Source organism: Oncorhynchus masou, chromosome 15, assembly GCF_036934945.1.
Source record: "Oncorhynchus masou masou isolate Uvic2021 chromosome 15, UVic_Omas_1.1, whole genome shotgun sequence".
Lineage (NCBI taxonomy): Eukaryota > Metazoa > Chordata > Actinopteri > Salmoniformes > Salmonidae > Oncorhynchus > Oncorhynchus masou.
Window position 1 is genome coordinate 38,096,393 of NC_088226.1, and position 104,165 is coordinate 38,200,557.

Genomic DNA, 104,165 nt, shown 5'->3' on the forward strand with positions numbered 1-104,165 from the left:
AGGGTTTCTAAACTGATCATGGTATACTACGCTAATGCTATATTTATGGGCCATTTTGTTACTTTGTAGCTACTAGCAACTGTTCATCTACAACTATTTTGGACTGTCCATACTGTAACTTGAAAAATTTGTCTCAAGCTAGCGTTACTGTTTTAGGTGGAGGTATTCTTAGCTATCTTTCAAATGAATACTGTTGTGATATTTCACATCATCTCGCTGGATATGCCTTTGAGGAGTAATAGCCGAGAGAAGACAGGAGACACTGTTTTGTTTAGCGTCGCTTAGGTTAGACTGCTCCCTTTAACGGATCAGTCGTCCACCAGGCTACACTCTACGGTTAGGGGGAGGTGGGAGAGGAAGCGTTGGGTGTCTCGCTTAGTGAGACAGGGGAATTGGGGTTCAGTGTTTTACTGTTAGGATAGATTTATGTTTGTTTGTTCCAACAATTCTTTACATATTTTCCTCAATACAAAATATGAATGCGGTCCTTGTGGATACTAAACATATTTTAGATATGCCTTTATGCTTTCTCTTTGGTTAAGTGACTCCCAAATGCAAAACAGGTTATTACTAGGCTTCAACAACTTCATGCACCTATTGTGTTCCTTCAAGAAACTCACTTGTTGAAGGATGAGCTGCTTAAAGTACGCAGGAGATGGCAAGGGCAAGTAATAACATCCAGTTTCTCCTCTCATTCTCATGGTGTTATGGTTGTAATTCACAAATCTGTTCCGTTTTCAAGTAGATAATATTGTAACTGATACAGCTGATAGATACATTTTGATAAAGGGAACTATTTTGAATGAGTGTATTAATCTGGTTAACCTCTTGAAACTCCCCATCCCGGATCCAGGATTGTGACTAAGCCTCAGGCTCATTAGCATAACGCAACGTTAACGATTTCTGAAAATCGCAAATAAAATTAAAACAATGCGTTTGCTCTCAAGCTTAGCCTTTTCTTAACAACACTGTCATCTCAGATTTTCAAAATATGCTTTTGAACCATAGAAATTGACTAATTTGTGTAAGAGTATGCAAAGCTAGCATAGCATTTTGTGTAGCATGTAGCACGCAACATTTTCACAAAAGCCAGATAACCAAATAAATAAAATCATTTACCTTTGAAGAGCTTCTGATGTTTTCAATGAGGAGACTCCCAGCCACATACCAAATGCGCAGTGTTTCCTGAAAGCGTCTGTGTGTAGGAGAAATCGTTCCGTTTTCTACATTGCGCCTGGCTACCGAAACGAACCGAAAATGCAGTCACCTACAACGTGAAACTTTTTCCGGATTAACTACATAATATCGACCGAAACATGGCAAACGTTGTTTGGAATCAATCCTCAAGGTGTTTTTTCACATATCTCTTCATTGACATGCAGTTCGTGGAAGCTTGCTTCTCTCTCTGTGCCCCATGGAAAAATACTGGCAGGTGACTTTTGCGCACCAATTTCGGCGCAGGACACCGGGCGGACACGTGGTAAATGTGGTCTCTTATGGTCAATCTTCCAACGATCTGCCTACAAATACGTCACAATGCTGCAGACACCTTGGGGAAACGACAGAAAGGGCAGACTCATTCCTCTTGCGTTCACAGCCATATAAGGAGATCATGAAAGACAGAGCCTCAAAAATCCTTGTCATTTCCTGGATGCCAAGTCATCTTGGTTTTGCCTGAAGCTCACGTTAAAGGGCACGCACAGAGAAGATATTTGTATTTCTGGACACGTCAGAGTGTTTTCTTTCGAACAGTAGCAATTATATGCATAGTCGAGCATCTTTTTGTGACAAAATATCTTGTTTAAAACGGGAACGTTTTTCTTCCAAAAATGAAATAGCGCCACCATAAGTGTAAGAGGTTAATGTTGATGGTCCTAATGATGATAATCCCAAATTCTTTGGGAATGTATTTCTATCGATAGCTTCCCTTCCTGGTAAAGTCATAATGGCAGGGGATTTTAATTGCATTCTTGATCCTGATCTAGATCGCTCCTCTGGTTTAGACACTTCCCACTCACAGAGTAGTGAAATTACAGCATTTCATTCAGGACTTGAATCTATGTGAACCTTGGAGGACTCAGAACCTGAGTTAAAGGGAGTATTCATGTTACTCGTCGACATTTGAATCATACTAATTCATATTCTCGTATAGGAAGTGGATATGATAGTGTTGTTCTGAGTGACACCTGTGTGATTATTCTATAAGGATGCAAAACTAGTAAAAGGATCCTCTAGATGGCGTTTGCATCCCAGATGGTTACAGGACCCAGACTTCTTACATTACATTGGAGTGCATATAGATGTTTATTTTACAGTGAACACTGACCAAACGTCAGCGAGTAATAGGTGGGAGTCTTTCAAAGCATATATTAGGGGGCAAATTATATGTTTTACCAGTTTCAAATCAATTAAATCTGAAAAGGAGAGAGATGGACAGAAAAATTAGAGAATTGGAGAGTGAAGCTTTTTTTGGATAACTCAGTAGAAGTAAACAAGGAAGTATTTGCTCTTAAAGCTCAGTGTGAAGAACTTTTCACCTCAAAGGCTGCAAACAGCTTAACGAGGCTGAAAAAGTCCTTCTATGATCAAGGTGAAAAACCTGGTAAATTGCTGGCCTGGCACATTAAAAAGTTAAATTCAGACAGAGACATTAATGGAATTCATAATTTTACAAGGACAATTATCAATGGATACTGTAGAAATAACCCAAACATTTGCTTCCTTATACAACACACTTTACAACTCTGAATCTTGATTTTCCCTTTATTTCAGAAGACAAAAGAAATCTGATGCTATTTTTAATATGAAGGGAGGTAAAGCGGCAGGTCCAGATGGGCTCCCAATAGATATTTAGAAGATATTTAAGGACTAACTTCTAGGTCCACTTTTTAATATGTATGCTGAATCCTCTCAGCAAGGTTGTCTCCCGCCTCTCTAAGGACTGCTTGAATCACTCTAATTCTGAAGCCTAATAAATCCCCAACAGAATGTGAAAGTTACAGACTGATTTCTCTTCTGAACTCTGACTCTAAAATATTTGCTAATGCCTTAGCCAGGAGATTGGATAGAGTGCTCCCATATCTAATACACAAAGACTAAAATGGCTTCGTGAAAAACCATTAAGGTTTTCACAATGTGAGGAGAGTACTAAACATGTGTGAAGGGTCCCCTGATACTGCCATACTCTCTCACAGGCATTCGATAGAGTTAAGTGGTTATTTATTTGAAGTGCTTAAGAGATTTTGGTTTGGGAACTACTTCTTTAAATGGATTAAGATATTATATACGGACCCCACTGCAGAAGTTGCCACTAACAACTTGATTTTATGTAACGTTCAAAGAGTGACTGGGTATGGAGTCAGGTGCAGAGAGCCAAGGATACGGGAAAAACACACTTTAATGTCCAACCAAAACATTTACAAATATGTGACGCCGAACACAGGCGTAAATACACTCCACCTAAAATACACACTGGTATCTAACCAGACAGCGGAAAACCCACAATCATAACGAACACCTCTACATAACAGAAACAAGCCCGCACAAACACAAGCGGGCTAATCGAACTTAAATAACACCAACCCCAAAACCCCAACAAGGAACAGGTGAAAACAATTAGACAAAACCAAACGAAAAGGGAAAAAGGGATCGGTGGCAGCTAGTAGACCGGCGACCACGACCACCGAGCACCACCCGAACGGGAAGGGGAGCCACCTTCGGTGATATTCGTGACATTTCACAACTTTTTAAGCTTGTTTGGGGCACAAGACAAGGATATCCGGCCAGTCCAAGACTTTGTCTTTTAGCTATAGAACCCTTTGCAAGTGCAGTAAGGGTCCACCCAATTTTGAACATTGAGTGGCCCTGTATGCCGATGATACCCTTTAATAGCTAATAGATCTAAAGAATTCTATCTCTTCCCTCTCCAATTGAATTAATAACTTTGGTCTGTTTTCTGGGTTTAAAGTTAATAAAACCGAATCTTCCATCCTTTTCCTCAACAAGCAAGAGAGACTGAATCCAGTTGTACAGCATCCATTTGTGAATACAGAACAAGGTTTCACGTATGTGGTATTAAAATCCCATCAGAAATGAGCTCCTTGAGTTCAACGATGAACCCTTGGTAATGTGTAACAGAATCCACCAATAGATGGACATCATTTCCTATATCTGTTATTGGTAGAATAAATATTATTAAGATTAATATTCTACTCAAATGTCTTTATCTATTTCAATCAATTCCTCTGGCTCCATCACTTTATTTTCCCAAAAGATCAGAAAGATACTCTGAAATGTTATCTTGAGCAACAGAAAACCAAGGCTTAGCCTTTTCTCTTCTTTATTTGACAGAGGGGGGTTGCAACTTTAAAACCTACAGTGGTATTACTGGCTGCACAACTTAGAGCTGCAATGTTTTGGTTCTCCAAGAAACCATACTCACCCTGGCTGTAGGCTGAAATGTTGTCCACAAAAGGTTTAACTTTGGATGGATATTTGTACTCTGCTCCCTTTAAGAAACTAAAGAAGAATACTACTAATCCCTTTGTTAAAAACACCTTAACTATATGGCACAAATTACAGCATAGCTGGGCGAATTCCCTGTATTTTCCAGTTTTACACCAATTTGGGGCAATGACAATTTCACACCTGTTAAAAAAAATGACTTGGGGTTTAAATAATGGGCAAGAAAGGGTAATGTTAAATGAATGGACTTATACAATGAAAAAGGGCCCATTTCATTTGAGGAATTAAAGGGAAGATTTAACTTACCACAAAAAGCATTTTTTCAAATACTTACAATTGAGAAGCTTTATTCTTTCCAGTCTAAAACAATCAGCCCTACAACCTCCTTTGACCACTAGAGAAACGCTCTCTGTTAATGTGTGTTATGGGAAAGGTCAAATGACGTCATTATATGGGAAATGGTAGCTACACATAAAGACAACTCTGATAGTAAGAGACTTCAGTGGATACAAGATATGCAGGAAGATATTTCGGCAGAGGACTGGGTTATGATATGCTCTAGAGCTCAGATACAGACAATAAACACCCGCCTGAGATTGTTGCAATACAATTGGATAATGCGAACATATATCACCCCTGTTAAGCTCCACAAATTTGACCCTAATATCCCAGACCTGTGTGTTTAAATGTAACACACATTTAGTCACCTTGTATCAATGCTTGTGGGAATGTGCTGAGATACAAAAGTTTTGGAGCTCAGTACTGTGCTATATCTCTGAGATTACCTCTACTCCAGTACCATTAATCCCTAAACTTTGCATCCTAAATCTTTACCCAGGGAATATCACTTTACATGGGAGAGAAAATAAAATGGTTGACCTCTGCCTATTACAAGCTAGATGTTTAATTGTTTCCACTGGAAGTATGTCAGTTCCCCCTCACTTGGTCATTGGTAAAAAAAATATGAACTTGGCTCTTGAAAAATGTACTTATATGGTGAAAAAGAAAGCCCCAGAGTTTAATGATATTTGGGATCTGTTTTGTGATATTTTTCAAACCGGTGATACTGTAGAAGCATGGAAGCTGTGAATCTGTATATTCTAAAAAAAAATCCTGTGAATATTGGCTATAGTTGAAGCGTAATCTGCATTATCTGCGACTGCATATTATACTTTTTATTTATTTGTTTTATTGGAAATGTGAGGACCTTTTAATTTTTGTATGTGTCTGTTCATGTTTGGTAGTTGTGCTTTTATCTATCTTTGGGTTAGGGGGGAGTATGTGTGGGAGAAATAAACTAGAAAATTGTATTTCTGTAATTGTTGATTGTCCTATTTGGAACTAATAAATATATTTTAATATCCTACATTGCTTTCACGCCCATCCATAAATATAGTCACTTCCGTTCGATCTCATTAATCTCACCCTTACTAAATACACCCTCACCATGGTGCGTTGTCTCGCAGATGAAAGTGTGGGATCTGCCTGAAATAGATCCACGAAAATCTATCCAAGGAAATAGATCCATGTTGGTAAACAGTGTTATTGTTATCACTTGGTTATTGATTATGCTTTAACATTCATGACAGGAGAATATCAATAAGACAGACCTCCTGCCTCCGTTCATAGTTATGATGTAAGTTGGTCAATAGAGGATAAATGCTCCTATAGGGCCGGAAATATGCCTACGCATAATGCAGACAGAGGACTCTATTTCTATGGGAATGACATGACTGATGAGCCAGGATGGTATTATATTGTGTTGTACTCTATTTCATTTGGGATATAAGGTTGAATAACCTACTTGAAGGTCAGGTCAATTTCCTTGTCCTATCTGTGTCACATTTGAAATAACAAGTTCGTAACCAGTCAGCAAATCGTTGGATCAAGTTAAATGTATAAGCAGACCTTATTATTGTTGAGCCATGCTGGATACTGTATATGTTTTACCAAATCTCTATTCTTCTCTACCACTCTGCCAGTAGGTGCCAGTACTACCACTGAGCTCTGAGCAGTCCATGCCCTGATGTTATCCTGAGCAATTGATAGTCGAGAAATGGCAGAGATGATGATGATGATGATGTCATATAGCCCTAACCAAGTGGTATTGAGTGCTGCAATGGTAAAGAGGCTACAACGATATTAAAGTACTGAGGATTATGTTCGCTGTTCATCACTGGCTGAGTTAAAGGCTCTATGACTCACAGTGCTTCAACAGCCAGTCAGCATCAGCCAGGAGGGGGGACTTTTTACCATGTTGTTATGTCATCACACACACACGGACATGCACGCACACACAGAGCACATACTTGCTCACACTGTGCTAAATGTCATACAAGCATGTGGGCACACACACACACAGACACACATAACACATATACTTGCAACATGCTTGCTGTCATGCAAGCTCACACGCACACACATGGTTCAAACAGGGTCCTCTGTTTAATTGCCCCATCTTGACTGTTTACATGAGCGATCACAGAGTGAGTCAGCTTTGATGACTTTTCTCTCCTCTCTGGCTTTGCACCCCTAACTGCTACACTCAAAACCATGACTAGGTTGGGGTTGGGGTGGAGAGCGAGGTAAGAGAGAGTGCTTTGGCAATGTAAACATATGTTTCCTATGCCAATAAAGCCCTTTGACTTGAATTGAGTGTGAGAGCGTGTGTATGTGCTTGTTCGGGTGTTCATGTGTGTTAGATAGGCAGCATTGTCTGTGTATTGTTACCTCTGAATGAATCTACTGCAGAACGAGCCACTACTGTGACTGTCCTCCATTTACTATCAACTATCGCCACCTGCTTTTTATAACAGGAAGCTACTGCTGCAATAAGTGATTGCTATAGCTGTCAGCAGGGGGCAGTAACGCTGCATGAATGAACTGGCAATGGTCCACCAAACACTATTATGATTTAAGCTCAACCAGGTCTACTGCATGACAACCTGCCATGGTGTGAGTCAGATAAGACCATATTTTCTCGTATAGTGATATGTATTAGATGTATACACTGCAATTATTACCTTTGTTCAGATGGCATTCGCTATAGAAATAGCTGATGAATCATCCACGTTGCACCCTCCTCTTCCTTCTCTCCATCTTCTGTTAACAAGGAATATAGAGAAGGATGAATCATGAATGATATTGCTGCAGAATCGCATTTTCTCCCTACACTCCTATCATCCTCTCTCTATCTTCCCCACTCCTAAATAAAATCAGAACAAAGTGTTCACGGTACTCCATTTTGTTTATTTTTGTTTATCTGTCTGCCCCAACTCAGGCCCTGTGTGTAGTTTACCGACCCTCTCTGCCCATTCATCGCCATTTTACCTGTTGTTGTTGGCTTCCCCGTTGTTGCCTTCGCTAGCTCTCCCAATCAACACCTGTGATTACTTTATGCCTTGCTTTATGTCTCTCTCAAATGTCAATATGCCTTGCACACTGTTGTTTAGGATAGTTATTATTGTCTTAGTTTACTGCGGAGCCACTAGTCCCACTCAACATGCCTCAGATACCTCCTTTGTCCCACCTCCCACACATGTGATGACCTCACCCAGCATATCCAGCCCTTCCAGAGATGGAACCTCTCTTATCATCACTCTGTGCCTGGGTTTACCTCCACTGTACCCGCACCCCACCACACCCCTGTCTGTACATTATGCCCGGAATATATTCTACCATGCCCAGAAATCTGCTCCTTTTATTCTCTGTCCCCAACCCACTAGATGACCAGTTCTTATAGCCTTTAGCTGTACCTTCATCCTACTCCTCCTCTGTTCCTCAGGTGATGTGGAGGTTAACCCAGGACCTGCGCGTCCCCAGGTGCTCTCATTTGTTGACTTCTGTAACCGAAAAAGCTTTGGTTTCATGCATGTTAATATCAGAAGCCTCATCCCTAAGTTTGTTTTATTCAATGCTTTAGCACACTCCGCCAACCCTGATGTCCTAGCTGTGTCTGAATCCTGGCTAAGGAAGGCCACCAATAATTTGTAGATTTCCATCCCCAACTACAACACTTAAACTGGGATATGCTTAACACCCCTGCAGTCTAAGCCCATATGCTTAATACCCCAGCAATCTAAGTTAGATGTCCTCAATCTCACACAAATGATCAAGGAACCCACCAGGTACAACCCTAAATCTGTAAACATGGGCACCCTCATAGATATCATCCTGACCAACTTACCCTCCAAATACACCTCTGCTGTCTTCAATCAGGATCTCAGCGATCACTGCCTCATTGCCTGCATCCGTTATGGGTCTGTATATAGACACTATTTTTTTCTATTGTGTTATTGACTGTACGCTTGTTTATTCCATGTGTAACTCTGTGTTGTTGTTTGTGTCACACTGCTTTGCTTTAACTTGGCCAGGTCGCAGTTGTAAATGAGAACTTGTTCTTAACTAGCTTACCTGGTTAAATAAAGGTGAAATATTTTGGTCACGTGCACAGGATACAGGTTGTAAACAGTACAGTGAATTGCATACTTGCAAGCACTCCTCAACAGTGCAGTACACATGATGAAAGATATACACAAATAAGCAATAAAAGGTCGTAAAAAAAGAGGAGGAATAGTCATGATTTGGATATGCACAATAATAATATACGGTATAAACTATGAAATTTGCCAATAGTGAATAATGACATGGTTGAACAGCTTAGATAAATAATAATAAGTAGTAGCAGCGATGATGACTGTGTGTGTCACACGCACACACATACGGTCATCATTGCTGCTACTATTTATTATTTTGTGTGTGTGTGTGTGTGTGTGTGTGTGTGTGTGTGTGTGTGTGTGTGTGTGTGTGTGTGTGTGTGTGTGTGTGTGTGTGTGTGTGTGTGTGTGTGTGTGTGTGTGTGTGTGTGTGTGTGTGTGTGTGTGTGTGTGTGAGTGTGAATAGTCTCTTAAGGTGCAGGATTGAAGAGAGCCAGTACAAATACTCTGACGGTGAATGCAGGTTTGTGCAGGTAGACAGCTTCGGGTTAGCTGTACAACAGTCTTATTGCCTGGAGGTAGAAGCTGAGTCCGAGATCTGATGCTCCGGTACAGCCTGCCAGAAGGTAACTGAGAGAGCAGTCCGTGGCTTGGGTAGCTGGAGTCCTTGGCAATCTTCCCGGGCCTTCCTCAGACACTGCCTGGTGTAGCTGCCCTGCAGGGTTGGGAGCTCAACCCCAGTGATGGACTGGGCAGTCTTAACCAACCTCTGTAGAGCCTTGCAGCTCAGGGCGGTGCAGTTGACATTGCGGTGACCACATTTTAAAATACTCAAATGTGGGACAACAGGATGATTTTGAGGGACATTTGCGAGACTGTGGAGCCTGCATGAATAAAATAAAAATCCCCCACCCACTGCACAGAATGAGCTAATTGAAGCGCACCAGTACATTATGATATACAGTGCCTTGCAAAAGTATTCACCCCCCTTGTCATTTTTCCTATTTTCTTGCATTACAACCTGTAATTTAAATGGATTTTTATTTGGATTTCATGTAATAGACATACACAAAATCGTCCAAATTGGTGAAGTGAAATGAAATAAATTACTTATTTCAATTTTTTTTTTTTTTTTAAACAGATAAGTGGTGCGTGCATTCACCCCCTTTGCTATGAAGCCCCGAAATAAGATCTGGTGCAACCAAGTACCTTCAGAAGTGACATAAATAGTTAAATAAAGTCCACCTGTGTGCAATCTAAGTGTCACGTGATCTGTCACATGATCTCAGTAGCTCTACACCTGTTCTGAATGGCCCCAAAGTCTGCAACACCACTAAGCAAGCGGCACCATGAATACCAACAAGCTTTCCAAACAGGTCAGGGACAGAGTTGTTGAGAAATACAGATCAGGGTTGGGTTATAAAAAAACATCCAAACCTTTGAACATCCCACGGAGCACCATTAAATCTATTATTAAAAAATGGAAAGAATATGTCAACACAGCAAACCTGCCAAGTCCACCAAAACTCACGGACCAGGCAAGGAGGGCATTAATCAGAGAGGCAATAAAGAGACCAAAGATAACCCTGAAGGAGCTGCAAAGCTCTGCAGTGGAGATTGGAGTATCTATCCATAGGGCCACTTTAAGCCGAACACTCCACAGTGTTGGGCTTTACGGAAAAGTGGCTAGAAAAAAGTCATTGCTTTACAGAAAAAAATAAGCAAACACGTTTGGTGTTCGCAAAAAGGCATGTGGAAGACTCCCCAAACATATGGAAGAAGGTACTCTGGTTAGATTAGACTAAAATGTAGCTTTTTGGCCATCAAGGAAAACGCTATGTTTGGCGTAAACCCAACACCTCTCACCGAGAGAGGAACACCATCCCCACAGTGAAGCATGGTGGTGGCAGCATCATGCTGTGGATGTTTTTCATCAGCAGGGACTGGGAAACTGGTCAGAATTGAAGGAATGATGGATGGCACTAAATACAGGGAAATTCTTGAGGGAATCCTGTTTCAGTCTTCAAGAGATTTGATACTGGCACGTGTGTTTGTCTTGTCCCATGTAAATAGTCTGTTTTCAGTTTTTTGTTTTTCATATATATTTTAATCTAACTTTCCATCTACGAACTAAGTATACTTTCCTGCAACCCGCCTCACCCAATGTGATACGGATCTACTATTTTTATACCTTATAACTGGAACCTCCATCAGAAGCTAGCCAGCTAGCTAGCTACTAGCTATTAGTCATTGTTAGCCACTGCTAGCGGTCTTCAACCTTTAGCCCGGACACCAGCCAGCTTTAGCTTGGACAATACCTGCCAGTCTGCACGGCGCGATATCAATCATGAGCTTATCAGACTGCTTTTCTCAACCACATCAATGGATTCCTGCCGCAGGCTCTGGACCATTACACCAAATCATCGCAGCTAGCTAGCTGCAAACACGTGGCTATTGTTGGCTAACGCCTCTGTCCCGAAGCAAGCACCAGTTGGCCTTGAGCTAGCCTCGAGCTAGGCCCATCTCCCGGCTAGCTGACAAAGTATACCAGCTAATTTTTGGGCTACAATATCTCTTTTGCCAATTGGCCTGGACCCTTTATTGTCGATGCGGTGCCCCGCCGATCCATCATGACTGGTCTGCCGACCGTAATCGTCCGGTGTGGTTTCAACAGGCTTTCCCATTGCGATGTTGCCGAAAACCCATCTGCTAGCCCCGGTCTCTTAACTTTCTGAACGCTGTGTCTCCCGCTCATCTAGCGTAGTAGCAACTACCGATCGCCTCCCTGAGTCACCTGTTGCTGCTCATTGGACCCTATGATCACTCGACTACACAGCTGATGCATGCTGGACTGTTCACAGCTGTGCCCTGGACACCATATGTGAATTGATTGCCCCCAATCTATCTTCAGAGTTCGTACTATTAGGTGACCTAAACGGGGATATGCTTAGCACTCCGGCCGTCCTACAATCTAAGCTAGATGCCCTCAATCTCACACAAATGATCAAGGAACCTACAAGGTACAACCCTAAATCTGTAAACATGGGCACTCTCATAGATATCATCCTGACCAACTTGCCCTCTAAATACACCTCTGATGTCTTCAACCAAGATCTCAGCAATCACTGCCTCATTGACTGCGTCCGTAATGGGTCCGCGTCCATCGACCACCCCTCAGCACTGTCAAATGTGCCCTAAAACACTTCAGCGAGCAGGCCTTTCTAATCGACCTGGCCCGAGTATCCTGGAAGGATATTGACTTCATCCTGTCAGTAAAGGATGCCTGGTTGTTCTTTGAAAGTGCTTTCCTTGCCATCTTAAATAAGCATGCCCTATTAAAAAATGTTTGAACTAAGAACAGATATATCCCTTGGTTCACTCCAGACTTGACTGCCTTTGACCAGCACAAAAACATCCTGTGGCGTACTGCATTAGCATTGAAAAGAAAGTTGAATCCTTTAGCACTGATTCCAAAAAGTGTTGGGACACCGTAAAGTCCATGGAGAATAAGAGCACCTCCTCCCAGCTGTCCACTGCACTGAGGCTGTCACCACCGATAAATCTATGATAATCGAGAATTCCAACAAGCATTTTTCTACGACTGGCCATGCTTTCCACCTGGCTACCCCTTCCCCGGCCAACAGCTCTGCATCCCCCGTAACGACTTGCACAAGCCCCCCTCCTCCTGCTTCTCCTTCATCCAAATCCAGATAGCTGGTGTTCTGAAAGAGTTGTAAAAACAAATTTGATTATAATCACAGCCGTGTATATTCCCCCTCAATGCAGACACATCGATGGCCCTAAACAAACTTTATTTGACTCTATGTAAACTGGAAACCACATATCCTGAGGCTGCATTCATTGTAGCTGGGGATTTTAACAAGGCTAATCTGAAAGAATTTAGGGAGTCTTGTTATCAGCATTTCAATTGTGCTACCAGGGCTGGTAAAACCCTGAATCATTGTTATTCTAACTTCTGCGACGCATATAAGGCCCTCCCCCACCCTCATTTCGGAAAAGCTGACCACGACTCCATTTTGTTGCTTCCGGCCTATAGACAGAGAATAAACAGGAAGCTCCCGCGCTCAGGTCTGTTCAACGCTGATCTGACCAATCTGATTCCACGCTTCAAGATTGCTTCTATCACGTGGATTGGGATATGTTCTGCATTGCATCAAATCACAACATTGATGAATACGCTGATTTGGTGAGCGAGTTTATTAGCAAGTACATCGGCGACATCGTACCCACAGCAACTATTAAAACCTTCCCAAACCAGAAACCGTGGATTGATGGCAGCATTCGCGAGAAACTGAAAGCGCAAACCACTGCTTTTAACCAGGGCAAGGTGACCGGAAACATGACCGAATACAAACAGTGTAGCTATTCCCTCCGGAGGGCAAACAAACAAGCTAAGCGTCAGTATAGAGACAAAGTAGAGTCCCAATTCAACGGCTCAGACACAAGAGGTATGTGGCAGGGTCTACAATCAATCACAGATTACAAAAAGAAAACCAGCCCCATCGCGGACCAGGATGTCTTACTCCCAGAGAGACTAAATAACTTCTTTGAGGACAATACAGTGCCACTGACACGGCCCGCTACCAAATTCTGCGGACTCTCCTTCACTGCAGCCGACGTGAGTCAAATGTTTAAATGTGTTAACCCTCGCAAGGCTGCAGGCCCAGACGGCATCACCAGCCGCGCCCTCAGAGCATGCGCAGACCAGGTGGCTGGTGTGTTTACAGACATATTCAATCAATCTTTATCCCAGTCTGCAGTTCCAACATGCTTCAAGAAGCCACCATTGTTCCTGTTCCCAAGAAAGCTAAGGTAACAGCTAAATGACTACCGCCCCGTAGCACTCACTTCCGTCATCATGAGGTGCTTTGAGAGACTAGTCAAGGACTATATCACCTCCAACCTACCTGACACCCTAGACCCACTCCAATTTGCTTACCGCTCCAATTGGTCCACAGACGACGCAATCGCAACCACACTGCACACTGCCCTAACCCATCTGGACAAGAGGAATACCTATGTGAGAATGCTGTTCATTGACTACAGCTCAGCATTTAACAACATAGTACCCTCCAAACTCGTCATCTAGCTCGAGACCCTGGGTCTCGACCCCGCCCTGTGCAACTAGGTACTGGACTTCCTGACGGGCCGCCCTCAGGTGGTGAGGGTAGGTAACAACATTTCCACCCAGCTGATCCTCAACACGGGGGCCCCACAAGGGTGCGTTCTGAGCCCTCTCCCGTACTCCCTGTTCACCCACGACTGCGTGGCCATGCACGCCTCCAACTCAGTCATAAATTTAGCAGACAACACCACAGTGGTAGGCTTGATTACCAACAACGATGAGACGGCCTACAAGGAGGAGGTGAGGGCCCTCGGAGTGTGGTGTCAGGAAAATAACCTCACACTCAACAAAACAAAGGAGATGATTGTGGACTTCAGGAAACAGCAGAGGGAGCACCCCCCTATCCACATTGACGGGACAGTAGTGAAGAGGGTGGTATGTTGTAAGTTCCTCGGCGCACACATCACGGACAAACTGAATTGGTCCACCCACACAGACAGCATGGTGAAGAAGGGGCACCAGTGCCTCTTCAACCTCAGGAGGCTGAAGAAATTTGGCTTGTCACCAAAAGCACTCACAAACATTTACAGATGCACAACCAAGAGCATCCTGTCGGGCTGTATCACCGCCTGGTATGGCAGCTGCTCCGCCCACAACCGTAAGGCTCTCCAGAGGGTAGTGAGGTCTGCACAACGCATCACTGGGGGCAAACTACCTGCCTTCCAGGACACCTACACTACCCGACGTCACAGGAAGGCCATAAAGATCATCAAGGACAACAACCACCCGAGCCACTGCCTGTTCACCCCACTATCATCCAGAAGGCGAGGTCAGTACAGGTGCATCAAAGCAGGGACCGAGAGACTGAAAAACAGCTTCTATCTCAAGGCCATCAGACTGTTAAACAGCCACCACTAACATTGAATGGCTGCTGCCAACATACTGACTCAACTCAACTCATACCCTACATTACTCATCTCATATGTATATACTGTACTCTATACCATCAACTGCATCTTGCCATCTTTATGTCATACATGTATCACTAGCCACTTTAAACAATGCCACTTTTATATGTTTACATACCCTACATTACTCATCTATGCATATACTGTACTCGATACCATCTACTGCATCTTGCCTATGCCATTCTGTACCATCACTCATTCATATATCATTATGTACATATTCTTCATCCCTTTACACTCGTGTGTATAAGGTAGTTGTTGTGAAATTGTTAGGTTAGATTACTCCTTGGTTATTACTGCATTGTTGGAACTAGAAGCACAAGCATTTCGCTACACTCGCATTAACATCTGCTAACCATGTGTATGTGACAAATAAAATTTGATTTGATTTGATACTAGCCTGTTCAACCTCTTTTGTATAATTTGAGATCCCTAAAGGTTGGAAAGCTGCCACGGTCATCCCCCTCTTCAAAGTGGGAGACACTCTAGACCCAAACTGTTACAGACCTATATCCATCCTGCCCTGCCTTTCTAAAGTCTTCGAAAGCCAAGTTAACAAACAGATCACCGAACATTTCGAATCCCACCGTACCTTCTCCGCTATGCTATCGGGTTTCCGAGCTGATCATGGGTGCACCTCAGCCATGCTCAAGGTCCTAAATGATATCATAACCTCCATCGATAAAAGACAGTAGTGTGCAGCCATCTTCATCAACCTGGCCAAGGCTTTCGACTCTGTCAATCACTGCATTCTTATTGGCAGACTCAATGGCCTTGGTTTCTCAAATGACTGCCTCGCCTGATTCACCATCTACTTCTCAGATAGAGTTCAGTGTGTCAAATCGGAGGGCCTGTTGTTTGGACCTGTGGCAGACTCTATGGGGTTGCCACAGGGTTCAATTCTCAGGTCTACTCTTTTCTCTGTATATATCAATGATGTCGCTCTTGCTGCTGGTGATTCTCTGATCCACCTCTATGCAGACGACACCATTCTGTATATATCTGGCCCTTCTTTAGACACTGTGTTAACAAACCTCCAAACGAGCTTCAATGCCATACAACACTTCTTCCGTGGCCTCCAATTGCTCTTAAATGCTAGTAAAACTAAATGCATGCTCTTCAACCGATCGCTGCCCGCACCCGCCCGCCCGACTAGCATCACTACCCTGGACGGTTCTGACTGAGAATATGTGGACAACTGCAAATACCTAGGTGTCTGGTTAGACTGTAAACTCTCCTTCCAGACTCACATTAAGCATCTCCAATCCAAAATTAAATATAGAATCGGCCATCTATTTCTCAACAAAGCCTCCTTCACTCATGCTGCCAAACATACCCTCATAAAACTGACTATCCTACTGATCTTTGACTTCAGTGATGTCATTTACAAAATAGCTTCCAACACTCTACTCAGCTCATTGGATGTAGTCTATCACAGTTCCTTTCCGTTTTGACACTAAATCCCCATATACTACCCACCACTGCGACCTGTATGCCCTTGTTGGCTGGCCTTCGCTACATATTTGTCGCCAAACCCACTGGCTCCACGTCATCTATAAGTCTTTGCTAGGTAAAGCCCCGCATTCTCAGCTCACTGGTCTCCATAGCAACACCCGCCCGTAGCACGCGCTCCAGCAGGTATATTTCACAGGTCATCCCCAAAGCCAACACCTCCTTTGGCTGCCTTTCCTTCCAGTTCTCTTGCAAAAATCACTGAAGCTGGAGACTTATATCTCCCTCACTAGCATCAGCTGTCAGAGCAGCTTACCGGTCACTGCACCTGCACCCAACAACCTCATCCCCATATTGGTATTTATGTTTTTGCTCTTTGTACCCCAGCTACTGTGATTGTTTGGTTGCGGGACAAAGGCCCAAAATGCGGTACTGTCCCACACAATCCGGGACATGTGTTCACCCGAGTTTCCATACCAGGCGGTGATGTCGCCAGACAGAATGCACCCCCACACACTGAGCAGTGATAATCCCCACTCCACTGTAAGTGTGGAGCTGTGATAGCAGTACTGCATGCTGGGAAGGCGACATGCCTGGAGGAGGGTTTTGAGATTTACATTAGCAAACGCACACACACACAATCTCATTAGCTTGGCAGTATAGTATTTCTAGCTCCCTACTGGGCTGTAAAGCTATTTAGTGTGTGTGTGTGTGTGTGTGTGTGTGTGTGTGTGTGTGTGTGTGTGTGTGTGTGTGTGTGTGTGTGTGTGTGTGTGTGTGTGTGTGTGTGTGTGTGTGTGTGTGTGTGTGTGTGTGTTTGTTTGTTTGTTTAGGAGTAGAGGAATCTGGATAAACACTGGAAATGGAAAATCTGCTTCTTTGGCAGTTCAGGCCCCTGCACTAGTGTAGTGAATAGGCCTACAGTATGTGTTTGTGCAGTGAAAGATTGGGTGTAGGCCTATAGAATATATAAATGTTATGTTGATGGCTTTATAGGTATACATCCACTGTTGTTCAGATTTAATTTAATATCAGGGCTTTTTGTGTTCATAGTGATGTTCATATTAAGTATTGTGTGTAGGCTGTAGCAACAGAATAAAGTCAGTTCTCCGTAGTGGGTGGAGATTAAATAGACCGTCCGCACGCCCATACAGTTGAGAGGCAGTTTCAAATGTCATGACGTCCAGGATTCATAAACAGGGATTGGACCATACAATTAGGAATAAGAATACGAAATAATTCATTTAAAACTATATAAGTAATTTAAGGCAAACCAACTAAATAATTTAATAGGATCTCTATGGATTGGACCCGTAAAAAAATGGGAAATAACATTGAATTACTGGATATGAACAGAACATAGCCATGTAGCTACCGATAATAAAGATGGACAAATCTCGCAGCCCTAACTCTGACGTCGTTGGCCCCCGTGCGCAAAAGGATTGGCCGAATTGGACAGCGACTATCTTAGGTCTGCTGCGCTAGAGCAGAAGGGAGAGACCGTTTCAAACTCCCCTGCCTCCATCTCTGAGAGCTAGGGGGAATCAGGATCAGCGGGTCCACCCCACAGCCGTTCATTGCCTAACCATGGCGGGTCCTGCAAACGCCGGTATGAGCCCCTGGTACTCCTCCGGATCTAGTAACGACGCTCCCTCCCCACTCCCAGCCCTTACCGAGGAGAAGCCGCGGAAGAGGAGAGCATTTTGCCTGCCTCGGGTGAAGTCCAAGAACCGCGACGACAGTGGCAAGCAACAGCAGCAGCTACCGCAGCAACCCGTGGCAAACAACAACAACAATATGCCTTTCATAATCCACTGCCAGATCGGGAAGGAGATCAAGCACATATGCAGCAACTGCCGTGGCGCTGACCCTCGGGACGGTGAGTGGAGGGAGAATAGTGTTGAGGTTTTCACAGCAGCAGCAAGAGGGAGATGTTTTGATCTCCATTTCATGTTGGCGCCGCTCCTCCAAATCGACCGCTCCCTTGCCTTGCACACTACCTGTAAAAATATGCCCCATCGCGGGCAGTTTTTCTTGATGGACGGGGCTGCTGAGACTTTTCCCAATCCTAATAGCACAACTCGGAGTCAGAATATTTATGTGGCTGTATGAGTGTATTGGTTGTTTTTGATACGTTATTGGATGTAGGCTATAGCATTTTAATAGTCCGTTTATACTTCTGCTGGGTTTTTACATGTATGCTGTTACTATTCTAACATGCAACAATGTATCCACTCCGCGTGACGCAATTCTACTGTATCATCAAAGCAGACAGACAGCACCACTTTGAATAGTTCACTGAGATTGTACTTTGTAGGCTATACAAACACAGAGCACATTGATTCACCAAGATAACAGACATGCTAGTTAACTGAAATAATGTTGATATGTGGTTTTATCAAGTAGCCCCAATCCGGAATATCCATAGTGATTGAGAAGGATCTAGAATCACCTATAACTGCAGATAAGATAAAGTAGTAGGTTGATACTGTACTGTGACCCACCCTCCTATATCCCTGCCAGAAGTTATTTCAGCAGATGGATTCGTTTTTCGTTCTCTCCTATTATACACAGTATGACCAAATTCCCTCAATGTGCACATATCACTAAGAACACTCACACCTTATCATGATGTGGTGCGAATGTGAGGTCAGGGGGCAGTGCCATAGAGGCATATAACACTCACTTACACACTCTTACTGCTTGTGCAGACTAAGAGGTGAGCTGTGTGTGTGTGTGTGTGTGTGTGTGTGTGTGTGTGTGTGTGTGTGTGTGTGTGTGTGTGTGTGTGTGGGTGTGTGGGTGTGGGTGTGTGTAAGAGTGAGACAGTCCGTATTTTTATTTGAATTTGAACAAGAACAAAAATTCCAGCCTGTTGGGAGTTTAGAGGTGAGTGGAGATGGAAAAATTGAGTAAGGACTCAACTGTATTTACTTTAGAACAGTCTGACGTCTCTCTTACACAGCAGAGATCATCATAACTCAGGGAGAGAGAGATGGAGAGATGAGTGAAGAGAGATGTAAAAAAAAAAGAGAGATTGAGAATTTTGAATGGCACCAAACTGGGCTGTGTATGTACATCATATTGAGAAAAAATGTAAACCCCATCTGTAAACATTCCCTCTTCATCATTTCTTGTGTAATGATGTCTAATTCCATGGTGTCTTTATGTATGAATTAGAATGATTCTTTCAATTGCTCCTCTGAGTTTCACATACTTTGAATCGTATTGTTTTATGGATGATGTGACTGGTTTCTCTCCTCTTCTCTCGTCTTCTCTTCTCCTCTCTTCCAGTTGAGGAGGTGGAGCGAATAGCGGCGATGCGATCTGATTCGCTGGTCCCTGGCACACACACCCCTCCCATTCGGAGGCGGAGCAAGTTTGCCACCCTGGGGCGTCTCTTCAAGCCGTGGAAATGGAGGAAGAAGAAGAGCGAGAAGTTCAAGCAGACATCTTCTGGTGAGAACCATATCTAACCTTTAACCCTAAGCCCTAAACCAGGGGGATCAAACTCATTCCATGGAGGGCCTAGTGTTTGCTGGTTTTTGTTTTTTCCTTTCAGTTAAGACCTAGACAACCAGGTGAGGGGAGTTCCTTCCTAATCAGTGACCTTAATTCGCCAATCAAGTCTAAGGGAGGAACGAAAACACACAGACACTCTGCCCCCCGTGGAATGAGTTTGGCACGTTCCCTAAACCCTAACCCCGAAGCCCTAGGCCTTGCTTTCTACCTCTCCCCTAACCCTAAAATCTACCGCCCTAAGATCTAACCACTTAGATTTATGCCTTGTATTCTACCTCTCTACTTGCCCCTTAAGCACTCCCCCTGCCCCACAGTAGCCGCACTCTTATGTCCTAAAGCTACAACCTTCAGTTGTGGAATAGATCACGGTCTCACCAGCTCACCCCCTAGCAGGAACAGTACGACTCCATTATGTTGACAAATGTAGGTACTATGAGGCACGAGGCAGAAGGCAGTGCTAGGTGGCTATATGCTACAGTATATGATGGGCAGCTAGGTGCTGTACTGGTTGATGGTTATATTATGTAACGGGATCAGCAGTTATAGCACATAGGTTCCATGAAGCATCAGAGCCAGGTGCATGGTGTATGATAGTTATATTATGGTTATGTAACAGGGGATCAGCATGAATGCTGTAGGTCAGCTGCAGCTGTATATTATCGCCAACCAGATCAGTGGGGCCAACGATAACACAGGAGACTGGAGCTATGTCCAGGCTCTTCTTTAAAGTTTAAACAGTGGTATTATTACATTGTGTGTGTGCGTGTGCATGTGCGTGTGCGTGCGTTAGACATCAGCAAGACCAGACAGACTCAAGCATAATTGTCCCCTTAAGCCTTTTTATAAATTATTTGAAATTAAAAAATACCAAATACTGCTACAGAACATTTACACAAGATCAGTCTTGTTCATCAAAAATGTTGAAAACAGCTGTGAAAGTGTTGACAGAAAATTCCTTGCAGATTCAGTTTGATGGCAGATACTGGAGTTCTAGCTAACAATGTCACTTGAATTGAATAATGATCCAAAATTAAATAAGATATCTAATATAATGTTATACCATTGTTATGGTATAATATCTACACTGTAAAACATTGAATGTAATTTTTACAGTAAATGACTGGCAACACAGTAGCCAGTAGGTTACTGTAAATGTACAGTACTGGCAGCACAGAAGTCAGTAAATTACTGTAGATTTACAGGACCTTTACTGAAACACACATTTCCAGCATATTACTGGAACACCTGACTACAGCAACATGCTCTATTTGTATAATTTACATTGCATTACTGGAAGCACAGTGGTTAGTAAACTGTTAGATTTACAGTGCAGGCAGCTAGTGCCAAACAAGGCCAAAATTGATCAAAATAAAAATAGTTTGAAGGTGGACCTCATTAGAATAATACCCAGCAGTGTGCTTTGCAAGTATTCATTTTTTTTTTACATTTACTTTTTGGTCATTTAGCAGACACTCTTGCGCAGAGTGACTTACAGTCAGTGTATTAAGCCAGGGGTTCCCAAACCTTTTCACTCAGCCCCCCCTTCCAGCATTGGGGAACACATCTATTTCTATGGGCACAAGCACTGTTGGTGACACAAACTGTCCACACCCCTCTTGTTGGCGGAGAGAAAATGTTACAGGTTTAAAGCTTATTTCCTGACATTCTACACTTTTTTGTAATGGGGTGCAGAGATTTTTTTATTTTGTTTTTTTAAGATAATTTTCTTAAAATTGTCTAATGTGTATTCATGTAATTTTTGAGTGACTCAAACATTACAACAAAATATATGGGCTTAAAAACATTGGGCTAGTTGATCTGGACATTTCTGACAAGTTATGAATGACATGACAAGTGGAAAGTGTATGATGCAATACCCAATTTTGAAATTGCACCTTGTGCATTCTACTATTACAACTTTCAAGAGTAAGTTGAAAGCCGGACTAAGTTCCCCACAGTTTGGGAAACACTGCATTAAACTAAAACAAACCTATCACAGTCATTGCAAGTAAAACATTTCTGTAACATTTACTGATAAAGTTGTTGTAGTTAAGGATACATTGGTCTTCAAAGTATTTTTGTAACAAGATACATCAAAAGGTATCTTTTCCCATCTCTGGCTAGTGCAAAGTACTTTACTGTAATATTCACAGTAACTTGCCATGAGCTTCCTATAAGTTACTGTAGTATCAGAGCAACGAAGCAGAACAATACTGTAAAATTAGCCACTTGTAAGAAAGTAAATGCTACTGTTATCATAATATTGGTATTTTACTGTAATTACATGGGATTGATGCAAGCAGGTTGGCTGCTAGGTATTTGTATTTTACAGCATATAATGGATATTTCGTGTTTTAAATCACTTGCATTTCTAGAGGCCTAACCAAAGGCTTCTGAACTGGCTGTGATTACAAGGCATAACACCAGTAAAGGTTTAAGACATGCTGCCGATCTGTCCCCTGTACACTTTAAATTGTTCAGGTACTACTAACACATATCAATTCATTTGGTACAGCATTCTCACTAACAGGGGCCTTAAATACAGCCTCTTACAAGGCACGTCTCAAAATATGTTCATGAGCCAGAAATTATTTCGCCATCCACAACATTTTCCCACAATGCACCATAATTCACAGTATGCTGCTGTAAACATACAGCAAAACAGGTGCACAGTACTATATTGTACAATTTTACAGCAGTGTAGCGGAATGCCGTTGAGCCCCCTTAATGCATTGCTCTTTACTATACCGTAATATAGAACTGTACATTTATTGCAGTAAATTTACCAAAATGAATTACGGCACTATGGTTTGTTATGCAAGGTAGTCCACACACACACACACACACACACACACACCAGTGGGGCGCTTTCTTTCTAATCTCATGCTGCTCCCCCAGCTGTCGTTGCAGTTTTGCTTTTTTTCTGAACAGAATTATTATGGCATGTTAAAATAATGGCATACATTTTGGCATAATTCAAACAGTCACACATATTCTCGCAGCCAATATACTGTATGTTGACTGTTACACTAACTGTGCAGTATTATTTCACAGGATTCAGACAGAGACCAATGTATCTGAAAAAGAATGTGCCGATTGTGCTGGCCAGTTATAAGCACAGTGAAGTTGGTGATGAAGTAGAATAGATTAGAATCCTGTACCATATGATGTCAGTTAATGTTGTTGTGATGTCATATCCTGTACCCTCAGTCCTAGAGAGGAAGATGTCGACCCGGCAGAGCAGAGAGGATCTGATCAAGAGAGGAGTGATGAAGGACATCTATGACAAAGGTGAGGGGTCAGAGGGAGAAGAGGGAAGTTAGAACGCAGAGACTTTTGGCAAAACTGTTGTAGTTGTTCTTTGTTGCGTAATCAAAAATACTTTTGGCGGAAACTAAGTCAAGTCATACAGTCGGCATCACAGCATCCACATGGATTGACTCCAAGCCAGATTTGTACTGTGAACATGTTATCTCTCTCTCTCTGCAGATGGGGCGGTAGTAATGAGAGGAGAGGAGGAGAAGATGGAGAACGGGAGGTCTCCAGCATTAGGAGGGTCTGATCCATCACCATGTGATGGAGCTGAGCTGATGGATGGAGCAGGGTCAGCCATAGGTACGTCTCAGGCCTTCTATCAACACACTCAAGCAATGGTTCATAGTCTCTCACTGTGCTGTTACATGACATCTGATTGGTCAATGTTGTTCTCAAATCTCAGGCCTTCTCCCAATACGCTCACCTATTGGTTCATTTCCAATCACCCTGTTCTAACATACCATCTGATTGATTTATTCCATGCCCAGGTACAGTTGAGTTCCAGATGTCTGGAGAGGGGGCGTGTCCACAAGACCACACCCAGAATCCCAGCCAGCCTCCACCCACTAAGAAGGTTATGGTGTATCCAGGCGAAGGGGCTGGGGCAGAGTCATCACATCACACCATAAAACATAAAAAACAACCCCCAGTGCTGCACCCTAAACCGTTCAACAGGCTGCCCAACCACATCACAGGTCTGTCATCCTCTGTGTCTATGCGCGTATCCCTGTGTCATTCTATGCGTTTACTTTGCTTTCTTTTTTTACTGTACCCCAGCCCACCAGCGTGCCGCTTGTGTGGGTGTATCAATCTGTGTATCTGACTGATTTTTCTCTTCTCTCTTTTCTCTTCTCTCTCCCTCTAGACGGTATGCCAGTGAAGCTGCCCTGTATGTCCATGAAGCTGTCGCCTCCTCTACCTCCTAAGAAGCTGATGATCTGTGTGCCTGTGGGTGCGGGGGGCAGCATGGAGCCCTCGGCCCTCACCTTTCAGAAGTGCCCCCCTCCCTCCCATCACATGGGGTCCCTGGGGGGCCACTCCCTACACTACGGGACCCTCCCTGTGCCCCTACATCCCCCCAGCCGCATCATCGAGGAACTCAACAAGACCCTGGCCCTCACTATGCAGCGATACAAGAGGTGAGGGTTAAGGAGAAGTGTGTGTTTGTGTGTATGTATCCATGCCTCCATGTGGATGGATTCAATGGTTCACATATCTGCCTTGTACTCTATTCCCATTGGTCCTGCCCTGTGTCTACACTTCAGCAGTGAGTTGGATGGGGTCGTTAAGGAGCTTGTTTATCATGTGACTAAGGGTTTATAATCAGTAGGGTTAAATTGGGAGTTGCCACAATACAGATGTAGGATCTTAATTTGATCACACTTTTGCAGGAGAACTTTCCCGCAACAGGAAATTAAAAACTTGGTGTATTTGAGTTTTTAAACTGACATGATTTTCCTGGCATGATTTTCCCTTACCGAAAATGAATCAACCCCTGCAAAAATGTCCATAAATTACAATCCACATAATAATTCACATGTACTATTGCTGCAAGATTATTTTCCTGCTGTAGAAAACTGGCTCACCTACATCTGCACTAGGCAGCATTTTGAAACGTCTGGTCAACCACATCTCAGTACAGAGACCATTTAATCTAAACCTTCCCTGGAGAGCAGCATGGCTGGCGTTGACTTCAGAGCTGCACAAATTCCCAGAGCCTTGGCTTTACCTCTGGGTGTATGTGTATCATTGGCTGGTGTCTAACCAGTTCCGACCATTTTAGGGCGCCACACACACATCTCCATCTGTCCACAGACACATGACACACGTGGAGAACACTCTGCAATCGACCCACACACTCTGTGACTGATGTGCCGGCGCCAGATTGGCCTCCCATGATCCATCACTCTAATTGGTGGCCCGGCAGGTGGTTATGGACCCGAGCACCTAATAGATGTAGACATCCTATTCCTTTTGTAGCCCTTTTTGATTTACTCATTTGCTGTCTGAATGTTATGTAGGGCACACCTGAACTGAGTTTGTAAAAGCAACAGTGATCATTATTCTCCGTTATGGGAGCTCCGCAGTTGCTCGATTGCTGCTTGCTTGCTGATCTGTGACGCTGCCTCAAGGCTCAGTTGTGATTGGTGTGCAGTTAGTTTCCGCTGTGCCTCTCGTCTCCCCTATAGTTGAGACAGGCTGTGTGATTTAGGTGTGGTAATGTGAGCCTCTAAAGCCGACCATGTCTGCTGCATCCCTCCCTTACATCTCCGTTACGTCCAGGCAGTATAAGTCATGCAATGCTTCCCGGGCAGAGTGAGGTACCAACGTTATTTTAGGAGCCACTTACTGTGGCAATTAAGGGAGCGCTGGCTTGTTTTTCTACAGTGTTTCAGTCTTGTTTTCTCAGCTGAGGTGCCGTTTACATGAGTTCCAGAGGTTATAGGTCATAGCTCCTTTCATAGGAACTGATGGTGGAAACAACCTGACATTACCTAACTACTCCCCTGTCTAACACCACACACACACGGATGGACAGACACACAAACGCCCGCCATCTCTTGCTAACCGTTTACCTTTCTCACTGACCTTAGCTCGCTGCACCACGCGGTTCCCGCGGTGATGATAGCATGTGACTACAACAAAGAGAACCTCCCCAACGAGGAAGACTATCAAGAACTACCTGGTTCGTACAGGGATGAGGATGATGAAGAAGAAGATGACGATGATGATGATGAAGAGGAGGAGGATGATGAAGATGAAACACTCTTTACAAGTACGTGTTTGTTTATACATAATTGGTTTGGGACAGTGGTGGCCGTTTGGTCTCTGCTTGGTGCCCCTGCTTCCTGGTAACAGCCTCAATGGCTGCTGGGATATGTGGTTTAAGAGCTCTCCTTTCATTGGACCCCTCCAGTCAGAGCTGTGGTTCACGTCCCTGATTTGAGCGTTGAATGTGACCAATCAAAGCACCGAGGTGACAGTGGCGTGTGAATGAGAGGTGTTCCTTAACATGTCTGTTACGTCAACAACACACACTTACGCCATGGCTGTTCCTCAGATCCCTTGTTCCAGTAGTTCCCTTCACTTTTTGTTCACGAGCAGTTGTCTGAATAATTGATTTGAACCCCGTTATGTCTATGAGGTATTTATACACACCTCTCCTCTCTGTAAGAGGGTGATGTAAACAGAAGAGTGGGTTGGAAACAGTGAACACACTCCCATCCTGTAGCTCTCACTGGATAGGATAACTGCTGTGACAGTTGAATTGCTACTGCATGAGTTAGCTGTGGTGCTAGTAATTCCAATTTTATCAAAATGTTATGGAAAGTTTGCTCATCTTATTCTGGCCTCTCTATAAAAACAAAATGTGTCCGTGTGTGTGTACATGTGTATAGGTACCCTGGCTCTGAAGGTGTTGAGGAAGGACTCCCTGGCCATTAAGATCAGTAACCGTCCATCACAGAGAGAGCTGGAGGATAAGAACATACTGCCCACACAGTCAGACCAGGAGAAACTGGAGTTCAGGCAGCAGATAGGCACCAAGCTCACACGGTGAGAGACACGCGCACACACATACAGATGCACACCCTCCCTATAGCAACGGAGAGACTTGAGTCACGTTATCATATAGGCGCCAAGCTCGCATGGAGCGAGTCATATTCACGCATACTAACACACGCAGGCTCATCTGCTCTTACACGTTGCATACAGTCAAACTGATTGCCAAGCAACAAGCTATTATGGTGAGAGATGAACTCACGTGTGCTTGAAATCACAAACACACACACACACACACACCTCATCTCCCAGTCAGCACCTGTACACCCTGCAGTGGTCTGGTTGAGATGTGACCGGGCTACTTAAGACAGCATGATAGATGACACCTCATAATGGAGAGAGGAAGCTAAGCTGGGAGTGAGGAAGTGAGAAAAGGGAGAGGGACAGAGGATGGAGGGAAATTGATGAGAGGTAGAGGATGGAGGGAGAGTAGCAGAGTGCCTGTCACATTTTTTATTTATTTTTATCTTGAATATGCCAGTGAGAGGGCAGACATCTTCATGTGGGATTTTACGCTCACAGTGGACAGAACATGAATACAGGAGGGTTGTGGCAATATCAGTCATGTATATTAACCCTGGATTGCTGATTCATTGAGTGGTTTTGAAGCCACCGGTTGGCCATATTGGCACTGCCCAGTAGGAGCGGTCCTCCATATGAAAACATTTAATTCTACAGTATTTCAACAAAAATGAAATACATATATTTTTTTACACTTTTTTCTCCCCAATTGTCCCTTCACTGCAACTCCCGTACGGACTCTGGCTTTAACCCCAGCTTCCCCTATCAGTCAACTCATGTATATGTATATCATTGGGCAATACAGGAAGGAAACAGAATTCACAAATAATTTCAATTCCTTATATTGCCTCCCACTCTCATTTGTCACACTCACTACAACTTGCCTTCTTCCTCTCTTCCTTCCCTCCCTTTCTCCATTTATCTCCCTCTCCATCTACTCTGCTTCCCCCTACTCCTTCCTCCCTCCCCTTTCTCCATTTATCTCCCTCTCCATCCACTCTGCTTCCCCCTACTCCTTCCTCCCTCCCCTTTCTCCATTTATCTCCCTCTCCATCCACTCTGCTTCCCCCTACTCCTTCCTCCCTCCCCTCTCTCCATTTTTCTCCATCTCTTTCCCTCCCTCTGGTTGCTGTATGAATCATTGTGTCAGACTGTTGAGGTGGTAAATAAATACATGTAAATCTGAGGCAGTCACGGCTCATAGAAAACCTGCTCTGACATCAGCAAATAAAACACAATAAAACATAACACAATAAAACACGTTTGGAAATGGTCCAGACTGACTTTAGTTCTATTTCCTCAGGAGGTTGAGTCAACGGCCAACTACAGAAGAGCTGGAACAGAGAAACATACTCAAACGTAAGTAGCACAGACTAGATTTCTTTCTTAATTTCTTACAAAATTGACAAAGTGTCTATTCTATTCTGTTCTATTCTAACCTGTCTCTCCCTCTCTCCCCTATCTTAGGCCACAATGAGCTGGAGGAGCAGGAGGAGATGAGGGAGCTCAAGAAACGCCTGTCGAGAAAGGTGAGAGAGGGGAGGAAGAGGCTTAAAGGGGGGAATTGGGTATCAATTTCCATTACATGACAGACCATTGGAAATATGAATGGGTGTGTGGTGACCCTCAATCACCACACAAACACAGCTGGCAGGTCCAAGGCATAAACGACATAAGCAACTGCTTAGGTCCTTGCGGCCGCTAGGGGGCCCCAGACCCAAAATACAGTTATTTTTGTACAAAATAAATAGGAATGCAGTCATGTTCTCTTCGACAGACTATGCATTATATTGACCAGATACTCTAGTGGCCACTCTAAAGATGAAAATAAATGTCTTAAAAAAATAGAAAGTAGTGGGGATGAGGCAAGTTCAGGTGGGACCATTCTAGCCAATGAGAGGGCTATACGCTTTTGAACAACTGGCAAACGCCGATATATCGTATTTTTTTCTCAAAGTTGCCAGGATGTCACGCGTCCTACTTGTATCAGTACACTCGTAACAACATAAGAATTCCAAAATGTCTATTCGATCAAATAAGCCAATCCATTTTTTTTTAAACAAAAACGCCACCTGCTGGAGAAGAGGTTGTTCCTCTCACTTTGCCACTTCCTCTCTGTCGCAACTTACTGTTGAGAGTTACAATAGGTGAATACACAAGGTGCAAATTTGACATTTGGTGGTGCATCAGCTGTGTTCCTCTTGTTATGTCAGTCATTGCCAGACACCAACAACATTTTGCGTTGAGCCCCCAAAAGACTTGGGCCGGCCCTGCACACGCACACTCTGATAACCCTTTTCCCCCCTGTACCCAGTTGAGTCAGAGGCCCACGGTGGAGGAGTTGAGGGAAGCTAAGATCCTGACCCGCTTCAGTGACTACGTAGAGGTTGCTGACGCTCAGGACTACGACAGGAGGGCAGACAAACCCTGGACACGACTCACAGCTGCTGATAAGGTAATAACACTCACATGCATTTGTGTACACACACATACACAAATGCACAGTTATGGAAATACTGTTTTCTCCGACTGATCTCTGGCTCTGTTTGTCCCTCGTAGGCTGCCATACGTAAAGAACTCAATGAATTTAAAAACACAGAGATGGAAGTGCATGAGGGTAGTCGCCATCTCACCAGGTATGTACTGTATGTCACAGCCATACTACAAGCTGCAATACAACACAAAGACACTAGCCCATACCTCAAGCTGTATACAGTAACTATTTGAAGAGTTTAATTCCAAAACGCTATATATATACATTTTCAGAAATGTTGGCAAATGAGCTTTTATTGTTTAAAGAAATTCTGAAAGAGATTGGTGTGCTTTTTCACTACCTAATCATGGCATAGGGTTGTGCAATGACAGATATGTATTTGTTTAAAATGTATCACTTGGTGGTTTCATTTCAGCGCCATTTTAGTTTTTTTGCTAAATGCTATATAACCACAATAAATAGTCCTGCTAGGTTATACACAGTCAAATTTGGTAAATAACGGGAACAAAATGTATGAATAAATGTACAAATGTTACATTTGTGACAGCAATATTTAAATGTTTTTTAAATAATTCTATACAGTAATATGAGATCTGTATGTAAAACATTTGTCATTTAGCAGATGCTCTTATCCAGAGTGGCTTACAGTAAGTGCATTCATCTTAAGATAGCTAGGTGAGACAACCACATATCACAGTCAAATATACAGGATACGAACATTCCATTCCATCTAAACAATGAAAATAGCATTTAGCAAAAAAAGCCCATTTTCATACAACATCTAAAAATCTATTAATAAGAAATCTGAGAACAGTAATATTTTACACACACATGACGGTACCCAGAAGCAATCATTTCTGATGAGAAAACACAACACAAATGTTTAAAATTGGTGGATTTAGCGTTTTGGAAAGAAACTTCAATTAGCTCGCTCTCTGTCTCTCTTTCTCTGTCCTGTAGGTTTCATCGACCGTAGTTCTTCTTCTGCCATCTTTTACAATAACCTCAAGTGCTGGATCGCAAACTACTGCCTCTGTGTACCACACCCCTTCGCTTCCAGACCAGAACACAACAAGACCAGAACTGGACCAGAACCACACTAGAACCAGAGTAGAACATGTATTGAAACTGACCGGAAACGTAATCTGAACCTGGAGGGGTGTGTGTACAGAACTGGGCAGCTGACACTACTCCAGGCTCCAGCGTTGACCCAAAATATGTGCCAATATCTAGAGAGGGCAGACTGGACCAATCACAACAGTATCTTGGTTCTGTGTTTATAGAGAGGTCACAGTGTGGCCATGTTGGGGTTGTGGAGAGGGAGCATAGTACACATGGAGATAGATTGATGGACTGACTGACTGGGTTCTCCTCTAAACGGAGATTATATGGACTAAAACGTATTGTTTTTAACAGCCTTTTATTATCCTTTTTAATTATGAAGATAGTTAATGTGTTTACTTTACTGCACTTTAGTTTTTGACGGTACTCTTACGGAGGAGTTATGGAACTCTATTCCTATATCTGTGCCAACAAGACTTTGGGAGTGTGGGAGATTGAGTTCGGGAGGGCATCCATAAGGACTCTATTCCTATATCTGTGCCAACAAGACTTTGGGATTGTGCGAGATTGAGTTTGGGAGGGTATCCGTAAGGAATACAGAGAGACATCCTACAACTGATTGGTTAAAAAATGATTATCCTCCATTGGTTAATGTTCCTGCCTTTTTAATACTTTTTGGTACATTATTAATTTGACAATTTTCCATTGTGGGCTGCTGTTTCCAAAACAGAGGGACCAAACCCTTTTAATCTGATAGTACTGCAGAATAGGATTCTGTAATAAATGTGTTGTGGTTAAAGTAGTATTTTACAATACCGTACACGGTATGTGCTATTCTGAAGGAAACTGTAGTAGGAGAATATGATCGGAATATTTACCTCTAAAAACGTTGAAATACAACACAAAACTCTCCTGTCCATGTTGTGTTCATGTTGGGATATTGAAATGTGAACCAAGCAATAATTGAACTTTTCTTTCCTCCGTCTGTCTTTCTGGGCTGCATTCAATTGAACAAGTACTGGGAACATTTCAGAGAGCTACCCGCTCAATACCAAATACACTTTGAAATGCTGTTGTGATCTTGAATGCAACCCAGATCATCATTATGACTGTTGAGAGTTTTGCAACCCTCTGTATAGTGTCACTGTGCCTGTTGTATTGTTTACAGGGATGAAAACATTGCCAAATGTACTTTGTTTGAATGACATTTGATCAAGTACGTTGTCAATATAATGTTTCAGTAGCGTGCTCCATAGACTGGTAAGTATCCGTTCTGAATGGAATGGTTCAATTTCTCAATGTTCTCAAAACAGGAATTGTATGGTTCCACCTGGTTTGGCCTCATAGTGGAGAACCTATATTAGACCACCCTTTGGCTGTGAATGAAAGTACAGTACCACATTTTGCTCACAAAAAGCCAGACACCTCAAAATACAAGGAAAAACATTATTCTTTTATTTTTACAATGAACACATGCAGTTGATGAGTTGGTCTTGATCGTTTAGTCTGAACCCTTTGACTTGTGGTGTGTGTGTGTGCGTACATGTTCATTAGGCACAAAACAGGAAAATGTTTTACAACGGAGTGCTAACATAACACGACCCAAGACTCAGTGTTGTTTCCCTGTGCCTCTCTCCTGTATCCAAACTAACAAAAGAGGACACTCTTTGTATAATATATGTACATAATAGAAAAGAAACTTAAATATTTAAATATGAATTTAAATATGTTTTTCTTTTTTGTACAGAAGGAAACTGCATGTGATGATTGTTAACTATTTGTTCATCTTCTATAGCCCTGTTTATACCTGGTTCTAACTTGGGTCCTTTGTCCGGATCTTGTCCAAATTCTGGTTATGCCTACATTATTAGGCAGGTGTAGAAAATCAAAAGACACATTGTGATCTGATTATGATCAGATCATTCTTCCCACATCCGGAGGTAGTCAGGCATGCATTGTGTAGAAAGATCTGGACAGAGAAACCATTTAAATCATTGTTTTTCTGCCGTCTAAAATCATTGCGAGGTGGCACCATTGACTGATTACATCAACATATCTTACAATAAATAAATATTATTTTGAAAGAATAACTGTGAAATAATTTGAATAAAGGAAGGAAATCTGGTCACAACAAAGACATAGTGGACAGATAAGACATTTTAATAGCCTGTGTAGACACATTTCTGGAAATGTGGGCACAATCAGAATGTAGAAAAGATCAGGACAACCAACCTATGAAAGCACCAGGTATAAACAGGGCTTGTGATGTATGCAGTTTCTTATATAAAGGAAATATATATAAAAAATAAATTTAAAAACAGTAACAACTGCTTTTTTCTTCAACCTTCTCTATTCCATACATACAGTGGTGTACGAAATGATTGTCACCCTGGCTAAAGATGAGCAAAATTACTGTATAAAATAAATAATTAAAATATTAAGATATATTGTAATGCTCCAAAAATTGGGAAATTATATTATTTTATCCTAAGTAATAATCTTTTTTCAAAAATAGGTAGGGGTCAAAATCATTGACACCCATGTTTTAAATACCTTTAAATACCTCACATTGCAAAGATAACAACACTGAGCCTTTTTCTAAAATATTTTATACACATACACCATGTGTATAAAATATTTAAGAAAAAGGCTCAGCGTTCGTAAATTCACTCAGGCTATCTACTCTGATTTCTAAACATTCCTCTGAGTGTGCCAGAGTGCAGAATAACTGAGGAGTTTACGAACGTGCATCACCTGTTGAATATGACTGGTGTCAGTAAACGTCAGCAAAAGAACGTAATTAAATTGTTGCCAGCAGCAGTTACAGTCGAAAGGAGTCTGTATTGAATACATGCCCACATCAGGGGAGATATCTATTTCGACAATCCCTTGCTGCTGGGCTGCTCAGTCCTGGCCCAGGGGGTCTGTCGTACTGTTGGTTGTCACTCTGTCCTTGGTTTAAAACACCTGAAACCAATAATGAATGTTTCACTAAGATCCTAAAGATGAGTGGGGTGTGTTGGGTTGGGGCGCTGCAGGGCCATGGACCCCTAGGGGCAGGACGGGGTGACCCCGATTTATTGTGTACAAAAAGAGCTCTACAGAATTATTAGGCCTATGATATCATATGGAGGATGTACTGTTTGTGTGTGTTAATGTGTAGGTATATGGGTGCTTTTATTAAACTTTGTTTTTTTCAAACCTTTCCTCTTGAGACAAAAAAAAAGATGGGAAGGAAGTTGTTGGGGAGAGAGAAGAGTTATTGACTAGACTGGTGGGGTCAGGCATGCAGGCGGCTCGGGCTGGCTGGCTGGTCTGGCTACAATTTGATATAGAGGATGTCTTAATATGGACAATCAAAAGATACATCTTTGTACTTTATTTGTGAGAGTTGTTAGGCTATTGGTTAAAGGTGCAACACAATATTGATGATTGAATTATCATTGATCTAGTTCAGTCTTATCAATCAATAAACATAAGGATCTCTTACCCAGTGGTGGAAAAAGTACTCACTTGTCATACTTGAGTAAAAGTAAAGATACCTTTAAAGAAAATGACTTGAGAAAAAGTGAGTCACCCAGTAAAATACTACTTGAGTAAAAGTATTTGGTCTTAAATATACTTAAGTATCAAAAGTAAATGGAATTGCTAAAATGTACTTAAGTATATTAAGTAGTTCATTTCAGATTCCTTATATTAATCAAACTATTTTCTTTTTTTATATTGATGGATAGCCAGGGGCACATGCCAGGGGCACATACCAACACTCAATGCATTTGTGTTTAGTGAGTCCGCCAGATCAGAGGCAGTAGGGATGAGCAGGGACGTTCTCTTGATAAGTGTGCGAATTGGACAATTTTCCTGTCAAAATATGACGATGTACTTTTGGGTAGTCAGGGAAAATGTAGTAAAAGTTAAAAAGTACATTATTTTCTTTAGGAATGCAGTGAAGTAAACATCCAAAAATATAATTAGTCAAGTAAATTACAAAAGTAGTACTTTAAAGTATTTTTTACTTAAGTACTTTACACCACTGCTCTTACCTAACCTGATGATTGTGGGCATTTTTACTTACTTTTTGTTCTAAATAGAGACAGCTATAGGGCCATGGGTCATATTAGATAGTGTAGAAATGTAGGAAATTAGCTGCCCAATTTTGTTTTTTTAATCACATTTAAACAGACCACAGCCAAGTTACACCCCCTCCCCCTCCACTTCTAAAACCAGACCTGCGCTCCTTACTGATAGTGATGCTAATGTTAACTAAACAAACACTGTTAGCTACCTACATTAATAGTTAAGAGCTGTTTTTATGAAAACATTGAGAAAACGGGATTGTAATGTATTTGAGAAAGTGTTTGCTATTGCCATAATGTATTTAGTATGAAGTTTTATTTTTCAGCTTTCTTTAGAGCTGTCTCTGCATTGTCAAATACTCTATTCTGATTTCTGTTCTTTACTTTTCAGAGAAAGTACTATATCTGCTGCATCATGGGTTGTAGGTGAAGACCTTAAGGGAGGCTGCAGAAACTAACTAAAGGAAACTTCTTGGCAGGGAAAAAACCACATTGGAATAAATAATACGATTTAGAGTTAAATCCTTTGTTTTTGTTGGAAAGATTGTTTTACAATCATGTTTTTATCCATTGTATTTTGAATAACTTGTAGAAAATACACTTTATGACACCATCAAGAAGCATTATGACTTATGTTTGATTTTATTTTAATTTCATATAAGCCAGATAGGCCTATCACATACATGCCCTTATGTCAGTCATCAGCCACAAAGAGGGTGTCTTGTCCTGCTCCTGCATTTTTCCCAGTCATCAGCAACAGAGTATTGGGGTAGGTGCATGTTTGACATCAATGTATGTGCAATTACAATGATATTTAAATATGTAACATTTTTGAAAATGTTATTTAAAACAAACATACGGTTTACAAGCAGGCTATGGTTTAATGGATTGGTTCGCCTTGTGTGGGAGTTTGTGGGTTTTGATACTTTTGTAGGTGTCATAACCAGCCAAAAAAAGAACGCAATATATTGCCGCATTCACATGCTAGTCAGAACTAGGAAACCAGATAGCAAATCAGACGTTTCCTCATTCTGACTAGCACTTGAACGCGGCGTATGTCACAACAGATCTATCTAGATATGTCTTGACAGTGTTATGACCATATTATGACAAGTTATGTCAGCTGTTACAGCAGTGGTGGGTTTGGCGTCGAAATGACCCGGAAACCAGCTACACCAAAGTGTCAGAGGAAACACTATTCAACTAATGACTGAAGTCAGCCTGCAGGTGCCTGGCACGGCACACGGAGTCACTAGAGTGCGATGAACCAAATAAAGATAATCTCAGTCTCTGGACTTAAAAATCATTTATAACATATGGTTTGAATCGAAGAGGGCAGCCCATAAGCACATAGACAGAATCCTTCCAGATCCTTGATATCCTAAGATCCCTCCCAATATGTTCTCCAACACATAAAACACTTTAGAAAAGGTTCAGTGTCATTATCCTATTGAAAACAGGAGTGTCAATGATTCTCTCTCTTTGAGAAAAAAAGTATTACTTGTTAAACAAAATCTCTACCTCTGAGCAAATTTATGAGTACACTTTGTTGCATACAATATAGCTCAGTATTTGAATTATTTTATGAAGTTATTTTTATCAAGTGTCAATTTCAGATCCCACCGTATATAACTTTATAACTTCCCTTCACTAACTGAAACCAAACTGTTTTCATAATAGAAATAGAAGAGTATTATATCTCTGGTTTCAATTCACTCAACTTTCTCTGTCATTAAATGCATGTTTATTGATATATAAATACATGATTCAGCTGTGATCTTCTGCTAGATGTTCACATGTCAAGCAAAGCCACCTCCAAATTCCTTCCTTTGGGACACATGTTCAAGGAAATGGGCTTCATTTCAAGGAGTCTGAACTGAGTAGGTTGGAGGAGTTGACAAACATGGTTGGAATTGACAAGACAAACAGATCTGAGACCAGGCCATAAATATAGTGGATTGCTGCTACGATCCAAACCTGTCTGCTTAGTAATCCTCCCTAAGCACAGGTTTAGGACCAGTTTCCCCATAGAAACAACCATAGTAACCTCAACCATGACATGCCCTGGACCAGCCCTTTGTACTCTACAGTCATTCATTTTATCCATTGGGTCCAAGTTCAATGTATGTTGTGTTAGTGGCAGAGGACTGGATGTTCTCCTGTTAACCCTTTACACTCGTGGGAATTGGCCTATATGGATTAATTGAATTCTTTCTTACAGAAGAATATGAAAATGGTAGCAATTGAACACGAACAGTTTGGAGATTATGGAAAAAGTATTAGACCAAAGTGAGGACAACAGTTCACCTGACACAATACTGAATCCAAATATAACACTTGATTTTATGTGCATTTTTACATATAGTACCAGTCAAAAGTTTGGACACACCTACTCATTCCAGGATTTTTCTGTATTTTTACAATTTTCTACATTGTAGAATAATAGTGAAGACATCAAAACTATGAAATAACACATACGGAATCATGTAGTAACCAAAAAAAGTGTTAAACAAATCAAAGTATATATTTTAGATTCTTCAAAGTAGCCATCCTTGGCCTTGATGAAAGCTTTGCACACTCTTGGTATTCTCTCAACCAGCTTCATGAAGTAGTCACCTAGAATGCATTTCAATTAACAGGTGAGCCTTGCTTAAAGTTAATTTGTGGAATTGATTTCCTTCTTAATGCATTTGAGCCAATCAGTTGTGTTGTGACAAGGGTGGTATACAGCAGATGGTATTTTACCAAATAGGGCTAAGTCCATATTATAGCAAGAACAGTTCAAATAAGCAAAGAGAAACGACAGTACTTCATTACTTTAAGACATGAAGGTCAGTCAATGCAGAACATTTAAAGAACTTTGAAAGTTTCAAGTGCAGTCGCAAAAACCATCAAGCGCTATGATGAAACTGGCTCTCATTATGACCGCCACAGGAAGGGAAGACCCATAGTTACCTCTGCTGCAGAGGACAAGTTAAAGAGCTAACTGCACCTCAGATTGCAGCCTAAATAAATGCTTCCCAGAGTTCAAGTAACAGACACATCTAAACATCAACTGTGCAGAGGAGACTGTGTGAAATCAGGCCTTCATGGTCAAATTGCTGCAAAGAAACCACTACTAAAAGGACACCAATAAGAAGAAGAGAAGAAACATGAGCATTGGACATTAGACCAGTGGAAATCTGTCCTTTGGTCTGATAAGTCCAAGAGATTTTTGGTGTGTCTTTGTGAACGGTTGATCTCTTCATGTGTGGTTTCCGCAGTGAAGCATGGAGTAGGAGCATTGAGGAAGTGTGATGGTGTGGTGTGGAGGGGGGTGCTTCGCTGGTGATGTATTTAGAATTCAAAGCACACTTAACCAGCATGGCTACTACAGCATTCTGCAGGGATACGCCACCCCATCTGGTTTGCGGTTAGTGTGATTATCATTTGTTTTTCAACAGGACCATGACCCAACACACCTCCAGGCTGTGTAAGGACTATTTGACCAAGGAGGAGAGTGATGGAGTGCTGCATCAGATGACCTGGCCTCCACAATCACACAACCTCAACCCAATTGAGATGGTTTGGGATGAGTTGGACCACAGAGTGAAGGAAAAGCAGCCTACAAGTGTTCAGCATATGTGAGAACTCCTTCAAGACTGTTGGAAAAGCATTCCCCATGAAGATGGTTGAGAGAATGCTAAGAGTGTGCAAAGCTGTCAAAGGCAAAGGGTGGCTACTTTGAATCTAAAATATATTTTGATTTGTTTAACACTTTTTTGGTTCCTTATGCATTATTTCATAGTTTGTCTTCACTATTATTCTACAATGAAAAAAATAGTAATAATAAAGAAAAACCCTTGAATGAGTAGGTGTGTCCAAACCTTTTACTAGTACTGTATGCTGTCCTTTGCATCACATTTGTTGAAAACTAAATCTGAAAATGCTCTTGATACATTCAGTAACACGATAAGAATATTCCTGGAAAATGTGGGGTAGGTACAACATAAGACAAATAAATTACAAGGGTTTGAGTGAGAGGATTAACTGGTATCTCCAAGTGGCCACACCTTTCTAAAGGGTTCACAGTTTAAGTAATTTCAATGCACTTTTATGATTTAAAGAAGAGTCTTCAACTATAAGGGGAGCTCTCTTAGCTGTGCCATTCGGGAACTAGAGCAGCAAGCACACTTGTAGTTATTTTGTTTGGAACAACACTGCATCCCCGCAATCACACAATTAGTTACTTACGCAATCCAAAATGGTCAATTATAAATCGCAATCTGAGTCAGGTGGGCATCATTTCAAAGCCTGTTCCATTGTCAACATGACTAGAAAAAGGTATAAAATACGATATTACAGTGTTAGACAAAGACATTATAAAAGGCTTTCACAATGCAATTCAGGGAAACAGATCAGAATTTTGGTGCGCATAGAAAGGAGTCATGAGCGCATTCAGGTGCATGCGCTGTGGCAAATTTTCTTCACAATAGAGAAACCGAGGATCATTCTGTTAAAAATAACCCAGGGTATGACGGCGTGTCATCTTGTAACTGTACATGAAACATAGTGATCATAAACTTTGACACGGTATAAGACTAGTTTTATGACATGGAAATGTGAAGTGCACATTTTGGACTCAAGGGTGTTTGGCTTGCTTGTATGACATCAATTTGGTATTTATTATAAATCCTCAAAGTTTCATCTTTCAAAATATACTGAATAAAAATATAAAACACAACATGTAAAGTGTTGGTCCCATGTTTGATAAGCGGAATTAAAAGATCCCCAAAATTGTCCATATGCACATAAAGCTTATTTCTCCTCAATTTTGGGCACAAATTTGTTTACATCCCTGCAAGTGAGCATTTCTCTTTGCCGAGATAATCCAGCCACTTGACAGGTGTGGCATATCAATAAGCTGATTAAGCAGCATGATCATTACACAGGTGCAACTTGTGCTGGGGACAATAAAAGGTGCAGTTTTGTCACACAAGACAATGCCACAGAGCGTGAAATTGGCATGCTGACAGCAAGAATGTCCACCAGAGCTGTTACCAGAGAATTGAATGTTAATTTCTCAACTATAAGCTGCCACTTACGTTGTTTTAGAGAATTTGGCAGTACGTCCAACAGGCCTCACAACCGCAGACCATGTGTATGGTAGTGTATGGGCGAGCAGATTGCTGATTTGAGCGTTGTGTACAGACTGCCCCATGGTGGCGGTGGGGTTATGGTGTGGGCAGGCATAAGCTATGGACAATGAACACAATTCCGCAGACCACGCCAGCCCATTAACTACGCCAGCCCAGGACCTCCACAATCGGCTTCTTCACCTGCGGGATCATCTGAGACCAGCCACCTGGACAGCTGATGAAACTGAGGAGTATTTCTGTCTGTAATAAAGCTCTTTTGTGGGGAAAACTAATTTGATTGACTGGGCCTGGCCGCCCAGTGGGTGGGCCTATGCCCTCCCAGACCCACCCATGGCTGCACCCCTGCCCAGTCATGTGAAATCCATAGATTAGGGCCTAATATATTTATTTTAATTGACTGATTTCCTTATATGAACTGTAACTCTGTAAAATATTTTAAATTGTTTCATGTTGCGTTAATATTTTTTTCAGTATACATAGAATCCTCTTAATTTACAGAATTTCCCTCAAAAGTTGCCCAATTAGCGGGAGGGATGGGGGCAACTTCTTGTCGTGCGAGGTGCTCAAGTTCAGAACGGCTGTCAGTCAAAACCCAACAGTGCTGTGAAGAGCAGAGCCAGAGCTCTGACGTCATGTTACTGTACAGCCATTGCGTTTCCAATTTAGGCATTTAACATTGCCCAAATCTGCCATTTTCTGCAACGTGGGTACTGCCCTTCCCCACCTGGACAAAGGGAACAGCTTTGTGAGAATGTTGTTCATTGACTACAGCTCAGCGTTCAACATCATAGTGCTCTCAAAGCTCAACACTAAGCTAAGGACCCTGGGACTGAACACCTCCCTTTGCAACCGGATCCTGGATTTCCTGACAGGCTGCTCCCATGTGCTGATGGTAGGCATCAACACATTCGCCACACTTACCCTCAACACAGTGGTTCCTCAGGGGCACTTCCAGTCAGAGGTTGAACATTTTTTGGCATGGGCCCTCAGATCCTCAAAACGTTCTACACCTACACCACTGAGAGCATCTTGACAGGCTGCATCACCGCCTGGTATGTCAATTTCTTGGCATTCAAGCGCAAGGCTCTGCAGAGGGTAGTGCGTACAGCTCAGTACATCACTGGGGCTGAGCTCACTGCCATCCAGGACCTCTGTACCAGGCACTCATCACATACACTGCTGCTACTGTTTATTATCTATACTGTTGTCTAGTCACTTTATTCCTAGTTATATGAACATATCTACCTCAATTACCTTGTACCCCTGCAGATCTACTTGGTACTGGCACCGTGTGTGTGTGTATATAGACATGTTATTATTACTTTTATATTATTTCTCTATGCTCTTTCTCTCTGCATTGTTTGGAAGGGCCCGTAAGAAACCATTGCACTGCTAGTCCACATCTGTTGTTTTACGAAGTATGTGACAAATAAATGTGATCGATTTGAGTCCAAGCGTATCCCAATGTTAATGACCCCATCAAGAGGGTCCGGCAGGAGACCTGTGATCCTATACAGAGTGCATGGGGGTACCACAGTACTTGTGCCACAGGTCAATGGCCTTAGTCACTATTGCGTCAGTGTTCTCCTGGGGCATCTGGTAGTAGAGGAGAAAAACAAATCAATGTGATTGGTAGACAAAAAGGGGAGAAAAGCCTCAAACCTCCAGTGGATCCTATGATGATGACGTCACTCACGTTGCACAGGATGCTGACCACTCCCTCCGGTCTGCTGGTCCCCATCACCACGATCTTGTAGCTGAGAAGGATCTCCATGGCGACGAAGACCAGGATCTTACAGGACCCGCTGATCACCTTGTCCCACACCCTGAAAGAGCAGAATACATGACATGAGTCAGAACGCCAGCATAGAGCGATGATTTTCCTGAAAGCTTCATAGCTAAAATGGTACATGATTCTCGAACCAAGTCCCAGACCCACGCCACTCACAGAACAGCAAAGTGCTTCATGCAACAAATGTGGTTTGTTGATGCAAAGATTACACCTCTCACGCCTGTGTGGCTGGGTTATTGAGAGAAACCAGCCTCAGTGTGCCTAACCTCTGCAGGCTGGACTCAGGCAGGCAGCCAGCAAAGCAGCGTCTGAACCACAGGCTGTATGGCAGCATGGCAAGGGCCCCAGTATTCTTCAGATGGTTCAGTAGCCGGGGCTCCTCCACACTCAGGTAGTGCTCCAGACTCTTGGGCTAAACCAACCGGACACAGATGGGGGGGGGGTGTTAGATGTGTTGAGTGGTAGATGCAGTGTACACATCAGCTACATGTACAATTTTTATGTTGGATATTTGACTAGAACAGTAACAACAACAACAACGAGCAAGGCAACACCATACAACAAGTGTAGTCCAGACCACCCCTTTCATCCCCTTACCCACCCTCCAATCCACTGCTCACCAGGTGGGGAATGGAGTCTCCAAACTTATTGTTGAACTGGTTGACAAAGCTCTTGATCAGCCAATAACAATCCATAGGGTCTTCTACGATCTCCTCCATGGCTCGAGCTATGGACAGGAAGTCCTCATCCTCCTCGTCCTGAAACAGAGACACACCCGTCAGTCTCACACATAAATAGCCTATCCTACTGAGAACATAGAATAAAGTGAAATCAAGTTCCTGAGTAGGACCAGGCAAGTTTCAAGTATTAATGTCACGGGCACAAGTACAGTGAAATTACTTTCTTGCAAGCTTTAAACCCAACAATGGAGTAATCAATGTCAATGTAGTGCTAAAAAAATAACCTGAGGTTGAACAAAACACACAAGTAATAAAAATAAGAAGAACATGAGAAGTAAGTAAGCTGGATACAGGGTCAGTTCCAATACAATTTTTACAATGTGTCGGATACTGGCAGAGGTAAGTTGTACGTTCAGAACAAGAACCTGATTTAATTTAATCTCCCACTCCAACTGTTTACGTTCTGTTTACTTTAAAAAATGCAAAGAAAGGCACAGTGCAGTCAAAAACGTGATTTTCCTGTGGTTTATATACAGCGCCCTCCATAAGTATTGGGACAGTGAAGCATTTTTTGTTATTTTGGCTCTATACTCTAAGAGTTTGGATTTTAAATCAAACAATGACTAGGAGGTTAACCGTCAGCTTTCATTTGAGGGTGTGTCTATCCATTTTGGGTGAACCGTTTAGAGATTACAACACTTTTTGTACATTGTCCCCCCATTTAAGGGGAGCAAAAGTATTGGGACAAATTAACTTACATGTGTATTAAAGTAGTAAACAGGTAAGTATTTGGCACGCAATGCATTTACTCTTTGTTTTGGTTGTGTTGCAGATGATATTGTGCCCAATATTAATTAAAGGTAAATAATGCAGTGTGTCATTTTGGAGTCACTTTAAAAGTAAATAGTAATGGAATATGTTTCTAAACACTTCTACATTAATGTGGATGCTACCATGATTACAGATAATCCTGAATGAATCGTTAATAATGATGAGTGAGAAAGTTAGACGCACAAATATCATACCCCCAAGACATTCTAACCGCTCACCATTACAATAACAGAGCAGGGGGAGATTACCATTTCCTTTTTTTGGGGGGGGGGGGGTATGATAGTTAGATGCACAACTTTCTCATTCACAATTTGATATTGCGATAAAAACAGCTGTATTGGACCTTTAAATTATTATTATTATATATATATATTTTTAAAGGCCCCTCTTATTCTCTCTCTCTCTCTCCTCTTACCGGGGCTGAGGTATCAGAGCGTCTGGGCAGCACTTGGCTCTCCAGCTGGAACATGCGTAGGTACACCTGCGTCTGGGGAGTGGCCATGTGGACAAACCTCATCACCTTCAGGGCCTCCAACACATCCTGGTACTGTTCCCTCCTGTACCCTCCCACCAGGGAGTGGGAGTCACTGTGGGGAGGAAGGATACCTAGAGACAGACACAAGGTGGGTCACATCAGCAAGTCACGGCAGCGGGTTGGTCTGTCAGACGGACCTGTCGAGTGTATGTGTGTCTGGTGAGAAATAGGGTTTTCTATGGGCTGAGAGGCGTGCTGGTATGTGAAATATGCTCTGAATCCTGTGGGTAGTCTGTGTTAAAAGACTTACCCAACAGCACTTTCCATACATGGATCCTGTACATTGAGGGCAGAGGGAATCTCTGACTGAAAGTGCTCAGCTTCTCCACGTCTGACGAAGGAACACAAAAAACCCATACGAACAGACTTGGAGGTAGAAGCAGAGCAGCAGTGATAATAACAATGATGTACCCGTTGTAACAGTAGTAGTACTGTAATGTACATACCCAGTGGGTTGTCCTTCAGTAATATCTCCAGTGATTTCTTCTCCTCCACCCCTCTGAAACCCACCTTCTCATAATAGGCAGAACGGAAGTTCCTCTGAGGGTCCTCAGCCATACTGTTACCTGGAAAATCACAGTGTTAAAGAAAGGTAATTTAATGATAGCGTCTCCTGAAAATGACATCAAAACCACAGCACACTTACTTTGTCGGGCACTGGCAGGCTTAGATCGCTAAAGATACTTAGCCTAACGACATCATCTCTACGGACACTGGAGTTAACATTAAGCGCAAATCCACAATAATGGAGTTACGCTAAGACTTTAAAATGTATACCAAACAAAAACCATTGATTTCAAGGTTTAACAATCCACACAACTCTATGCACAACGGATACTTTGGACAATTTACACAGTAAATCAAGACTATAAAAACATTTATTGCAGATGCAAAGTTCAGTAACAGAATTCCGGTAAAGTCTCTGTTACCAAACTTTGTATCCGCACAGTTCTTCCTGTAAATGTGTTTTTGGAAAATGTTCAAAGTAGCCCTTGTGCAAATAGTTCTACGGTTTGTTAAACTTTGAAAATCATTTTAAAATACATTTTAAAGTGATTCACCGTAACATTACTATGGAATTCCATGGCAGGTTAGCTAGATTATAATAGAACACTGATAAAACACTACATGATCTACATTGATTTTTAGCTTGCAACAAGGTTGAGAACATTTTACTCTGGTTCCCTGAAAGTTCTCCTGGGAGGTTTTAGTAACGCTCCGAGAAGAGAAATTATAGGCTATTGAAGGTAATTAAGGGAACTAAAATGTTGTCAGAACCTCCCTGCAACCTAAATATTTACGTTTCCAGAAAAGACAACATTTCTGTTTCACAGAATGTTTAAAAGGTCCCGAACAGTGAAAATCATGCTTGTCATCAAATTGATTGATATATGGATGAAACCAGTTCAAAGTTGGGTGACCCAAGTATGAGAAATGACTAGCTGGTATATTGATCAAATTTGATCAAAAAGTTATTGGTCCCCAGAGCCTCCCGAGTGGCGTAGCTGTCTAAGGCACTGCATCGCAGTGCTTGACGTGTCACAACAGACCTGGGTTTGATATCAGGCTGTGTTACAGCCGGCCGTGACCGGGACACCCATGAGGGGATGCACAATTGGCCCAGCGTCGTCCGGGTTAGGGGAGGGCGGCTGGGATGTCCTTGGCCCATCGCGCTCTAGCGACTCCTTGTGGCGGGCCGGGAGCCTGCACGCTGACTTTGGTCGCCAGATGTACTGTGTTTCCTCCGACACATTGTTGCGACTGGCTTCCGGGTTAAGCGAGCAATGTCAAGAAGCAGAGCGGCTTGGCAGGGTTGTGTTTCGGAGGACGCATGGCTCTCGATCTTTGCCTCTCCCGAGTCCGTACGGGTCTTGCAGTGAGTGGACAAGACAAACTACCAATTGGGGAGAAATAACATACACACAACCACACACACTCACAACCGTTCAAAAGTTTGGGGTCACTTAGAAATGTCCTTGTTTTTGAAAGAAAAGCTGGTTTTTGACCATTAAAATATCAAATTGATCTGAAATACAGTGTAGACATTGGTAATGTTGTAAATAACTATTGTAGCTGGAAACGGCTGATTTTTTATGGAATATCTACATAGGCGTACAGAGGCCCATTATCAGCAACCCTCACTCCTGTGTTCCAATGGCACGTTGTGTTAGCTAATTAAAGTTAATCATTTTAAAGGGCTAATTGATCATTAGAAAACCCTTTTGCAATTATGCTAGCACAGCTGAAAACTGTTGTTCTAATTAAATAAGCAATAAAACTGGCCTTCTATTAACTAGTTGAATATCTGGAGCATCAGCATTGGTGGGTTCGATTACAGACTCAAAATGGCCAGGAACTTTCTTCTGAAACTCGTGAATCTATTCTGTTCTGAGAAATAAATACACACACACACACACACACACACACACAGAGAATTACTGGTCCCCTCCCCTCGTGTCAAACACTTGGCTTAAGGAGGCAGGCATTACCAAGGATTTACCGCTGTCCTCCCAATCCACACAGAAATGAATACAAAGCTCTCCATCACCCTCCATTTGGCAAATCTGACCAGTGCATCAACGGATTTGTCCCCACAGTGACCGTACACATATCCCAACCATAAGCCATCGATTACTGGTAACATCATCACTGAGCTAAAGGCAGATTACAAAGGGAAACCCAGCCGCAAGCTGCCCAGTCACATCAGCCTAACTCCTTCTACGCTCGCTTTGAAGCAAGCAACACTGAACCATGCATGAGAGCAGCAGCTGTTCCAGACGACTGTGTGATCAGGCTCTCCATAGCCGATGTGACTAAGACCTTTAAACAGGTTAACATTCACAAGGCCGCAGGGCCAGAGGACTACCAGAATGGCAGGGTTTCTGTTAACCGGTAAATGCTGGTTTAAAAAAGAGAAGCCAATAAATTAAATTGACGGCCAAATTGCCCCCCCCCCAAAGAATCAATTTAAAAATAATGCTTTTTATTCATTGATGGAAATAAAAGTGCTCCAACATCAAAGGCAAATATACTTCATAGGCTAATAAATCCACAAGCTGCTTGGAAATTAGTGTCAGGTATTTTTACTCACGCAAAAGATGCAAGGCCATCATAAGGGACTTCAGCTAAAATGTACCTCCCGACAGGGCAAAATATTGTGTTGATTATCCCGGTGTTCAGTGTGCCCGCAGAGGGGAATCTTTCTACAAAACAGGGTAAAGACGGCCTCGAGGACAAAGTAACGAAGCTGATGCGCACGCAAGCTGTACCCATGTGTTGGACAGTTTTGATTTCCCAACAGCAGGGGCTCACTTTGAGCAGGCCAAGGTCTGCCGCAAACGCAAGTAAAAGAGGCAAATTATTGTGTTCGTCAGGCCCGGTCCTAGCAGTTCTGCTGCCGCCCTAGGCAGCATCAACATATCCCACTATTAGTATAAAGATTTGGAATGGATTGATAGACTAGAATAGAGTAATAATTTGTATAATGCGTAAATTGGTGCATTTCAGTTGAGCTTATTTCAGTGGAACTTGGAAAAGAAACGAGTGAGATAATTTCAGCTTTGTAAACAAGTACTTTCATAAAAACATGACGCGGGCCTCGTTTCACAGGAGCATAAGATTAATCTCAATGAATTTTGTTTATTTACACTACCGTTCATAAGTTTGGGGTCACTTAGAAATGTCCTTGTTTTCCATGAAAACATACATGGAATTAGTTGCAAAATGAATAGGAAATATAGTCAAGACGTTGACAAGGTTACACATAATTATTATTTCAATAAAAAAATAATTGTGTCCTTCAAAGAATCGTCCATTTGCGGCAATTACAGCAATGCAGATCTTTGGCATTCTAGTTGTCAGTTTATAGAGGTAGTCTGATGAGATTTCAACCACATGCTTCCTGAAGCACCTCCCACAAATTAGATTGGCTTGATGGGCACTTCTTACGTACCCTACGGTCAAGCTGCTCCCACAGCAGCTCAATAGGGTTGAGATCTGGTGACTGTGCTGGCCACTCCATTATAGACAGAATACCAACTGACTGCTTCTTCCCTAAATAGTTCTTGCATAGTTTGGAGCTGTGATTTGGGTCATTGTTCTGTTGTAGGAGGAAACTGGCTCCAATTAAGCGCCGTCCACAGGGTATGACATGGCGTGACAGCCTTCCTTCTTCGAGATCCCTTTAACCCTGTACAAATCTCCCACTTTACCACCACCAAAGCACACTCAGACCATCACATTGCCCCCACCATGCTTGACAGATGGCGTCAAGCATCTTTTCGTTTTTTCTGAGTCTCACAAATGTTCTTTGTGATCTGAACACCTCAAACTTTAGATTTGTCTATCCATAACACTTTTTTCCAATCTTCCTCTGTCCAGTGTCTGTGTTCTTTTGCCCATCTTAATATTTTATTTTTATTGGCCAGTCTGAGATATGGCTTTTTCTTTGCAACTCTGCCTAGAAGGCCAGCATCCCGAAGTCGCCTCTTCACTGTTGACGTTGAGACTGGTGTTTTGGGGTACTATTTAATGAAGCTGCCAGTTGAGGACTTGTGAGGCGTCTGTTTCTCAAACTAGACACTCTAATGTACTTGTCCTCTTGCTCAGTTGTGCACCTGAACCTCCCACTCCTCTTTTTATTTTGGCTAGAGCCAGTTTGCGCTGTTCTGTGAAGGGAGTAGTAACCAGCTTAGTACGAGATCTTCAGTTTCTTGGTCATTTTTCGCATGGAAGAGCGTTCATTTCTCAGATCAAGTATAGACTAACGAGTTTCAGAAGAAAGTACTTCGTTTCTGGCCATTTTGAGTCTGTAATCAAACCCACAAATGCTGATGCTCCAGATACTCAACTAGTCTAAAGAAGGCCAGTTGTATTGCTTCTTCAACCAGCACAACAGTTTTCAGCTGTGCTAACATTATTGCAAAAGGGGTTTCTAATGATCAATTAGCCTTTTAAAATGATAAACTTGGATTAGCTAACACAACGTGCCATAGGAACACAGGAGTGATGGTTGCTGACAATGGGCCTCTGTAGATATTTCATTTAAAACATTAACAATGTATTTCTGATCAATTTGATGTTATTTTAAAAATGGACAAAAACAATGTTTTTCTTTCAAAACAAGGACATGTCTAAGTGACCCCAAACTTTTGAATGGTAGTGTACATATCAAATTTGATTGTCCAATATCAGTTTTATAATTTTTTAGAAAAAATGCCATTTTGTTATTTATTAATGAAAATGTTCATACAAATAGCCTAAAGGACAGGTTGTTCGCAAATTATATTATATTTGGAAGTTATATTTTATTATTGGCTGTGGGCTTAGTCATTGTCCTGTTAGAAGGTGAACCTTCGCCCCAGTCTGAGGTCCTGAGCAGGTTTTCATCAAGGATCAATCTCTACTTTGCTCATCTTTCCCTCAATCCTGACTAGTCTACCAGTCCCTGCCACTGAGAAACATCCCACAGAATGATGCTGGCACCACCATGCTTCACCATAGGGATGGTGACAGGTTTCCTCTAGAAATTACGCTTGGCATTCAGGCCAAAGAGTTCAATCTTGGTTTCATTAGACCAGCGAATCTTGTTTCTCATGGTCTGAGAGTCTTTTGGTAGCTTTTGGCAAACCCCAAGTGGGCTGTCGTATGCCTTTTACTGAGGAGCGGCTTCCATCTGGCCACTCTACCATAAAGGCCTGATTGGTGGAGTGCTATAAAAATGGTTTCCTTCTGGAAGGTTCTCCCATCTCCAAAGAGGGACTCTAAAGCTCTGTCAGATTGACCATCGGGTTCTCCGTCACCTCCCTAACCAAGGCCCTTCCCTCCGATTGCTTAGTTTGGCCGGGCCAGCCAGCTTTAGCAAGAGTCTTGGTGGTTCCAAACGTCTTCCATTTAAGAATGATGGAGGCCACTGTGTTCTTGGGGACCTTCAATGCTGCAGACATGGGTTGGTACCCTTCCCCAGATCTGTACAGTGCCTTGCAAAAGTATTTACCCCCTTGGCATTATTCCTATTTTGTTGCAACCTGTAATTTAAATTCATTTTTATTTGGATATCATGAAATGGACATACACAAAATAGTCCAAATTGGTGAAGTGAAATTAAACTAATGGCTTGTTTCAAACATATGAGTGGTATAGGAGGAAATATGTAAATGTCTTTGAATGGCCTAGTCAAAGCCCAGACCTCAATCCAATTGAGAATCTGTAATATGACTTAAAGATTGCTGTACATCAGCGAAACCCATCCAACTTGAAGGAGCTGGAGCACGTTTGCCTTGAAGAATGAGTCCAATCAAGTTATAGAAACATCTCAAGGATGATCAATGGAAACAGGATGCAACTGAGCTCAATTTCGAGTCTCATAGCCAAGGGTCTGAATAATTTTGTAAATAAGGTATGTTTTTTTATATACATTTGCAAGAAATTCTAAAAACCTGTTTTCGCTTTGACATTATGGGGTACTGTGTGTAGATTGCTGAATATTTTTTATTTTATTTAATCTATTTTAGAAAAAGGCTGTAATGTAACAAAATGTGAAAAAGGTCAAGGGGTCTGAATACTTTCCAAAGGCACTGTATGTCTAAGCTTCTAAGATGCAGAAGTTGCTTTACAAAATATTGCGAAGAAGTCTATCAGTCAACTGTATTCTAGAATTACACTGAACTAAAATGTAAACGCAAATGTAAAGTGTTGGTCTCATGTATCTGTGCTGGAATAAAAAAAGTCCCAGAAATGTTTCATATGCACAAAAAGCTTATTTCTCTCAAATTTTGCACACATTTGTTTACATCCCTGTTAGTAAGCATTTCGCCTTTGCCAAGATAATCTATCCACCTGACAAGTGTGGCATATCAATTTTGTCACACAACACAATGCCACATATGTCTCAAGTTGAGGGAGTGTGCAATTGGCATGCTGACTGCAGGAATGTCCACCAGAGCTGTTGCCAGACAATTGAATGTTAATGTCTCTACCATATGCCACTTCTAACCTTGTTTTAGAGAATTTGGCAGTAATCGGCCTCACAACCGCAGACCACGTGTAACCACACCACCCCAGGACCTCCTCACCTGCGGGATCGTCTGACGTCTGAGACCAGCCACCCAGACAGCTGATTTGCAAAACCAAAGAATTTCTGCACAAACTGTCATGGTATGGGCAGGGATAAGCTACGGACAATGAACACAATTACATTTTATCAATGGCAATTTTAATGCACAGAAATACCGTGACGATATCCTGTTGTGCCATTCATCCGCCGCCATCACCTCATGTTTCAGCATGATAATGCACGGCCCCATGTCGCAAGGATCTGTACACAATTCCTGGAAGCTGAAAATATCCCAGTTCTTCCATGGCCTGCATGCTCACCAGACATGTCAATCATTGAGCATGTTTGGGCAGCTCTGGATTGTAAAACAGCCTGTTCCAGTTCCTGACAAAATCCAGCAAGTTTGCACAGCCATGGAAGAGGAGAGGGACAACATTTCACAGGCCACAATCAACAGCCTGATCAACTCCATGCAACAATAGATTTGCAGCACCACATGAGGCAAATGGTGGTCACACCAGAAACAGACTGGTTTTCTGATCAACACACCTACCTTTCATTTAAGGTACTGTATCTGTGACCAGGAGATAGAATACAATACAACTTTATTGGCTATCCAGGATGGCCATTTTTCTTCGGCATCACCTTCCATTAAAATAATGACACACCTACATTCTCACATCAGATACAGTCAGTCCATCATGTGGCATACACTAACGACATAGATGCATATCTGTATTCCAAGTCATGTGAAATCCATAGATTAGGGCCTAATGAATTCATTTCATTTGACTAACTTCCTTATATGAACTGTCACCCAGTAAAATCTTTGAAATTGTTGCATTTATATTTCAAATCAAATGTTATTTGTCACATGCGCCGAATGCAACAGGTGTAGTAGACCTTACCGTGAAACACTTACTTACAACCCTTTAACCAACAATGCAGTTAAGAAAAATATTTACTGAATAAAGTTTTTTTTAAATAGCAACAATAAAATTACAGTAGCGAGGCTATAGGTACCGAGTCAATGTGCGGTGGTACAGGTTAGTTGAGGTAATTGCGGTAATATCTACAGTACCAGTCAAAAATTGATGTCTTCACTATTATTCTACAATGTAGAAAATAGTCAAAATAAAGAAAAACCTTGGAATGTGTAGGTATCCAAACTTTTGACTAGTACTATAGATGTAGGTTGGGGTAGAGTGACTATGTATAGATAATAGATAATAAACAGCGAGTAGCAGCAGTGATTATCTGGTTTTTTGTTCAGTGTAATTACAAAACAATAGAAATGCAATTGTGTATTGCTGCTGTTTGTCTGCTATCCAACAGCCCATGAATAGCTCAGTTGACCATGAGAGATAATGGGAATTGATGGGAAATTATGTAAAATATATCACTAGCCACTTTAAACAATGCTACCTAATATAATGTTTACATACACTACATTATTCATCTCATATGTATACGTATATACTGTACTCTATCTCATCTACTGCATCCTTATGTAATACATGTATCACTAGCCACTTTAACTATGCCACTTTGTTTACATACTCATCTCATATGTATATACTGTACTCGATACCATCTACTGTATCTTGCCTATGCTGCTCTGCACCATCACTCATATCTTTATGTACATATTCTTTATCCCCTTACATTGTGTATAAGAAATTAGTTTTGGAATTGTTAGTTAGATTACTTGTTGGTTATTACTGCATTGTTGGAACTAGAAGCGCAAGCATTTCGCTACACTCGCATTAACATCTGCTAACCATGTGTATGTGACAAATAAAATTTGATTTGAGCATTTTTCAGAGAAAATGGGTTGAGTCATACCAATTAGGATCTGGATGCAATGTGGCCCATTGTTTCACTTGTCATCAATGACATGTGGCCCATTGTTTATCTTGGTACCTGGAAACGACCACATGGGCAATTCCAATAACTGTCAGTCAATGCGATCTCATGAATATAAACTGCCACCCCACTCAGCATTTCCTTAAGGTTTCCTGATAGTTAAAGATCCAAGAAAGTATACAATTTCTTCAATTCTGACCATTTTAATAGCTTAAAAATATTATGGGTGATGTGTTGGTCATTCAAATGCTATTTTTACTTGAGAAATAGGATGACTGTGCGGGACCTTTATGGGTTAAGGTTCGTTTTAGGTAAGGTTTATAGTTAAGGTTAGAGGTTAAAAGTTAGGTTTAGGGTATGGACGTCCCAAGGATCCATGATAGCGCTAAACTTGAGTTTCTAGTATTTTCTGTGACAGTGTAAAAATGACACTTTACTGAAAACCATTAAACTGTTGGATGAATAACGTAACAGAAGTACAGTTTACTGTTAGAATGTGCTTTATGTCAAGCTTATTTAGCCTCCTACCTTGTTGTTTCCGTGGGCCTCACCGCATCCACGTCCTTTCCAGCTTGCAGTCACCGGGGAAGGAACTCTGAAGCCGGGCGCGACCTACACGACTGTCTGCAACCTGCTAGCTATCGCTCTAGCTAGAGACTGTAACCACTATTGGTACATCTCCTTCTCATATAAGTATATCAACGTCACTATGCAAGCAATGGAACCCAAGCTAGCAATACCAAAGATGTTTGAATAACAGAAATCACATGCCCAGCAATGAGAAAGTGAAACGCAGGCTATTGATCCATTCATAACATGTTGACCATTTCCTCATCGACAGCACGTGCAACCAGCAGATGGCAATGAACATTATATTATTTGCTGTAGTTACAGATATCTGCCAATAGAGGGTGTTCTGTAGCTGGGTAACAAACATTCAATGTTACTTTTATTTATTTTATTTAACCTTTATTTAACTAGGCAAATCAGTTAAGAACACGTTATTTGCAATGACGGCCTACACTACGGTCTACTGCCATTCTACACTGAACAAAAATATAAACGCTACATGTAAAGTGTTGATCCCATGTTTCATGAGAAAAAATTAAATATCCCAGAAAATTTTCATTCGCACAAAAAACTATAACAATCTAAAAATGTTGTGCACAGATTTGTTTACAACCATGTTAGTGAACATTTTTCCTTTGCCAATATAATCTGTCCACCTGACAGATGTGGCATATCAAGATAATGATTAAACAGCATGATCATTACACAGGTGCACCTTGTGCTGGGGAAAATAAAAGTCACTCTAAAATGTGCAGTTTTGTCACACAACACACACTTTGGAGGGAGCGTTCAATTGGCATGCTGACTGCAGGAATGTCCACCAGAGCTGTTGCTAGATAATTGAATGTTCATTTCTCTACCATAAGTCACCTCCAACATCATTTTAGAGAATTTGGCAGTATGTGCAACCAGCCTCACAACCACAGACCATGTGTATGGTGGTGTGTGGGCGAGCGGTTTTCTGATTTGAACGATGTGAACAGAGTGCCCCGTGGTGGCGGCGGGGTTATGGTGAAGGCTATGGACAATGAACACAATTGCATTTTATCAGTAGCAATTTGAATGCACAGAGATACCATGATGAGATCCCGAGGCCCATTGTCGTGCCATTCAACCGCCGCCAACACCTCATGTTTCAGCATGATAATGCACGGCCCCATGTTGCAAGGATCTATACACAAATTCTGTTGAAAATGTCCTAGTTATTCCGTGGCCTGCATGCTCACCTGACATGTCATCCATTGAGCATGTTTGGGATGCTCTGGATTGACGTGTACGACAGTGTGTTCCAGTTCTCGCCAATATCCAGAAACATCCCACAGCCATTGAAGAGGAGTGGGACAACATTCCACAGGCCACAATCAACAGCCTGATCAAATCCATGTGAAGGAGATGTGTCGCGCTGCATGATGCAAATGGTTGTCACAGCAGATACTGACTGGTTTTCTGATCCACGCTCCTATCTCTTTTTTAAGGTATCTGTGACCAACAGATGCATGTCTGTGTTCCCAGTCATGTGAAATCCATAGATTAGGGCCTAATGAATTGATTTAAATTGACTGATTTCCTTATATGAAAACTGTAACTCATTCAAATCTTTGAAATTGTAGCATGTTGCGTTTATATTTTTGTTCAGTATAGTTTGGCTCACTTGTATAGTTTAACATTGTAAGGATAAACTATTCATGATTTGATCGTTCTGTAGTTATATTCTCTAAACCAGATGTCAAAACTGCTCTCTCTGAACTGCAGATTAGTTTAGGCTTTATGTGAGGGCCATCTGGCACATTCTAAATGATCATTGATGATTTATGTGTTTATTTCACGCAATAGTTATGACTATGAATACATGTCTCGATGCTCTAAGGACACTGGCCTATTGTAGGCTTAGCGTGGTATTTTTTATGTACTCGTACAAAGACCATTACATAATTTTACTGACCATAAATAGGCTATTTCACACAGAAACCAAAGAGCAAGGATGTAACAATTTATTTTGAGAAATAGAAAAATAGTTACATTGTGTTAAAAGAAGACAGACCCATATTACACTAACAGTATAAACACTAAGCAATGTTATTATGACACCTTCTCACATCCCATGCACAAAACAGTACATCACACCTATTAGGAATTTCCCCCAAAACACACATAAGACACTAACCCTCTCCCATCCAACTTTTTATACATTTGTAAATTTGTTACATTATTGTCATCAAAATTATACATTTCTACTGTAGTACAACAGTTTTTTAAAAAATATTATCTGGCGGCATAATGCTCGTATCATGATGTCAGAGAGAACCAATACAATTTACATGAAGTATTTTTCTTCCATTCAAACACCCAGGAATGTTTGTTTCATTGTTATCAGTCTGCAGCCACTTTAAAGAGAAGATACAACATTTGATGGGACCTCTTTATTTAGGACAGACACATTTCTAACTGACCAATAAGCAGGGCTTCCTTACATAAGTAAAGCAAAAGGTAATATGTGAAACAAAAAACTAAAAGTATGCAGAGGTTAAGACAAAGACTAAGTTAATGTAACTAATTAATAGTTATCCCTATTTTTCCTCTTCTCCATCACCCTACGACATGGAGCTGGAACTGAAGGAGGTGCGGCTGTAGGTGGTGCTGCTGACGATGCTGTATCGTCTGGAGGAGCCAGATGATCCCAGGTCCAAGCTGCCTCTCCGAGAGCTCGCCCTCGACCCGGTCCTGGAGCCCGATGTGGACCCGGGAGTGGATGAGTTGTACGGACTACTGATCCCTCTGGAGGAGGCAGAGGCAGCCTGGAGCATCTTGACTCCTGTATTCTCCTCCACCAAGCAGTTATCCATTGCTTCTTTGTAAGAGATCTTCAGCTTGGTCTTGGGGCAGGTCAGGTTCTTGGTATGATGCCTCGTGTCCTGGAGCTTCTGGGCACCTCTTCCATCCAGCCAGCCCTCTTTGAGAGCTTCCTTGATGGTCCTCCTGCGGCCCAGCTCTGGGTCATACAGGCCTCCGGTAACAAACTGGAACTCCAGGAAGCGGTGGCCCGCCTCATAGGGAAGCCACTTCTCCCTCATGGCCTCAGCAGCAGACATTTTATGTTTACACTTGATGTCTTCAAACCCGATGTAGGCCTTCTGGGCGGGCTTCAGCCTGGTAGCCATGTCATTCTCGATGATCCCCTGGCTGGAGGCCTCCTGGATGGACAGGCGCCGTCCATCGGAAGGGTTTACAATGCCTCCGGTGCAAGCCTGGGCCTCCAGTAGTCTCTGGGCAGAAATTCTGTCCACCAGCCCACGTTTGTGAGCCTCGGAGATGGAGATCTTCTCTAGGGCCTCCATGTCAAAGATGGCGCCCACGGGGCTCTGCTCCCCATCCAAGACCACAGCTTCAGCAGGGCAAGCCAGGGAGACAGAGATACTGGCGATATGCTTCAGAGTGCTGGGAGAGGAAGGGCCATCGGGCTGGGTAAAGGAGCTGCTGGTGGTGGATCTGGTGATGGTGGAGCAGTCGCCAATGGAGGAGGGTCCAATGGTAGAGCTGCCAATAATGGAGCTCGTCTTCTCAGCCTTGATGGAAGTAGATGATGTTGAAGTGATCCGTGGTGAGTAGGTGGTTGCTGAAGACAGCAGGGATGAGTATGCTGCTGCTGATGTTGCTTCTGCTTTGGCTTTGGATGATGATGTTGATGAGGAGGAAGACGAGGCAGAGGATCTGTTTGCTTTGGTCTTGCTGGTGACGATGTCAGCAAATTGTGTGAGAGTAATCATCTGCGATCTGTACTGGTCGTACAATGATTGGTTGATCACACTCTTCTCCAGCAGCTCTCTGATGTCATACTGGATCTCCGTCTTTCTGTCGAAGATGACCAATCTCTTGGATCCATCCTGGGTGGTGATAGTGATTTCCTCCCACTCACACTCTTGCTGCGACAGCTCCAGGAACATCTCGTGGTCGATCAGCCCCTTGTCGTACGCTTCCTTCACCGACATATCCTTATTGGTGTCTGGGTCTACAATCACCACCCTCCTCTTCCTTTGTGTGCTCTTCTGGGTGATGGGCTGAGGCGGTTCCTTCTTCTTCTTGATGGAGAGGAGAACCAGGCCAGTCTTCTGGTCTATGATGCAGCGTTTCTTTAGCTGGAGATAAGTTAGGTTGTCCTGGTTGTTTGGATCGAAGAAGCCCTTGGAGTTGTCCCCTTCGTCTGTCAGGATCTGGTTCATTTCCTTGCTGAAGTAGCCCTTCTTATAGGCAGTCACCACCTCGATGCGGTGGCTGTGTCTGGGGTCGATGATGCCCCCACTGGCAATCTGAGCCTCGAGTAGATGGATCCCATGTCCCTTCTCGATCAGCCCCTTCTCTATGGCCTGGAACAGGGAGATGATCTTGTCCGTGCCTGGGTCTTTATACCCAGTGACGGCCCTCTCTGCAGACAACAGTTTGTCTTTGAACTCCGGCCCAGCCAGGCCCCTCTTGTAGGCATCGACCACGGTCAGACAGAGGTTGTTGACGGGGTCAATCATGAATCCAGAGGCGGCCTGGGCTTCGAGGAGCTCCAGGGTGGTGCTGGGCTTCAGTAACCCTTCCTTCATGGCCTGGTAGATGGACAAGGTCTTGTCGTTTGCCTCGTTGTAGACCCCCGCAATACAGGTGGAGCCACGGAGGTACGACCTCAACCGGTGCTCGATGTCCTGGCTGGTCAGTTTGCCTTCCTTCAGTTGGTCCATGTCAGATTTCTCCAAGAGGTTAGCACTCATCAGGTCTGTGACAGACACCTCTCTCCTGAGACCCTTCACTGTCATGGGCTTCTCTGGAGCGGGGAGGATCAGGAGACCTGTGGTGGGTTCGGCCTTGCATCTCCTCTTCAGGGTTACGTAGCTGGCTCCCAGCTGGGTGTCTGGGTCCAAGTAACACTCAGGTCGTTGGTTCAAGGCTCGGTACAGATCCTCGTCGATCAGGTCCCGGTCCATGGCTGCATCTTTAGGGAGGAAGACACTGAGGACAGGGTCTATGATTCCCCCTACTGATTCTTGTGCCTGGAGCATCCGCAGAGCTGAGACTCTATCGATCAGGCCCTTCCTCATAGCCTGGCCTGCTGACAAGAGCTTGGTGGTGTTGGGGTCACGGTACCCCAGACATGCAGCCTCAGCAATCAGCAGCCTCTCTCTGTCCTCCTCGTATACCACTCCTCTCTTGCACGCCTCCTGCACCGTCATCTTCTCGTTGGCTCTGGGATCCACAATGTGGCCTGTGGCAGCTTGGGCCTCTAGCAGCAAGATGGCGCTGTCTTCAGAGAGGATGTTCTCTCTCTTGGCCTCTGTGAGGGACATTTTACCTTGAGGTCCCACAGCCACACCAGAGATACTACCAGTCCCCTTAAGATTGAGTTTGATGTCCACAGACACCTCGCGGACGGTCTTCTGACCGTTCAGGAGCTGGCCGTAAGTCAGTTTGTTGATGACCCCACAGTCCAGCAGCTGCTTGGCCGTCACCATTTTGCGGACACCTTCGAAGACCAGCGTGGCGGGGTCCAGGTCTTTCTTTCCGCTCTCGTCCGTCTGGGTGTGTTTGGCGAAGGCGTAGGGCCTCTCCCTGAGTTTACTCAACTCTGCCTCCAGGGAGTCTCTGACGGAGGTGAGTTCAGAGAACTGGGTCTGGGCGATCAGCTGCCTGCTCTTATAACCCTCCTCCACCTCCCTCAGCTCTCTCATCAACCGCTCTATCTCAGTCTTCAGAGAGCTCCTCTCCCGCTCCAGCTTCTCCTTCTCCGAGTTAAACTGCCTCACCTCGCCTTCCTTGGACTCGTACTGGCCCTTCCAGTACAGGAAGTCCTTCTTGACCTGAATGGATGAATAAATGTATTAATTGATGGATGAATAAATAATATAAAATCCGATAATAATACAAAATTTAAAAAAATATGATAATAATACAAATTCATTTAATATGAATCATAAATGAATGAATCAATGGATGGATGGATAGATAAATAAAGGAATGAATGAATGAATTAATGAAATTTAAAATACATATATAAGATTGACTCCAGACAGCATAGTGAAATCAACAATACACACCTTCTCGTTCTCCTCCTGCAGGCACAGCTTGATGCGTGACTCGGACTCAAGAGAGACTTTCATGAGGTTCAGCTCTTCCTCTAGCTTCTGAGAGCGAGCTCTGTCCTGGTTTGTCTGCTTTAGCTTGGACAGCAGAGCATCTCTCTCCATCTCTATCTCGTTGTACTGGGTCTCAGTGGACTGAATCAGACAGGATGTCTGGATGGGGAGAGACGGGGGGGGGGGCAGAAGGGTCAAGGGAGAGAGAGAGCGGAATAGAAGGAGAGAGAGGGACAGAGGGGTGAATGTGAGATAGACAGATAGACAAAGGGGCAGAATATTAGCAGGTTAGCGTTTTTCGTCATGAATCTTGTTCTTGAGGCATCTCTGCAGGGTGGTCACTAACTGGCACAGTTTTTTTTTTTTAAACCTAACCTTAACCATACTGCTAACCCAAATGCCTAGTGGTTCCCCTAACCTTGAATTAAGCTTAGTTTTCATAAATATTTACAATGTAGCCCATTTTGATTTTGCAGCTGGCCTAGCTAAGCAGAAATCGCTCAGTTCTGCCTCCAGGACAAGATTCATGACAATAAATGTCCACCTGCAAAATATTAGTTGAGTGATTAGTTTTAGAATAATTATGAATTATTTTGTTAGGAAATGTCACAGAATTCACTGATTTGGCATTTACAGTAAGAACAGCATGCTCTGTTATTGAAAAACAAAACACAGCTCCAATAACTTACCCACAATAAGCAGTTATCATTGGTCAATTCAAATTATACGACTAAAGTAATAAATTACCAGAATTCCCCAACATGGAAACAAGAGTGCAATTGGTTTCCTGTACATTCAAAGGAAATAGACAGATACTGTCAGAGACTGATTACCAGTTTACTAGACTAGACAAACGAGAATCTATCTACTAATATTACTAGATACATGAACACGACAATAATTACAAAGACAGAGACTAGATTAAGACCAGAGGACAAGATCAGTGATGATGTCAACACTGTAGATCACTGGAGACAAAACAAAGCCAAGACAAAAAGCATGATGATTGGTATAAATCAACAGAGGGAGTATCTAGTTGTGGGCAGGGGTGTGAGAAAGCAGTATGGTGAAGGCAACCACATTGGATGCACAGATTGCATTTGCATTCCTTTTTTCTTCTTCAATCTTTCAATTGAAAATGCAAATCACAACACATACAAGGATGCACGCCTTGCATGGGTTTCACAATAAACAAGCAAAGGCAGGCATCTACATGAGGTTTGCCAGCATGCAAGATAAACGGATTGTCTGCAGCCAGCTAAAGCTATTCCACCAACTAACTAAATCAGTATAGTCTGATTTGAAGAAACACAAAACAGTCCGACAGGAACCTCTGAGGTTCAAGACAAGTACCTCAAAGACCTGACTCTGGAGTTGCCCTATCTCCATCCTGAGTTTCTCCCTCTCCGAAGAGAGCTCTGCCACCAGGCTCTGGGTATCCAGGCTGCTTCCCGAGCTGCTCTTAAGCTGCAGCTCCAGGACAGTGATCTGGGCCACCAGCTCGTCATCAGCCCCTTGTCTGGTCCTCAGCAGCTCCTCCCTCTCATGTTTCACCCCCCTCAACTCCTCCTCGAGCCGCAATCGCTCTTTGGTCAGGGTCTGGGTCAGGGTCTGGAGACGCTCGTGTTCTACCGAGCTCTCGTTGAGCACTCGGCTCTTCTCCTCGATTGTCTTGAAGAGTGTTTCGTTACGGAGATTAGCCTCGCGGACCTTGGCCTGCTCCTGGAGGAGATGCTGTTGGAGTGACTTCAGCTCGGAGCTCAGAGACGCCAGACACTCCGTGGAGGCTTTGAACTCCTTCAACCTCCTCTCTAGCTCCTCCTGGAGTTTCCTGTGCTCCTCTTCTCCCCTCCTCCCCACAGTTTTGGCCTCCTCCTGACTGCGACGCAGGGTGGTGATGGTGCTGGTGTACTCCCGCATGATGTGGTTGGTTTTCTGGAGCTCTGTCTCCACATGCCTCCTCTTGATCACCTCCTCCTGGCCGGTTCTCCTCAAAGCCTCCACCTCCCCATCTTTCCTTTCAAGAGTAGCCTGCAGCTCCTTGATGCATCCCTGTAACCTGGCTACACTCTGCTCTGCCTTGTTCTTCTCACCGCTCACCTTCTTAAACTCTGTACAGATACTAACCAGCTCCTCCTCCACCTCCCTCAGCCGGGTCACAGCCTGGGAGGAGGAGGTCTGCTTGCCCTGAATCTCCCCCAGGAGCAGCTCCATCCTGGTCCTCTCCTCCTCCAATGCTCTCCTCCTCCTCTGCTCCTCGCCCAGGCTGTGTGTGAGGAGGACCAGCTGGCTGCTTCTGTCCTGCAGGGCCATGGTGAGCTCTGACACCTCACCTCTATACTGACTACTGTCCTCCCCTCTCTGCCTGACTAATATCTCCACCTGCGCCTCCAGCTCCCTTCTCCTCCGCACCTCCTCTGTGACCACAGATCTCTGAGAATGGGCCTCCTCCTCCGCCATCGTCCTCTGCTCCTCGGCCTGACTCAGAGACACATTCAGCCTTCTGAGCTGGTCCTCCTGGTCCCTCCTATCAGCCTCTAGCCGTTCACACTGCAACTTGATGCCCTGGTCCACCTCCTCCCTCTGGGAAGACAGGTGCTGGATGTCCGTCCTGCAGATGGTAATCTGGGACTCGTAGCTGAGCTTTAGGTTACTGATCTCCACACTGCATTGTCTCCTTACCTTAGACAGCTCTTGCTCCAGCTCTTTGAAGCGCTGCTCCTCCTCCTCCAGCTGCTTCCTTAACCGCTCTGCCTCCCTCTCCTGGGTCCCCACGCTCTTCTCCACCTCCATCTTTGCCCAGTTGGCCTGCTCCAACTCCTTCTGCCTCCTCCTCAGCACCTGCTCGTGCTCATCCTGCTGCTCCCCGTAGCGCTCATCCGCCATCCTCCTCTTCCTCTTCTCCTCCTCGACGAGGGAGTTGAGGCGGGTCACCTGCTCCTGCAGCTCCTTCAGTTGGCCGCGGGTGGAGGCAAGGGAGTCCTGAGTGGCGCTGCACTGCAGGGCCGTGCTCCTCTTCACCTCCTCCACAGAGAGGAGCTGCTCCTGCGATTGGGACAGCTCCAGCCGGTAGCGGACTAACGCCTCTTCCAGAGAACTGTTCTTAGCGTTGTGGTCCTCAATGTCCTCTTTGAGCAGCCGTAGCTCCTCCTCCAACAGGTCGATCCTGGTGTTACGCATCTACGGGTGGAGAAGGAAGGATTATGGTCAAGTAGAGTGGATAATAATATTTGCAACTTGGCAAATAAACTTGAATCTATAATGAAAGTCCTACTACGAGGTCTAAAACAGGGGTGTCAAACTCAATCAGCATAGACCAAAATATTTGGTCTCCACAATTCTTTATTTCCCTGTTAATATTACAGAACCTTTTTTTTTTACAGAAATTAATATATCCATTTAAATCAGAAAATAAACCGAAATGGCATTGATAAAATTGACACCCTAGTCTTAATATTTGGTAGCACATCCTTTGGTCAAAATAATTGCAATCAACTGCTTCCTATAGCCTTCACTGAGCTTCCTACACCTCTGTACTGGCGGTTTGGCCCACTGCTCTTGTGCAAACTTCTCCAGTTCTCCCAGATTTGAAGGGTGCCTTCTCTCAACTGCTGATTTCAGTTCTCTCCAAGTTTTAAATGGGATTTAGATCTGGACACATTGCTGGCCACATCAGAACAGTCCAGTGTTTTATCTTGAACCATTCCTGGGTGCTTTTTGAAGTGTGTTTGGGGTCATTGTCCTGCTGGAAGACCTATGACCAATGGAGACCCAGTTTTCTGAAATTGGGTCGGACATTACGCTCTAAAATGCCTTGGTATTCTCCTGATTTCATAATGCCATGCACACGTTCAAGGCACCCAGTGACAGAGGCAGCAAAGCAGCCCCAAAACGTCACAGCTGTTTGACTGTAGGGAAGGTGATATTTTCTTTGAAGGCTTCATTTTGTTTTCTGTAAACATAGAGATGGTGTGCTTTACCAAAAAGCTGGTCTCATCTATCCACAGGACATTCTCCCAGAAGGATTTTGGCATGTGCAGGTGTGTTTTGGCAAATCAGGCTTTATTATGTCTCTTACTCAGTGGGGTCCTCCTTGGTCTCCTACCATATAACCGCCTTTCATTGAGTTGGCGACGGGTGGTGCGAGTTGAAACTGTCGTACCTTGTGTCTGAAGGTCAGCTTGAATCTGTGTGGCAGTTGATCGACGCACTTTCTCCACCACTCAAACAATCCTTCGCTGCAATCTTCCATCAAGTTCTCTTGCGGCCATGTCCAGGGTGGTTGGCTGGTCCAGGCACAGGCCTTAAACGTCTTGATAACATTACACACGGTGGAAACAGGAACATCAAGGACCTTGGAGATGGACTTGTCGCCTTGAAATTGTCCATCCTTGGCTACAATCTTGTGTCTGACCTCCTCAGATAATTCTCTGGTTGTCTTTCTTTTCTCCATGCTTGTTGCGGTACACACAGTGACACAAAACAGGAGAATGAGTCCTTTTCTCTATACAAACTGGTTGAATGAGTGATGTTTATATTGGAGGCACCTGCAACTCACCACAGGTGAGTTCAATTCCAAAGTAAAGAAGAATCACTTGTTTGAAATCAAATTATTTTCTAAATACTTCTAGAAGGTGCCAATAATATTTCCCAGGCCATTTTAGGATTTCTTTGTATAAGCTAACATTTAGTAAATTATTCCGATTTTTTTTGTGTTGTTCAATTGCAAACCAAATACATACAGTTGTGGATACCAAAATATGTTTGAATTCAACAGTTTTCTGGAAGAAATGGTGCATTATCAGAAAAAAAGTGCAAGGGTGCCAATAGTTTTGCCAAAGACTGTACATATGATCCTGTATATAGCATTTTTTAACATATTAAAACCAAAGAGATACATTATATTTGTCCAGCTTTTGCTGCTATCCTTGCAGATGTGCATAACATGCTGCAACCCTAACCAAAAAAAGTATTTAATAGCTCCAAATAACAAAAACATAGCTAGGTTGTTGTAAAAATGTAAACTCAAAAGTTTTTTTTTTTTTTTTTTTGCACTGCTTGGATCACTGGTGCGGTTGAATGCAGTATTGCTGTATGGCCACTCAAAATGTCTTGTCGCTGAGTAGCCAGCCGAGGCAACTGCTCAAACGTTGCTGTAATGTTGCCTTGAATTCACCAATGGGAGCACATCAGGCTGTAATTTCATGAAGTAGATCACTCAACTGTTGACTCATTTATACTCGCTTGTGTATCCTATTGTCCTTTAGTAGTAATTTATACCCGCATGTAAATCCTTTATTTTATTACGTTTTGACACCAAACATGACATGTTCTGTAGGCTACAGCAATGACCGGTCGGAACCAAAACCTGGCATGGTCATTTAGCCTACAACACCTTTAAACTTTCAGGCCGGGTCAGTGCCATTAGTGATGATAAGATTGTGAGTAGGTGTGTGTGTGTGTGTGTGTGTGTGTGTGTGTGTGTGTGTGTGTGTGTGTGTGTGTGTTTGGGAGGAGGGGTGTGTGTATGGCAATGCTATTTGGCATGCAGGACGTTGGTAGTGGTTGCTGTGACATAGTAATGCAGCGCGTCGCGGGCTGTATGGAAGCGGGCCAAAATGAATTGACAACCCAAATCATTGTACGGGCCGGATGAGACCCGTGTCACGGGGCGGATTTGGCCCGCGGGCTTTGTGTTTGACACGTGGTCTAAAAGCTCATTGTTGTAAAAACACAGCGGAACAGATTGAATCTCCAGTTCCATGTGGTTCCTCTCAGTACCTTGAGCGTCTCCATGTTATGGTGTAGTTCTCCCAGGTATTTGTTGTAGTCACCAGACAGGGTGAGCAGCTCTATGTAACGGGTCTGCAGCAACGTAGTCTGGGAAAGGAAGTCAACAATGCACTGTTAAATAATAGAGACACACAATATGACACAAACCACTAAGAGACAGAGACATACAGTGCCTTCAGAACGTATTCACACCCCTTGAACTTCAAATGGATTACATTGAGATTTTGTGTCACTGTAATATAACAAATCTTCCCGGCGTGAAATCGTTCCCAATCGTTCTGATCGTGTTCTAATCGTGACGTCATGCTGAAAAATTTCTCCCGGGCGTGAAAATGTTCCTGTTTCAGTAATTGGACATGTATCTCTTTATGTGGATGGCTGAGCTCGTGCGGATGAATCCCTCTCACACTCCCTCGACCTCAAAAAACTATTCTGTGGGCAAGCGCATACGCTTCACACCTCTGCCAATCAATGTTGGCCTGGAGTATTGACACTGACCAATCAGAAGCTTGTTGAGGCATAAGGTCAACGATTAAATACCCAGATTTGTGCATCAAAGTGCTGAGGGTTGATGTGAAAAGAGATTTTTTGCGATTGCAAAGACTTGGGCGCTACTTTTTCGATTGACAGTGCATATACTGTATTTGTTAGTTAGATAGCTAAAACAAGGGCGAGGGAGGGTGTGAGAGAAACATCCACATTAGCTCAGCCATCCACATAAAGAGACGCACACGGTGGTAATTTTACAACATGAAGTCACTATTTCACTCTGGGAAGATTTTGACTTGACACCCGACACACAATACCCCATTCTGTCAAAGTGGAATTGTTTTTCTTTTGTTTTTCTCAAAGGGTTATGTTTAGGGCAGATCCAACCCAACACATCACCGAGTACCACTCTTCATATCTTCAAGCATGGTAGTGGCTACATCATGTCATGGGTATGCTTGTCATTGGCAAGGACTAAGGATTTTTTTTAGGATAGAAATAAACTGAATAGGAAGAACTAAACTCACAAAAATCAGTTCAGTCTGCTTTTTCACAGACATTGGAAGACAAATTCCCCTGTCAGCAGGACAATTACCTAAAACACAAGGCCAAATATACACTGGAGTTGCTTACCAAGATGACATTGGTTGCTTCACCGCCTGGTATGGCAACTGTTCGGCATCTGACCATAAGGCGCTACAGAGGATAGTGCGTATAGCCCAGTACATCACTGGGGCCAAGCTTCCTGCCTTACTGGACCTATATAATAGGTGGTGTCAGAGGAAAGCCCATAAAATTGTCAGGGACTCCAGTCACCCAAGTCAAAGACTGTTTTCTCTGCTACCGTACGAGAGAGAAGGATTATCACCACAGCAAGTAAGGTACTTGGAGTCAAACAGACAGGCCTGGATGAGATCTTTAAGGTCAGGACCCTCCGCAAGGCTCACAAAATCATTTTAGACCCAAGTCACCCCCTGTACACGGACTGAACTACTCCCCTCTGGGCACAGGTATAAGGCACCCCTCAGCAGGAAAAATAGAACTAGACAATCATTTGTGCCAGGTGTGATATCCCTCCTAAATAGCTCAGGCTACATTTCCTAAGGACTCAGTAAGAACAGCAGGTTAGTCTTTAGAGGTTAGAATTTTGTTTTGTATTTAAACGCCACTTTAAATGTGTACATTTAACACTGCATGGGGACAATACAGTTCCCCATGGGGAAAATAAAGTCATTAAGTAAGTAAGCAGTACCGGAGCACCAAGTCTAGGACCAAAAGTCTCCTTAACAGCTTCTACTCCAAAGCCATAAAACTGCTGAACAATTCATCAAATGGCCACCGGACTATTACATTGACCCCCCCAAGTGTTTTGTACACTAATGCTACTCGCTAATGCCACACACTGACTCGATACCGGTACCCCCTGTACATAGCCTCGTTATTGTTATGTTATTGTGTTACTATTTTTGTTTATTTGGTCATTATTTTCTTAACTCTTCTTGAACTGCACTGTTGGTTAAGGGCTTGTAAGTCAGCATTTCACGGTAAGGTCTACACTTGTCGTATTTGGCGCATATGACAAATAAAGTTTGATTTGATTTGACATGGAATGTTCCCGAGTGGCCTAGTTTCAGTATTGACTTAAATTGTCTTGGAAATCTATGGCAATGATCAATGATCAACAACCAACTTGACAGAACTTAAATAATTGTTTTAGGAATAATGTGAAAATATTGTACAATACAGGCGTGCACAGCTTTTAGACACTTACCCAGAAAGGCTCACAGCTGTAATCGCTGCCAAAGGTGATTCTAACATGTATTGTCTTAGGAGGTTGAATACTTATGTAATCAAGATATATTGGTGTTTTATTTTTTTATATTAGATTTTTTGTTTGTTTTACAAATGTTAAAAATTTTCGGCCACTTTGACGTTACAGAGTATTTTGTTTAGATCGTTAACAAAAAAGGACAATAAAATCCATTTTAATCCCACCTTGTAACACAACAAAATGTGTAAAAAGTCAAGGGGTGTGAATACTTTCTGAAGTCACTGTAGATACTGAGTGGGCTGTGTGTGGTTGTGTAACAGAGATATAAACTCAGACCATTTTTCAGACCCTTTTTCAGGACCCTAAGATAATTCATAAAAATCCAAATAACTTCCTTCACAGATCATCATTGTAAAGGGTTTAAACACTGTTTCCCATGCTTGTTCAATGAACCATAAACAATTAATGAACATGCACCTGTGGAACGGTCGTTAAGACACTAACAGCTTACAGATGGTAGGCAATTAAGGTCACAGTTATGAAAACTTAGGACACTTAAAAGGCCTTTCTACGGACTCTGAAAAACACCAAAAGAAAGATGCCCAGGGTCCCTGCTCATCTGTGTGAACGTGCCTTAGGCAAGCTGCAAGGAGGCATGAGAAATGCAGATGTGGCCAGGGCAATAAATTGCAATGTCCGTACTGTGAGACGCCTAAGACAGAGCTACAGGGAGACAGGATGGACAGTTGATCGTCCTCGCAGTGGCAGACCATGTGTAACAACACCTGCACAGGATTGGTACATCCGAACATCACACCGCGGGACAGGTACAGGATGGCAGAAACAACAGAAACAATTGTCCTAGTTACACCAGGAAAACACAATCCTCCAGCAGTGCTCAGACTGTCCGCAATAGGCTGAGAGAGGCTGGATTGAGGGCTTGTAGGCCTGTTGTATGTAAGGCAGGTCCTCACCAGACATCACCGGCACAATGTCGCCTATGGGCACAAACCCACCGTCGCTGGACCAGACAGGAATGGCAAAAAGTGCTCTTATCTGACGAGTCGTGGTTTTGTCTCACCAGGCGTGATGGTCGGATTTGTGTTTATCTTCGAAGGAATGAGTGTTACACCGAGGCCTGTACTCTGGAGCGGGATCAATTTGGAGGTGGAGGGTCCATCATGGTCTGGGGCGGTGTGTCTCAGCATCATTGGACTGAGCTTGCTGTCATTGCAGGCAATCTCAAAGCTGTGCATTACAGGGAAGACATCCTCCTCCCTCATGTGGTACCCTTCCTGCAGGCTCATCCTTACATGACCCTCCAGCATGACAATGCCACCAGCCATACTGCTTGTTCTGTGCATGATTTCCTGCAAGACAAGAATGTCAGTGGTCTGCCATGGCCAGCGAAGAGTCTGGGCCCTTTTGGATTGGAGCGTGAGGGCTAGGGCCATTCCCCCCCAGAAATGTCCGGGAACTTGCAGATGCCTTGGTGGAAGAGCGGGGTAACTCTCTAAATCTCACAGCAAGAACTGTCAAATCTGGTGCAGTCCATGAGGAGGAGATGCACTGCAGTATTTAATGCCGCTGGTGGCCACACCAGATACTGACTGTTACTTTTGATTTTGACCCCCCCTTTGTTCAGGGACACATTATTCAATTTCTGTTAGTCACATGTCTGTGGAAATTGTTCAGTTCATGTCTCAGTTGTTGAATCTTGTTGTGTAAATACAAATATTTACACATGTTAAGTTTGCCGAAAATAAACGCAGTTGACAGTGAGAGGATGTTTATTTTTTGCTGAGTTTAGACACATTTTAAAGTATCTTTGTTGACTGGATGTTGTGATTACTCTTTACCTCCTCAGTGAGTTTAGTAGAAGGAGATTGTAGCATGGTCCTCTTCATAGGGATGTTTAGTAGAGTCTCCAGACCAGCACTGTATGAGGCCAACTCCAGCTCATAGTCCTAAAAACATAAAGTCACATTAAAACAAATGTACAAACAAACATATTTTATTACATCACAAAAATGTTAAAACAGACAGGTACTGTTAGATATAATGTGTCAGAAATGGTCTGTACCTTGATGGAGTTGACGCAGGCGTCAGTGTCTCCAAGAACACTCACCACACTCTCCCTCTTCCCCTTGATCTCAGAGTTCAGCACCTAGACAGACACATACATTCATATGTTGGGTTAAATTGACTCCAATAGACACTGAACAACTGGACTGTTTTTTTTTTATTGATTAACCTTCTGCTGGTTGAGGTGTTCGTCCAGGGCTGTGATGCTATCTATCTTGGTGGCCTGCAGCGCGTCATGTTTCTGACGAGTAGCACCAATCCACTCACTGAGGACTGAGCTCGTAGTTGTGTACTGCTGGAGCAGATGGAGGAACCCCTCCAGGTCCTGCAGTCTGAGAGAGAGGGGAAGCGAGATACAGTTTTTGTAAATAGATGATTTAAAAGTATGTATTTTTAAGTAATCGAAATTTAAAGGAAGGGCGGATAAAAAAAAAAAGTTTCTTGGTGTGGAGAACAGGAAGTCTGTAAACAAGAATCAGAGGGACGACCCCACACCAAAACAGATCAACCTACGGAGTGAGATACACACTATATTTACAAAAGTATGTGGACACCCCTTCAAATGAGTGGATTTGGCTATTTCAGCCACACCCGGTGCTGACAGGTGTATGAAATCTAGCACACAGCCATGCAATCTACATAGACAAACATTAGCAGTAGAAATGCCTTACTAAGGAGCTGAGTGCCTTTTAACATGGCACCGTCATAGGATGGCACCTTTCCAACAAGTCAGTTCGTAACATTTCTGCCCTGCTAGAGCTGCCCCGGTCAAGTGCTGTTTTTGTGAAGTGGAAACGTCTTGGAGCAACAACGGCTCAGCCGCGAAGTGGTAGGCCACACAAGATCACAGAACGGGACTTTCAAGTGCTGAAGTGTGCAAAAATCGCTTGTCCTCGGTTGCAGCACTCACTACCGAGTTCCAAACTGCCTCTGGAAGCAACGTTAGCACAAAAAAAATCATCAAGAGCTTCATGAAATGGGTGTCCATGGCCGAGCAGCTGCACACAATCCTAATGTCACAATGCGCAATGCTAAGTGTTGGCTGGAGGTGTGTAAAGCTCGCCACCATTGGACTCTGGAGCAGTGGAAACGTGGTCTCTGGAGTGATGTATCATGCTTCACCATCTGGCAGTACAACGGACGAATCTGGGTTTGGCGGATGCCAGGAGAACGCTACCTTACACAATGCATTGTGCCAACTGTAAAGCTTGGTGGAGGAGGAATAATGGTATGGGGCTGTTTTTCATGGTTTGGGATATGTCTATTGCAGGTCTATTGTAGTGGGAATGAGATAAGAAACCGAAAAGGGGTAGATAGATAAGGTAAAGATAGATCCATACCTAGAGTCTAGCTGGCTCTGGATGCGTCTCCAGCGGTCAGACAGCTGGTTGACCTGTTCGCTGTATATGGACAGGTCCACGTCACACCTGTGGAAGGCTCCGCCCACCTGGCCATTCCAGTGGACCACCTTCCCCAGTTCCGTCTCCATGGAGACCAGGACGGCCCTCTTCCCCTCCAGCTCCGCCCTCATACTCTACACACACACACACACACACACACACACACACACACACACACACACACACACACACACACACACACACACACACACACACACACACACACACACACACACACACACACACACATATACACAACAGAACAGAACATCCTAGATTTTAATCAGAAAGTTAACTGTCCCTTTTAGAGTACATACCAAGAACCCAAATAACCACAAAACTCACAGACTTCAAAACATTTACTCGGGCCCAATAAAATCTATTTTATTTTTTGGCAAATTCCGTTTATTTTTTTTCCAAATTCCGTTTTCTCAGTTTTGTTTTTCCAAGTTTCAGATTTTTCCCCGTTTCAGGTTTTCACTCTCAAAATGGACACTTACCCTCCCACATCCCCAATGGACATTTATCATTGCTACAGTTGTGAATGTGTAAACAGTATATTATTATTATTTTTGACTCATCACATCTTTTTTTTGTCCTGCACTGTAGGAGCTCAGAGCATAAACATTTCACTTAAACCTGAGATGACATCAGTGACCCTGTGCACGTGACTAATAAACTCATCTAATAAAAAAAATACAACAAATAATCACTTTTTTTAAACGGAAAACAATAAAATTGGATGTTCTAAGTTCACAACAGTGCTTAAACCACATCAGGAGAGCACTTTTGAGGTGTGGGAAAGATCTAAGAAATTATACCCTTTAATTCAAGTGCACACCAGGAAGAGACTTGCTTGGTTAGCAGTGTTTCTGTAGCACACATGTGAGTGCAGAGTTTGCTAAACAAATCACCACTGGATTGATGCAAATAATCATGATATCATTCTGCCAGATAGGCATAGACTACTTTGTAATTTACATTTAATTGAGATCATTTTTTGGAAAGCCTTTCCATCTACCAGAAGACGGTTGTCATTAGCTTCATCGCTTAGGGCTACATCAATAAAATAAAAAATAAATTGTTCAATTCCGTTTTAATGTCTGGATTCCGTACTCGTTTTCCACATCACGGATTTCATTGGGCCCTAATTTACAAACGGACCATTTTATCCTAGAAGTACCACATGCAATTCCCACATTCTTTGGGCTTGTGTGTCATACAGTAACTGTTACCTTCAGAGTGGACCTGTAGTCCCCCACCTCTGCAGGATTCAAGGATGTGGTCTCCTTCTCTGTCAGTCTGGCCTCATGGACCTTAATGATGTCCTCAGCCCTGGACACACTTTGCAGGAGGACCCTTAGAGCCCGCAGCCTGGGAGGGAGAGAGGGGCGGAGGACAGAGGAGAGAGAGAGAAGAATGGGGAGAGATACAAAGAATGAGAGAGAGATGGAGAGAGAGAATTTGTCAAAACAAATTAGTTCCACTTGAGCAATGAGTGGTGAGTGTGTATGGACGCGTTTGTCTGTTATTAGAGCACCACTATGGGTATACTGGTAAGGTAACCTTTTCAGGCTGTGGGTGTATGCTCATACTGGATGCTACAGTATAATGTTTACCTCTGTAGGTATGCTGCGAAGCACTCGTCCAGACTGCCCAGTCTCTCGTTGATGAGGCCGAGTTGGCTGTGTAGGAACGTGGCTTTGTCAGAGTCAGTCATGTTCTCCAGTTCCTTCAGAACACGCTCATTTAGACGCAGGTACTCCTCACGGATAGAGTCCACGTCCCGCTGTACAGACTGGGGAAAACACACACACTTAGTCACATCCACAAACCCAAACCTATATACGCAGTTGTACTCCTAGTAAAGTACACTCCTAGGTATATTCTATCTGTGTGTGTGTGTGTGTGTGTGTGTGTGTGTGTGTGTGTGTGTGTGTGTGTGTGTGTGTGTGTGTGTGTGTGTGTGTGTGTGTGTGTGTGTGTGTGTGTGTGTGTGTGAGTACCTCTAGCTGTGTGATCCTCAGGCCACAGTCGTGTGCCCCATCCTCTGCCAGACAGATGTGGATGTGCTGAGTAAGCCCCGCCTCTGCCCCCTCCAGTCTCAGTCTGAGCTCGTGCAGCTCCGTCAGGCTCTGTGATGTCACCGACGCCACCTTCTTCTTCACCACTACCTTCCTCACATGATCTTGCTTAGTCCCCACTACCTTGGCTTCCTCTTTCTCGGCCGCCAGTATCCTGGCTTCCTCCTCTGCTTTGATCTTCTCCTCGTTGCCGGTCTGTTGTGCAGCTAGGGACAGAGAGATGAAATGCTGGTGTCATTTACTGTGAGGTACAGATCCAATGTAGACTATTGACATGCACTCAGAGTAGACAGGTGTATATCTTCTCACTGTAAACAGGTAGCTGGACCAGCAGGCGGTCGTAGTGAGCATGGGCTCCAGTGTACTGGCTCTCGATGCTCCGCTTGTCCTCGTCCTTGAACATCTCGGAGCCATGGCAACAGTGGGTGAACTCTGAGTAGTGTGCCTCCAGACTCTTCAGGATGCTGCGGTACTCCTCGGGACGCATACGGGACAGCTGAAAGGACACAATAATGCAGTTCTCGTTCAATTTTTTTTCAAAGGGCATACTTATTTAGGTTATATATTGTTATTACCATTTTTAGGTATTTTTTTGAAATCTTAGTATAAGTAAACAGTGGGCTGTATAGCAAAGCGCAACCCTGACACACTGTGTTTACGGAGATGATGGTGGTGACAATGATAGTGGTTACCGCAGTGACTTATCGACTTACCATGGTGACGGTGAGTGAGTTGATACGTGTGAGGTCCTGGACATAGTACTGCCAGGAGATGAGACTCTTGATGTTGATGTAGAGCTGATTCCACACAGACAGGATGGCCTCATAGTACTGCTCATTCCTGATGGACCACATAACACAGATGGTGATTTAATTCTCACATTGTGTGTGTGTGTGTGTGTGTGTGTGTGTGTGTGTGTGTGTGTGTGTGTGTGTGTGTGTGTGTGTTTGCGTGCGTGCGTGCGTGCGTGTGTGTGTGTGCACTGCGTGTCTGCATGTGTGTGTTCTTACTTGTTGGCCAGGTTGATGCCAAGGGAGTTGGGTGGTGGCACCAGCAGACAGACAGAGGGCACCAGCATGTCCAGTCCTCCTGGTCCTGTTACCTGCCACTTACTGCGCTGGGAGTTGTCTTTCAGTATGCCCTCGTTGCCCTTCAGAATCACCTTCTATAGAGGGATATGCACAATGTTAGACAGGAGTGTGTGTGCATGCATGTAAGAGAGAGAGCTTGTGTGTGTGTATGTTCATGTCTCGGACCTGGTCTTGTTTGAAGTCACACAGGGCCTGTACCATAACAGGACTACAGCTCTTCTCCTCTTCAGGGTTACGTGGTCTGAGCCTCACGATGCTCTTGGACTTGTTGACCAGGTGCTGCACCTGCCTCTTATTCTCCATGATTCGCTCCTTCTCTTTCTGTTGGAGGTTAAGGGTCAGAGGTCAATATCTCTACCAGAGGAAAGGGGGAGCAATTCTATTCTATCTTCATAAATGACTTCCTATTCCACACATAGTGAACTAGTTCTTCACCAGAGAGACTACACTCTTAGAATAAATATGTGATATATAGAACCCTAAAGGGTTCTTTAGCTGTCCCCATTGGATCACTCTTTGAAGAACCCTTTTTGGTTGCAGGTAGAACCTTTTGTTCCAGGAAGAACCCCTTTGGGTTCCATGTAGAACCCTTTCTATAGAGGGAACCCAAAAATGGTTCTACCTGGAACCAAAAATTGTTATCTTATGGGGACAGCCATAGAACCCTTTTGGAACCCTTTTTTCCAAGAGTGTACAGTACAGTCTGTAAGTAGTGCACTATATGCAGAATTGGGTGTTTGAGATATAACATTGTACAGTATATCTGTGGTACCTTCAAAGATGTACATGTCTTACCTCCATGCCTTTGAGTAGTTCCAGCAAGTTTTCAAGGGGCGTGTTTCTGTCGCTGGTGAACTTCTTACGGATGTTCTCATGCGCCTTCTGCAGCTTATTGTACATCTCATTGGCCTCCTTGAAGAACTCGCTGTAGTCAGCATTCTCCTTCAGGTGGACATGGATACACTTGGTGATCTGGAGGAGCCAGCTCCACTGGGTCTGCAGAGTGTCCATGTAGGCCTGTAAGAAATTAAAAAAGAAGAATAGAGGGATTAAAGAACGAATAAAAGGGGGATTGAAAGGAAGATGAGAACTCATATCAAAATAACCATCCCAGCAAATTAGATAGCTAGACATTGCTAGATATCACGGGCCCCAGGAAGAGTAGCTTTTGCGACTGTAACAGCTAATGGCGATCCAAATAATCAAGTAGATATTCTTCTAGACAGACATCTCCTAACCTCAATCTTGTCAGAGGCAGGGTGGGGGTTCTTCAGAAGGCTGTCCACTTTCAGCTTCAGTTTATTCAGGTCCTTATCCTTCTCCTCCAAGGCACTCATCAGTTTCTGACAGAGAAAAACAACACCGTTTACAGACAACACAGTTAGGGCAAAACTGGAGAGATAGAATGACTGTTTGGCCCTGGGGACCCATTGGGACTGAAAAATGATATGTGGTTTCATTGCACAAGTCTCAGAGGTTTGGCAATTGGCATTATACCTCCCTAGGGTACATAATGCAAAACAGATTAACAACACATAATGATATACAGACACACAATACACTAGACGTCACGGGACTAGAGACTGCCAAACATCACCAATGAACAAGAACAATTACAGCTAGTTTGCGTCCCAAATGTCACCCTATTCCCTACATTAGTGCAGAGCCCTGGTTAAAAGTAGTGCACTATATAGGGAATAGGGTTCCATTTGGGATGCAGTCAGCCTGTATGGCCTCTATGGGAATCATCAATTAGCCTCTCCACCCTCCCACTGTGACACTTCCCCCTCTGACGCTTGATCTTTAACCCTTGACCCAGTCCTTACCGAGTAGCTCTCCTGCTTCTTGGGGATGTAGAGGTCAATGTTCTTGTCCCCCCAGTCGAACACCAGCTCCTCCTCCTCTCTCACGTTCACCCACATGATCTGTCTACTGATCGCCTCAATGATCTGCTGCAACTCCCTCAGCTGGTTGCTACGACCATGAGACATTTTCTGACAGAGCGATAAACATGGTGAGACTCATCAGTAGTTAGGTAGAATCAATAATGTCACAAATCCATTGTGGCATGACTAACATAGACAGACGAATGAAAACAAAGATGTTCAGTACAACACAAACCTAAAGAAAGATGATATAATAGTACAACAACCGTATTATACAGTAATGCAGCGGTGTGTACGTGTGTTTTCCCCAGAGCCTCTGTCACCTGCAACGTGTCCCATTCCTGATCCAGAGCATACTGGTTGGCTTTGTCTCCTTTCTTAATCTGTAGGGAGGAACACACAAACACTGAGAGAGAATCACACACACTTAGTCAGAATCACACACAAACACACTCCCAGAAATAGAATGTGTATGAGAGACGGTGTGAAAGTAACTGTGTCTGTGTTTGTGACAGGTGAATATGTGTGTGTGTGTGTGTGTGTGTGTGTGTGTGTGTGTGTGTGTGTGTGTGTGTGTGTGTGTGTGTGTGTGTGTGTGTGTGTGTGTGTGTGTGTGTGTGTGTGTGTGTATGTGCGTACCCACCAGTTCAACCTTGGCCTTGTCCACCTCGGGGCTTCTCTGTATCGAGCTGTGGAACTTGCTGTGGCTGATCAGCTGCTGCTCAATGTCTGCAGAGTTATCTCCCCACTGAGCGGTCTCTATCAGATGCTGGAATACAAACACATTACGATCACATTATAAGTGCATCTCAAATACATTATAACTGCATCTCAAATACATTATAACTGCATCTCAAATACATTATAACTACATTTCAAATACATTATAACTGCATCTCAAATATATTATAACTGCATCTCAAATATATTGTAACTGCATCTCAAATACATTATAACTGCATCACAAATACATTATAACTACATCTCAAATATATTATAACTACATCTCAAATACATTATAACTGCATCACAAATACATTATAACTACATCTCAAATATATTATAACTACATTTCAAATACATTATAACTGCATCTCAAATACATTATAACTACATGTCAAATACATTATAACTACATGTCAAATACATAACTACATTTCAAATACATTATAACTACATTTCAAATACATTATAACTACATGTCAAATACATTATAACTACATGTCAAATACATTATAACTACGTGTCAAATACATTATAACTACATGTCAACTACATTATAACTACATGTCAAATACATTATAACTACATGTCAAATACATTGTAACTACATTTCAATTACATTATAACTACATTTCAAATACATTATAACTACATCTCAAATACATTATAACTACATGTCAAATACATTATAACTACATCTCAAATACATTACAACTACATCTCAAATACATTATAACTACATGTCAAATACATTATAACTACATCTCAAATACATTGTAACCTCACAACCACAACACACACCTTAACCTTAACACAAATACACATCTTAACCACAACAAACAAACACACACACACACACACACACACAAACACACACACACACACACACACACACACACACACACATGGCTCAACCACAACAAGCACCTTAACCATAACACAAATACACATCTCTACTACAACACACACACAGCTCAACCACAACACACACCTTAACAATAACACAAATACACTCTCGACCACAACACACACTCCCACACAGCTCAACCATAGGGAGTAGGCTCCCATGCTAGAACACTGCCACTAGGTGGTGATAGAGTAGTGTGAAGTACGGTAAATGCTTACCCTCTGTAAGCCTAACACTAAAAACCAACCAAGAAGAAAATGTGGTATGTCAGGAATTCACCAATAGACAGGGAGTCTGGGCCACTAACACCAGAACATAACCTAGCTTTCACCTAGGTTTGTGCAAAGGGGGGTGCATAGTATGAGCGTGTGTGTGTACAAAGTATTCTACTTGGTACAATGCTTAACATACAGTTACACTACGTCTAGCCTCTAGCGTGACTTCTGCATGTGTGTACAAGTGTCAAAGCAGGCATAACCACCAACACAACCTGCTCTATCCTTTCTGTTCGTTCTCCAGTTTGCAAAAAGCTGGCAGTGGAAGGTGTTCAATTGCAAGGATGACGTTCATCACCTGTGGTTGTGGGAACTGTACATTGCAGTGGGAGGGTTAAGGTTACTTTAAGACAATTACAGTACTGCGTGTGATTGTGTGTATGTGTGTGTGTGTGTGTGTGTGTGTGTGTGTGTGTGTGTGTGTGTGTGTGTGTGTGTGTGTGTGTGTGTGTGTGTGTGTGTGTGTGTGTGTGTGTGTGTGTGTGTGTGTGTGTGTGTGTGTGTGTGTGTGTGTGTGTGTGTGTGTGCCATTTCAGATGAATTCAGATCTAAATGAAGTTTGAGTGTCAGAGTGTTATCTGCACTGACTTCTCAGACACACACCTGCCCTCCAGGACTAACCAGTTCATGTACAGTGGCAAGAACAAGTACATTTAAGTCACTTCATTTAAGTCACAACAATAGACTAACCGTCTGCTTAAACTAATAACACACAAATGATTGTATTTTTCTTGTCTATATTGACTACATCATTTAAACATTCACAGTGTATGTTGGAAAAAGTATGTGAAGCCCTAGGTTAATGACTTCTCCAAAAGCTAATTGGAGTCAGGAGTCAGCTAACCTGGAGGACAATCAATGAGACAAGATTGGAGATGATGGTTAGAGCTGCCCTGTCCTATAAAAAAACACTTACAAAATTTGAGTTTGCTATTCACAAGAAGCATTGCCTGATGTGAAACATGCCTCAAACAAAAGAGATCTCAGAAGACCCAAGATTAAGAATTGTTGACTTGCATAAAGCTGGAAAGGGTTACAAAAGTATACCTAAAAGCCTTGATGTTCATCAGTCCACAGTAAGACACATTTTCTGTAAATGGAGACAGTTCAGCACAGTTGCTACTCTCCCCAGGAGTGGCCGTCCTGCAAAGATGACTGCAAGAGCACAGCGCAGAATGCTCAACGAGGTTAAGAAGAATCCTAGAGTGTCAGTTAAAGACTTACAGAAATCTCTGGAACATGCTAACGTCTCTGTTGACGAGTCGACGATACGTAAATCACTAAACAAGAATGGTGTTTATGGGAGGACACCATGGAAGAAGCCACTACTGTCCAAATAAGAAAATGCTGCATGTCTGAAGTTTGCAAAAGAGCATCCGGATGTCCCACTGCATTACTGGCAAAATATTCTGTGGACAGGTGAAACTACAGTTGAGTTGTTTGGAAGGAACACACAACACTATGTGCGGAGAAAAAAAAGGCACAGCACACCAACATCAAAACTTCCTCCCAACTGTAAAGTATGGTGGAGGGAGCATCATGGTTTGGGGCTGCTTTGCTGCCTCAGGGCCTGGACAGCTTGCTATCATCAATGGAAAAATGAATTTCCAAGTTTATCAAGACATTTTGCATAATAATGTCAGGCTATCTGTCTGCCAATTGAAGCTCAACAGAAGTTGGGTGATGCAACAGGACAACGACCTAAAACAAAGAAGTAAATCAACAACAGAATGGCTTCAACAGAAGAAAATATGCCTTCTGGAGTGGCCCAGTCAGTCCTGACCTCAACCCAATTGAGATGCTGTGACCTCAAGAGAGTGGTTCACACCAGACATCCCAAGAATCTTGCTGAACTGAAACAGTTTTGTAAAGAGGAATGGTCCAAAATTCCTCCTGACCATTGGGCAGGTCTGATCTGCAACTACAGAAAACATTTGGTTGAGGTTATTGCTGCCAAAGGAGGGTCAACCAGTTAAATCCAAGCGTTCACATACTTTTTCCACCCTGCACTGTGAATGTTTACACGGTGTGTTCATTAAAGACATGGAAAGATATAATTGTTTGTGTGTTATTAGTTTAAGCAGACTGTGTTTGTCTATTGTTGTGACTTAAATGACGATCAGAACAAATTTTATGTCCAATTTATGCAGAAGTCCAGGTAATTCCAAAGGGTTTACATGCTTTTTCTTGCCACTGTATGTGTGGGGGAATGGAGAAAATTCCCAAAAGTGTCAAAGGTTCAAGTGTTTCAAAATTATGACTTTAATACTATATGAACTGGGGGTGTTTTGCAACACATTGTCAGAACCATTTTTGTCTCACACTAAAAATGATATCTACCGGTAAGTGCAACATGTAATATGTTAATGTCCATATAGAGTATTGAAAAATACTAAAAACAAATATATTACATCTTCCTGGCAGGTTGCAGGTACACAACATTGACGTTGTGCAATCATATGTAACTCATATGTATCATACGCTTTCCTGCACTGGCATTACACATATGACTGCAGGCAGTTCATCTGAAGGGGAACAGGTGGTAGCAATAATATTATGCAATCCTGTAGCATATGCCTTCCTACACGGGCGTGACACATCTGTCCTGTAGGGTGTGGTTCTCCTTACCTTCTGGTGTCCAATCCAGGCCATGGCCTCGTTGAAGCTCCACCCAGCTTCCTCCCAAGCGCCACTCCCTCTGCTCCCCCGGCTCCGCCTCTGCATGGTTCCGTTTATGGCCATGTGGACTCCCGTCAACTGGTCCCTACACATCTCCACACTATGGAGGGGGTAGGGGGAGCGGGGGGAGAAGGGGGAGCGAATGTCAATGTTAAACTCTTCCCGAAACTCTTCCCCAGGTCGTTGCTGTAAAATCTAATTTGTCCTCAGTCAACTTACCTGGTAAAATAAGATGACATAAATAATAAACGAAACACCTGCGTAACCCTAACAGTGTAGAGGAAAAAGGGAAAGAGAGAGAAGTGAAGGAGAGGTATATTGTGCGGAGCAATATTAGTCATCTGTTTGCGTGTCTGACCTCAAACAGTGAGAGGGAACAGGGAATAGAGAGAGAAACAAGGAGAATGGATATTGGTTTATCTGTATGCGGTAGTGGTGGTCATCTCATAGTGTGTCTAACCTTCGGACCACGCTGTTATTGGGTTGTCCCATCTGTCTGAGGTCCAGAGCACAGGCCTTCAGCTGCTCTATGGTCTCTCTGGCCAGAGCCATGTAGTGATCTGCCTCCACTGTGCTGCGCCCAGAATCGCTGCCCTGCAGGACACACGGGGAAATGTCAGACACACATTATGACTTTGTACATCAGGTTCAGTCGAGCCTCAACTTGCCGTTCTGTGTTTCTCAAACGGGAATACGGTAGACCATATTCAGTCAGGTAAATCCTTCAGTTCAAGACCCAGTCAAAGATAGAACCATAATGTATACAGTGCCTTGCGAAAGTATTCGGCCCCCTTGAACTTTGCGACCATTTGCCACATTTCAGGCTTCAAACATAAAGATATAAAACTGTATTTCTTTGTGAAGAATCAACAACAAGTGGGACACAATCATGAAGTGGAACGACATTTATTGGATATTTCAAACTTTTTTAACAAATCAAAAACTGAAAAATTGGGCGTGGAAAATTATTCAGCCCCTTTACTTTCAGTGCAGCAAACTCTCTCCAGAAGTTCAGTGAGGATCTCTGAATGATCCAATGTTGACCTGAATGACTAATGATGATAAATACAATCCACCTGTGTGTAATCAAGTCTCCGTATAAATGCACCTGCACTGTGATAGTCTCAGAGGTCCGTTAAAAGCGCAGAGAACATCATGAAGAACAAGGAACACACCAGGCAGGTCCGAGATACTGTTGTGAAGAAGTTTAAAGCCGGATTTGGATACAAAACGATTTCCCAAGCTTTAAACATCCCAAGGAGCACTGTGCAAGCGATAATATTGAAATGGAAGGAGTATCAGACCACTGCAAATCTACCAAGACCTGGCCGTCCCTCGAAACTTTCAGCTCATACAAGGAGAAGACTGATCAGAGATGCAGCCAAGAGGCCCATGATCACTCTGGACACACCAAACATGTGGAAGAAGGTACTCTGGTCAGATGAAACCAAAATTGAACTTTTTGGTAACAATGCAAAACGTTATGTTTGGCGTAAAAGCAACACAACTCATCACCCTGAACACACCATACCCACTGTCAAACATGGTGGTGGCAACATCATGGTTTGGGCCTGCTTTTCTTCAGCAGGGACAGGGAAGATGGTTAAAATTGATGGGAAGATGGATGGAGCCAAATACAGGACCATTCTGGAAGAAAACCTGATGGAGTCTGCAAAAGACCTGAGACTGGGACGGAGATTTGTCTTCCAACAAGACAATGATTCAAAACATAAAGCAAAATCTACAATGGAATGGTTCAAAAATAAACATATCCAGGTGTTAGAATGGCCAAGTCAAAGTCCAGACCTGAATCCAATCGAGAATCTGTGGAAAGAACTGAAAACTGCTGTTCACAAATGCTCTCCATCCAACCTCACTAAGCTCGAGCTGTTTTGCAAGGAGGAATGGGAAAAAATTTCAGTCTCTCGATGTGCAAAACTGATAGAGACATACCCCAAGCGACTTACAGCTGTAATCGCAGCAAAAGGTGGCGCTACAAAGTATAAACTTAAGGGGGCTGAATAATTTTGCACGCCCAATTTTTCAGTTTTTGATTTGTTAAAAAAGTTTGAAATATCCAATAAATGTAGTTCCACTTCATGATTGTGTCACACATGTTGTTGATTCTTCACAAAAAAATACAGTTTTATATCTTTATGTTTGAAGCCTGAAATGTGGCAAAAGGTCGCAAAGTTCAAGGGGGCCGAATACTTTCGCAAGGCACTGTAGATCATGAGGATGCCATGCATGATCTTTCTGTCCAGATATCTTCTATCTGTAGGCTAACTGACTGTTGGTACAGTAGTGTACTTTAATAGTTAAAAGAGTACATTCTGTGACAGGTCACGGCCAAATGAACACTTTCCCTGGGTTTGTTTTCACTGTTGGTGTGTGTTTAAAGATAATTCCTGGGTTTACTGCTGACTGTGTGCCAGACACACACTAAGATGCACTTCTTATTTTCACTTCATGCGTGACCAAAACGCACACACATGCTGAGTCGACAATGCCTGGAACGAACATGCTGAACATGCCAAATATGGCAGAGACAGGTGAGATATATAATCTGACAAGACGTGGCTTGACAGGCTGAACGTATTTAAAAGTTGTTTGAAGATCTTTTGCGCGCATGAAGCGGAAGGGCGGAGTCACACCTGACAGAGCATATTTCACAAATGCCTCAGCCAACCACAGACACACAGTTGTGAGGACTCATCATCAGAATGAGTGTGTCCAGTCTAATGACCTGTTATGGATCATCTCATTATTATAATATAATAGACCTGACATTTAAAGGGATAACAGGAGACTTTGGCCATACGAGCTGTACCGGTAGACTTCCCAGTCATTTTGCTAACTCTAGTTAGCTTTAGCTCACAAAACGACCTGTAACTTCTTTCATGCTGCACGTAGAGACATGCAAATGACATCCTCGAGTTCATCTGATCCTGGGTAACGAGGCAAATGCCTAAGTTGAAAATCTCGCAGTATCCCTTGAAGAAACCTAACAGTCATGTTCCTTTGCTGATTAAATGCATAGGCCTACTTGTACTAACACACCACAATTCCACTAAAGCAAGTCAGCGGGGGCTTGGTTGCAGGACTGGTATAGTAATCTCAGCGTTCATACCTCAGTCTACAGGTGCAGTACATGTTTTAGTCAGAGTGTCTGATTACATTTACTGTTGCCAGACATGAGACGAAGTGTAATTAGACTAACATCATAACCAAAGCCAGTATCTCAAAGCAGACAGGACATGAAGTTACTCACAGACTGTAGGTAGTGTTCTGCTTTCCTCAGGTTGTCCTGACATTGGCCCTGCAGGATGTACGCCTTCTGGTGGAGGCCACTGAGGGGGAACTGTCTGTAGGAGACATGGAGGGGAGGGTTATAATCAACACCTTCCTGTAATCCAACAGGTCAATGTTAGGGTACCAGTCCATGCAGAGTTCACATTCAACAGGCTTCCACCAAAATCGATCAAATAATATTTTGTAAACCGGTTGTGTTGTTGCTGTTGCGTTATAGGCTACCTGAGGCCTAGGACCTGCATGTAACAGGGTTTAGCCTGGAGCAGTTTAAGTCAGAGTTAGACGCATATCAAATATGGCCGTTTCTGTTGCATTCTCAGATACTGGTCCCCTCATTCTCAGATACTGCTCCCCTTAGGTGTTTTTAAAACAAAAACTTTGTTAACTGTTACTTGTTATCTTGGCATTTAAAGTAGTTTCATGACAATCATTATTGTTCTCAGTATATATGTCAACATCATCGATAATATAAACATCGTTATCATGATCATCTTCATCCTCAAACAACAACATTGTAGTCAGCTTCATCATCAATATCCCCATCATCAATTACACTTTCTGCTATGTACATCAATGATCCCAAAGGTTTACTGTAATGAGTTATTATCTTAGTGTAGCAATTAGCAAGTCGTTAGTTATCCGAGGATGATTCCGCTATGCCCTAGTTGAATTGAGCATGAGTGCAGGGATAGACAAAGGGGAAATGTGAGTCAAGAGAACTGTCACATTTTCCCTAAGCCATTTGCAACACAACAACACAGTGGCTGCATTTACACAGGGAGCCCAATTCTGATCTTTTTTCCCCCCACTAATTGGTCTTTTGACCAATCAGATCAGCTCTGAAAAAGATCTGATGTGAAAAGAGCTGATGTGACTGTCAAAAAGACCAATTAGTGGGGGAAAATATCAGAATTGGGCTGCCTGTGTCATCACATACATATTCAACTGTAACCATGACCTCCATACTGTAGACTCTATAGAATTGTATAGGTTGATATCAATAAAACGTCACAATACGGTGCAGAGAGTTCAATTTGGCTGCTGGGGGAGCAAGGAGACGATCCCCTCGGTCCACTAAAACCATTGACAACTACTTGGTTTTAATATCATCACCTCTTGAAGAGCATAGTCAAAAACACATTACCGATTATTCCACATTTAGCTCTGTCATTAGAGTTATTCAGCAAGTAACTGCACGCTGTTTATGATCATAGCCCGTTAACTAGCCATATTGACGTGATCTGTTATTCGTTTGCTAGCCAATTTGACATGCAATATTTATGCATTAGTTCTAACATTATATGACATGTATATTTATTTCATGGGCGAAATTTCAGTCTATAGGAATTCAACAAGCATGTCTCTGTCACTAACAAATACAGTCATGGTGTGGTAAAATCAACAATTCACTCAAAAAGGCAAGGCACACCGGGGAAATTATAGTGGAGCTGTGGCTTGGTGTGGATGTGGCTTTCAAGTCATTGTTTTTGGCCACATGCAAGTCGAAGTGTTGTAGCAGTTGAAGGGCTCTTTGGTTATGCTAATTCAAGTTTGAGCATGTCCGCTACCAGTTCTGAAGTCTTTGCACATGCTTACATAAGAGTGTGTGGCACTAAAGACTCGTAAACATTATTGGAATGTCCTTAATCCAACACGGGTGACCTTGTCAAGAGATACAGACCTACATTGTCTTCAGAAGGTATTCATATCCTGTGATTTATTCCACATTTTGTTGTGTTACAGCCGGAGTAAAAAAAATGTATTAAATCTGTGTTTTGTCTCACCCATCTATCACACAGTATCCCATAATGACAAAGTGAAAACATGTTTTTAGAAATGTTTGCTCATTTATTCAAAATGAAGTACAGAGGTATCTCATTTGCATACAGTACCAGTCAAAAGTTTGGACACATACTCGTTTAAGGGTTTTTCTTTGTTTTTACTAAGACATCACAACTATGACATAACACATATGTAATCAATTAGTAACCAAAAAAAGTGTTAAACAAATCAAAATATGTTTTATATTTGAGATTCTATAAAGCAGCCACCCTTTGCCTTGATGACAGCTTTGGACATTCTTCACATTCTCTCAAACAACTTCACCTGGAATGCATTTCCAACAGTCTTGAAGGAGTTCCCACATGCTGAGCACTTGTTGGCTGCTTTTCCTTCACTCTGCAGTCCAACTCTTCCCAAACCATCTCAATTGGGTGGTCAGGTGATTGTGGAGGCCAGGTAATCTGATGCAGCACTCCATCACTCTCCTTCTTGGTAAATCTGCCCTTACACAGCCTGGAGGTGCATTGGGTCATTGTCCTGTTGAAAAATTAATGATAGTCCCACTAAGCCCAAACTAGATGGGATAGTGTATCGCTGCAAAATGTTGTGGTAGCCATGCTGCTTAAGTGTGCCTTGAATTCGAAATACACCACAGACAGTGTTACCAGCAAACACAACCCCACACACCCCCAACTCTACTCTGCGTCTCACAAAGACATGGTGGTTGGAACCAAAAATCTCCAATTTGGACTCATCAGACCAAAGGACAGATTTCCACCGGGTCTAATGTCCATTGCATGTGTATCTTGGCCAAAACAAGTCTCTTCTTCCTATTGATGTCGTTTAGTAGAGGTTTCTTTGAAACAATTCGACCATGAAGGCCTGATTCACGCAGTCTCCTCTGCACAGTTGATGTTGGGATGTGTATTTTACTTGAACTCTGTGAAGCATTTATTTGGTGTGCAATATTCTGAGGCTGGTAACTCTAATGAACTTACCCTCTGCAGCAGAGGTAACTCTGGGCCTTCCTTTCCTGTGGCGGCCCTCATAAGAGCCAGTTTCATCATAGCGCTTAATGGTTTTTGCGACTGCACTTGAAGAAACGTTCAAAGTTCTTGAAATTTTCTGCATAGACTGACCTTTATAACCTCAATAGAGTAGGGGTCACTATTTTCACCTCCGGATGAAAAGCATGCCCAAAGTAAACTGCCTGTTTCTCAGGTCCAGAAGCTAGGATATGCATATAATTGGTAGATTTGGATAGAAAACACTCTACAGTTTCCAAAACTGTTACAACAATGTATGTGAGTATAACAGAACTGATATGGCAGGTGAAAACCTGAGAAAAACCCATCCAGAAAGTGGGATTTGTTTTATATTTGTAGTTTTCCATTGACTGTCTATACAGATTCCATTGATTTAGGACTCAAGTTGCACTTCCTATGGCTTCCACTAGATGTCAACAGTCTTTAGAAATTGTTTCAGGCTTGTCTTCTGAAGAATGAGGGAGTAAGACCTCAATGAGTAAGTGGACCCTGCAGTGTCCCATAGGTTTTTCATGCGCACAACCGAGGATGCGCCTTTCTTGTTTTCCTTTTATATTGATGAAACTTTTATCCGGTTTAAATATTATTGATTATTATGACTAAAAACAACCTGAGGATTGATTATAAACATCGTTTGACATGTTTCTACAAACTTTACTGATACTTTTCGGATTTTTCGTCTGCCTGTTGTGACTGCCTTTGAGCCAGTGGATTACTGAACAAAACGTGCAAACAAAAGAGGTTTTTGGATATAAAGAGGGACAAACAAAACAAACATTTCTTGAGTAAATGGGAGTCTTGTGAGTGCAACCATATGAAGATCATCAAAGGTAAGTGATTAATTTTATCGCTATTTCTGACTTGTGTAACTCCTCTACTTGGCTGGTAACTGTTTGTAATTTTTTGTCTGCTGGGCGCTGTTCTCAGATAATCGCATGGCATGCTTTCGCTGTAAAGCCTATTTGAAATCTGACACCGTGGTTGGATTAACAAGAAGTTCATCTTTAAACCGATGTATAACACTTTCTTTTTGCTTATTTGAGCTGTTCTTGCCATAATAAGGACTTGGTATTTTACCAAATAGGGCTATTTGCTGTGTACCACCCCTACCTTGTCACAACACATCTGATTGGCTCAAACACATTAAAAAGGAAAGAAACTCCAGAAATGTACATTTTACAAGGCACACCTGTTAATTTAAATGCATTCCAGGTGACTACCTCGTGAAGCTGGTTAAGAGAATATATTTAACTTTCTTGGTTACTACATGATTTCGTATTTTTTTTATTTCCTAGTTTTGACTTCTTCACTATTATTCTACAATGTAGAAAATAGTGAAAATAAAGAAAAACCCTGGAATGAGTAGGTGTGTCCAAACTTTTGACTGGTACTGTAAGTATTCACACCCCAGAGTCAATACATCTTAGAATCACCTTGCAGCGATTACAGCTGTGAGTCTTTCTGGTAAGACTCTAAGAGCTTTGCACACTTGGATTGTACAATATTTGCACTTTATTATTTTTTAAATTCTTCAAGCTCTGTCAAGTTACATTTACATTTAAGTCATTTAGCAGACGCTCTTATCCAGAGCGACTTACAAAGTTGATAGTTTATCATTGCTAGACAGACATCTTCAGGTTTTGCCATAGATTTGAGCAGATTTAAGTCAAAGCTGTAACTAGGCCACTCAGGAACATTCAGTGTTGTCTTGGTGAGCAACTCAGTGTTTATTTGGCCTTCAGTTTAAGGTTAATGACCCTGCTAAAATGTGAATTTGTCTCACCACTGTCTGTTGGAAAGCAGACCACCAAGTTTTCTTCCAGGATTTTGCCTGTGCTTAACTTTATTCTGTTTATTTTTATCCTAAAAAAACAACCTAGTCCTTACCGATGACAAGCATACCCATAACATGATTCAGCCACCACCATGCTTGAAAATATGAAGAGCGGTATTCAGTGATGTGTTTTGTTGGATTTGCTCCCAACATAACACATTGTATTCAGGACATTAAGCCCATTTCTTTGTCACATTTTTTGTACTTTTACTTCAGTGCCTTGTTGCAAACAGGATGGATGTTTTGGAAAAAATATATTCTGTACAGACTTCCTTCTGTTCACTTTGTCATTTAGGTTAGTATTGTGGAGTAACTACAATGTTGTTGATCCATCCTGAGTTTTAAATATTAATTGCATAACACCATTGGTGTAAACTATATACACTTCCTAGTGTTAAAAATACTATATGAGGTGGTATTGCGTAACCCTAAAAGTGTTCATTCCTTAACACTGAAAAAGTGTAACAGTGTCAGCTCTAAGAACAGTTTTAATTTAACAATGAAAAGGGTGGACCCATTTAGACACTGGCCCATAGTTAAATGTAACACTGAATGTCAGTGTTGATTTAACGCTGAAGAATTTGCTGTGGTTCATTTTCTGTATTTTTTGGGGTTGTCACATGGTTCAAGAGAGCAGATCGTTATTCTTGGAAACAAAGACCTCTCAATGATGCCTAATAAATTATTAACTGGGTCGGCACTCACAGATAATATTCGCCCCTGCCATAGCCTAGGCTATATATATACGACAACGACACATAGGCCTATAATTATCCCCCCGACAAAATCAAGACCTTGACATAAAAAAAAAAATAATGAACTAGATTGAAATAATGTGTTAGATGACACGGTTATATAGTGCATTGTATTTATCTTCAGTGGCAATGGAGTTGTAGCCTAGTTCAAATGTATACGGGCAAGTGAACGCAATTGTGTAACACAGTACTCTACAGCAGAATAGGGGCCTTTTGAAGAAAAACAATTCTTACCCCTGTCCTCCACCACCACCTCGCATGGAAGCCATTGAGTAGCTGTAATTGTTATCGTCCATGTACTCCTGTCCGTATCCACTACCACCGTGCACTTCGCTCAGGGAATATTGTCCAGTTCCCCCGCTCAGATCGGGCCTGGACCCGATACTGCGACTGACATAAAGCCCCCTCTGGGACCCGTATAGACTCATCTCTGGATCCAAAAAGTTATAAAACTCCGCTGGAGAAAAATGGTGGACGAAGAGTTTGCAATCCTGGCTGCAGTGCGCAGAGGGGACTGTCTGAAGCGGTTGGTGATCCCTGCTGCACCTGTCTGCGGAGCAGAGTCCCTAGGCAGCACCGACTTGATCTGGAACACGGGAAAGTATCGTTTTTGGCCAAACAAAACAGACCACACCTTTCATCAACCGACTTGCCTAGAAAAATATTTTAATTTAGAGTTTTTTTCTTTCCACGTCCCGGCCCTCCTCTATCTCAACCTGTACTCAGGGGGAGATGTATCATAGTAAACGTAAATCTGTTGTCTTCCATTTAGTATGATATGTATGTTCCGTAGCCCAGCCTAGGTGGATCAGTGGTATGTGTGTTTGGTTTGGTTCTTCAATCCTTGTGGGCACCTAAAATCCCCCAAAGTCCCCACAAGGATAGTAAAAACAAGGAAAAATCTACCTCGTGGGGACATGTCCCCATGAGGACAAAGGATATTTTAAGTTTATGGGTTAGGGTTACAATTAGGGTTAGGGTTAGGGTAAGGGGTTAGCAATTAGGGTTAGGATTTAGGTTTTGTGGGTTATGGGTTAGGGTAAGGGTTAGGTTTAGGGGTTAGGGAAATACAATTTTGAATGTCCACACGAGGATAGAAGAACAAAACGTGTGTGTGTGTGTGTGTGTGTGTGTGTGTGTGTGTGTGTGTGTGTGTGTGTGTGTGTGTGTGTGTGTGTGTGTGTGTGTGTGTGTGTGCGTGCATGCCTGTGTTTTCTGTGGGAGGGTAGGCTAATTATCTCTCAGTGTTTCAGTCTGTTGTTGAAGGTCAAACTGAAGAAGTCTTGACACTGAAATGTTTACTGTTTCTTTCCAACAGATCACTATTGAGGAAATCAATGGAGTAAGAGACTAGGGCCCCTGGCTAATGAACATATCGAAGGCGATCCAATATCGGTCATCTTTAAAAAACAGTTATGTATGTATGTTGCAGACAATTGTGACAGTTCATCACCAATGAGACATTCATTACAACAGCATTCATAACAGTATTCATTATAACAGTTTTTGGTAACACTTTACTTGATACCCACCATCATAACATGTTATGACACAGATATAACTATGTCATAACAACTGACATAACGTGTCATAACCTCGTGACACATATTTAGACCTGTGTGACATATATTGCGTTATTTTATGACTGGTTATGACACCTACATAAGAGTGTCAAAACGCACAAAACCTACCACACAAGGCAAAACATTCCATTACACCATAGCCTACATGGCAACAGCATGTTTATATATATATATATATATATATATATATATATATATATATATATATTATTACCATAATCAATTGTCCTTGTAATTGTGCACACATTGATGTCAGACATGCACCTACCCCAATGCTCTGTTGCTGGTGACTGGGATGAATGCAAGAGCAGGACAAGACACCCTCTTTTTGACTGATGACTGATATAAGTGTGCGTGATAGGCCTATCTGGTATATATGATTACGATGGTCATAATGCTTCTTGACAGTGTCATAAAGTGTATTTTCTTAGTCCAAGTAAAGTGACACAGGATGGTCATAATGCTTCATGACAGTGTCATAAAGTGTATTTTCTTAGTCCAAGTAAAGTGACACAGGATGGTCATAATGCTTCTTGACAGTGTCATAAAGTGTATTTTCTTAGTCCAAGTAAAGTGACACAGGATGGTCATAATGCTTCTTGACAGTGTCATAAAGTGTATTTTCTTAGTCCAAGTAAAGTGACACAGGATGGTCATAATGCTTCTTGACAGTGTCATAAAGTGTATTTTCTTAGTCCAAGTAAAGTGACACAGGATGGTCATAATGCTTCTTGACAGTGTCATAAAGTGTATTTTCTTAGTCCAAGTAAAGTGACACAGGATGGTCATAATGCTTCTTGACAGTGTCATAAAGTGTATTTTCTTAGTCCAAGTAAAGTGACACAGGATGGTCATAATGCTTCTTGACAGTGTCATAAAGTGTATTTTCTTAGTCCAAGTAAAGTGACACAGGATGGTCATAATGCTTCTTGACAGTGTCATAAAGTGTATTTTCTTAGTCCAAGTAAAGTGACACAGGATGGTCATAATGCTTCTTGACAGTGTCATAAAGTGTATTTTCTTAGTCCAAGTAAAGTGACACAGGATGGTCATAATGCTTCTTGACAGTGTCATAAAGTGTATTTTCTTAGTCCAAGTAAAGTGACACAGGATGGTCATAATGCTTCTTGACAGTGTCATAAAGTGTATTTTCTTAGTCCAAGTAAAGTGACACAGGATGGTCATAATGCTTCTTGACAGTGTCATAAAGTGTATTTTCTTAGTCCAAGTAAAGTGACACAGGATGGTCATAATGCTTCTTGACAGTGTCATAAAGTGTATTTTCTTAGTCCAAGTAAAGTGACACAGGATGGTCATAATGCTTCTTGACAGTGTCATAAAGTGTATTTTCTTAGTCCAAGTAAAGTGACACAGGATGGTCATAATGCTTCTTGACAGTGTCATAAAGTGTATTTTTTTTTTCTTCTTTCTTTCTTTCTGTATTTTCTTTTCTGTATTTTTTTCATGACAGTGTTGTAGTTGTAATAGATTCTCTACAGTCATTTGTTTTCATCATATTGTAAATAACTTGTGGAAAATGCACTTTATGACAAAGGAGGTAAGAAACAAACTTTTAAACGAAAGGGAACTTCTTGGCAGGAAAAACAAACAAACTCAAGCTCATGTAGGCCATAACCAACCATAAAGTAACGCAATATATGTCACAACAGGTGTAAATATATGGGTCATGACAGTGTTATGACTATATTATGACAGGTTATGACATGTTATGTCAGCTGTTATGACATATTATGGCATGGTTATGAGCATGACATAATGTGTTAAAAGGCACTGGGTGTCAAGTAAAGTGTTACCTAGTTTGGTAAATACTTTTTATCACTGTAACACACATGCCTAGACACTAACAATATGCAGATCCCTCATCCAAGACAATGGGTGGTGTCCACAGGAAAAACAAGTTTGACAGCACTCTGTCACTTGTCGAGAGAACCTGGAAGTCAATCTTACTGATTTTAATCAGCACAATAAAGAATGAATTATACCTCTTTCCATCTTATCATCTTACAGTATCTTTAAAGCGGCAATCAGCAGTAGAAACAATAACAAGGCGTTTCCCTGCCCCTGGTTCAGTAAAAAGCTGAGGGATGGCGCTGGAGACATGTACACTCTCTCAAATTCATAGACAAAGCTTTGGATGCAAGGACGGATCATCCATGATATCACAATTATAGTTTTAACCATATATAGTGTTTGTTAACATTTTCTTTGTTTACAAAGTGTTGGAGTAAGACAAGCTTATATTTTGGGTTCTGATGGTGTCTGGTGTCTGTATGTAGCCTCGCTACTGTATATAGCCTCGCTACTGTATATAGCCTCGCCACTGTATATAGCCTCGCCACTGTATATAGCCTCGTTACTGTATATAGCCTTGCTACTGTTTTTCACTGTTGTTTTTATTTCTTTACTTACCTATTGTTCACCTAATGCCTGTTTTGCACTATTGGTTAGAGCCTGTAAGTAAGCATTTCACTGTTGTATTCGGCGTACGTGGCAAATAAACTTTGATTTGATGGAGTAAGACAGTTGAACTAAGTTCATTAGGCATTTATATGTTGTATTCTTCAAGAATCAATGGGTAATTATCATTCATTTACAAGTCCAAATATAGATGTAGCAACTGCTGAATGCCCCTTTAAAGATGATATAAAGATAATATGAAGACATTCAATCTTCACCACTAGGCATGAGCTCTTCTAAAAAGTTAACAGTAATGTGTCTTGGTCTCAAATGTTGTCAATTCTGAATATGATGTTGCAGTAATGTGTTGTGTACCATGTGGGGTAGCCTATCCTCTATCCTGTACACTGTACACAGACTGAACAGCCTTGGCCTCTGTACTTGACATTGACCAGAACGACTCTATCCCAACGAACTCAGCAGGCTCTGAGGAATCTCACAGCTCTGTGTGTGTGTGTGTGTGTGTGTAGGTGTGTGACTGTGTGTGTGTGAGTGTGTGTGTGACTGTGTGTGTGTGAGTGCGTGTGTGCTTGCTTGCATAAGTGAGTGTTTATGATGATTGACTGTCAGGGTACAGTGTGTGTGCATAATTCATTTATTGCAAGACTGTGTGTCTCACATTAGCTCAAACATGTAACTGCAGAATGTTGCTCCTATGTGTGTGAGGTCTGTGAGGCCTATTGTTGGAGACCTGGGTTATGACCCCTATGCTTGTTGTCATGGAAATGCAGAGCAACATATGCATAAACCACCCTTTCTTTATCAACCCGAATCCTTCCTTCCATTTCCAGAAGTGTCAAACTTTTAATAGCAGCAGTGTGGGTGGATTGATTCATGTAAGCTATATCGAGTCTTGGAGTTTTTTCGTGTAGAAGACCAATTCAGTACCGCCCTTATAATCACTAGGCTATAGGAAGGGTTGGTTGTTAAGCAGCAAAACCAACACGTCTGCAACTATGGGGTGAAACAGACGGGGTTGGCTTAGATTGTTGACTACATGTAAACTATATTTCATCTCCAATGTTTATTGAAAACATACAGTGGGGCAAAAAAGTATTTAGTCAGCCACCAATTGTGCAAGTTCTCCCACTTAAAAAGATGAGAGAGGCCTGTAATTTTCATCATAGGTACACTTCAACTATGACAGACAAAATGAGGGAAAAAAATCCAGAAAATCACATTGTAGGATTTTTAATGTATTTATTTGCAAATTATGGTGGAAAATAAATCTTGAATTCTTGAGACATTGAATTCTTGAATGTCTCACAGAGGCTCGCCGCTCTTCCGAAGTGGACCGACTCTCTCTCACTGTTCTCATCCTCCTAGATCAGTGGTTTTATTCATCTTGCTCTTATGGCGGTAGAGATGAAAAACAGATCTTATTCCTAAAATAAAATCCCAACTTCAGCTTTAATTTTTTTGTAAATTGTTGACCATTTATTTTGAAGCCAGAAGGAGGCTCGTTTCAGCTACATTTATGCCTAAACTAGATGTGATATTTTATATATGAATGCTTCCGCTCAGTGTTTGAGACCAATTGACACCCTTTACTGTGGAGCTTTGATATTTATTATAAGGGTTTTATCCCTAATTTCGATTAAGACATTAATGAGCAAGCTAGGACTGTAAGTCAATATAACCATTTGTTCAGCACTTTTGAAATGTACAGCAACAGGAACATGGGCAAAACATGGGCAGCATTACAGTGGTCTCGCCTATCATTGCTATGCAGATGACACTCAACTACTCTTCTTCCCTCAATTTGACATCCAGGTGGCAACACGGATCTCTGCGTGCCTGGCAAATATCTCAGCTTGGATGTCAGACCACCACCTTAAGCTCAACCTCGACAAAACAGAGCTGCTCTTCCTCCCGGGAAAAGCCTGCCCGCTCTAAGACCTCTCCATCATGGTTGACAACTCTACATTGTCCCCATCCCAGAGTGCAAAGAACCTTGTCATGACCCTGGACAACACCCTGTCGTTCTCTGTAAACATCAAAGCAGTGACTTGCTCCTGCAGGTTCATGCACTACAACATCCGTAGAGTACAAACTTTCCTCACACAGGAAGCGGCGCAGGTCCTAATCCAGGCACGTGTCATCTCCCGTCAACACTACTGCAACTCTCTGTTGCCTGGGCTCCCCGCTCGTGCCATCAAACCCCTGCAACTTATTTAGAATGCCACAGCCCACGTCACCCCACTCATCCGCACACTCCACTGGCTTCCAGTCGGAGCTCGTATCATCTTCAAGACCCTTGTGCTTGCCAACGGAGCAGAAGGGGACCAGCACCTCTTTAGCTTCAGGCTATGCTCAAATGCTACATCCCAACCCGAGCACTTCGTTCCACCACCTCTGGTCTCTTGGCCCCGTGAATGTTCATTTCGCAACCATAAGCCCGACTCCAACGTTGTTTTAGAGAATTTGGCAGTACGTCCAAACAGCCCAGGACCTACACATCCGGCTTCTTCACCTGCGACACCAGCCACCAGTCCAGGTGGCTGGTTTGCACAACCAAATACTTTCTGCACAAACTGTCAGAAACCGTCTCAGGGAAGCTCATCTGCTTGTCGTCTTCCCCAGGGTCTTGACCTGACTGCACTTCAGTGAGCAAATGCTCACCTTCGATAGTCACTGTCACGTTGGAGAAGTGTGCGCTTCACAGATGAATCTCGGTTTCAACTGTACCGGGCAGATGGCAGGTAGCATATATGGTGTTGTGTCAGTGAGCGGTTTGTTGATGTCAACGTTGTGAACAGAGTGACTGCATGGTGGCGGTGGGTTATGGTATTGGCAGGCATAAGCTATGGACAAAGAACACAATTGCATTTTATCGATGGCAATTTGAATGCACAGACATACTGTGACGAGATCATGAGGTCTATTGTCATGCCATTCATCCACCGCCATCACCTCATGTTTCAGCATGATAATGCACAGCCCCATGTCGCAAGGATTTGTATACAATTCCAGGAAGCTGAAAATGTCCCAGTTTTTCCATGGCCTGCATGCTCACCAGACATGTCACCCAATGAGCATGTTTGGAATGCTCTGGATTGATGTGTACGACAGCGTGTTCCAGTTCCCACCAATATTAAGCAACTTCGCACTGTCATTGAAGAAGAGTGGGGCCACATTTCACAGGCCACAATCAACAGCCTGATCAACTGTATGTGAAGGTGTGTCACAGCTGTTGAAAGGAGAGGACCAAGGTGCAGAGTGGTGAGCATACATTTTATTTTATTTAATCAAAATGACGCTGAACAAAACAATAAACACTACAAAAACAAACCGTGAAGCTCAAAGGCTATGTGCCCTAAACAAAGTCAACTTCCTACAAACACAGGTGGAATAAAGGGCAGCCTAAGTATGGTTCTCAATCAGAGACAACGATAGAAGGCTGTCCCTGATTGAGAACCCTACCTGGCCAAAAAATAGATCTACACAACATAGAACATAGAATACCCACCCCAACTCATACCCTGACCAAACCAAAATAGAGACATAAAAAGGATCTCTAAGGTCAGGATGTGACAAGATGTGTCGCGCTGCATGAGGCAAATGGTGGTCACACTAGATACTGACTGGTTTTCTGATCCACACCCCTACCTTCTGTTTTTTTTTTGGTGTCTGTGACCAACAAATGCATATCTGTATTCCCATTCATGTGAAATCCATAGATTAGGGCCTAATTAATTCATTTCAATTGACTGATTTCCTTGAATGAACTGTAACTCAGTAAAATCTTTGAAATTGTTGCATGTTGCTTTTATATTTTTGTTCAGTATAGTTTTAAAATGAGCCACCTACGATTCCCCACATGGCAGCTTCTTGTCATTGTTGCTAGCTATCTGATCATCCAGAATCACAACACACGGACTTCTGCCCCATTGTTTTCGTGAAGTTGTCAGCTAACCCGTCTATTATGTCCAGCTGTTTTTAATCGACACAAGACAGTTCAATGGAAACGCACCATGGCAGGCAATGGTAGTGTCTAATTTCTATGCAACCTTTTTAAATGTCGACATAAAATCCCTGGACAAGTTAATGGAAACATAGCTACTGAGGTAATGTTAAAAATTAATCTGATGACCTGCCATTGGCATTAAACAAAGCATGTGTGTCCACGTATGCTGATGATTCAACCATATACACATCAGCAACCACTGAAACCTTTAACAAAGAGTTGCAGTCTGTTTTGGAATGGGTGGCCAGTAATAAACTGGTCCTGAACATCTCTAAAGCTAAGAGCATTGAATCTGGTACAAATCATTACCTAAATTCTAGACCTCTGCTGAATCTGGCAATGAATGGTTTGGCTGCTGAACAAGTTGAGGAGACTAAATTACTTGGCGTTACCTTAGATTGTAAACTGTCATGGTCAAAACATATAGATTCAATGATTGTAAAGATGGGGAGAGGTCTGTCCGTAATAAAGAGATGCTCTGCTTTTTTGACACTGGTGACATCATTGAGGACATTTACGGTTGCAGTGACACATCCATAACTTGAGCGGAAACCAGATTGCATACCAGAGAGAATACTATAGAGATCAAGAAAGCCAGTCAGTTGAGTATTGACAAGTGTTTACAACACTTTTGATAAACAGGGCAAAATAGAAATAGGCCTATCAGTTAGGATCAGCTTGATCTCCCCCTTTAAATAAAGGACAAACCGTGGCTGCCTTCCAAGCAATGGGAACCTCCCCAGAAAGGAGAGACAGGTTAAAAAGGTTTGAGGTAGGCTTGGCGATGATGGGGGCAGCAACCTTAAAGAAGTAAAGTAGTCTACCCTTGCTTTCAATAAACAAAAGTGAAATGACAATGCAAACATTGAATCAGTTATTCAGTTGATATAAGAAACACACTGTAAGGTTATGTTATTGATGCTAAGTGAAGAGATTCTTACCAGTTACAATGAGAATGGTAACTGTTATTGTTTGTGGAATACTCATACAGTGGGTGTTAAATCTGAAAATGTTAAACTATCCAAGAGTTAGTTCAGATTTATGGGGGGGAGGAGTGTTACAGAGTGATAATTGATTCTGGCTCATCTAACCAATAGGCAAGCGCTGTCACCGGTCCTAGGTTGGTAACCATTCTGTGAGCAATAGAGATACTGTAGTTAGTTGAGTATTGGTCTCCATTATAGATTGTGGAGTAAATCAGTTCCTAATAAATTACATGTAAAGATTGCATCCTGTGTCCTCCAATTATATGTTTGTCATTGAAGATATGACAGTTTTGTCTAACTTTCTTTATTGCGACAAATGATGATGGAAACTGTTTTTCAAAATTGTGAAATAATTTTGAAGGTACACGGGGTACATGATGTTATCAACTATAAAGCTCCACTCCAAGTGTTATTCTAAATGCCTAATTCCTGCAAAATCCATTTATTTAACAATAAAAAAATAATGTTTCTTTGCAGAACATGGATTGTCTTAACTTTCAAGAATACCTGAATTGCTTCGCACTGAAATTTGAAGTTTCACCATCAAATTGTTTCAGATCATCTAGGCCTGCTTGAGTGCAAGTTTCACCAATGCACGGACCATTGCGATAAGTTGGCACATGAGAATTATTAGAATATGGCAAATATATGTCAATTCTTGCATTCTATCCATGTTGTTTTTTTGCGGGATACCTGATACATGGCTGAGCTCTTTAATCACCACTTCATTATGTCAGGATTCCTATTTGACTCAACCATGCCTCCTTGCCTGTCCAACATTTCCTCATCTCCCACCCCTTCTAATGCGACTATCCCCGATGCTTCTCCTTCTTTTTCCCCTGCCCGCTACAAAGTTTCTCCCTGCAGGCAGTCACTGAATCCGAGGTGCTAAAGGAGCTCCTGAAACTTGACCCCAAATAGGTTCTGGGTCAGATGGTTTAGACCCTTTCTTCCTAAAGGAGATTTGGGTGCATTCTAGTCAATGAGAAACAAATATCTCCTTTACTTTTCCAACTCTCCAAAATGAGCTGGAGGTTTCCTAACTCTTTGAGAGCATCACAATTCCCCTCTAGGTGAACCTTTTTGTTTCCCTTAACACGTGCATTGTCCGTTGGTGGCCGTGGAGTACCTGTGTCATGTGGTAACTCCTCGCTTGCTGGACTGAGCTCTGTGCTGAATGTCACTGGCTCTGCATAGTCCTCTTCCTGTCTGCTGTCCTCGTCTCTGTTGTCGGTCACTGGCTCTGCATAATCTGTTTCCTGTCTGCTGAACAGCTGATAAACGTGCCTACGTACTCCTCTACCATCCCCTACTAACACAGTGTATGACACAGGCCCTGTGATTTCTTGAACCAGCCCAGGTATCCATTTAGGCCCATACCCAAAGATTTTGGTGTCAGAGGTGTGGACTCGAGTCACAAATATGATGACTTGCAACTCGACTTTGACTATAACACCAATGACTCGTGACTTGACTTGGACTTGAGCCTTTTGACTCGACCTGACTTGATACCCTCCCCAAGCCCAAATATAAAAAATGTGCTATTAAAAAAAGTGTGCAGCGTATCAACAATTCATTTAACGGATTACAGTTTGTATTGGACAGCAGCCAATCAAATTGCGCCAGCTGAGAAAAAGTTGTGCGTGGCATTGCAGAGGAACGTTGGCGGGTGAATTCAGATGGAGCGCTTGGAAAGACGATACCCCAAATTATTATTTTCGGAAACAAAGACTACACTATATCAACAAAATCAGATTGCAACTTGCAAAACATACTGGAAGAAAATGACAGACGGAGGCGGAACAACTTCCAACTTTGTTCGACATTTGAAGCTGCACAAAGAATGGTAAGTCGTGGCTAATATAGCTGACAGCTATATCATTCAGAACTTTGCTAGTGAAAGTTTAGGACTTGAGACTTGACTTGGACTTGAGCCTTATGGTCTTTACTTGAGACTTGACTTAGACTTGCCTGTCTTGACATGGGACTTGAGTGCTAAGACTTGAGACTTACTTGTAAAACAATGACTTGGTCCCACCTCTGCTTGGTATACACTGAGTCTCTGACTACAAAACTGCGAGGTTTTGCATGTTTGTCATGCTAAGTTTTCTGTCCTGCTTGCTTAGCCTGCACCTTACTCTTTAGGTCTGGATGTATCAAGACTAACGTGCACCTCAACTTCATCATCTCAGCCTGTGAAATCTCAACCGGTGAAAGTCCGGTGGTTGACTATAGCGTGACACGATAGCTAAACAAGGCTCTACTCAATTTTGTCTCCAAACAGTCGTCTGCACTCTTTTCATTAGCCCTTTGGTCGTCTGAACGGCTCTCTCTGCCAAACCATTCGGCGCAGGATGGTATGGTGCCCAAGTGGCATGTGTGATTCCAATCTTTGCCATGAACTCCTTACTTTTCTCACACACAAAACCCTGAGCGTTGTCTGAAACAATCATCTCTGGAATGCCATGAATACTAAAACTGTTCCTGAGGCACAGATGGAGCTGAGCTCACTGGATATACATCCAGCCATTTTGAGTGAGCGTCTATAATCACCAAAAGGATCTTCCCCATGAAAGGAACTGCATAGTCTATGTGTAGCCTTCTCCAGGGCTTACTGGGCCACTCCCATGGACGGAATGGTGCACTAGCAGGTGCTTTCCTTTGCTCTTGACATGTGGTGCATGACTTTACCTTCCTTTCAATGTCAGAGTCCATACTAGGCCACCACATGTTGCTCCTGGCCAAACCTTTCGTTCTGGTCATGCCGGGATGACTCTGATGTAGCTGCTCCATCATGGCTGTGTCCTCACTCTGGAACAATGACATTGGCTGCCCACAGCACACAGCCGTCCTGGACACTGAGCTCGTGCTGTCTCTGTTTGTATGGCGCAAACTCAGGTCCGACATTGTGATCTGGCCACCTCCTCAGTGTGTACTCACGGACCCTCGATAGGACTGGATCCTTCGCTGTCCAGCTCTGGATTTGCTGAGAGGTCATCAGTGGGCTGTTTTCCTGGTCCAACATCAGCACTCGTTCCTCCGGTGGCAGACTGCTTGGACACTCTATGAGAGGGAGGCAGCTGAGAGCATCTGCAGTACCATTGTCCTTGCCTGCTCTGTAAGTAATAACATTCTCATATGCTCGTAGTGTTACTGCCCATCTCATTATTCTAGGAGAAGCCATCTGTGGCACTGCTTTCATTTCATTCAACAGACTGATAAGAGGCTTATGGTCTGTACAGATTTCAAACTTTCTCCCATATAGATACTTATGAAACTTCTGCACCCCAAATATGAAAGCTAACCCCTCCTTATCAAGTTGTGAATAGTTCCTCTCTGCAGGTGAGAGAGTGTGTGATACAAACCCTATTGCGATGAGACAATACCACCCCTACCCAGTAGGGTGCGGCATCACAGGGAAGTATCAGTTCTTTTCCTTCATCATAACACTCTGCTCGACTGGAACAGTTATTTTGACAGTTTGAAGGCCTTTTGTTGTTGGACCATGGCTCGTCCTTCCTCAGCAGGTTGTGTATAGGAGCCAATAGTGTCAACAGATTCTGTAGGAAACTCTTATAGTAGTTTAATAGGCCCAGATACGATTTCAGTTCTGTGACTGTGGTAGGCATTGGTGCATCTTGCACTGCCTTTACTTTCTCTGGCAATGGATGCCATCCAGTAGCGTCCACCCTGTGTCCTAGGAATGTCACTTCCTTCTCCATGAAGCTGCACTTACTCCGTTTCAAGCATAACCCAGCCTCCTCCAGTTGCTGTACCACTCTGTCCAGTGTTCGGATGTGGTCCTGATCATTTCTTCCTGTCAGGAGAATATCATCAAGATACATGGTAGAATCTCCTCCATAGTGCGCTGGATGATAGCGGGACTGGAGCTGACTCTGAAGGGTAACCTGGCATAGGTGAACATGTTCACTGTGACATATTTCTTTGAATCTTCATCTAGCACAGTCTGCTGGTAAGCATGACTCATGTCCAGTTGGCTGAATTTTTCTCCTCCAGCTAAGGACATGAACATGTCCTCCATTTTAGGAATGGGGTACTGTTCTAGTGATGACACTGTTTACCGTTACTTTATAATCACCACACACTCAGACTGGGTGCTTCCCAGTCTGAGAACTTCACTGGTTCCATGATTTTGTTGTCCTGGCAACGATCTAACTCAGCCTCTATCTTAGTTTTCATTGCAAACACTGCTGACCTTGGTTTGAAGAAATGGGGTGTGGCATCATGTGATACATGAATCTTTGCTGTGAATCCTTTCAATGTGCCCAACTCATCCTTGAACACTTCCTCATTTTTCTTTAACACTTCCTGTCGAGCATATTTGCTGTCATGCATCTTATTCATGGTATGCCAGTCCACATCCAACATGGTGATCCACCCTCGCCCCAGCAGGTTTTGGTCCTGACCCCGCTACAACTACAACTGGTAGCTCTTTGACTATTCCTTTGTATTCAACTTTCACATTAGCTGACCTACAATGTCCACTTTCTGTCCGGTATATGTTTTCAGACTGATAAAACATGTACCTAGCTCTGGAACCTTTACTTTCTACCCTAGCCTAGCATACTCTGACTGTGCTATTATTGTTACACTACAGCCAGTATCTATCTCACATTTCACCTCACATTCCTGTACAGTTAAATACTGTCAAAGCAGAGGTACCTTAGTAATGGTAGTGTCCACATTGTGAATAGTAAACACATCCTCACTACACTCTTCCTCTTCCTGTATGAAATTTGCCCTTTCGAATGTCTCCCCCCTCCCCTTGAGTCGTTTTATGAGCCTGCGTGCTCGTTTTGTCTGCGACTGTAATTCTGCAGGCCCTCTTTATGTGCCCCATCTTACCCCAGTTGTGACACTTTTCTCCCTCGAACCTGCACTAATTTGCCCAGTGGTTGCGTTCACCACATCTGTAGCATTTTCCCTCCTGCTGCTTCTTCACGCGCTCGTCCACTTTGTAAACTGTCCCTGTCGCCGGTCGCCCCCCTCCGCTCAGACAGTTCAAATCCTTCATGATCTTGTCGGCTGCTTCAATAGCCTGCGCTTTCCTTAGCGCTGTGTCAAATGTCAAAATCTTCTCAGTTAAAAGGCTCCACTGTATCTTATCACTATCTACCCCACATACTAATCTGTCACGTAGCATCACTGTGAGGGTGTCTCCATAGTTACAGTCCTGTGCTAGCTTCCTTAGCTCCGCCACATATTTAATAACACTTTTCCTATTTCTTGAGTTTAATTTCCACCTTTGTACTATTTCACTCGGTTTAGGATTGACATTTGTATTCAGTAGACTCACCAAGTCCTCAAATGATTTCTCTCCTGGCTTTGCCGGGCTCAGTAAATTCCTCATCGAAGTGTAGGTTTGCACGCCCACACAGCTCAGTAGAATGGCCCTTTGCTTTGCTGCGTTGGCGATCTCATTTGCAACAACAACAAAAAAATGGTTGAAAACTTCGCAATATTCTTCCCACAACTGTGTCTTGTTGTCAAATGGTGCCACCAATCCTACTGTGCCTGCCATCCGTTTTGTCGTCCAGTCACTGCTTCCAAAAAGAAGGCAAAGTATTTGCTAGCTTCCCCATGTCGATAGCTCTCCCTCGCTTAGCCTTTCCTAGCTAACTAGCATGCTAATATTCACTCACAGTAGTTTCACCGTTCATAACTCATAAAACTCTGTAGTCTCACCGAAAACCTCTTTCCCGATTTTGTCTCGTGGCCAAATGTAGTATATCGAATAGACCAACATATGATTGGAGAACACAGGATGAAATCTTTACTTGTCATTTATTAGGAACTGATTTACACCACTATCTATCATGGAGACCAATACTCAACTAACTAACTCTATTGCTTACAGAACAGTTACCAACCTAGGACCTGTGATAGTGCCGCCTATTGGTTAGATGAGCCAGCATAATTTTTCACTCTAACAAAAACGAAAATCCACCCTTGTTGAACTGATAAAAATGTCATTGATCTTTAGAAAAAGTCTTCATCTATATTTAACAGTATAACTTTTAACCGTCCCCTCGCCCATATCCGGGGCGAACCAGGGCCCCTTGCACACATCAACAAAAGTCACCCACGAAGCATCGTTACCCATCGCTCCACAAAAGCCGAGGCTCTTGCAGAGCAAGGGGAACCACTACTTCAAGGTCTCAGAGAAAGTGACGTCACCGATTGAA

At 42.7% G+C, this 104,165-nt stretch overlaps 3 protein-coding genes across 4 annotated transcripts; 1 reads left to right on the forward strand and 2 right to left on the reverse strand.

Moving 5' to 3' along the window:
- The first annotated feature begins 17,850 nt into the window (after nucleotides 1-17,850).
- On the forward strand, nucleotides 17,851-32,471 carry phactr1 (phosphatase and actin regulator 1). The gene is made up of 13 exons (XM_064989229.1): nucleotides 17,851-18,285; nucleotides 19,701-19,865; nucleotides 23,139-23,219; nucleotides 23,418-23,543; nucleotides 23,732-23,938; nucleotides 24,109-24,382; nucleotides 25,838-26,019; nucleotides 26,642-26,798; nucleotides 28,129-28,184; nucleotides 28,293-28,354; nucleotides 29,140-29,280; nucleotides 29,385-29,461; nucleotides 30,280-32,471. The coding sequence occupies exons 1-13, from the start codon at nucleotides 17,994-17,996 to the stop codon at nucleotides 30,293-30,295; spliced, it is 1,836 nt and encodes a 611-aa protein (XP_064845301.1). The 5' UTR covers nucleotides 17,851-17,993; the 3' UTR covers nucleotides 30,296-32,471.
- Nucleotides 31,814-53,205, reverse strand: tbc1d7 (TBC1 domain family, member 7). The gene is made up of 8 exons (XM_064989230.1): nucleotides 52,882-53,205; nucleotides 43,880-43,999; nucleotides 43,684-43,764; nucleotides 43,314-43,504; nucleotides 42,008-42,145; nucleotides 41,654-41,799; nucleotides 41,292-41,421; nucleotides 31,814-41,191 (listed from the first exon to the last, which is right to left on the reverse strand). Exons 2-8 carry the CDS (start codon nucleotides 43,989-43,991, stop codon nucleotides 41,105-41,107), a joined length of 885 nt encoding a protein of 294 aa, XP_064845302.1. The 5' UTR covers nucleotides 43,992-43,999; nucleotides 52,882-53,205; the 3' UTR covers nucleotides 31,814-41,104.
- A 1,695-nt stretch (nucleotides 53,206-54,900) lies between these two features.
- LOC135556221 (desmoplakin-B-like) lies at nucleotides 54,901-89,592 on the reverse strand. 2 transcript variants are annotated; one of them, XM_064989233.1, is made up of 24 exons: nucleotides 89,180-89,592; nucleotides 83,488-83,581; nucleotides 80,677-80,810; nucleotides 80,166-80,316; nucleotides 76,276-76,401; nucleotides 75,956-76,015; nucleotides 75,573-75,740; nucleotides 74,985-75,089; nucleotides 74,542-74,763; nucleotides 73,912-74,067; nucleotides 73,666-73,820; nucleotides 73,369-73,495; nucleotides 72,965-73,151; nucleotides 72,578-72,861; nucleotides 72,191-72,369; nucleotides 71,807-71,945; nucleotides 70,512-70,705; nucleotides 69,341-69,503; nucleotides 69,170-69,253; nucleotides 68,946-69,053; nucleotides 64,815-64,913; nucleotides 61,716-62,213; nucleotides 58,995-59,192; nucleotides 54,901-58,757 (listed from the first exon to the last, which is right to left on the reverse strand). In XM_064989233.1, the coding sequence occupies exons 1-24, from the start codon at nucleotides 89,371-89,373 to the stop codon at nucleotides 55,515-55,517; spliced, it is 7,068 nt and encodes a 2,355-aa protein (XP_064845305.1). In that variant the 5' UTR covers nucleotides 89,374-89,592; the 3' UTR covers nucleotides 54,901-55,514. The 2 variants fall into 2 exon arrangements, with proteins under 2 accessions (XP_064845305.1, XP_064845304.1); XM_064989232.1 differs by having other exon boundaries at nucleotides 60,387-62,213.
- Nucleotides 89,593-104,165: the final 14,573 nt, after the last annotated feature.

What these genes read in the sequence shown, in the direction of transcription:
- tbc1d7 (XM_064989230.1), bottom strand. Translation starts at nt 43,991, where the DNA reads ATGGCTGAGGACCCTCAGAGGAACTTCCGTTCTGCCTATTATGAGAAG. An exon ending in ACTGAAGGACAACCCACTGG is followed by an intron (nt 43,765 to 43,879) that starts GTATGTACATTA and finishes TTCCTTCGTCAG; the next exon opens with ACGTGGAGAAGCTGAGCACT. An exon ending in GAGACTCCATTCCCCACCTG is followed by an intron (nt 41,800 to 42,007) that starts GTGAGCAGTGGA and finishes CGGTTGGTTTAG; the next exon opens with CCCAAGAGTCTGGAGCACTA.
- LOC135556221 (XM_064989232.1), bottom strand. Translation starts at nt 89,373, where the DNA reads ATGAGTCTATACGGGTCCCAGAGGGGGCTTTATGTCAGTCGCAGTATC. An exon ending in ACTACAGGTCCACTCTGAAG is followed by an intron (nt 70,706 to 71,806) that starts GTAACAGTTACT and finishes GTGTGTGTGTAG; the next exon opens with AGTATGAGGGCGGAGCTGGA. An exon ending in CTACTAAACTCACTGAGGAG is followed by an intron (nt 64,914 to 68,945) that starts GTAAAGAGTAAT and finishes TTCCTTTCCCAG; the next exon opens with ACTACGTTGCTGCAGACCCG.
- phactr1 (XM_064989229.1), top strand. Translation starts at nt 17,994, where the DNA reads ATGGCGGGTCCTGCAAACGCCGGTATGAGCCCCTGGTACTCCTCCGGA. An exon ending in GTTCAAGCAGACATCTTCTG is followed by an intron (nt 19,866 to 23,138) that starts GTGAGAACCATA and finishes CTGTACCCTCAG; the next exon opens with TCCTAGAGAGGAAGATGTCG. An exon ending in ACTATGCAGCGATACAAGAG is followed by an intron (nt 24,383 to 25,837) that starts GTGAGGGTTAAG and finishes CACTGACCTTAG; the next exon opens with CTCGCTGCACCACGCGGTTC.